Source organism: Dendropsophus ebraccatus, chromosome 4 (assembly GCF_027789765.1).
Source record: "Dendropsophus ebraccatus isolate aDenEbr1 chromosome 4, aDenEbr1.pat, whole genome shotgun sequence".
NCBI classification, from domain to species: domain Eukaryota; kingdom Metazoa; phylum Chordata; class Amphibia; order Anura; family Hylidae; genus Dendropsophus; species Dendropsophus ebraccatus.
In genome coordinates, this window is record NC_091457.1 from 55,630,198 (window position 1) to 55,774,376 (window position 144,179).

At 44.5% G+C, this 144,179-nt stretch overlaps 1 protein-coding gene and 1 long non-coding RNA gene across 10 annotated transcripts; one reads left to right on the top strand and one right to left on the bottom strand.

Annotated features, from left to right (window-relative positions):
- The first annotated feature begins 15,406 nt into the window (after positions 1-15,406).
- Positions 15,407-18,705, top strand: LOC138789655 (uncharacterized). Its single transcript, XR_011362751.1, has 3 exons — positions 15,407-15,614; positions 15,924-18,358; positions 18,530-18,705. It is a non-coding gene; the product is annotated as an uncharacterized lncRNA (long non-coding RNA).
- Positions 18,706-24,679: 5,974 nt separating this feature from the next.
- On the bottom strand, positions 24,680-119,751 carry MADD (MAP kinase activating death domain). 9 transcript variants are annotated; one of them, XM_069965851.1, is made up of 35 exons: positions 119,635-119,751; positions 111,122-111,260; positions 108,381-108,944; positions 84,294-84,597; positions 83,479-83,610; positions 82,685-82,798; positions 82,519-82,599; positions 78,406-78,578; positions 75,142-75,377; positions 74,900-75,056; positions 74,600-74,703; positions 74,329-74,522; positions 71,858-72,117; positions 69,110-69,258; positions 66,056-66,157; positions 62,996-63,101; positions 62,114-62,300; positions 61,330-61,480; positions 60,912-61,121; positions 55,283-55,336; positions 52,134-52,234; positions 51,883-51,963; positions 51,606-51,764; positions 50,614-50,719; positions 50,294-50,356; positions 44,965-45,085; positions 44,565-44,670; positions 44,326-44,436; positions 40,311-40,418; positions 40,007-40,171; positions 39,734-39,806; positions 38,876-38,982; positions 37,365-37,434; positions 34,316-34,362; positions 24,680-25,689 (listed from the first exon to the last, which is right to left on the bottom strand). In XM_069965851.1, the coding sequence occupies exons 2-35, from the start codon at positions 111,181-111,183 to the stop codon at positions 25,582-25,584; spliced, it is 4,866 nt and encodes a 1,621-aa protein (XP_069821952.1). In that variant the 5' UTR covers positions 111,184-111,260; positions 119,635-119,751; the 3' UTR covers positions 24,680-25,581. The 9 variants fall into 9 exon arrangements, with proteins under 9 accessions (XP_069821952.1, XP_069821944.1, XP_069821945.1 ...); XM_069965843.1 differs by lacking the exons at positions 50,294-50,356; positions 55,283-55,336 and adding an exon at positions 79,396-79,452; XM_069965844.1 differs by lacking the exons at positions 50,294-50,356; positions 55,283-55,336 and adding an exon at positions 79,396-79,452 and having other exon boundaries at positions 119,603-119,751.
- Positions 119,752-144,179: the final 24,428 nt, after the last annotated feature.

A 144,179-nucleotide genomic window follows, 5' to 3' on the forward strand; every position in this document is an offset into this window, starting at 1 on the left:
AGCGTCACTGCCATTACTGGAGCTGTACAGCGGGATCGGGGGATGCAGATCCCGCTGTTCAGCTCCAGGACCTGAAGCGACGCTATCACCACTACAGTCCCTGCAGCCTCCTCCAGAGACCAGGGACCTGCACGTGTGGCCGGGAGGGGAACTGGACGTGATATGTATAGCTGGGGCAGTTCAGTCGCGGCTCTGTTAGGCGGACTGCCCGACTGCCCTGCACCTCACCTCCGGCGCGACACTCCACGCACCGCCGCCCGCCATGCACCTCACCTCCGCGCCGCCTGCTTGACCTGCAACTCCAACCCAGCCGCCAACCCATCACTCTACGCTGCTCTGCCTGCAGTGATTTTTTGTGAAAATTTAATTTATGATTTTAATCGAAATCGATTATAACCTTCTGGGCAAATTTATTTGATTAATCGCCCAGCCCTAACTCCTCTGTATGTCTCCTCCTGTATATATGTCTCCTCCTGTATATATGTCTCCTCTATATACTCCTCTGTATGTCTCCTCCTGTATATATGTATCCTCTATGTACTGCTGTGTATGTCTCCTTCTGTATATATGTATCCTCTATATACTCCTCTGTATGTCTCCTCCTGTATATATGTATCCTCTATGTACTGCTGTGTATGTCTCCTCCTGTATATATGTATCCTCTATATACTCCTCTGTATGTATCCTCTATGTACTGCTGTGTATGTCTCCTCCTGTATATATGTATCCTCTATATACTCCTGTGTATGTCTCCTCCTGTACATATGTATCCTCTATATACTCCTGTGTATGTCTCCTCCTGTATATATGTATCCTCTATGTACTGCTGTGTATGTCTCCTCCTGTATATATGTATCCTCTATATACTCCTCTGTATGTCTCCTCCTGTATATATGTATCCTCTATGTACTGCTGTGTATGTCTCCTCCTGTATATATGTATCCTCTATATACTCCTCTGTATGTATCCTCTATGTACTGCTGTGTATGTCTCCTCCTGTATATATGTATCCTCTATATACTCCTCTGTATGTATCCTCTATGTACTGCTGTGTATGTCTCCTCCTGTATATATATGTATCCTCTATATACTCCTCTGTATGTCTCCTCCTGTATATATGTATCCTCCTGTGTAGGTCTCCTGTATATATGTATCCTTTTGTATATATGTATCCTCTATGTCAGGAATAGGGAACCTTGGCTCTTCAGCTGTTGCAAAACTACAACTCCCATCATCTATGGTAAGCCTATGGCTGCCCAGGTATGATGGGAGTTGTATTTTTGCAACATCTGGAGGGCCTTGGTTCCCTCCCCCTGCCCTATGTCCTCCTGTGTAGGTACCTGGCTTCCTGCAGACACCATCTTCTCGGTCTTCGGGCTCTTCTAGCCCAGACACAGGAGAACCAGCTGGGAGGAGAGAGCGGCCTCTGGTGGCCGGAGGAAGATACTGCTACAGCAGTTTGCTTTTTACCATAAGCCTCATAGGCTTATAGAAAGCATAATGGCCATAAAGGAGGCGGGGCATAACGTCATGGGGGGCGGGGCTTCAGCGGACGCTTCCATCACAGTCCGGATCCACAGCCACAGGTAAATATGACAGAAGAGGGCGGGGCTGTAAGCAGGGGAGGCACTGGGGACTCCAGCCAGCTGTCAGCAGCCATGCGGCCCTGACAACTGGGGGAAGACCGGCCCGGGGGGCATGTGCCCCCCTGCCCCCCGGCCCAGCCCGCCCCTGCCTGCTGCTCTTGGTATCCATTGCATAGAAGTTCCATCCAAATTTTGTAAAGGTCCTTAAAATCAAGTTCTATCACACTGCGCAGTATCTCCATGAAACTTCATGTGTGTATTAGTCTTCATACTTGGCCATATACTACCCATTTTCCTTTAAATCCTATTGTACGTACATTTGTTTTTGCAACATTTAGCAGCCAGTGTAAGCACTGTGGCAAATCCTTTCAATAGACAGTAATGTAACATCCCATCACTGAGACCATGAGAACATAAACACTGAAATCCTATATGTATGGTCCATTATATAATTACTACTGTAGGCTACTGCATCGTCCCAGCTGACGCTTATCTCTCCTCCAACACCCCCGGGACGTTCGCAGCGTCTGCACAGCAGGAGAAGCTCTATTAGTGTCAGTTCCGATGACACTAATTACTTATAATCCCCTATAAACAGGAACTCATTTCACGACTGGCATGGTGCCGAAACCAGAAACCTGACCTCCAGCCATGTCATATCCCAGAGCCTGCAGAGCACTCAGCTTATGGACTCTGCAAGTAGCAGGTGCAGAACCAATATCGAGCAGTACAAGGTGTCCTATCATATGCCCCCAAGGACAGGTTTCCAAATAGCAGATGTCTATGAGGAAGGTAATTGATTTGCCCAGTCATACAATGTCATCAAGGTTCTTACCTTTTCCATTGCTGCCCTCCAAGAGTCATACCTTTGTTTTATTTTTTCCCACATAGCCATATCAGGTCTTGGGGGTTTTTTTGTGGGAAAACTTTTACTTTTTATTGCTGCCATTTTGGGATTCATGAAACTTCTTGATTCTTTTTTATTAACCCTTTTTTTGAAGGATAATGGAATATATACAGCGGTACCTCAGTTCTCAAACTGCTCAGAACTCAAACTGTATTTTCAAGGAAAGTTTGCTTTGGTTCTCAAACTCTTGCTCGGTTCTCAAACACTTTTCTGGCCCCCAGTCTCAAAGTACAGTAATACCATGGTATTCAAAGGAAAATTTACCTGGAAGTAACGTTCAGAACTCAAACTTTGCTTGTTATCTGAATGTTTTTGCGAGCGTGGATCATGGGTTGTACCTGGTCAGTTTAGCACTGGTGAGGCTTCACATACAGTACTGTATAAGACTGCTGGAGTACATATACAGTACAGTAGTAGTACAGTCAGTACACCACCATCTCCCATCCGTTACAGTGCTGGGATGGGGGAGGGGGACTATACAGTAAAGGATGAGTGAGGAGTTGGTGACTACTGTACTATAATTGATGATTTTATTAAATGCTTCTTGTGTAAAATGTACTGTACAGTATATAGTGCTGTTCTGTACTGTACTGTAGGGATTAAACTGGGTACTTTTCAATGTATTAAATTATTGTATTGTAGGTAGTTATTGGTGGGTGCTGGAACTAATTCAACACAATTACATTATTTCCTATGGAAAGACACTGCTCGGTTCTCAGACTGCCTTCCGGAACCAAATTTTGAGAAACGAGGTACCACTGTATATACTGTATATTAAACTTACGCTATTCAACATGCAGTAAAAGTAAAGATATAGTTTTGTAGCTGGGCGTTACAGACGGGGTGATACCACACCTGAATAGATTTATTTTTTTATGTTTTATGTAACAATTTATTTTGTATGGGGAATAAAGGACATTTTAATATGGGGGGGGGGTAGATGGAGGTTTATTATGTTTCATTGCACATTTTATTCACTTTTAAACTAGTGTACACTAGTGTATATTAACCAGTGATCTTCTGATCACTGATACAATACACTGCACAACTAATGTAGTGCAGTGTATTGTCTATGTCAGCATTATGCTGACAGGCAATCTACACAGTCATGCCTCTGGAGGCTTATCCATGGACTGCCATAGAAATAGATCATAAGTAAGATCACACTGCAGGACTTTCGATCGGTAAGTATACCTTTACCGGAACCAGTTACATGTCACTGTGATGATTTGACAGTGGTATTTAACAACGTTAAACTTCCAGAGGATTCCCTGCTCTATGTAGTTACAAGAGAATCGGCTGTTTATACTGACAGCTGATCACCTGTGATGCCAAAGCTGCATACACTTATTCAAATCCCTAGGTAAAAAGCCAATGAGATCAAAATAAGGCTCACTAGTGACTGCCATGAAAAGCCCCATTGGTGGTCCCTAAGATGTTAAAAGGCCATATGACTTGCATTTTTTCACCAACAAACCCATATGAGCTCCTATTTGTTGCGACACCAATTGTACTTTGCAGTGACAGCCTGTGGTAAAACTGACATGTTCCTCAAGTCAGTGCAATTACAACACTAGGCAATGTTTAAATCTTTAATTTTATTCTACTGATTTTTTTTTTAAACTAAGGGGGACATTTATTAAGTCTGCCATTTTTGCGCCAGGCTTAAAATGATTTAGTTAGAGGCACAATGCATCTACATAATTTCACTACATAATGTCACTTTATGTCACTAGGCCAATGTATGTAACTGCCTTCCAAAAATCTCTAAGATGAGTTGAGTGTGTTGAGTGTGGAAACACCTGCAGCACATCTCGACAAACATGAAGCCAGGTTTAAAATGCCATTTTTTTTGGGGGGTCAATGACCAAGACAAATTATTTCAGATTTATCTGTAGTGTTTAGAATTATCCAATAACATTTAGGCTGTGTTCACACAAATTTTTATTTTTTATAAAATAGCCATATTTTAAAGGAAGAAGCTAAAAGTATTAGGTGGTGGAACCGGCACTCTGGGACATGAACAATTAAAACATAACTTTTATTTGTGTATTAAAAGCAGTATTCCCATCATGGTACCTACGCCCCCCAGGCGGTCTGTTAACTTTAATGATGCCATATACAGTAAGGGTACTCATATTTCCCTTGTGAACCTCTATAAAGTGCTTGTCAGCCCCCAAAGCATTGGCCCAATGTTGTTTATTGAGTAAACTGAGTATACTGAGTAAGTGTTTACTAATTCTTTGCTTAAACTTTCTGGTTGTACAACCTACATATTTAAGCTCACACATGGTACACTCTATGACATAAAGGATGTGATCGCTATTACAGTTAATAAAATCATAAATTTTGTAATTTTTGTCTAGAGCGCTATTAGTGAAATCCTTTTTCTGAGTCACATATCTGCACATGGGGCAACGATTCCTGCCACACCTAAAGCAGCCCAAGGTGCTGGTAGTGGCAGAGGAATCACGAGCGTGTAACACACTAGGGGACAAGATGTCTCCTAAAGATTTTCCTCTACATGGGACACATCAGCGCCATTACGGCACAGAGACCCAGCAACATGCAAGGCTCACCCCTCCGCGATCACATTGTGGGGGAATGGGCGATCCTGCCACTACACCAACACAGATGGGGGACACAGGCCATTTAAATGCAGCTGTCAGTTTAGACAGCTGCAATTACATGGCTAATTAGCAGGTGCAGCAATTGGACCACACCCTCTAAAAGCCACAGTGCCCAGCTGCTAATGCTCAGTATTTTGGTCAGTATTTTTCAACTAAATCCAGGAGTAGATTGAAAACACACAAAGGCTATGTTTATACACTGATAATGCTCAGTATTTTGGTCAGTATTTTTCAACCAAATCCAGGAGTAGATTGAAAACACAGAAAGGCTATGTTCATACACTGTTGAAATTGAGTAAATGGCCCCAATTTAACAGTAAATATTGGCTGTTATTTCAAAACAATGGCCATTGTTTTAAAATAACGGTAACTATTTGCTATGAAATGACGGCCATCCACTAATTTTTAATCTACTCCGGGATTGGTTGAAATACTGACCAAAATACTAAGCAAAAATACTGTGTAGGAACATAGTCTAAGGGCTCAGTCACACTACGCAATCCGCACAGGTAATCTCTGGTGGATTCCGTGCACGCTCCAACTTGAACATCTGGCCGTCCCATAGGGTCCATTCTATGGTCCGGCAGATTCTGCTGTCCGTCCCAAGATTACCACCATGTAGGGGCTGGAAAATACCGTCATAATCTTTTAGTCGCAGCTACTGTAGAAAACACTAGGTTAGTTGCTGGCAAATCCAGTATACCAAGACCACTTTTACTGATAATAATACCATCACACCATGTGATGTATAAGTGGGCCCCGGCACTTACCCAAGTACACCGGGCGCTGTCCCTGGTCCTGATTTGCAGTGACAGATGGCTTTTTAGATGTGGGACCAGGGGGACACCAGACTGTCAAAGGGGGGGATATTTACTATCACATTCCAAAAAATAAGGAGATAAAAAACTGATCCAATAGAAGTTCTCTTCAGTGTCCTGTTCCTTTATGTTTCCAGTCTAGTCATGATTGTTTTGTCTTCAGTTTCTGACCTGCAATATTATCAGCCCCTGGGCGGGTTACAATTAATATTTAGAATAAGAGAAGTGCTGTCTGTAACATTAGGCTACTTATACTGTACACCTTCAATACCAGTCGTCATGATCGCCTGATCGTTCAGCTGAAAGTTCTCTCTCCCATCCTCCCCATCCACATGAATGTTCAGCCTGGTCCAATGTTCCAGAGTTCTCTACAGGAAACAAAGGGATGAGTTGTGGCCAAACAGTTCTGGTGGTGGCTTATCTCTCCAAGAACGACTGGGTAAGGCAGTGAAATTCCATCATACCTGACCCATATCTCCACCCACATCATCTATTTTACATATAGAAATAAAGAAGGGGGGCGTGTCTGGCCGCTCAACAAGATGGCCGCTTAGCTGTGGAGCTCCGCTCATCACCGCCGGCTACATCAGCTTAAACTGAACTGCAACACCCGTTACCTGACCCCAGAGTGAGGATAAAGGCTGGGGAAACACCCGGGACACCTCCGATACCTGGGACGCTCCTGGTGGGACATCTGGAGGCTACAGATCTGGCCGCGCTTCGCGCCCGCACAGTGGCACCCGCCATCTTGGAAGCAGGGAGACTTGCCGCAGACTCGCCCCGTGCGGCCCGGGGCCCCTGTACTGGACTCATCGGCTGGTCTTTGCGGTGAGTGGCGGGGACATCCCTCTCACCTCCTCCGGTACCTGCTGTCTGCTTCTTCTTGGAGGGGGCGGCGGCGGCAGTGAAAGACGGGCGCCATCTTAGGTTCGCTGGTGCAGTACTGAGGAGTGCGCCTCCACCCCACGTGGCATAGTGAGACCTGCACCGGCTACTGCCTCCCACAGCTCCCTGGGGGACCCGAACAGACCCACCAGCCACCCCGAGAGCTCCACGACTCCCGGCATTTACAGCCTGCAGGGTCAGCAAACAGACGCCATTACAGGAGACTCAGGTGACTGCTTCATAGCCTCCCTAAGGGTCCTGCTTTATTCCCCCCCCTGGACCCTCATCCACCTCCCCCTTGCCCACTGGACTGTAACCTGCTGCCACCATTAAAACTGCCTACAGTGTGTCTTCCAATATATCACACATAGGTGGGGACACACCACCGTTATATCCACCACCGGGCTGGAGTGGACAGGGCCCCGATCCTCCCCTCTGCTGAGGGACATAAACCCACTGACTTTTCCTGCTAGACATACTCCTCCTCTCAAGTGGCCTCAACAATCCTTACTGCGATTCTTTGGCCCAAAAAGAGTGTCCCTACCACTACCTGAGAGAGACCTGCGCACGGGAGAACACTCTCCTGAACCGGTGAGCAACAGAGGAGTGGAATCCGACTGTGACCCTGACTCCACCATGCCCCTTAAAAGCTCTAGAAATGCCAACTCGGCAAAAAAGGGGACAGCAACACATGCCCGACATCATGGGGGAGGACCTTCACAACAGGAAGAGGACTACGGCCTGACCCCCTCCATCCTAGCCCCCGCCAAGGGATGGCGTTCTTCATCTGAATCCTTCCAGGAAGAGGTCTCTGACCCCCAATCGTCCTCACCCCCACCGGAATGGCGTACAATTTTGCAAGCCCTACCCACTAAAATGGACTTCCAGGCCTTGGTCGCAGAAGTAAAGGAAACGTGCAGAGCTGAAATCGCCCACATCCGCAAGGATTTAAACTATGTGGCCGCAAGGGTAGATGGCTTAGAGGAAGCTAATGATCACACCAGGAAATACATCTCGGCACTCCAGAAACATGTAACGCTTACCACTAATCACTTACAGGAGACAACGCGCCACCTTGAAGACTTGGACAACAGGGGTAGAAGACACAATATTAGAGTCAGGGGGCTACCTGAAACGACCACAGAAGACCTGAATATCACCTTGCAGAACATCTTTAATGACGTCTAAGGCCGTCCGACGGATGCTACCATTCAACTAGACAGAGCACATAGGGCTCTTAGGCCTAAAAGCGCATCCACACAACCCAGGGATGTGATATGTTGTGTCACTGACTATACCACCAAGGAAACTATCATGGCTAAGGCACGACAAATAGACGTCATAACTTATCAAGGGGCCACTATACAGCTTTTCCCAGACTTATCCTGGCTGACCCTACAAAAAAGGCGTCACCTAAAGCCACTGCTCTCAGTTCTACGTGACAACAACGTCCCCTATAGGTGGGGGTTCCCGTTTGCCCTTATTGCAAGGAGAAACGGCCAGACAGCCACATTGATTGCCCATGCGGACTTGGAGGACTTCTGCGGCATTCTGGACATTCCGCGTCCTGAATTATCCGACTGGGAGATACCGATGCCGCCTAGACCTCCACCACCGGAGTGGCAACGAGTGGAACAGCAGAAGCGGAAATCCACTCCTTCTAAACATACTCCCTCACCCTCACCCCGCTGAGGCCCTATACCTATGCGATACAATACGCAAGGCGGGCGGGTCCTGAGGGATTCCCTCTCTCCATTAAGATGATGGCCGAATAGACACTGTTAACTCAGCCTTGTCGCTCAGACACTAAGGTGGACACTCTGTTGGAAGTTGAATGAACCAGCTTATATTTTAGGTTAACGGGTTTAAGTTTATTGCCTGGCGTTGCAGCAACGCCACGATTCATACAAAAGTGGAATCTTATTTGGCGGTTGAGTGAATGTTCTATCACAACTGTTGTACTTATTATCTATTTGTGCTATCTGAGTTGTAGCACTTGTTGGGTTACCCCAGACTTCGTTCCCCCACACCCTAGGGGTACCGTGTTGGACTCATCGACTCCCTCCTTACCAGATTGGGTTGGAGGGGACTGATTAGTCCGTACTACCCTGATATAAACAAGCTTAATACTATTACCCCACAACGGGTTTTCCAGGACGACACTCAAGGAGTTACTAAGTGTCTCCCTGGTCTAATTGCTTATAAATTTAGTTGATCCTCTCCAACGTTCTTCTTTAGACTGAACTACATTGTAAATCTACCTAAATCTTATTTGATTCTCATTTCTTTTTTTTTGGCGTTTTCTTTCTTTTTGACTTAGTATTTGTGTGTCTGCGTCTTTTGTCTGACCCCTCCCTGGTGTTCTTCCCTAGACTGCCCTTGCTCGATCCGACCCCTACGCTTGGTGAGTACTACCTTATCTTACATTTGACTGGGGTCTGCTGATACTTGTGCTGTGTGACGATGGTCCGGCTGATATCACTAAACGTCCACGGCCTTAACTCTAACGCTAAACGTAGACTAACTTTAACTGAGATTGTAGCGGCAAATGCGGAGGTGGTTTTCTTACAGGAAACCCACTATGACTCATCAGGTAACTTTAATTTCGCCAAACATAAATTCCCTACCTCTTACTCGGCTAGCTGTGATAGAAAACGTGCAGGTGTAGCAATTTTACTCTCCAGACACTGCCCTATCCAAGTCACCGCCACAGAACTGGACCCTGGCGGTCGATATATCATTCTCCAAGGCCTCTATAGAGGCAACCCTATAACCCTGTGCAATGTGTATGCCCCTAACTCCCATCAAATTAGATTCCTGAACAGACTACTGCTTAAACTATCTCGGCTGCCCCCTTCTACACTCCTCCTAGGGGGAGATTTTAATATGATTTATTCAGAAAAAATGGACCGCTTCTCTCCAACTCAGACACAAACCCCACCCTCATCCATTGCACTGGCTAGGGAGTTCCGCAAATTACTCCGTAAGTTCTCCTTGTATGATTTGTGGAGGATTAACCACCCTAGAGATAAATCATTTTCCTTTTTTTCGTCTCCCCACAGTACGTTCACGAGAATAGATTATTTCCTTGGAAACACCCTAGGTCTCCGGAGTATGGTAGATGCCTCTATGGGCATAATTACATGGTCCGACCATGCCCCCATCTTTTTGGAACTGAAGGACACTGTTTCCCCCCTGAAATCCTGCCATTGGCGACTTAATGAATCCCTCCTAAAAACCCCTCACTTGAAAGAAACCCTCTCTATACACCTACAGACTTTCTTCTCTGACAACGTCGGTTCTGTCGAGTCTCCAGTGGTATTGTGGGAGGCACATAAGGCAGTGGTAAGAGGACATTGCATCTCAATGAGCGCCAAATTGAAAAGGGATAGAAATCTGTTGATAGAAAAGCTATCAGCCCAATTGCGCAAGCGTGAAGCTGCATTATTACAGGCTCCTTCCCTATCTACTCTACGGAAGGTGATAAGCCTCCGAGCGCGAATTAAGAGTTTAACCTTACATAGAGTGGAGAAACTACTCTTATATACTAGGCAAAAATATTATGAGAGAGGGAATAAAGCACATACACTTCTTGCTAAGCAATTGAGGGACCGCACAGAACAGCAAACACCGCATGTTGTTCGAGATAATGATGGCACTATGATACATGATCCTACAGCCATTGCTGAGAAATTTCGGGAATATTTTGCCCGTCTATACCACCTGCCTGCCACACTGCCTGAGGACCACGCAGACCGCACTAAACTTTTTGACTCCTTTCTTGCTGACTGTCATCTCCCCACTCTCCCCCAGGAGGCTCACGAGGAACTAAATGCAGACGTTACGGCCGAGGAACTAGGAGACATACTAAAATCTTTACCCACGGGTAAATCCCCAGGTCCGGATGGATTTACCTATCTTTATTATCTAACCTTTGCTCCCATCCTGATCCCTCACCTGTTATCTATGTTCAATGCCTTTTTATCTGGTGCCCCACTCCCCACGTCTCTAACCCATGCGTATATTTCTTTAATCCCTAAGCCAGGGAAAGACCCAGCAGATTGCGGAAGTTATCGCCCTATAGCTCTTCTAAATGCAGATCTGAAACTGTATACCAAAGTGTTGGCTACCCGCCTGTCAAAATGGATGCCCCAGCTCATTGACAAGGACCAGGTTGGTTTTGTCTCCTGTCGGCAAGGGGGTGACAACACTAGAAGAGTAGTAAATTTAATAGACGCGGTCAATAAGGAACATGGCTCTGCACTCTTGCTAGGCCTCGATGCGGAGAAGGCCTTCGACCGCCTGGGTTGGCCCTTCATGACGAGGGTCCTGGAGACATTCGGCTTACAGGGAGCCTTTCTCAGAGCGGTTGGGGGCCTCTACTCCAATCCGACAGCCACTATCAAATTCCCTCACGCCATGTCCAATTTGATTCACATTCGCAATGGCACCCGCCAGGGATGTCCTCTCTCACCGTTAATTTTTGTAATGTGCATAGAGCCCCTGGCGGCTGCCATACGCAATCATCACGACATCCATGGGATCCAAATACGAGGGAAAGAATATAAATTATCCTTATTCGCGGATGACGTACTACTGACACTAACCCAACCCCATATCTCCCTTCCCAACCTACACACACTCCTCTCCACTTTTGGGCGCCTCTCTGGATACAAAATAAATGCCGCTAAAACTGAAGCTCTCCCTATTAATATCCCTAACTCCTTACTATTAACCCTACGCGCGAATTTTAGCTATAACTGGAAAGATACATCTCTTAAATACTTGGGAGTACACATCACGAACGCATATTCCTCCCTCTACATACACAACTTCCCCAAACTATTTGCAGAAATCCGTGCCCTACTGGACAAATGGAACACACTGCCTCTCTCCCTATTGGGAAGAATAGCAGCAATTAAAATGACGATTCTCCCTAAAATTCTATATTATTTTGAGACCCTCCCAATCCCTGTACCTATGAGTGCGCTAAAAGCAATCCAAGCTTCTATTCTGCGTTTCATATGGGCACATAGGCGACATAGAGTTGCAAAAACTATCCTACAGGCCCCCAAGTCTCTAGGAGGCTTGGCGTTGCCGGACCTACCCTGCTATTACTGGGCAGCTCACCTACGCCATGTTCCGGCGTGGTCAACGCCTTTGGCTTATACGAAGTGGATGATGATTGAGAAGCTTTGGATTGCCCCGGTACATCCTAACTCTCTTTTATGGGCCACCCCGACTACGGCACTACATGGACCAATGTTAGGCCCCATAGTACACACCCGACAGATTTGGCGTACCTGTGTTAAAAAGTTCCCCCTAGTCTCTAAAAACTCCCCTATGACCTCTTTTCTTTATCATCCCGATCTCCCAGCCAGTATGACTAGTGGGATGACTAGAGTCTGGCAAGCTAGTAAACTATTCAGATTTGCCGACATCGTCAATCCCAGAGATAGAACCCTCCTACCATTCTCCGCATTGGCCGCTGACCATGGGCTACCCCCTACAGCACAGTACCAGTACCTCCAGATCAAACATTTCATGAGTACACTCTTCACGTCTACTACGGTCTCCTCGCCCACAGACTTTGAAAGGTTGTGTAAAGCGGGAGTCTCTACTAAAGGTTTAATTTCCGACATATACCGCATCCTAAAGAGCCCCTCTCCTGATGAAGACGTTAGATATCCCTATATGTCTAAGTGGGAGGCGCTCTTTGGGAGGCAGTTACCCCAATCTATATGGAGTATTATCTGGGACAGGGCAGCCAAGACGTCTATATGCACCACGTATAAAGAAAACCAATACAAACTGATGTTTTTCTGGTATCACACACCCGAATTTTTGCACGCCATGAACCCAGGACTACCCAATATTTGTTGGAGATGTGGGAGGGGAGTAGGCACTTTACAACATATCTATTGGACATGCCCCTTGATTGCTTCCTACTGGGTAATGGTACGGGACCTGATAAAGGAATTCAGTGGATTGGAAATCCCCCTAGATCCAGTTTTCTATTTATTCAATGTACCCTCAGTGAAATTAGGCCGCAAGATTACGAAATTGCTGCTCCATGTTCTTACCGCAGCCAGATGTTTGATAGCCAGATTCTGGAAGAGAACAGTCATACCCACCAGGAATGATCTGTATGCTCGTATCCTAGACGTTAGGAATATGGAGCAGTTAACAGCAATGATCAATAATAGACTCGACTACCTTAATAAGGTTTGGAATCTGTGGGACGTCTTTTGGGCGGAAATGGAATCAGCTCGTGCCAGGGACTCAAGGATCGGGCAGATTCAAGGACCTATACGTCCCCAACCTGCCCCCCCCCCCACTCCCCCCCTCCCCCCCCCCCGTTAGGTCTCTTGTCTTTTGTTTTATTTTTCTTATTTCCATTGCTTGATACTGATATAATGTTGATGGTTATGTATAACTAAGATTGTTTGAGACGCAGACGATGCTTTAATATTGACTATATGTTATATGTTATACAATATTGTTATATCTGGATCGCAGTTTACGCCTTCCAATTGTAAACTTCCTTTATTGTATAAAACAAAACCCCCAATAAACATACAATTGAAAAAAAAAAAGAAATAAAGAAGATTGTCGACAGAAAAAGACCACTTGGTCCACACTCCTCACTTGAACCTTATTTAGTTCTTTAACATATTTCAAGGTTTTGATTGTGTCCCCCCAGTTGTTTTGCCAAAAGTTGTGATAAGAAGAAGTATTGATTAACTCCCACCAATCACTATACTTTATGTTGATATTGATTTAATCTATTGTGCTGCAATCCTAAAGGAAATACTTTCTTGCAGAGATCGTCTGTCACTGGATTGTGGTCCGATGTAGAAGACACCAGTGGGTGAAGCCATTTAGTGTTCACAGTCATTCTCCCTTTTAGCCCAGACAGAAACAGTGCATTCAGGTACAGCGCCTCCTTTCAGCCCCATTAGTGCTTGGGGGAAAAAAAAGCCACAGGATAAAAAAAAAGCTAAAAAAAAAGAAAATCGGTTTGGTTTGGGGACCTGGCTTACCACAGGGCAGGATTTGCCATTTATGTAGTCTCTAGGCTGTGTAAGCAAATCTGTTCACTCACTTTACACACGGTGTAAAGGATAAAGAAATATTGTTCAGCCCTTACTACATCTACACATTGCAACTAGTATGGCTATAATTCTGATTCTTATGGCCCTCTCTCAGATACATACTGCCACTCATGGCTCCCCTCTCACACTGACTGATGCTTATGGCCTCTCAGATACATACTGCCACTCATGGCTCCCCTCTCACACTGACTGATGCTTATGGCCTCTCAGATACATACTGCCACTCATGGCTCCCCCTCTCACACTGACTGATGCTTATGGCCCTCTCTCAGATACATACTGCCACTCATGGCTCCCCCTCTCACACTGACTGATGCTTATGACCCTCTCAGATACATACTGCCACTCATGGCTCCCCTCTCACACTGACTGATGCTTATGACCCTCTCAGATACATACTGCCACTCATGGCTCCCCCTCTCACACTGACTGATGCTTATGGCCTCTCAGATAGATACTGCCACTCATGGCTCCCCTCTCACACTGACTGATGCTTATGGCCCTCTCTCAGATACATACTGCCACTCATGGCTCCCCTCTCACACTGACTGATGCTTATGGCCTCTCAGATACATACTGCCACTCATGGCTCCCCTCTCACACTGACTGATGCTTATGGCCTCTCAGATACATACTGCCACTCATGGCTCCCCTCTCACACTGACTGATGCTTATGGCCCTCTCTCAGATACATACTGCCACTCATGGCTCCCCTCTCACACTGACTGATGCTTATGGCCCTCTCTCAGATACATACTGCCACTCATGGCTCCCCTCTCTCACACTGACTGATGCCTATGGCCCTCCCTGATACATACTGCCACTCATGGCTCCCCTCTCACACTGACTGATGATCAAATGCCGAAAGTGCGGGTTCGGATCCCGAACCCGGTTCGCTCATCTTTGATTGTGGTTATTGCAGTGCGGTTATAACAGGTGACAGACATAGAAACACATCGGGGGATAGGGTCATAATCTATCTAGTACAGCTGTGTTTGTCACCCATAGCAACCAATCAGCGCTCATTAACATGATAGCTCAGCTCTAGTTGGTTACTATGGGAGAAAAACACAGATTTCCCAGTAGACAGTTATTAATGGTCTCCCCAGTAGTGAGATGTTTCCCCGTCACATAATGCGGCGTCAGTCACCACATTGTACACCTGAGGCCGTATACAGCAAGATACACTGTTACTTATATATCATTACTATAGCATTGTTTCTATTTATATTGTATTGCCAATGTCCCCTTCCCCCTTGGCACATCATGTAATAACAGCTCTTGTAATAGGGACTCAATAGGGACATCAATGACCAATCAGATCATTGCTTCAATTGTCTAACCTATAAGCACTAATCTGATTGGCTGCCACAGTCATTGACCCTAGCAACCAATCAGATCATTGCTTCAATTGCCAAACCTATAAGCACTAATCTGATTGGCTGCCACAGTAATAGGACAAACAAAGTGATGTCACTATGCACCTGGTTGTCATCACAACATCTCAAGGAACAAAGAAACAGGGATCAGATACACAGAAACAACACTGCAAAATATTCATCCCAGGACCGCCCGCTATCTCCTGCTACAGAGACAACTCCACCTGGGACAGGATTGGAACAGCGTCCTATGCTGGATAGCCACAGGGGGAAGACCACTGACCTACAATACAGGTGGGTCTATCTAGGCAGACGGTGTACAATGTGTGGTGGGGATGAGTGCGGAAGATAATGGGGGAGGGGGATGTGTAAGACCACAACCTACAATTGTTGTTTTCTATTAAAGGGTTCAAACACTTTATCTTCATTCTTATTTCCATGTTACACATACATGTATTAGTTACTGGAAAAAAATAGACTTCATGATAGTGGTTGCTGGAAATAACAATGTGATTAAATGAAAGCTGGGCTCTGATTGGTTGCTATGGGAACAGCAGTTCTGTTAAAAAGTTTGGAAACAAATGTTTCTTCTTTCTTTTACAGATGCAGAACACTGGAGAGAGAGTGATCCCGGGGCAAAGGCTACAGGTGACGTCTATCTAACATTACTAGAGGGGGAATTGGGCAATTCTGCTCGTAACACTGGTTGCCTTATATATGTATCAACAGTGTCGGATTGGCCCACCAGAGGATCCTCCGGTGGGCCCCCAGCTTTAAAACATGCACAAGCACTGATTTACATGTCTTTTCTCACTGTTTCTTAATTGGTGGGCCCCAGATACCCCAGTCCGACACTGTGTATCAATGTTCCTTACGAGATGATATATTATCTTTGGCCATGTGCTGGGGTAGCAATAGTATATTTTTGTTTGCAAAATTCGTTGGAAAAGATTTAAAAAAAATCCTGTTTGGTATATAATTTAGAAAAAGGGTATATAATTTAGAAAACGAAAATAGAATACCACAACTAAACCTGAAACACAATGTAGGGTTCTTATTTGTAAAACACTACATTGACCCAGGACTTTTATTAGATTTTATTAAAATCTAATAAAAGTCCTTGGCCAAGTTATTATACACTATGGGCAAAATACCAGTTAGAGATGAAGACTGTTAAAGTACCCATCATTGAAGAAAGAAGACCTGGGACAGATGATCACCCACAATGGGAAAAAGACAGCTGAAGACCACAATCTTCAAAATATTGCACATGTGAATGTTGTATGCTGTATGATAGTTGTGGCCTATGTCTGTGATCATGTGCTAGGAGTAGCTGTGGATTTCATTCTACAAGAAGAGGCAGTGGCCTGAAAAAAAATAAAACAACAAGAAAGTCCTGGGACAGATGACCAGCCTCAATGAAGCAAGAAGCCAGGTAAGGATGAAGACTGTTGTCACCACAGGCTATCTTCCAAATATTGCACATGTGAGTGTTGTACAGTATGCTGTATAACAGTTGTGGCTTATGTCTGTGATCATGTGCTAGGAGTAGCTGTGGATTTCTTTCTGCAAGAAGAGGCAGTGGCCAGAAAGAAACAAAACAACAAAGAAGACCTGGGACATTTGATCAGCCTCCTAATACAAGAAGCAAGATGAAGATGGAGACTGTTCTTACCACAGTTTATCTTCCAAATATGGTGCATGTGAATGCTGTACAGTATGCTGTATTATAGTTGTGGCTTACAGTATGTCTGAGATCATGTGCTAGAAGTAGCTGTGTATTTTTTTTCTGCAAGAAGAGACACTGGCCGGAAAAGAAAATAGATCAACAAGAAAGACCTGGGAAAGATGACTATGTTCCTTGAGCAAGAAGCCAGATGAAGATGGAGACTTTTGTCACCACAGGCTAACTTTCAAATATTGCACATGTGAATGTAATATACTGTATGATTGTTGTGGCTTATGTCCGTAATCATGTGCTAGAAGTAGCTGTGGATTTCTTCCTGCATGAAGAGGCAGTAGCCAGAAAGAAATACAAAAGAAGACCTGGGACAGATGACAACCCTCCTTGGGCAAGAAGCCAGATAAAGATGAAGACTGTTTTTACCACAGACATCTTCTAATTATTGCGCATGTGAATGTTGTATGCTGTATGATTTATGTCTGTGATCATGTGCTAGAAGTAGCTGTGGATTTTTTTCTGCAAGAAGAGGCAGTGGCCAGAAAAGAAAAAAAAAGAACAAGAAAGACCTGGGATAGATGACCACCCCACTTGGGCAAGAAGCTTGATGAATATGGAGACCGTTAATAGCACAGTCTTCCTTTCAAATATTGCACATGTGAATGTTGTATGCTGTCCAAAAGTTGTTGCTTATGTCTGTGATCATGTGTTGAAAGTAGCTGTGGATTTCTTTCTGAAAGAAGAGGCAGTGGCCAGAAAGAAAGTAGAACAAGAAAGACCTGGGATTGATGACCACCCTCCTTGGGCAAGAAGCCAGCTGAAGATGAAGACTGTTGCCACCACAGGCTATCTTCCACATATTGCACGTGTGATTGTTGTATGATAGTTGTGGCTTATGTCTGTGATCATGTGCTAGGAGTAGCTGTGGATTTTTTTCTGCAAGAAGAGGCAGTAGCCTCAAAGAAATAACAAAGACGACCTGAGACAGATGACCACCCTCCTTGGGCAAAAAGCCTGATGAAGATAAAGACTACATCAGACACTGTGTAGCAGTAATAGACGATTTTATAAATAAGACAATACATGTTTTTCTTTGGTGTACATTGGGCTGTTTGTGTAATATTTGTGGTGTGCGCTATTGAAAAATCGACTACTATCCTTTAATGTTTCTCTTTCATGGTGAGCTGAGGAGAGAAACTGCGTTCTGGAGGCCACATGTGACTACTGGAAGCTTCTGTGGTGTTCCTGAGACACTGGCCCTTAATAACAAATTGAAGACAAAACCAAAGGGACACAATCTGAGGTTAGTTGGAGGAAAGATCAGAAGCAATATGAGAAAATATTACTTTACTGAAAGGTTAGTAGATGCTTGGAACAGCCTCCAGTGGTTATTAAATGTACTGTAACTGAATGTAAACCTGCCTGGGACACACATGTAGCTCTCCTAGGATAATAGGAAACAGTAGATAGGCGTACTAGACAGACTAGGTGCTCTTTTTATGCTGACAATCTTTTATGTTCCTTACAGTAATTTTAAACTGGAGCATGGTTGAGCAGAATCTGGAGCTTGGATTGCCACGCAGCTAGGACTGTCCAGTCAGAAGTGGTTATTCGGCCAAGTGTGATGGAAGAAGACTCCAAGCTCGTGAGATGCTATTGTACCATCAAAAAAGATGCCGGATTATTTGTGAATTAAAAATATTGAATGCCTCATTCTTGTCATTTGTTTTATTGAATCTGACCCGAGAGCTCATGAACATGGTAGAATCTTTGGTGATCTTTTCTAAATCTTCCATTTCACTTTTTGTATTATAAAAGGATCCTGAGATCTTCAGTTTTGTTTACTTGGTTTAAATGTTGGTACCACCAACTGAACTATAAGATGTATGGGTCTCAATGATGTCGGTGGAGATAGGGATTATGCGGCTTAATCCTCGCCTCCTCATAGAGAGCAGAGGATCATTCGGCCTTGCAGAACATCCCTGTGTATAGGGTGGTTGGCAGAGATAACTCACGGCTGAATGATCTTCCGCCCATCAGTTAATGAAGGTGTATGGCCACCCTAAAACTAAGGATAGGTTCACACATACCAGATCCGCAGCGGATTTCTCGCTGCAGATCCCTGCCTAGTAAACTCTATGGGCAGACAAACTCGCAGCAGGGTGCACATCCCGCTGTGACATTGTCCGCAGCCCACCCTGTTTACCCCACCCTGCTGCCTATACTTCACCTGGTCCCCGCTCCGGCTTGCTTCGGGGGTTCTCAGTAAGTGCCGCTCGGCCAATCAGTGCACTGCCCCGCCACTGCGCACTGATTGGCTGAGCGGGAGGTGAAGACACCAGAAGCCCCGAAGCAAGCCGGAGCGGGAACCAGGTGAAGTATAGGCTCCAGCGGCCAGAGGGTTAATGGGGCGGGCTGCGGAAAGACTTGCAGCGGGATGTACATCCTGCTGCGAGTTTGTCTGCCCATAGAGTTTACTGGGCAGGAATCCGCTGCGGATCTTGCACATGTGAACGTACCCTAAAGGCCCATTACACAGAACAATAATCGGCCACTACAGACAATTATCATTCCGTGTAATAGAAGGCAACGGTCAGCCAACATGAACAATGTCGGCCGACTGTTGCAGTCGCTTGTCTTTCAACATGTTGAAAGACAAATGACTCATATAGCAGCAATCTGCTGCCATCGCACCGTGGAACAGGAGCGGCAGCAGCATACCGCTGCTATCTGCTATGGGCTGCCCGGACGAATGAGCAGGGAAGGAGGAGCAAATGAGCGCTGACAGCGCTCGTTTGCTCCTCAGTCACCCCGTGTAATAGGGGATTAAGCTCAGACTTCCTATTCTGCACAGGTAATTTCCCAGCCGTGCCCTTTTTGTCAACACAGGTAGGAGTACAGCAATAGGTGTAACAGCAGAAATCACTAACACTAAGAGTCCTTAGACGGCACAACAAATCAAGTGGCCAGGGCTGCGCAAATGATCCTTGTATTGTGGGACATTGACAGCACAGATATGTATGTATCTGTGTTGTCAGTTTAAAGATCACAAGCAGTGGTATATACTTACATCCACACTGCTTGTGATGCGGCGTGTTTCCTCCAGTCCACCCGCCAGCTGTAAATCATTCTGAAGGACTCTGAAGATATAGCCAGCAGCAGGACTGGAGGAAACATGCTGGATCACAAGCACGCTTCGCTCTGTGCAGTAACCTGGGGTTGCTAGGTGATGTTAGTAGTGGGCTAGGTGTTGGAGTGCCAAGTGCCAACACACTTGTCACAGTTGCCAGGAGCGGTATACCCACCCCTGGGTATACTAACACTAGGCTTTGAAAGATGTGTGCTGTTTGGACACCAAGGTTACAGGAGCGGGAATTCCCATCATAATGAAGGAAATCCCTGCTCTAAACTGGAGCTCCCCACAGAAGAGACGCAGAAAGAGGCAGGAGCAGGAAGGCTGTTTGAACTTGCCACGCACCATCCTCATCCTAATCGGCCCTTTTAGTGGAAGAACAAAACTACTGGTAACAGCACCCTCTGACGTTTCCCCTCATACATGAAGCGGTGACGTGACTCCGGCATTTACACAGATTACCCTAGGTTGTGATACAGACAGCTGTATACCTACAATTTACCTCCTCAGAGCTCTATCTGCTGCATTAGCGCCAATCCCTAGATACACGGTGCTGTGCAGTAACGGCACCGCAGAGAATACCTCTGCTGGCTTGCCCCAGCTGCGTCATCCATCTCCAGGCCGCCAGTGCATATACTTAAGCACAGGCAACCTAAAGATGGGTGTCCGCAGCTGGGCAAGGGCAGCAGAGGTATTCTCTGCAGTTCCCGTTACTGTACAGCACTGTGATGGGAGCTAATGCAGCAGATAGAGCTCTGAGGAGGTAAGTTGTTAGTATGCTGCTCGTCTGCTCTAGTCCCATCCCAGCTTCATGTATGAGGGGGCGCAGCAGAGGGCGCTATTACTGGGAGTTCCATTCTTCCCCTGAGAGGACTGGATGTGATGAGGATAGCGATAAGTTCTAACAGCGGCCAGTGTATGGCAAGTTCAAACAGCGGCCCCCTCTTTCCTCTCTCCTCCGCCACTGTGAACACACATTTCTAATGACAGGAATCCCTGTTCCTTTAAGTAGTGGTGCGAGATGCATCATTTACGGAACGTATTATGTTTTAGAATGGAACTTTGGAACATTGTTTTTTTCATGTTACCAATTCTATGTGAGTAAAAATCAAACACACATTTTTGTATTTGCTACTTGTATTTTTACACACAACACTTAAATTATCCAAAGAACACACTTGTACGTCTTCTGTAATGTGAACACTAAATGAAATGCTGGATGCGTCTTTGATCGCTGCTCTTATCCCATTTCTACATATCATATACACACATACTGTACATGCATACATACAGCCTTTATACACATACAATACACAAATTGTGCACATTACATATACAAACTTAATACACACTTCCACATTGAATATATACATCTACAGTTCTTATACACAGACAGGCACACACACACATTTTATGAAGAAGCTTCTTAGGTTCCCAGCACCTCCTACAAGTCTTGCCTCCCTCTTCCTCCTGTCCCTACTTCCTTATTGTGCAGGCACCATTTTCTCCCACCCTCCCCCTCTGCACCGACAGCAGGAACAAAGCCTTTGAGGTCAATCCACTGTAGTTAGTGTTAGTAAGCACTTAATATCTCTCTGCACAGCTGAAGGAATAGGCTTAACTGTTTGTATGTCACATGTATTGTTTTGTCCACTGACAGGTGCAGGTGCTTTCCCTCCAGTTTTCACCCTATCCACTGTCTCTTCTTTCTCTCTGCACACCCGGCCCACCAATCACAGTAGGGTTTGGTTAGACCCCTGTGGGAAGGAGTTAGTTCCTGGTTGGAGGAGTGAGTCTAGTTGATGTGTGAGGAAGCAGCCAAGAACGTAGTGATACTACAGATTTCCTTTGAGAGCCACATCAACTATGCAGTGCTAGAAAGAAACAGGGGGAGCGCAGCCACAGAAGGATCACTCTCTAAAAAGTGCAGTGCAGTTAGCTAGTCACAGGAACTGACCCCAGTGGAACAAAGTTACATCGAGTCCACGTATTTCATTGCGCAGTGCAAGATGACAGAGTCTGCCTAGCCCAGATAACTAGACCTGGGGCTCATACTACCCTGACAGGACGAGTAGCTCGCAACTGTAGGGCACAAGGCGTTCAGACACAGTCTAATTGTGAGTATGAGTGTTCTCTCTATATCCTCTCCAGCTCATAACTGTTCCGGGTAGAGTACATGTCTAATTGGACAAGGCCCTTCAGGCCCCCCCTCTTCTGAAAAACCTTCTCTTTCAAGCACATTGTCTCTATCTCAACCCTAAGTACCGGAGCAACTTCAAGTCCTGTATGATACTGAACTGTATTGTAGCCGAACACAACTGTATTGCATTAAGTTTTTGCCAGTAAACTGTTCCATCTGGCTTATTCTTGTGCACCCGCACCTATACACATTTACACCTGGGTTAAACTTTCTGTGCAGGCAGAGCAGGTAACTGTCCGGGGTGGGTCCTATACCACTCCAGGCTACCGTGACAAGTGCCCAAGTGACCCTAGACCTACTCAGCTACCACACCATCAAACCAGCTAACCCAGCAGTGAAACTAAGTGCCCTATTACACGGGACGATTATTGTGCGAAAAATCGTTATATAGTTCGAATTTAAACGATAATCGTTCTGTGTAATTGCAGGCAACGATTGAAAAATCGTTCGTATGTTGTTGTTCGTTGATTTAGATCTGAACCTAAAATTATCGTTAATCGTTTGCTGTATTTAAACGTTCGTTCATCCGCATTTTTTCACTAATCGTTCAGTGTAATAGCACATTGGCCATTGTTTTCCTGAGATCAGAAGGAATAAACGATTGCAATAACGATCGCAATAAACAATCTTATCTAACGACCATCGTTCTGTGTAATATGGTGAACGATTTCAGGTTAACGATAAACAATCTCGTTTGCGATCGTTTATCGTTAGTGGTTAAAAATCGCTCCGCGTAATAGGACCCTTACACCAAAGGTGCCTCACAGCACCTGCACCTGGGTAAGTTAAGAACCCCTTCAGATGACAGCTCTCACACATTGACTGCTGCACCCCTGCTGCCAGGCCTGGGACAGTGCACAGAGGAGGGGCTGGCTTTTAACCTCTCTATGTTCTTCCTGTCCCTACAGCGATGGGAGTGGCATCCTCCATTCTGATGCCTTTGTGAAGGGGGATGCCATAAAGTTTTAGTCACAGCATGCGGATGAGATTTGTTTAAATTTACTATTACATTCCCAAAGATAAGGAAATAAAAAACATATCCAGTAGAAGTTCTTTACAGTTCCAAAAATATAAATCAAGGCTGGCAGGGGAGACAGAAGCCACAGGGGCCGCCCTGATGGCTACTTGTTCAGGCAGCAGGAAAGTAATGTTTCCGTGCATGCTCATATATAGGCACACAAATGTTATAAGTCTGCAAGCATGCATGGCACCAAGCAAGGTTAAAAGCCCCTATAATGGCACCAACACTTAGTTTTGTATGACAACCAGTAACTATCTTTTTAGTTCTCCTCAATGACATGTTAAGCGGGTAAAAGCTCTTTAAAAGCCAATGCTGTTCGGAATACGACTTGGGACACAGATAGTTCATGAACCTAAGCTACTTTTGTTAGTATTTCTTTGGAAACCTTTCTTGTCATTGGGCTCTCAGACATTACGTGAGGTTGTGTACGGCTTCTCCTTTCATGCTAACATCACTCTACGACCTGACAGTCAGCAGAGGACACTATTTTTGATGCAGTCAGGACATGTCCCGTAGTCTGAGACAGTCAGGTCTGCAGTGACACCATTCAGAATGTGCTCTTGCAGCAGACAGACTTGCTGACAGGTTTAGGAGTGTAGATTCAGTCTTCAATGCCTCATATGGAAATTTGATGTCTCTGCACCTGCTGTTGGTGACAGGCAGAAAGAAAGCAGAGCAGAGATAAACAGTCAGGAGACAGGAAGGAGGGGAAGGGGGCTGCAGAAGGACCCATTATTAGCCATAAGTAACCTGCAGCGTAACAGAGCAGGACAGAGGGCAGCACCTACAGGTTATGGGTAATTGTTATTGCAAGCACCCAAAAATAAAAATAAAAAAAAGAGCCATGCATGTAAACCTCAATGACATGGCATTTTCTCTCAGTAACTACACTATAGGGACCCTTACTGACTGTAATGCAGATAGACCTGGGCTGCTATGGACAAGAGTGTTGCTGTGTTTGGAAATAAATTAAAGCGTACCTGTCACTGTGGGGCCTTTTATTTTTTTTCAAAGTCTCTAAAGTGACAGGTATGCTTTTAAGGTCTGACTAGTCTAACCCTTTGAAGGTGATGTAGTAGTTATTGGAGATGTTCAGGCCATAGGCGTATCAATGCTTTCCAGGACTCTCTAGGGCTGCATCCAATGTCTCCAGCCTCCGCTAATCAATTGCTCATCTCTACCAGTCAAACCTTTACCAATTAAAGGAGATCTCCACCCCGCAAAAGCCTCTGAAAACTGGGTAGAAGAGGAGTGAACTTATCAATTGTATGTCTAATGCCATACCAATAACACCTCCAAGGGGAAAAAAAATAATCATAACACATTCTGTTAGAACATCACTTTATGTAGTACAGGGAAACAATAAATACATTAGAACTTGCAATAAATATATGATATGAGTAGCAGCCCGCAGCTCTGCCAGATCGTATAGACTTTTAAATTTTACTATGTGATGCCCCCTAGTGACAACAAATGTAAAAAAAAAATGTAACTATGTAATAAGACACAACTCCACAAGTAAATCAATGCCCAGCCAGCATCAGAATGCCAGTTTATTGCACATTCAGGATCTGTACAGATTTCTATAAATAAGAAAGACCTGGATATTTACATCGTGCTCTCCATGCAGTAGTGGGCAGTGCTGGGAAGGGGAGAGCGCTGCGTTCACAAGAAGAATATTTACACTCTGTACCTTAGGATTCCACAGTAGTTTCAATATCCACAAAATATGTGAACCCTTTAGATGCTATAAGACCAAGAGGGTTCAGCAGTTCTGTTCTCACATCTAAAGCTTGTTCTGCTCCAAAAATAGACAAAGGGAAGTATGGGAACACCTGGATGTTTCCCTGTGGCCCAAAAGTTGAAGCAGTCTGGAGCCAATCCTACACTACCAGTCAGCGACAAAAACACCAGCAAACAGCGGGAATGTGGAGGAACACAACATTTGTATCGGCCTGGAAGAGTTGTGTCATACTCATCACACAGATTGCCAGTAACACAAAGCACACAACACAAAAGCAGATAAAGAGGAAGGGGGACTGTAATATGCTGTCACAACACGTAGTGCATTTACTACAAGGGTATTTGTGCAGGCTCCAGATACAGGAGAAGGAATGTTACAGCAGAACGCCCACGTAACAGCTGTCAGCAATGCCAGTGATGAGGGACAATGGGCATAGCGGACATTGGAGGAGTGTGCGGTCAGGAGAAGCTTTTCAGGAGAGGTCAACTGGACACAGGCCGAGGGGGTCTGCTCTTCATCTCCGCTTCTTTCCCTCTGATGGCAGCCACGTAGGAGAAGAGACACAGGACAGAATAGCAGATCTCATGGGCCTGTTAAAAAACAAAAAAAAAATGGTGAAGTATTGACATTAGAGATTGAAGTTGTTCTTGTCTTGAGAGAGTTGATCTATTAAAGGTGCTTAAAGGTGTATGGGGGGGGGGGGGGAATCACTTTTCCCCTATCCACAGGATAAGGGAAAAGTAGGAGATCTTGACCCCAGAACCTCTTGTCCATCTCTGTATCGGACCCCGCCGGCTCTGTTGTGAATACAGCCTCGGGTCGGCACATGACCCGCAGCTCTATTCCTTCCTATGGAGCGACGGAAAGAGCGGAAGAGTATGGCGGAAGAGCATTGTACTCGGCTCTTTCCGTCGCTCCATAGGAATGAATAGAGCTGACCCAGGGCTCTATTCATAACAGAGCCATCAGGGTCCGATACGGAGTTCGCTGGGGGGTTCAGGGGTTGGAGCCCCCTACGATCTCCTACTTTTCCCTTATCCTAGAAACAAGGAAAAAAATTTGTCTTAATATGCTTTACTGCAGCATTGGGTCCCCAATTTTCCCAAATGAGCAGTCCTAGGAACACTCATTCAGCCGATAATTGGCCCATGTAAAAGTGCCAGAGATCAGCCGACGAGCAAGCAAACGCCTACTCATCGCTTGTCTTTATCTTTTGTGCAGTGGTAAAATTTATTATCGGCTGCACACATCTCTGTAAACGGGAGAGGTGCAGCCAAAACCAACAGACACAATACAGTGATCATTTGTGTTGCCCGGCCGCGCAATGTATCATGTCGATCTCACTCACAAATTATGGGGCTGCGTAAAAGGGCGGCACTACTCATTTCTATTTTTAGGCTTCCTTTAATGCCGCAAAATTCAGCATAAAAAGACAAAGAGGGGAATTTGGGAATTTATGAAGAGCAGCATTTTATGCACGGCTCGAATTTCAAATCCGCACTCCTTCCCCTTCCCACAACAGCTCATAGCTATAGATTTTAGCGATCAATAACGCCTGGGTGCAGCCAAATCTTGCGTATGAGGTGGGCACACCTCCTTTTGTGTAATGCCGCCCCTCCCTTTCCATCCACATGGTGACAAGGGTGCAGACCATTAAAAAGTCACCAAATTTTTGCACAAGGCAGGTCTTTGAGCAAAAATGTGCAACTTTTAATGGTGTGTACTAGGCGCAATCTTTAATAAATGCCCCGAAAGGTAAAATCTATCAGTACTTTTCTTGCATAGCCACAGTTTTAATGGCCACCAGCAGCTGCCGGCAAAATGATGGCAGTGTGATTACAAAATGCATGTTACCCTTTAAACAGCGATGGATTAAGGGTAACCTTAAAGTCCAATTATGCTACCAAGTATTGCTCAGATATATAGTTTACATCTTCAGGGTGACTTAAAACGACACCATTACAATCACATGCAGCACACAGAAGTACGAACAGAAGCTGATTTTATACTATGAATGATATGTTGTCCCTCTTGAGACTACTGGTCCTCTCAATGACCTAGATCAGATGGTGCAGGATCATGGTAACTTAGCATTAGATAGCGAGCTCTGCAAACTTTAAATGGCATTAAAGGGGTTATCTAGCACTACAAAAACATGGTCACTTTGACCCACTCTTGTCTCCAGATTGGGTGGGGTTTGAAACACAGTTCCACTGAAGTAAATACCAAAAGAACATGAGAAAATTGAACTGTGCCGCTATTACCTATACCAGTATTTCTGTTTGAATCTGAATAGGGGCAACATTAGCATAGCATTTGCACACTCTCCACATTCTGGGTTTTCTCTGAGAGCTCCAATTTCCCCCCCAACAGTCAAAAAAAAACATACCGACAGCATAACTAGGTTCCTATGATATTGTCTGCAATGTGTGCAGCATAGAAAACTGCAGCATAGACTGCAAGCCTCAATAAGAACAAAGTGAGGTGTATGAGTTTAGGAATATGCTGGCATTATTTAGGGAGGACATTAGGTACTTAATGAATCTGTCAGCACCTGGGCTGGTTCCGAGGTGCTGACAGTGTAGTGAAGGTGCATGTCTGTTAATGTATGCGGTACCTTTCTTTTAGTAATCCGTGCAGTAGTTTTTTTATTTTTTTTATTCTTGCTTGTAACTTGTAGTGGTGAGGAGTTCGTGCCGCACTTAAGCATGCCTCACCACCGCTTCCTCCTTCCTCTTTGCTGCCCGGCCTCCTGCTTCCTGATGACATTGCTTGCAAGGGCCACGTGCCGACTTGCCAGTATGCCCATAGTTGCGCTGCTCATCTGCGCTACGGCGCATGCGCAATTCGGGGTCCAGGGCGTATGCGCATACTGGCAAGTCGGTGCGCGGCCCTTGACAGCAACGTCATCAGAAAGCAGGAGGCCGGGCCGGGCAGCAAAGAGGGAGGAGGAAGCGGTGGTGAGGTGTGCCTAAGTGCGGCACGAACTCCTCACCACTACAAGTTACAAGCAAGAATAAAAAATAAAAAAACTACTGCACGGATTACTAAAAGAAAGGTACTGCATACATTAACGGACATGCACCTTCACTACACTGTAAGCACCTCGGGACCAGCCCAGGTGCTGACAGATTCCCTTTAAAGGGGTTATCCAGCATTAGAAAAACATGTCCACTTTCTTCCAGAGAAAACACAAATCGTCTCAGGTGTGGTTTCCAATTAAACTCCATTCACTTCAATGGAATGGAGTTGCAAAACCACACAAGAAAAGCAGACAGGAGTTGTGCTGTCCCTGGAACAAAGTGCCCATGTTTTTCTAACACTGGATAACACTTATTAACCCTTTAAGGACCAGGCCCAAAATGACCCAGTGGACCGCGCAAATTTTGATCTTAGTGTTTTCGTTTTTCCCTCCTCCCCTTCTAAGAGCTCTAGCACTTTCAGTTTTCTATCTACAAGCCATGTAAGTGCTTGTTTTTTTTACAGGAATAGTTGTACTGTGTAATGGCGTCTTTCATTTTACCATAACATGTATGATGGAATCCCAAATATATTATTTATGAAGATATAAATTGGTGAAATCGTAAAAAAGAATGCAATATGGTAACGTTTGGGGGGTTCCTGTGTCTACGTAAAGCACTATATGGTAAAAGCGACATTATACAATTATTCTATAGGTCAGCCCGAACACAACCATAAGCAGGTTTATGCAGATTCTCTAATGTTATATATTTTTTTTAAATGAAATCCTTTTTTTGGGCAATTAATTATAAATAAAATGGGCCTATTGTGACGCTTATAACAGTTTTATTTTTTCACCTACGGGGCTGTATGGGGTGTCATTTTTTCCGCCATGATCTCTAGTTTTTATTAATACCATATTTGTGAAGATCGGACGTTTTGATCACTTTTTATTAATTTTTTTTATATATAATGTAACATAAAATCGGTAATCGCGCACTTTTTTCCCTCTTTTCGTGTACGCCGTTTACCGTTCGCAATGACGCTTGTTATATTTTAATAGATTGGACAATTTCGCACGCTACGGTATATTATATGTTTATTTATTTATTTTTATATGTTTTATTTATATAATGGGAAAGGGGGGTGATTTCAGCTTTTATTGGGGGAGGGGTTTTTGGGTTGTGTGTTAGTGTTTTTAACTTTTTTTTTTTACACATTTGAAGTCCCTTTGGGGGACTTTTACATCCAGTACTTTGATTTTTACACTGATCATTGCTATGCCATAGGCATAGCATTGATCAGTGTTATCGGCGATCTGCTCATTGAGCCTGCCTGTGCAGGCTTAGTGCAGCAGATCGCCGATCGGACCGCAGGGAGGCAGGTAAGAGACCTCCGGCAGTGATCGCAGGTTCAACAGGTTACATTTAGGCCTGCCTTCACACTCCACCCACCCCACAGCACCTCTTTTCCTGCTAGCAGCAGCATCACTCTCTGTATCCATGATATGTCACTGATGATGTCCCCCAAAAGCTTAATATAGCCCAACAGATGGGAGAACATAAGAATAAGAAGTACACAATAAAGAAAACATCAGGTGACCTGTACCCAAAACCAGAAATAGCAGCAAAAACGAATAACTAAATAACCAAATCAGCGCTATTTTTCAAGCTTGCAAGAGAGGTAGGGGAAATGTAGTTGTCAAAAAACCTATTTAAAGGGGAACAAACCTAACCTGCTGATAGCTTCCTATTGCGCAGGAGAATCTCGGCGTCGATTCTATAGTGTGAACGGGGCCTTAAGGTCTAAGCCAATTTTCGTTTTTGCACTTTAGCTTTTTCCACTTTATGTTTAAAAGGCCATAGCGCTTGCATTTTTTCACCAAGACACCCATATGAGCCCTTATTTTTTGCGAAACAAATTGTACTTTTCAATGACAGGCTTTATTTTTCCATAAAATATGCTGTGAAACTGGAAAAAAATAATTTGCGCTGTCAAATTGAAAAAAAAAAAAAAAAAAAGGAATGTGTTTGGCTTTCGGGGAGTTTTGCATTGATGCCGTTCGCCCTATGCTAAAACTGACTTGTCATGCATGTTCCTCAAGTTGTTACGATTACAACGATATGTAACATGTATAACTTTTCTTGTATCTGATGGCTTTTAAAAAATTCAAAACCATTGTTAACAAATATATGTTCCTTAAAATCGCTCTATTCCCAGGCTTATAGCGCTTTTATCCTTTGGTCTATGGTGCTGCCTGAGGTGTAATTTTTTGCACCATGATGTGTACTTTCTATCGGTCCCTTGTTTGCGCATATACAACTTTTTGATCACTTTTTATTACATTTTTTCTGGATTTGATGCGACCAAAAATGTGCATTTTTGCACTTTGGAATTTTTTTGTGCTGATGCCGTTTACTGTGCGAGATCAGGAATGTGATTAATTAATAGCTTGGGCGATTACGCACGCAGCGATAACAAACATGTTTATTTATTTGTTTATTTATAAAATAGGAAAAGGGGGGCGATTTGAACTTTTGATAGGAGAGGGGATTTTTTTTATTAATAAAAAAACATTTTTACTTTTTTTTTTTACTGTAACTGATAGTCCCCCTGGGGGAATTGTATATACACAGCATTGATCTCTCATAGAGATCAATGCTGTGTATATACACAGCAAAGATCCATTAGGCCACAGCAATCTATTGCCGAGCCGGGATCAGCGTCATTGCGCCCCTCCCCCGCGATCACATTGCGGGGGGAGATCCGACCCACTAGACACCAGGGATGTAAAGTGTAAAGCACTTCAATGCAGCTGTCATGTTTGACAGCTGCATTGAAGTGCTTAATTAGCCGGCGCGGAGACGGGACCCGCGCCGACTAATAGAGGCACTGCCCAGCTGCAGATTGCAGCCGGGAGCGGTGCCGTTCAGAGCGGGGTCCCGGCGGGACCCCTCTCTGAACTCCCCCCCACGGCACCATGATGTACTAGGTACGTCATGGGACGCTAAGGGGTTAAAATAGTATGGCTTTTCTCAAGTTACTTCTACAAATGCAGCAGTGTAGCATATTATATAGTAATAGCAACTTCTTGTTTTTTACTTGTATAAAATGAATATTAAATGTTATCCTTTAGGATAATTTCTTCCCTTTAGCAGTTTCTTATTTTTACACACAAGGGAGGAGATTTATGAAACATGGTGTAAAGTAAAATTGGCTTAGTTGACCCTAGCAACCAATCAGATTCCTCCTTTCATTTTCTAAAGAGTCTGTAAGGAATGAAAAGTGAAATCTAATTGGTTCCTAGGGGCAACTGAGCCAGTTCTACTTTACTCCCCCTCAAGGTGTTCATTTTTTTGTTTTTTTAATTGTAATTACGTTTCGTTAACCTGACATCAAACTGTTTATGACTTGAGTATGTTGCTATTGTTATAGCTATAAATCAAGAGTTTAGATCATCTAATACTATAGTTACTGACAAATGGTGACATCACAAGTGTCAGATTACAGAGGTGTTAATGATGTCGCCAAATGGACACTTGAAGCCAAACTAGAGCTAAGGTTTACAAAAGATCCCTGGAATCTAAAAGTAGACCTGTCAACACATGAAAATGATTGATTTCATACTTCTGGCAGCAGGACGGTTACCGGGGGCAAACAACTTATTAGCTACCCGAAATATGAGGCCGCCATAAAAGATTACTGAACCCTGAGACAATTACTAGATTTCGCTCACAGCTACAGATCAGCTGCACTACACCTTCAGGCTATGTTCACACTGCGTATGAATCCGTTCGTAGATCGTACGCCGCCGTACACTTGCGGCTGAAACTACGGGCGTGGGAAAAATAGACATGCGGCCGGATGCATACGAACCGCGAACATACACCCGCAGTACAGTTATGCTTTCCTAGCTTGTTTCGAAGCGATCTGAGGCAAGTCATTTACTTGGAAATCTTCACCCAGCCCAATAAAACTCACAGAACCTTTTGGATCAAAAAATCAAGTTCAATTTGGCTGAAATAAGTACTTCGTACAGGACCACATGGAAATCCATGGCCATGAGTTTCAACATTTCCGTCCTCAAAGAATGGTCTTGTTAATTTTTCACGGCGCCGTATACGATCCGGCCGTAAGCTCATACGTAGTGTGCATTGTGCGGGCATTTATTGTATACTTTCAAGCGGATGCATCAACCTCAAAACTACGTGCGTATATTCGCGGTTTGCACTACGAACGGATTCATACGCAGTGTGAACATAGCCTTAGAGCGTATAAGGTGCAAAGAGTTACTTTCTTAAAAATAACAGCACAACCCCTGTCCTCAGGTTGGGTGTGGTACTGCAATTCAGCTTCTTCAATTCAATGGAAGTGAGCTGCACACCCAAACTGGGTATAGAGTGCTGCTGTTTTTGAAAGAAAGTGGCCATGTGTTCTATAAACTGCACAGTTTAAAAATAGTTTAACTATTTAAAAAAATGTCTTTAAAAAAACACACTGCTGTTTTTCCCATGTGGAAAATAGAAGGCATGTGTCAGTTCTTTCACAATTCTACTTTGAACTTTTACTAGAATCTAAGGGTGTTTAAAGAAAAGCAGTGCTGAAAAACCACATAAAACCACCACCAAAATCTGCACAGTGGATTCTGTGATTATTTTGGTGTGAAATTTTCTGAGCGGTGTTATTAACCCCTTAAAGACAGAGCACAAAATGGCCTTAAGGACGGGCCAATTTTAATTTTTGTATTCTCCTTATCGCCTTCTAAGAGGTATAGCACTTTTATTTTTCCATCTACATATGAGGGCTTGTTTTTTTCAGGAAGAGGTGTACTTTGTATTGGCATCTTTCAATCTACCATAAAATAAATGACAGAACCCCCAAATTATCATTTATGGCGTGAATTTGGGATAAAAAAAAGGTTTTCTAATGTTTTACTAATTTTATTAACAGTAAAGCTGGGCACCTTATAGCGCTTTTATTTTTTCACCTATGTGCCGTATGGGGTGTCAAATTTTTGCGCCATGATTTCTAGGGTTTACAAATATCATATTTGTGTACATTGGACGTATTGATCACTTTTTATTAAAAATTCCTTTTTGTACTTGCTGGCCACCGAACAGGAACAATATTGTTTTATGTGAATAGATTGGACGATTACCCATGCTACAGTACATCATAACTTTTTTTTATGTGTTTTATTTATAAAATGGGAAAGAGGGGTGATTCCAACTTTTGTGGGGGAGGGGCTTTGGCACATTTTTAAAAACATTTTTTGTACACTTTTTAAGTCCCCTTAGGGGACTTTCACATACATACTTTAGATTGTATACACTGACCACCTCTATCCCATTGCATAGTATGATCTATGTGATCTTCTGTTAGAGCATGCCTGTGGCAGACTGTATCAGAAGACTGAAGATCTGACTACACAGAGGTAAGCTGTATACCTTTGGCAGTCAGGCCATGCGATCAGTAAGTGACAGGAGCTGCTCCTGTTCTCAGTGTTCAAAGGGTTTATGGTGGGCTGCCACGCAATCGCAACAGCCCACCATGGAGGGTGAGGGCCTCAATGAGGGTGAGGGCTGATAGCAGCCGGTCCTCACCTGCTATGAAGGGAGCTCAGCTCCTGAGCTCGCTTCATAGCTCATATCTCCAGCATCCCCAGTTTGCGTTAAGGCCCAGCCTGTGGGGGAGTATATGTGCATATTGGACAGAACCTGTCCTATTCAGGTGAATAAGAAAGGCTTCTGAACATGCTTGGTGACCTTAAATGAAGTTCCTTCTGTAGAGAGGGGAACGATGAGCAACAGCTATGCGTGCACCTCTGTTAAATTTATACTGTCGTGTGTTGATAAAAAGGACACTGCTGGGAAACTATCTGTACAGAGCAGGTCTGGGCTCAGAGCCCTAATACACAAAATGATTATCGGCCATACTTGGCCAATTACCCGCCATACTAGCCGTTAATCATTTCATGTAAAAGCTCATGCTGAAAGACAACGATCAGCCAACATGCATTGTGCATATCGACTGACTGACTCCCACCACTCGTTGTATGAACCATGTACCAAGCTCTACTTGGAACCACTGTATTTCAGCTTATTGCATATAAGAAAAGCAAACCTACTTGTACAATCAACCAGCAGCATTTTCTGATGCACATCTCCCATATTGCATGCAGTATTATTTCCCCAAAGAATCATCAAGTTGTCATTTCACACAAGCTTTAAAAAGATTAGCATGGTGTCCACTTACCATAGGTGTCTTGTATCTGTGGCTCACCACTTCTTTAGTTTCAGGAACTATAATCGGATCCAAGAGACAAAACAGAGAGTTCAAAAACACTGAGAGAAAACATAAAACCAATGGGAGATAGGTCACCCAGCCAGGAGCTATTGAGGACACCCAGGGGACGTGTTAGATGGTCACAGACATGACAACACCAGGGATTTCAGACCAAGGGGTCACAATGAGAACAGAGAATTAAGTAGCACAATGACACCCAGGGAAGCAAGGTCAGTAGAATCAAGTATCATTATCACTTGGATTAAGGAAGAGAGCCAGCCAGGTCATACCAATGCCAAGATATCAGTAAGATATTTAGACTTTACAGCTATGGTTAATACGGTTATGATCTTTGTTGCCCATTACTGAATTAGTCCACCTAAGTAGCACAAACAAAATTCTTTTATGATATTTTAATTAGGAAACATATGTGAAGTCAGCAAGTCACATAATTAAAGATCGCTATTATAATCTTTAATTATAAGGCAGAGTAAAGTTCTAAAAATCTATATAAAAGCCCCTTTGGTGAGATTTTCCTAGTGTTGATTTATCAGAGTCCCTATGACAACACTACCAACCCATGAGTTATGACAGCTCATTGTGACACTGAACCTCATAGCAACCAACCAGTATGCACCTCCATCTTTTTAGTCACAGGTCAAAAAATATATTTGACTGGTTTCAGTGATGACCTCATAACAGTAAAGGGGTTGGCCTAAATAATTATCACATACTTCTGTTCATGAGATTGAAGGTCCCATGCTCCAACTTGAACTGCAGCTAAGTCAAGCATGTGACCTACTTGTCCACTAAAGGCTATGATACCGACGGAGATAGCAGAGTACAGCCCTTTGCTATCTTTGTCAGTACAATATAGTCATGCCATTGTGCGGTCCGTAGTTACAAATGTGTACAGTTATGGACACACATTTGTAATCTTGTCCGTAATTGATGGCCCGCAATCAAGGACAGGGTTATGGATGTGTAAAGGCCTTACGCTGTCAGGGACAGGATGTGTTGTCATGGGGACTAAAACATTAAAACAGTTAGATATTGTACCATCTAAAAAAAAAATTAAAGGAGCTTCAATACAGATCTTCTAAAAAATCCCCTATCAGTCTTAGGATCCATGATATACCAAGCTGCAGCAGACAGATCAAGTCTGTTTGAATCAGATAGGGGTCACACATGCATCCAAGCAGTGAGCTGCCATATGTTAGGTCTACCCTAATAGTTTATTGAGTTATAATAGCTTTTTATTTTTATTCCCAGCACCAAACACTGACACATCACAAAAGAAGGATGTCAACAGATTACAAAAAAAATATAAAAAAAATTATACACATAGGTACACAGGAGTTACTGGTAGACAAAACAAAGTAAAACAATTATGGGCATTTTGTGATGCTTAAATAAATAAAGAGGAGCACTGTTCTATACAAGTCAAATAAACTCATTGTCTAGGGAATCAATATAATACTGTAAATTTGAAAATCAGATGTTTGATCTAGTACAGTAGTCTTTATAGTCTTACAGTACAGTACTGCCCCTATCAGGGAGACCTACTTTGGGCAATCCCTTTTGGTAAAAGGATACCCTATACAAGGCTCCATTTTGCCATTTAGATGCTGTATAGAATCAGCTCCTTTCCTCAATTGATCTAAAGAATCTCGCCAGATTTCAAACTCTCTTCGCTTAAAAAAAATTAAAACCCTGTTTTGCTGTAATACTGCAAGAAATCATTCAATTTGCTAATAATATGGATTTGAGAAAAGTCAAATAAATTAATCTAGTCACTTATGTTTTCAGATAGGTCCTCTTTAATTCCCATGTAGTGCCACCACAGGAAAAATGAACAAATAATCAGTCAATGGGATATTTGTGCACAGCATTAAGAAGATTGTTCTTCCAGAGAAAGAGAAAGGCACTTTGTAGCCTATATCCTCTAGATGTAGGCCATTTGCTGAAAGTTTTGACACATGATGGATTAAAAGGGTTATCCAGACTTAGAAAACCATGGCCACTTTCTTCCAGAAGTGGCGCCACTCTTGCCCCTGGTTTGGGTGTCGTTCTGTAGCTCAGTTACATTGAATTAAATGGTGCTTAATTGTCATACCACGTACAACCTGGGGACAGAGGTGGTGCTTTTGATGCAAGAACGTAGCCATGTTTTTTCTCATCATGTATACCCCCTTTGAGAAAAAAATCAAACTTATCGTGTTATGTGAATGGCTTTCAAAAGTTTGGCTTTTCATACTGTATATATCTGCATGTCAGATTCACAAACTTAAAAGGTGTTAATAGTAAAATTGCTCAGTGTACAGTATTAGTAAGTGTACTCTTATCCCTCACTGAAAGCAGATGCCTGTGTACCTCATAGAGCTATAATCGAACTTCCCTCCTCCAGGCTAGGTTGCTTATCCATATGGCTGACATGAAGGAGCATGTGACCATGCCCCACCCCCAGTGTCCTCCATAGGCATATACAGGCTCAGTGGTAGATATTGGGGGGGGGGGGGCAGGGCATGGTCACATTCTCCTCCATGTCAGCCATCTTATGGACAGACTCAGCCCTGGGAGGGGAGTCTGATTTTAGCTCTATGAGGTACACAGGGAGCTGCTGTCAGTAAGTGCAGTTAGTACAATTACTAATACTGTACACTGAGCAATTTTACTATAAAGTGGCCAACTCTTTTCAAGGACAGCTTGTCTTTTCCATAAGGGGGATTTAGAATAAAGTGGGGGTAGTAGGCAAATTGACTGTCATCTATCATGAACCTCTATAGTCAATGGGGTAGAACATTACCTGATTGGAGGAGGTAGGTTTTCATAGCTGCCACAGGCAGATGAAGCACAGATTGTACAGCAGTAACTCAGAGACCCCAAGAGATATCTTTATGATATTCCTGGAAATGCCCCCAAACCTTCCCTCCAGAGATAAATGTTAAATATGGGGGATCCTACACTCTGAGTTACTGCTACAGCAATACAGACCCAGCGGCACAAGGATGGTAATTACCAAATTCCTCCAAGACAAAGACGCCCCGTACAGTGTTACACTTTTTAATGTGATTCAGCTGTATAAAAACCTGGAGGAGAAAAGGGACAGGGATAGAGAGGTGGGGGGGGGGGGGGGAGAACATAAAAGGAAGTGCATGAAGGGTGAAAAGGAAAAAGTAAGGAAACGGGGGATAAATACAGAAATAAAGAGGAAGCACACAGCAAACAGGACAGGATGGAAGAGAAGAGTCAGGAAGAGGGATGGGAGAAAGATTTTGGGGGAAAGGGAGAGAGACAGAAGGCACTGGTTAATTTTTGATATCCAGGATTTTCACTGGTGGTCACAACATTTCTGTAACAGAATTAATGTGGAAAGGGGACAAAACAGCTTTGGAATAATAGGAAGACATACCCTAAACACAGCAAATAATCAGGAGGTAAACCATAACTAAAGCCGGGGGGGAAAAAGGTGTTGGAGGTAAGACGGGAGGTAGCACAGACAGCTCAAAACTAACGGGAGGGGGGAGAGCAGCGAGAAGCAAAGATGGCGGCAGAGTGAGTACCTTCCGCTCCTTGCAGGAGGAGTGAGCGTGGGAGAGAAATGAGACTGTTAGTGACACAGCGAGACCATACCTCCCCTCACTTCGTATAACCCCCAGCAACACACAGCCCAGACCAAGACATCAACACGGGGAGGCCAAGAAAAGCAGCCCCGTCATCAAATCCGTCCCTGCTCCTCACCCAGCACGGAGCGCAGGCCCTGCTGAAACTTATGCGGGGGAGGTCACACTGGATACTGCTGTGACCTGCACCCCGAGTGTATGGATGTCAAATGGAAAACTGTGGACATTTGGAATAATCAATCTGAAAGCTGCAAGTTTTCTAGACTGTCGTCTGGATATCTTGATATGAGATGGAAAAAACTGAATGATCCCTGAATGACCTGCAGAGCCCTGGGTGACCTTGTGATGACTTGTGGACCAACCATGGTGACCTGAATTTTATTTTGCCCCCTGGGTGACCTGAGGATGAGCTGTGTATGGAGGTTCAGCGCTGGGAGAGGTCAGCCCGAGCCAGGGAGGGGTTACAAAAAGACAGCATCAGACACCCTCAATCCCAGCAGGCAAAGGGCAGCATGGAGCAAAGACAGCGAAAGACAGCACGTGTCACACAGCTAGAGCAAGCAGAGGAAACACAGACTGAAAGGCAGAAAAGGGGCTCAAGATATGGGGGTACCCGGCACACTGCATCCCAGACACTACAATGTGGCACACTTTTACACCGACAAGACACGCAAAAAACACCAGATTTGCATACACATGATGAGCTTGTAAAGATGGACAAGTTGTGCAACAAAATCACAGTACACTTTTTTTGATTGTGTTCATTATGGTACAGCACCACCAAATGATGGACCCTCACTCTCACAATCGATAACACCACTTTCACAACTAACTCCTACTTACACACCTTTTCAGTCACACTATGCACTGACTCATATTGCCGTCCACATTCACACTCCCCTCATACCTGACTGTGCATGAATTTCAGGTTAATGCCTTCCAGGGTCACTTGAAGAAGACCCCCTTCCCCAGTTTTCATGTCTTGAACTGGGAACTCTCCACCAAGCTCTGGGCCTGCGAGACACAAAGTAAAAAGGTAAGCCAATTGTTTCTAGTTCTGCTACTGATTCTTTTTTTAACTAGTGATTTCCTTATCACACTGTTGTGCCTCTGAATGTAAAGTCTGTCTCTGTAGCATAACATAAGGGCTGCATAAAGTGTATGTGTCATTATATGGCATTATTCATCAGGTATCTACCTCGAAGGCTTGATCATTCATTGTCAGTTGTCTCTGAGCAAGTGGGTGGAGCCTAACCCCTACACTACACACACAAATGGATACTGTCTTTTTTGTTTCTTAGTTTTTATAGTACAACATAAGAGGCGGCAGCAGCATGGAGGACATTATAAAGCAACACTTAGGATGCTGACCTGTTAAAGTGAGAGCCAATACAGTTAGCACTTACATGTAGTCTCTTCACACTCTGTTTCTTCTCACCACTCACTCCTCCTATGATCTCCCTCCTCCCCCACTACTCTCCACAGATCTGCATAAGCAGCACACAAATATTCCCCAGTGAGCAGCTAGTCTGACAGAATTAGGTTGGTTTCACACAAGCTTTTAACATGCATATTTTTGTGTCTATACTAAGCTCTGAACTCTGAAATGAAAAACTTCATATTCAGGGTTCAGTGTACAAATTCCAGCATGCAAGAGCGAAAGAACCCATCCTAGTTGCATTTTATACATTCCAAGCAAAGATCACTTTAATACACACACATTTTTAAAAATTAAATTAGAGGCATGAAAACCTCCAGCGATCACCTGGTTTAATGCTCTGCTGCCGGGCTGCTGCTCTTTCCATGCTTTCCTTCACACAGTAGTACAGCTCCCGACACTAGAAAAAAAATGTAGTGCAAAAAAATACAAAAACAAGTATAAAGTAACACACGATACCTAATAATGTTACAGTTAAATCAGGAGAAACCTATTTTGTGATATTGTAACAGACAAGCAATGATATTAAGTTCACAGTGCAGCAAAGTCTAACAAAACAGCACCATTTCAATTCTAGATTCCTCCAAATCTCTAACGTACCTTTTTAGTAAAGAACTTATTGAGTTGTGTCTCCTGTCCGTTTCTTCGCCACAGGCAAAGTACTTTGGTCTTTGGACAGTAGGTCATATTAATAAGCTTTTCATACCACCAGCGCTCATATACAGCCCCAATGTTACTACGTAACACAATGCAGTCATCGCAGACCTAGACGGAAAGAGATGGCATTAGTGCTTACTTAAAACTAGAATGAGTAAGAAATTAAAAGGTTAACGTTTATAAAGTTGATAAACTTCAGGAATATGAACATGACCAGTATATGTGCTACAACATTTGTATTACTTACTTCCATGAAGAATAGGTCTCCACTGGTGTCAGTTCCAGCATGCACTACAAATGTCTGCTTCTTGATGTGACGGCTTCCGCTAGGTCGAATGCTGAGGTCACGGCCATTCTGTGTTTCAGGTTAAATAAGGTCAATTTTCATTTAATATTAAATTTTTACAATGCATAAAAAAAAACAACCTCAAACTAATATAAAAATATATGAATTGAAGTGACAGGATTAGAGATCAAGCTGATCAGTCCTCACAATATTCTCAATTAGGACAACTAAAAGGATAATCCAGGAATTACATCAAGTTTATTTTTCACCCAAAAAAGGAGTGCATTTAAAGGGTAACTATAATCTTTAGCGGGTGGCAGGATAAGCTATTAAAAAACCTGCCGCTGTGCTCCATCCGCGCCCCGATGTAGGCAGGCGCCAGATACGGATTCCTTCCGGTAGTGCAGTTGATTGCATTGCAATTAAAGAGAACAGGTCATCAGAAAATGACTTATTGTTTACATAATGTTTTTATGTTGAACATATTTTTTTAAGAATTTTCTAACTTTCCATCTTACTATCTATATTATAAAATAATCCTGAAATCTTGAAGTTTCCATTATTACCACTGGGGATAAAACTAAGCTGAGGCTGCTGAAAAGTGATGTGCACAGCATTACAGTGACATGTGACACCAGTAGATAGAGAAGACAATAGCAGCTCTCTGTGGAATGGCCACTTTAAAAGTCACAGAGTACGCTAAGTAATGTTTTACATTCATCTTAATCTCTGTCTATTGTCGTCTATGTCCATAAGGCAAAAAGCATGTAACTAAATGCTGTTAAGAAGAGCCCAGGAAATATGGCAGCCCCCATAACAATGTACAAAAAGTGAAATATAAAAAAAAAAAAATAACAGTCAGACAGCGAGCGTGAGGGGCTTTTCAAAAGATCCTTAGATCGTCTGGGGTGCCCAGTATAGTCAGCGGCGGTCCCCCGATTTTCAACCTGTTCAAAGACCACAATCAGCTGACACTGTGCGCGTGATCACGGTATTTTAACATGCTCTATTACACCAAACGATTATCGGCTGGAATGGCTGGAAGTCTGACAAGTATGGCCAATAATCGTTTGGTGAAAGAGGGCCCTAATGGTATAAGCATGAATAAAGTGTTAGACCCTTAGATATATGCTATAAACATATATTTTATTTGTAATGTAAAAATGTATATATATATTTTGTTAAAAATATTTGTTTACTTTTGTAGCATATACAGTGGTACCTGTTGGATTAAGAGCGTTTTGCAAGAAGTTTTTTTTAAATAGTAACTTTAAGAGCATTGCTTTGGTTTAAGAGCTCCCTGTGCTGGGTTGGAGGAGGAGTGGGGGAGGGGTATGGCCTGCATAGTGGGGTCTAAAGCACTGTACTCTGAGCCAGGAAGTCTCCCTCACCTTCCAAATCATAGCAGATCCACTTCAGGCTGGGGCTTGCTTCAGGGGACAAGAGTGTGGAGGTAATCTCTTTATAGCTGTAACCCCTCTCTCCCCGGACCAAGAGTGCTGCTATACTGTGTCCACATATGCCCTGCTCATTCCTTCATGCTCCCAGCAGTCTCTACCAGCCCTTCTGTTTCCCATCCTCTTCATTCCTGCTTTAATGTGCTTTCACTTACACTCAGCTATACACACTGCTGCTATAATGAGTCTGCACTTACACTCAGCTATACACACTGCGGCTTTATTTTGCTTGCTTTTACACTCAGCTATACACACTGATGATATAATGTGCCTGCACTAACACTTAGTCATTCACACTGCTGTATATAAAGTTTCAGTCTCTGTCCTCCTGCACAGCTCTGTGATTCTCAATTCCTGATTGGTCTAGGCCAGTTATGTCAAACTATGGGCCGTAGTGCCATTATTTTTGGCCCGCCAGGCAATTCAGAGTTTGAATTACATCTGTCCCGCCATGGCTACAATATAATAGACTACTGGGGAGGGCTGACTACTATATGAGACTACTGGGGAGGACTGGCTACTATATGAGACTACAGGGGAGGGCTAGCTACTATATGAGACTACAGTGGAGGGCTAGCTACTATATGAGACTACAGGGGAGGGCTGGCTACTATATAAAAGACTATGGAGGAGGGCTGGTTACTGTATGAGACTATTGGGGAGGGCTGACTACTATATAAGAGACTAAGGGGGAGGGCTGGCTACTATATGAGAGACTATGGGGGAGGGCTGGCTACTATATAAGAGACTATGGGGGACGGCTGGCTACTATATAAGAGACTAAGGGGGAGGGCTGGCTACTATATAAGAGACTAAGGGGGAGGGCTGGCTACTATATAAGAGACTAAGGGGGAGGGCTGGCTACTATATACGAGACTATGGGGGAGGGCTAGCTACTATATAAGACTTGGGGAGGGCTGGCTACTATATGAGACTGTGGGAGAGGGCTGACTACTATTTGAGACTATTGGGAAGGGCTGGTTACTATATAAGAGACTATGGGGGAGGGCTGGTTACTATATGAGACTATTGGGGAGGGCTGGTTACTATATGAGACTATTGGGGAGGACTGACTACTATATGGGACTATTGGGGAGGGCTGGCTACTATATATGAGACTATGGGGAAGGGCTGGCTACTATATGAGACTACAGGGGAGGGCTGGCTACTATAAATGAGACTATGGGGGAGGGCTGGCTACTATATGAGACTACTGGGTAGGGCTAGCTACTATAAAAGAAACTATGGGGGAGGACTGGCTACTATATGGGACACATGGGAGGCTGGCTACTATTTGGCACTATTGGGAGGGCTGGCTAATATGTGGGCCAATTTTGGTTGGGTTGACTACTACATGGGGCAATATTGGGGGGTTGGCTATTACATGGGTTGGGGTTTAATCATGGCATAGCAATATATCATGTCATTTATCCTGGTGCATTGCGATGGGAGATGCACACCACTTACAGTGCCAGGCCCGCGTCATTCGCGCCTCAATAATTATCAAGGTTGGCCTGCGACTTTGTCCAATATTTTAATTTTGGCCCACTGTGTATTTGAGTTCGACACCCCTGGTCTATGCTGAACACACCCTCTTCCCCACCGCTGTCATGGGATCTTCCCTATTGCTGTCATGTGACCACACAGACCTCTGACAGCATCCCTGCTTCTCTATTCTAGCCTGTTGTACTATAATACTGCATTATGGGCTTCTGCAGTTCCATTCTGTATCTACAAGCTGTTGTTTTTTCAGGTTTATGCACTTACTATACATTGTACTCTCCAAGATGATGGCTATACTCTAGTTACTTATAATATCACATATTCAGCTGTTTCTAAAAATTTGTTTCATCTGTTCTACAGGTTAGTCAGAATAAAAAAAAATTTCTGGGGTTTTAACCAATTGTCTGTATATCAGTGATTCCTTATAGGAAAATTTGCTTTGGTTTAAGAGTGGATTTGAATTACAAGCACGGACCCGAAACGAATCATGATTCAAGGCATCACTGTACATCACAGATTACGCATCTGTATGTTTCCAACTGTATAGTTAGTTTTTTGAGTTCAAAAAAAGTATATTAACTGTTTAAATGTTCTCACTGTAAAATGTTTCCTGTTTCATTGTATAAAACATATGCAAACGTAATGGTTTATGTGTATATATTTTTCTATAGACAACAATGTTAAAAAATAATATAACATAATAATGTTATATATACTATTTGAGGGGCTTTTGCATACGTTTGCTCAAAGATCTGTGGATATGTCAAGCTTCTGTCTTGCATTTCATTTTAGGGTACACAGACACATGAATGAAATGGGGCCTTGACTTTCTCAATTAATGGATACTGTGTCCAGATACCTTGTACTGGAGCAGTCTGTAATTCAATTCAGCATCATTTTTTTTGCCAGATATTGTATATTTAAAACATGGCACTGAAGTTTACTCACTGCACTCCAGATCTTTTATAATATTACATTTGACACATCTGCATAAACATTAATCTTTCAGATCTCACCAAGTCAGACACTTTGTCCAGCAGCTCATTGATTTGCTGACTGTGTGCTAAACCAATGTGACACTTTCCCAAGAGTCGGCGAACTTTCCTCCGCAGATCTGTCTTGTTTACCTGAGAGCAACAAGGAAGATTCATTATATTGCTGAGAATAGTAAAAAGAAATGTATATTTAAAAAACAGAAACAAAAAGAGAATGTATTATGCAAAAGGCTATAAGGCAAAAAGAAATAATCCTTTACCTTCATCATCACCATGTAAGCCACCATGTTGTGCAGCAGAGTCGCCAACAGACGATCCTCATCTTCTTCCAAACGCTTCCGTTCGTGATCTCCCAAAGAAAAATACCTGGACATAAACGCATCTCCACCAGTCAGCAGGTACACAAAATGGTCATTAAAGGGGCACTATGGCAAAGTTTGTCCTATTAGGAGTCAATGATCTGGATCCAAATTAGTAAAAGCCCTTTAAAATACAAATATTTGTATTGTCCACCTTGGATTGACAGCAAACATGTATTGCAGACATATTCATTGTTTTAGCAGCAATACCATTGTTAAAGGTTCTAGCACTCAGGGAGACCCAGTTCTAGCAGAAGTGAATCCTTACATATATATCCACTAGGAGAGTTTTGGATCTTACCTGTCTATCATTTCCTGAGGTCCTTGGTCCATACCCATTCCCTCTCTCTCTAGCATTACAGCATCAAGGAAAGCATCTTCCCAAAATTGCATTTGGTCCCAGAGTGTAGAACGCTCTTTACCTAAAATCAATAGACATTTTTTTTTATCTGATTACTAACACACAGCATTTTGTGGCAGTTTTTAATTCAGTTTTTAAACCAGAAGCAGGAGAAGTGAGGAGTGAGAAGGTAGGAGAAGTAACAGTCCTTCCTTTATATTTCTCCATTTACTTTTGGATTCACCTCTGACTTTGGGACAAAAAAAAACTGCCACAAAAAAAAGTGTCTGTAAACGTATTGTCTGTGCAGCACTGCATTGTAGGAAAGTAATGTTTTCCATTTTCTAAAGAATACACCACGCATAACTACAATTCACCACACCAAGCTCCCTTCAGTGTCTCTTACACGTTTAAAGCAAATGTACCACATAAATGATCATACTGAATTTTGCTTACGACCTTGTCAGTGCTGCAGTGCTGATTCTGCCTGTCTGGTCCTTCTTTTAATCTATGGCCCGGTTCCCCGATATTTTTGCAGTGTTATACATATGCTATGCGGTCTTTTGGTGCCCTGGAGGCAGGCCCAGAGCCTCCAGTGTATAGGTATGTCCGCTCCTGGTGATGCACACCTTCTGGGTTCCCCTAGCTCCGGCTTCTGTGTCACCTCCGGCCCTCTCTGATGATGGAGCTCTTATGCAGCACGAGATAACACGCAGAGCCAGACTGGGGCCAGAGCCGACACAGAAGCCTGGGCTAGGGGAACACAGGCTAACCAGGAGCAGAAATACCTATGCACTTGAGGCTCTGGGCCCACCTCCAGTGCACCAGAATATGTATATAAGAGCTAAAGCATAGGGAACCAGCCCGCAGATTTAAAAAAAAAAAAACTATACAGGAAAAATCTGCGCTGTAGTGCTAATAAGGTTATATAGAAAACATAATATATATATGCATTTATGTGGTACATTCACTTTAAGCATACAAACAAAATTGGACATGCAGCTCTGGATGGCAATGATCTGTTAGGCGTGTGTGATTCAGTACATGATAAGTAGGGCAATGAGATACAGATGTACTTAACACACACATGCAATTTACACTGGAAAATAATGTGAGCTTTAGCTTTAAAAGGGATGTCTGAGAGAAAACAATACAGACTGTAAGGGTCATAAAATAAGAAAAATACAGCATACTCATTGTTCTCTGCTTGTGAAGTCCGGCAACAAAACTCCAGGCCTAGCCGCTGCCACTGTTAACTTCCCTAAGTGACTTGCCCCTCCTAAAGCCCCAAAGACACTGCAGTCAACTACTGTTCCTGGTATTCTCATGCAGACTAGTGTGGAGGCCAGTGATTGCTGTGTTCAGTATTGGCATGTACTCAGCCAATCAGGTAGGTATAGTATCAGGTAGGTGAGTATATGTGCCAGGCTTGAACTTCCAAGTCAGAATATTCCTTTAAGTGAATAGTGTTTTCTAAAACCCGTAAGACATTTTCTCCATTGTTCTCTAAATGTCAGCCTAAATACTTGCTGTTTTTTTGACAAGTGCCTCCGCTGTCTTTTCGCACTAATTTCCAGATGATTGCTGGAAGGCACTATAGTTTTCTTTCTTCTGCTAAAGTTTGGCTACTTGATGTTATCAAATGGAGTTTTCTCCATCTTTCCATTTAAGTCAAGGGGACTGAGAAAACCTACAAATGCTCTTGCTGTCCCACTGACTTCAATGAATCAAATAGTCTGTAAGTGAATGAGAACATGCTTTATTCCAAAGTATACTTTATTTTACCAGTGACACCTCATGGTTGACTTCACTCACAGTAAAATGGAAAATGTATGTTGCCACCTTTATCTAACCTTTATAAATCCAAAAAATATATCACAGACGAAACTCACACTAATAGATAGCTAATAATACAAATAGTGGAGTGCAATAAATTAAATCTAAAAAATAGCTTTTATTAATTTAAAGTTAAAATTTAGGTTACAAAAAATAGACCAGACAATTTAATAAGATAGGTATCCTAGGTGAAATATATCTTACCACTCAACGGTGACTGCTGAGTAGATGGTACCGGAGCGATAGTGGACCATACGGGATGCGTAATCGTCCTGAACCCCAATGGATTCCACGATGAGCGGCTGAGATCCTCTGGTATAGGGAAATGGAGGACAAAAAATGGGGTGCACACTGTGTAGGAGATAGGACAGCCGATCCCTGACACTGTCCTATTGCACCCTAAAAGTACTGTCCCTCCAGACAGAGCTCTCGCCCTAATAAGGGCGACTCCGCCACACTCGCTCCTAGGGTCCCTAGTTAAACCCTAATACTCACTGGTGGCTGTGTCCCAATGCATTTCATCTCCCGTTAGGGGAATCATCAGGGGATCTAATGAAAAAAGTGCCTATCACATAATATTATTTTTTGTTTAAATCACACACGTCCGTTTATCCCCTATCCTACTTTTATCGCGCTTTGGATATGCATATACTATATCCGCTGTGAAACATATCGTATGAGACACATGTCTCATCTTTGTCTGTTTACTGCCCTCCGTGGTTGTACTAGATATGGGCTGCCGCTATGAAAGTTTTTTCCTGCTACTCACTGTCAGTGTAAATTTACACTGTAGCAGGAATTGTCATAGATATTTTGATATGATACGGCAGTATTATACCCTCTGTTATGACACTGTGATGACATTGGGAATAGCGTCATCTCTAGCCTTCATTGGATTCATATGGTAGATCACAGTATGTGAGGACACTGCGTTTACATTGGGATCAATGCTACACATAGTATATACCATTCATATGTACCTGTTAAACATAGCATACTAGTGTTTGTGCTGTCGGCCGATTGGTCAGTATTGATGTGCGTCTCAGGTGACGTGGTTGTGCGTTCCAGCTTTACACTAGCCCACTGTGACGTGCACTGAATGACCAGCGGACATGTGACCAAAACGGGCGATCACATGACGCACACGTAACTATGATGCGAAGGCTCACGTGACCGTGATGCTCTTCGGACCCGGAAATACTAGATAATACATGACTGTGACAGCGGGGGTTGAGCATGTCAGAGCGCGATCTTTAGGATGTCCAGGTGGAGACGGATTTGCATCAGGTGTGTAGCCGCAACCTTTTCTGGGCGGAGTTTTGTACATATAAACCAGCATGTCTTGTGTATCAATAGGGGAACGCCATACGCGTAGCCGGCACCACACGTGCAGCTTCTACCCTTTTTTGTTGTTTTGTACGTGGCACTTTTTTCATTAGATCCCCTGATGATTCCCCTAACGGGAGATGAAATGCATTGGGACACAGCCACCAGTGAGTATTAGGGTTTAACTAGGGACCCTAGGAGCGAGTGTGGCGGAGTCGCCCTTATTAGGGCGAGAGCTCTGTCTGGAGGGACAGTACTTTTAGGGTGCAATAGGACAGTGTCAGGGATCGGCTGTCCTATCTCCTACACAGTGTGCACCCCATTTTTTGTCCTCCATTTCCCTATACCAGAGGATCTCAGCCGCTCATCGTGGAATCCATTGGGGTTCAGGACGATTACGCATCCCGTATGGTCCACTATCGCTCCGGTACCATCTACTCAGCAGTCACCGTTGAGTGGTAAGATATATTTCACCTAGGATACCTATCTTATTAAATTGTCTGGTCTATTTTTTGTAACCTAAATTTTAACTTTAAATTAATAAAAGCTATTTTTTAGATTTAATTTATTGCACTCCTTTATCTAACCTTACTGGCTTTCCTCATCATCCAGATCAGCTTACTACTAAAGTAAAACCAGTTACTTAGATTCTCCTATTGAATAATGCATCTCTTTAGGAATGTCCCATAGCGTATCTAGTGACCTCTGTACCATGACAAATACGAAACCTTTACATCTGATATAGCCGTCACTTACATTGGGGGCTGGGAATGTGTCTGTCACTGTTACTAAGGAATTAGTTAGCAATCTTTATATGGGGACTGGGGCTATAAAATTATTCAATTAAAAATATATTTTTAAATTTAAATAAAAAAAAAAAAAAAATCAAAATGAATCTTTTTTTTGACACACACAAGAACATGGTTGACCACATTTTTCTTCAAGTTAAAATTAAACGTACTCAAAACATAAGATGTGAAATGGACAGGAAAATGCAGTGTGAACCCAGCCTAAGAGCACGTGCAATAACTGAGCCCAGAACGTGTGCCCTACAAGATATGGGTAAGCCCTGCTAATTTTCATTTGTAGTTTGATCATAGCAGTGTTTACACCAGAAGATTATTTCTTACGTTCGAACAATTCAACAATTTTTTGCACGATAATCAACCCGTGTAAAGACCCTTTAGGCTGCATTCACATGTTCAGTGGTTTTCCTGGTCTGTGATTGTGGTCTGCTAACTACCTCCGTGATCCATGCAAAAAAGTCAGTTTTGTCATCTATTTTGCATCAGTGTCTGTTTTTTTTACTGATCTGTTTTAAAGCATTTTAAATTACATTGATTACATCACATCCGTGTTTTTCACGGACAAACACGGATGTCACATCCGTGTACATCCGAGAAAAACACGGCTCTCATTGATTTCTATGTAGAATCAGATCTGTGCTTCCGTTTCGAGTTATGACATGTCCTATTTTTAAATGGAACGGATTAGAGATCCGTGAAAACAATTAACATGTGAATGGCCAATACAAAGCTATGGGCTATAAATTTGTCCCTGTGCACAGATCCAAGCGCATGGACAACTTCACGCAAAGTGTGAATGCCGCCTAAGAGTGGTAGACCAGCATGTGCTAGGAAACCCAGGAAAGAAAGTACATGTCCATAATTTAAAATGAGCTAAACAACCAAATCATGCAGCCAACTAATATCACACGCGCCTCACTAGATGAACTTTAGAATGCAGTTCACCAGAGCTATAGACACACAAATGTTCCCTTCTGGCTACAGACTATATAAATATACAGCAACGTCTGCTGAAGGCTGCACAGATCTACCACAGCATTTAAAGGGGTATTATCAAAACAAAACAGGGAAGTGCAGTGAGGCCGACCTGAAAACTTGGAGGGAGTGCGGCTTTATACCTGCACTGTGGCCACATTGTTCTCAGGAATGGGGGTCCTCTTATGGCAAGACCCTGATCATAAAGTAAATACATATGCTAACAAAATGCCAATTAAAACTTTTGGAACAGGGAAGCACAAGGCCAAGAAGAGAACAGCAGCATGCAAAGATCACAAACACTCATGAACGCCAAGGCATCTATCAGGACTGGCAAGTTTTATTACTCAGAGAGAAGGTCTCCATCGCTGCATCTTCAAGCTGGTCCCAGACTGAACCCTTATCTCTTCCTGTACAAAGAGGCCAGCGCACAGCATAATGCAGCATGAGAAGAGGAAAAGAGAGAGAAGAGCAAGCAGGGGTTAAAATGCATTTTTCACCTGCATCATTTCCCTGGGATGATTTATTATTCAATCTCCTAGTTCACTAAGAACAGTGAGGTATGAGCCATAGGGTGCCTCATGCACTGGCTGCATAGGTTACTGACACAGCCTGTGAAAGTCACTTGTGAAGAACATATGGATACAACACACAGGTAGAGCCTTACCCAAAAGGCCTTCATACAGGTAAATGCGCTGACTGATGTCTTGTGGCGGGCGCCCTGGGCTGGCACTGCTATCCCTTTCTCCAGGGCGCAACATCTGTGGCTTCCCCTGTTGCGCCAGTAACAAAAGAAGAAAATAATCATTAAGAAATATGTAACTTTATGTATGTAACTCCAGAATTGTAAAGTGCTGCGGAATCTGTTGGCGTTATATAAATAAAAATTATTATTATTATTATTATTATATTATTATTATACCTAAAAGCACCATTGCTGGTGTATCATGAAACAAGTGATTTTAACATGCTTCTTAAAGGTGTTTTTCCACAAAAGATAATCATCTGGGGGAAAAGGGAGGGGTGTCTGACAGCCAGTGCTGGTCCAACCACTTAGATCCCATCAGACCATTTCACCCCCTCATTTGACTAGAACAGAAGTTAAGTATATGTGCTGCTTCTTCATTCAATATTATGGGCTGGACAAAGATGGCTGAATGCTATACCCTTCTGTCCAGTCTATAGAATTGAATAAAGCAGCCAGTGCATGTCTAACAGCAGCTCCACTCAAATGGGGGGTACACAGAATCCTGAGAATATAATAGATGAGGACATTTTGTGGGAAATCCTTAAAAACTAAAGAGGTCGAACACTTTACTGTCTCAAAATGCATCAGGGAATTATGTTGATGGCCATGTATTTTCCCTGCAGTGTCACTACAGGTAAAATGTAGTAATAAATGGAGCATCATAACATGAATAGGCTGTATTGTAATAATGCACATGGCTGCTGCAACTACTTCTTCAGAAAAGAGGGAAATCTAAAAAAAAAAAAAAAAAAGTCTATCCAAGAGGGGGGACCCTCCACTGTGGCATATAAATAAAGGGACAATCAAATAAAAGCAATACAATCTAGACCACTGAAAAATAGAAACTGTATTCTACAAATCCTAAAAGGGTGGAAATTTACACAAAATTAACCATATAATAAAGTACTTACAAATATGGCCCCGGTAAGAGAGCTCATCTGAATTTCACTGTCAGATACAGCGCCTCTGGATCCTGAAAGCCGCCCTCCCCCTGGTCCCCCCAAAGTGTCTCCTGCGTTGCTGCTGAGATCACTATCTGCTCCCAGAGTTTCACCCGAGCTGTTACTAACCTAGAAGGAAAGGTTTACCATTCTGTTATATGCAGCATTTACCTCTGTCTTTCCACAATCAGGTCTAGCTAATCCCCTCCCCGTTCACACAGAATTGTGACGCATGCTTAGATCCTACCACTGTGCTGATTTCAGAATCCTGACTGCTGCTTCGGATGAGAATAGCAGGTCCTGAGCTGACACCATCCAAATCACTCCGCTGCTTCCGGAGGCAAAAAGGAGAAACAAACAACCCATCGAATGAGACATGGGGATTCTTACCCCAGACCACATAATACCAATGAGATACTACCTCCTCCTGCATGGCAAAAGCAATCACACAGCACCCTATTATGTTACAGCCTCCATGGTGCAGATTTTATTGTTTACCTGAGATCCAGATGTGACGCTCAAGCCGCTATCCGCACTTATTTGTGACTGTTTCTCTTCGGTGTCAGCGCTGTCTACTACCTGTTTAGGCTGCTCAGTGCCTGAAAAACGTTAAGGACACTGGATTAAAGAGACAGCGATAGAATTTGGAGGCCAATGGGAGATACAGTATTCTTAGCCAAAGCAGCTGTATATAACAATATTATTATTATCCTATCTAAATAAAGGAATGTTCTAGGCCAGGTCTGGGCATTCCTAAATATTAACATGTCAATGAGTGGAAATTTGAAATTTTTATTTATTCCAACTCTAATCACATCACCAGTGAATAAAGTCCTTAAGTTGCAGAACACATGTCAATCTTTTACTGGGAGGCAACCAATATAGCTGTCATTAGGTCCTGTTCACATCATGTTAAAGGGTTTGTCTGACTCTGCTTAGTTTAAATGGCTGCAGCAATGACATCTTTATCATTGGCACAAATCATTTAACACAACTCTGTACCCACAATCTGAACCCCCAAACCACTTGTACCTTCAGATAGCTGCTTTTAATCCAAGATCTGTTCTGCGGTCAGTTTGGCAGGTGATGCAGTTATTGTCATAAAAAAGTAATTTTAAAATTGCAGCACCGTGCCCTACGGGCGTATCTGTGCCCTAACTTTGCACCACCCCCTCCGTCCCTGCTCCCCACCCTCCTCATCATTAGGAATGCCAATGAAACATTTACTTCTGTCTGAACATTGCACAGGTGTCTTAATGATCCAGCCCATGTGCTGTGGTGAGGTGAGGAATAGGAAGCAATCTGCCTGGAGCATTCCTAATGATGAGGAGGGTGGGGAGCAGGGACGGAGGGGGTGGTGCAAAGTTAGGGCACAGATACGCCCGTAGGGCACGGAGCTGCAATTTAAAAGTAATTTTTTATTTCAGTAACTGCATCACCCGCCAAACGGACAGATATTGGATTAAAAGCAGCAATCCGAAGGTACAAGCGGTTTGGGGGGTCAGATTGTGGGTACAGAGTCGCTTTAAGGCCCTCTGTCCAACAACACAAGGCTATACATTTCCAACTGCATAGGCATACAGCATGATATCCATAAGGACTTTTTATGGGATGTTATGGCATTACTGTATACCATTACACACAATTCCGACTTTGTTCACAGTATACACACATTTACTGGCCCAATGGGGACTAAAAGCAAGCTTTTAATCTCCACTACATCACTAATATGATGTGAGCAGGACTTCCGGAACCTTCAAAACTTGTCATCCAGCTTTCACAAACTCCTGAATAGCTGCTCGGTTATTCAGCTTTAGCATAATGAGGCATATTTTTTATCAAATTCCATGAGAAACAGACATTAAAATGTGTTGCCCAACTCAAGGCTTGTATTTAGAGGTTATTTATATTTTTTGTTTTATGCCCTGGACTAGTCTAGAACAGCTATTAAATCAAAGGATGAAATAATTTTAATAAGAATGCGAATAAACTTAAACACAAATCCACTTATAATATGATCGTGTATATCACTCCTCCTCAATTTGCACAAATTCTACAAATCCATTGTAGTTGGTGTTTTTTAGCCACATGGGCAACCAATTTGTAACTAACCACTAAGCCAATGTAATAATTTAAGAATCGGGTTAAATATATATCTGTAGACAATGTAGAGTGATGCTGCTTCCATTCAGAAAATTCTTTTCAGGATCTAAAATGCAAGTGCAGTTAAAGAAGCTGTGACCGCTGGAAAGATTTCAGGGTCGGTAGCCTGAAGCAGTGATATTGGTAGTAAAGGGCTCATATGGTGCTGAGTGATATGAGAGAGGAGTGAGAGCATGATTAAAAAGCGCTAGAACAGGAAGATGGCGGGAGCGAGGGAAGGGGAGGAGTGTATTCACCACTACAGATACTAGCTCAGGACAGGAAACCCCAACAAATCATTCGCCAATGAGCAATCTGCCAGCGAGGCCCAGAGTATAACCAACTAATACTGATGTGACACTAAGACTTCCCTTATGTGTAAGCCTGGGAGCATCAAACCTTTATCACTCCTAATGTTTTTTGTCCCAAATGGAACAGCAGGGGCTCTATGTAATGGACAGCATCAAGATCAGAGAGAACCAAGAGATTTCATATAAAACTTTTCATATTTTGAACTTTAAAAGAAGCTACACATACAGTAATCTGCAAAAAAAATCTTGCACTTTTGCTATTCTATAAACTTTTGCCTTGTAGAAAAAAATGTTAGTTCTGCTACATGGAACCCATCTACAAGCGCATACAGTGGCTTTATGTTTTAGCTGGTAAGGGTACATCCACATGTGGCGTATTTGCTGGGGATTTCCATGCAACATCTGGATAAGAGTTGGGCTACGTTTTCACAACATATAAACAATGGCCATAATTTGGCACTCAAAACAGCCAGTGTTTTAAACAAAAATTGCACTGAAGTCTATGGACAACGGCCGAAAATAACTGACATGATTTTGAGGGCCGTAGCAAACAATGGCCATTGTTCAATACATTGCGTGAAGCAATAGCTATTGTCTGCATTGACTTCAATGCAAATCATTGCACTATGGAAAAAAACAGCCATTGTGTAAATTAAAAGCAATGCCTTTTTTTCATTAAAAAGTATGTTGTGTGAACATGGCCTTAAAGTGTAATTGAAAAGTACAAGCCATTTTAAGAAACTCTGTAATAGGTTTTATTACGCAAAAATGTCACTTTCTGTACTCAAAAAGCCTCTTGCAGCCTCTTCATCTCTGTTTATTATCAGGCAAAGTCTTCTACATTACAGAGGAGTATACAATGAGGTATACTGAGAAGGGCTGCAAACACTCTAGGAACACCCCTAGAGCTGCATAAATATCTAGGTTACTTTTGATATTGCCCAGCTACAAAAATGGTGTGAGATTATAGGCATTATTCCTTAAGCCTAAATACAGCCTAGTTTCAGCTCCTCGGATTCCTAAAATAAAGAAAACACAATTCGAAGTACTATGAGATTGAATACATCTTGTGCCAAACATCCTCTGTCCTACACTGAAAAGCAAAATGCTGGACGTGCTCCCTTAAAATGCATCACTGTGGCCACCCCGCTGACAGATTTGGGAAAGGTTTGGGGGGTTTCTCTGGTTTCTTACTCTGTTTATCCATAGCTTTTTGCTTTTTCACTTCTCGGTGCTTGTTCCACAATTCTACCCAAGATGCATTGCAAGCAGAAGAGAAAGACAGAAAGAGTCAGATGTGGATCAGACAGGCCATAAATGGACACAGAGACCACCTGTCCCCTCCCAACAAATCACAGAAAGCGGGGGGCACAGACATGTGAGCACAAGTGTGATGGTGAGAAAGTGTTAGAGAGAAAGGGCACAATTAGTAGCTGATACGTTATATTTATGTATAGGCACATAGTATACATAAATATTTATTATATATGTATATATACATGGGCATATATACATAGGATCTATAGAAACAAACTCCCACTTTCAGAAAACCCACAGCAGCCATAATACTCATCAGCATCCAACATTTTTCACCACACATGTACGTATCTAGCGGCTCTAGCACTCCAAGCCCCATTTTAAGACATAGAACTTATAGTTCCACTGAAGATGTTAAAACCAAAACGTAATGAATTTTTCACAGAAAAACTACCTTTACTAGCAACATGATATGCTAAAAAAAAAAACCTTGGCATGATTGAAACACTTGTCCATGGGTTTAGTCTGATACTTTAGCCTCTTTCAAAGTCAATGGGACCAAGGTGCAATACCAGACACAGCCCATGAACAAGGGTGGTGCTGTTTACTAATCCAAGATCCAAGTTTATATGGCTGAGTACACGATGTGGTACACAAGCCAAAATCCTCCAACAAGGCCAAACACAAAAATACATCAATGCATGTATTACCATGCACCCAGACACATGTCACAGGAAACAAGAAAAATATTTTCGATAAAAACATGTAGGCACTACAGACACACTGATACTAGAGAGAAACATCTGGTACCATACTGATAGGTTTTTCGGTATAACGCCCCCAAGAAAAGTAAAAAAAAAAAAAAAAAAAATGTCATCACTGGATGTCATCAGAGGATTATGGGGTTCTTCCATCAACAGAAAATATGTCTCAAATGTAACATTCATAATTGAAATGAATGGGAATGAAATAAGGATTCTTGGGATTAGTGGGGGTCAGGCTATGAGACCCCCTTAACCTATTACACATATAGCATATTAGAGCAGTGCTTAGCTGGGAGAACCTGTAGTCAATCTAAAAAATTTTAAAAATTGGATGAACATGATCTTGATTTTAATAATGGAAGTGAATACCAGGTGATGGGGTGTAATCATACAGTAAAGGGCCTATTACAGGGCCCGATATTTTGGGAGCAAGCAAGCACTGACCAGTTAGGTTGCTTGCTTGCTCCTTGTTCCCCGCTCGCTGCCAGTGCTATTACACGCACTGACAGCAAGCAGGCAAGAGCGGGGTGGGCCATGGGGAGCTGCCCGCACGATCTTTAGATTGTCCAGGTAGCCTGCTGCCTCCGCTCCTATTACACAGGGCAATGGGCAGCAGATCGCTGTTATTAGCATTCATGTTGGCTGATCATTGCCTTTAAACACTATATATTACACTATTACACTATGTATCAAGCAAACATGCCACTCAGTGTAAAACACTAATGGTGTAATCCTGCCCAGTCCCCAGACATTTATTTCCATAATTAAATTACCTCTTAATCAGGGCCGTATCTTATTTTAGTTTTAAAGTGTACCTGTCATTAAAAAATATATATTGATACGTCACAAAGACTCTCCCCTGCATTCTCTGTGCATCCTCCCAGTCTCAGCACCTTTCTCCCCTGCATTCTCTGTGCATCTCTCCAGTCTCAGCACCTTTCTCCCCTGCATTCTCTGTGTATCTCTCCAGTCTCAGCACCTTTCTCCCCTGCATTCTCTGTGCATCTCTCCAGTCTCAGCACCTTTCTCCCCTGCATTCTCTGTGCATCTCTCCAGTCTCAGCACCTTTCTCCCCTGCATTCTCTGTGCATCTCTCCAGTCTCAGCACCTTTCTCCCCTGCATTCTCTGTGCATCTCTCCAGTCTCAGCACCTTTCTCCCCTGCATTCTCTGTGCATCTCTCCACTCTCAGCACCTTTCTCCCCTGCATTCTCTGTGCATCTCTCCAGTCTCAGCACCTTTCTCCCCTGCATTCTCTGTGCATCTCTCCAGTCTCAGCACCTTTCTCCCCTGCATTCTCTGTGCATCTCTCCAGTCTCAGCACCTTTCTCCCCTGCATTCTCTGTGCATCTCTCCAGTCTCAGCACCTTTCTCACCTGCATTCTCTGTGTATTTCTCCACTCTCAGCACCTTTCTCCCCTGCATTCTCTGTGCATCTCTCCAGTCTCAGCACCTTTCTCCCCTGCATTCTCTGTGCATCTCTCCAGTCTCAGCACCTTTCTCCCCTGCATTCTCTGTGCATCCTCCCACTCTCAGCACCTTTCTCCCCTGCATTCTCTGTGCATCTCTCCAGTCTCAGCACCTTTCTCCCCTGCATTCTCTGTGCATCTCTCCAGTCTCAGCACCTTTCTCACCTGCATTCTCTGTGTATTTCTCCACTCTCAGCACCTTTCTCCCCTGCATTCTCTGTGCATCTCTCCAGTCTCAGCACCTTTCTCCCCTGCATTCTCTGTGCATCTCTCCACTCTCAGCACCTTTCTCCCCTGCATTCTCTGTGCATCTCTCCAGTCTCAGCACCTTTCTCCCCTGTATTCTCTGTGTATCTCTCCAGTCTCAGCACCTTTCTCCCCTGCATTCTCTGTGCATCTCTCCACTCTCAGCACCTTTCTCCCCTGCATTCTCTGTGCATCTCTCCAGTCTCAGCACCTTTCTCCCCTGCATTCTCTGTGCATCTCTCCAGTCTCAGCACCTTTCCCGCCTGCATTCTCTGTGCATCTCTCCAGTCTCAGCACCTTTCTCCCCTGCATTCTCTGTGCATCTCTCCAGTCTCAGCACCTTTCTCCCCTGCATTCTCTGTTCATCTCTCCAGTCTCAGCACCTTTCCCGCCTGCATTCTCTGTGCATCCTCCCAGTCTCAGCACCTTTCTCCCCTGCATTCTCTGTGCATCCTCCCAGTCTCAGCACCTTTCTCCCCTGCATTCTCTGTGCATCTCTCCAGTCTCAGCACCTTTCTCCCCTGCATTCTCTGTGTATCTCTCCAGTCTCAGCACCTTTCTCCCCTGCATTCTCTGTGCATCTCTCCAGTCTCAGCACCTTTCTCCCCTGCATTCTCTGTGCATCTCTCCAGTCTCAGCACCTTTCTCCCCTGCATTCTCTGTGCATCTCTCCAGTCTCAGCACCTTTCTCCCCTGCATTCTCTGTGCATCTCTCCAGTCTCAGCACCTTTCTCCCCTGCATTCTCTGTGCATCCTCCCACTCTCAGCACCTTTCTCCCCTGCATTCTCTGTGCATCTCTCCAGTCTCAGCACCTTTCTCCCCTGCATTCTCTGTGCATCTCTCCAGTCTCAGCACCTTTCTCCCCTGCATTCTCTGTGCATCTCTCCAGTCTCAGCACCTTTCTCCCCTGCATTCTCTTTGCATCCTCCCACTCTCAGCACCTTTCTCCCCTGCATTCTCTGTGCATGTCTCCAGTCTCAGCACCTTTCTCCCCTGCATTCTCTGTGCATCTCTCCAGTCTCAGCACCTTTCTCCCCTGCATTCTCTGTGCATCTCTCCAGTCTCAGCACCTTTCTCCCCTGCATTCTCTGTGCATCTCTCCAGTCTCAGCACCTTTCTCCCCTGCATTCTCTGTGCATCCTCCCACTCTCAGCACCTTTCTCCCCTGCATTCTCTGTGCATCTCTCCAGTCTCAGCACCTTTCTCCCCTGCATTCTCTGTGCATCTCTCCAGTCTCAGCACCTTTCTCCCCTGCATTCTCTGTGCATCTCTCCAGTCTCAGCACCTTTCTCCCCTGCATTCTCTGTGCATCCTCCCACTCTCAGCACCTTTCTCCCCTGCATTCTCTGTGCATCTCTCCAGTCTCAGCACCTTTCTCCCCTGCATTCTCTGTGCATCTCTCCAGTCTCAGCACCTTTCTCACCTGCATTCTCTGTGTATTTCTCCACTCTCAGCACCTTTCTCCCCTGCATTCTCTGTGCATCTCTCCAGTCTCAGCACCTTTCTCCCCTGCATTCTCTGTGCATCCTCCCAGTCTCAGCAGCTTTCTCCCCTGCATTCTCTATGCATCTCTCCAGTCTCAGTACCTTTCTCCCCTGCATTCTCTGTGCATCTCTCCAGTCTCAGCACCTTTCTCGCCTGCATTCTCTGTGCATCTCTCCACTCTCAGCACCTTTCTCCCCTGCATTCTCTGTGCATCTCTCCAGTCTCAGCACCTTTCTCGCCTGCATTCTCTGTGTATCTCTCCAGTCTCAGCACCTTTCTCCCCTGCATTCTCTGTGCATCTCTCCAGTCTCAGCACCTTTCTCCCCTGCATTCTCTGTGCATCTCTCCACTCTCAGCACCTTTCTCCCCTGCATTCTCTGTGCATCTCTCCAGTCTCAGCACCTTTCTCCCCTGCATTCTCTGTGCATCTCTCCACTCTCAGCACCTTTCTCCCCTGCATTCTCTGTGTATCTCTCCAGTCTCAGCACCTTTCTCCCCTGCATTCTCTGTGCATCCTCCCAGTCTCAGCAGCTTTCTCCCCTGCATTCTCTGTGCATCTCTCCACTCTCAGCACCTTTCTCCCCTGCATTCTCTGTGCATCTCTCCAGTCTCTTTCTTGCAGCTGTTTTCAAGGGAATTTGAAGTTTGAGAAATTTTTCTTCATAGCTGCAATAAAATATTCCACCATCACTAACAAATGGCCTGATGCCAAACTTTCATGACACAGGGTAAAGCTGGCTATACACATTAAACTGCCGTCAGTAAAACCCACCACTCTCAATTCCACCATATCGACCCTGGACTCCTTTCATACAAATGGGAAGAGGGAATTAAGTCATTACCAGACTGGCAAGAGACAGAGAGGGTTGAAATCCAACATACATGACCCTTTTTTCCTTATACATATGGCATTGTGGAGGGGGTCTACTGAAGTGGCCCAAAATCAGCAGCTGATCCCAACAGAATTGGTGGGTTCACCTGAATTTAATCCAGTGTATGGGTAGCTTCACTAGTTTCCCCAGTAACAAACTGCAGCCAATGCTTTATTCATACAAAAGACTTCAAGAAAGAGGCCCTATACCTATTAGGGTATAACACAGAGGGGTATTCGGCTTTGTCAGACTCCATCAATTCTTGCTGTGGCAGACTCAGATGGCCAATAGCAGTATTGGCTGTTTCCTGAGGTTCCAGAAACCTTCTAAATCAGAGCTAACTCGTGCAGACAAAGCAGTGAAACATGCATAACCAATGCTACATTCTGACAGAAGGGGAGGGACCCCAACAGACAGTCATAATCATAAAGTTATCCTGTGTCTTTAAAAATACTATTGCACAAAGTGTACATTACCTTCTCACACATCAGAGATATGCACACTATTTGTGATCTCCCGCAAATTTTAGGTGGAGCAGACACATCTATCTTTTAAACTCAAAACAATATGCCCAAAAAAGAAACTCCTGTGAATCATGTAACTATGGATTGACTCTGGGAACGGATAATGGTTGGTGGCAGGGGAATGGACGGCAGTGATGTTGGAGGTGGGAAATGCATTAAGAGACTTATAGCATTGCCTCATGTTCTTTCTTCTGCTCTATACACACCAATGGAAGCCACAAAATTCTCTTCCTTGAGACTCCGAGTGTCAAACTCTCGTGCCCCCCGGCCAGCGGGGCCTGATGGGCGGGGAAGAAGCTGCTGAGTTGGCAGCTGTGGGGCAGGTCGAGACTCTCCTCGTGGGATGGTGACAGAATCCCTAGATACCGGGGTAACAGTGCCATCGGCAGAAGGACTGTGCTTCCTTTTCTCGGATTCTTAAGAGGCATGAGGATACAAAGGAGAAAAAAAGATAGGGAGAGAAGGAAATATACAGGAGAGAAAAAAGATAAAAGATTCAGAAAAGAGGTGGGAAAAAAATGTGAAAGTTATTTTAATAGATCATAAAGAAGACATTATAGTTTATCACGACCACCACATATCACAACAGATCCTGATTCTGTCAGATCAAGCATCATCCTTTACCTTTGTTGTAGTAGTGTGTGTGGGCAATTTCTAGAAGGTTGAAGACACTGGCCATGCCACCCAGCCCAGCATTGGCATAAGACTGCTCTAAACTAGATACTGTACACTTCAGCAAATCCAGCATCCCCTTGTACACTTTTTTGCTGATCTCCTACATAATACAAAGAGAAAAACAAAAAGACGTGTGACGAAGAATAGGTCTTATGTTATATGTCTATTATATCACCTTCAAAATGTCCACTTATGACAGCTTAAAGGGAATGTGTCACCCATGGTGCTAGCTGTAAGGTATATTTCTAAATGCTGTAAAAAAGCAGATCAGGCAAGATGGCTGCCTGTATAATAATGTACTACAAATAAATTTGACAGAAATCATAATCAGATTGTATACAGAATATAACGTTTGGTCAGTTTACTTTCCACTTTTGCTTGGTTTCCACAAATTTTTACAATATTTTTATCTTAAACATTTTCAACGACAGTAGGTTATGCAATCAGTACAACTACCATGGAGAGCAAAGGGAACATAATCCAGCAACGCAGCCCTTTCAGCTGTTAACATGTCAATGTGTCACCTTTGCCGGTGTACTTTTTCTGGCACTGCAGCATTCTTGCAGCTCAGTCCCAGTAACTGGAATGGGGCTAAACTGTAATGCCAGACACAGACTAAGACAAAGGTGACATTGCGTCTGGTAGAGAGTTCTGAGCATCCAGTGGTCAGATTCACAATAAAATAGCAATGGTATATTAATAACTACTAATATGGAACTTTTTTTAAACTTACCACTTCTTGAATTACATCATTTCGTGCATCCTCTTCTGTCTGGATGGACCTATTCAGTTTGCTCAGGACAAAGACACGGAGTTGCTCACTTTCTAGTAATCTTCGAACTTTCTTCATGTTCAGCCAACCAACCCCCTGTCCTTCTAGGACACTCAGTGCCACCTCCTTGAGAAACTGTTGGTTCTCACTAAAAGAAAGGATTAATTAATGATATACCATAATTAAGAAGCACACTGTCCAGAGACTCAAAATTAACAACAAAACAAACAAGGTCATCATTAATTATGATAAAAATCTTTTCTACCTCATCCTAGTGTTGGGTTTACATAGTATTTTTTTCTTATAAAAATGTGTTTGGGGTAAGTTTTACTGTATTTTCAGTATTCTCTTGTATGTGTTTATTGTGCAGAATATTGCAGGGGCAGATTCATTCTCCTATTAGCTGAAAAAAATATTGTGTCCAATCCTCAGTAATTAATTGGCTGGGCCCCCAGGACCAAGAAGCAGCCAAACAGTGGGACAGGCCGCAGCCACCATCCGAGACAAATTAGTCTTTGCAGTGACAGCCGGCTAAGCTATTCACTGAAGGGAGACAGAGCATCGCCGCAGCCAGTGATTGGCTGAGCAGGGTGTCACTGCCAAGACAAGTCCGCCATGGAAGTGGCAGCAGGGGATTCAGAGACTCCGCAGGAGGAAACACTGGGGGAGTTGTTAGAAGACTGGACCACTTTAATGCTAGTATCTCTTTATACCTCAAACACCTGGTTATTTATTAACATGCCTTTCTCTGTAGTATTGTTTTCCCTGAGTGATATAACATTACATGGCACAGAGGTAGGGGTTACTGCTTTGTAATAAAAAGAATGAAAAGCATGAACATACCTAGAGTTGTTTGCTCTGCCCTGAGGGGAAGGAGATTCCCTTTTTACAGTAGGGCTGTGTTTTATAACTGAAGATTTGTGATCTACAAGTGCTCGTCTGTTGCTGGCTGAAAAAGAAATTCCAGATTATGGAGCAGCAATTAGGAAACACAATTAAACACAGAATTTCCCACTAAAATCCAATGATTACAAGTAAACTGTGATGTTTTCTACCAAGTTGTTTTACTGGGAAATGCCACAAGTCCAGCTTCACAAGGCACTATTCAGCTTTTTAGGAATCCTGAACAGCAAATATTCTTAGAGTGTAGTAACCAGAAGGAAGGGGTATATTACCGCATAACTATGAATGTTTGCTATGCAGAAGACTAAGGACACTGATATATAGGGGGTATTACATTCTTATAACTGTATGGCATGTTGCTAGGCTATATCATCAATTACAATAGGTTGGGGAAGCCCAACATCATGGACCTTCATGATATTAACAATAAAGGTCCTTAATTCTCTGTGAAAGCACCCAGATATAACATAGATACTGCTGAATCAAATCGGCAATAGCAGTAAAATCAAAGAGTAGACTTTTTCTTTCCACTTTAGGGGGAAATGATGTTTATAGGGAATCTGTCACTAATTTTACTATGCTCAAACCACAGACTCCCTTATCACAATGATATATCATTCAGTCTGAATGGCTGAGCTTTTTTTTTTATTTTTTTTTAGTAATAATAGCATTAAAGCCAACTGGGAATGGGACTCTGCATCAGTGGGGTGGTTTCCAGCAGATTGATGGATAGATCTCCCTTTATATGCATATAGGGAGAAATACATCAGTCAGAACACCCTAATGATTTCTTTAAAACGCCACAGTGAAACATAGATCACTGCGATAAAAGGAGCCTGTCAATGTGATCTGAGCATCAAGAAACTAATGATAGGTTCCCTTTAATAATGATGCAAGCTGTAAAGAGAGAATGTGAGAAGGAAAGAAGGTGACTAAACTGTGAATTTGAGATCTTATAGTAATAGACTATAGAAACATAGAAGACTGTCAGCAGAAAAAGATCATAGGACAGGATCATTTCTCAAAGGCTGCTTCAAATTCACCGCTCAGTTAAGCAAAGAGGGAAAAATACTAAGGATGGAAAGAACATGGGTAGGTGGGGCCAACAACCCAAGACCCGTGGAAAACATGGAGGCCAGACAATACTGTCACATGACTAGAAGAAGAGATGACCAAAAGGGATAAAAAAAAACTGCTATGTTAGAGACTATATAACAACCACAAGTGAAAAGCACAAGGCACTGGATATGACAGATGGTGACCAATGAGAAGGACAAAATGGTCGGCAGAGAGGATGCTGGGAGTGGTAACATGCAGAACTCATGCTACAGGCACCCACCTTCTGCAGGGGCGGGCCCGGAGTCTGCAATTATCTCCATTATAGTATTAAGCCCAAATACTGGGACAAAAAATGCAAGGTTAGTGCAACCAATCAGTGAATACAACTGGCACCCTACATTGTTAGATCCATACTGTCAGGAGAGCATTAATATATCCCCCCCAGACTAAAGGCTACTTATTTCACATAGTAAAACACAGGAAACATTAGTGCCCACCCATCCACCCCATTAGCTCTGGCTTCTAAAAACACCCTAACCATACAAGTAATACTGCTCATAATTCCACAAGGCCAAATCTGTACCAAAGTCATGAAATGGTTAATGAAATGGCTGATCCCAGCAACCCAGTTCCCTAAATACTTTGATATGCTTCTAGGGAATTATGAACAGAAGCAAAAAAAAAATAAAACAAAGTGTCCTCTATACCTACATGAAGTAAAATTGGAAAAGAGCAAACAATATATAACACTGTCATCTAAAGCTGGTCATCCTCATTAGATAACTGTCGGCTAGGGGGGCGCACACACGTCCGCAGGTTTGCGGACATTACGGAGGAAGGTGAGTAATGGATTTATTTCCCACCCAGCATGATGTGTCAATATCAAGAGGGCAGCAGGGAAGCTCTTGGAATCACTGCGGTACTGTAATGACAGAGCCCAGCCGGGTAATGTTTTGAAAAAAGGACCGCACCCCCGATAAGACACTGGGGAAAAAATTGCATTGTCCTTATGGTATAATCGCTTTAAATATCTCGACCAGTTGCAAAAGGCACAATTTGATAATTTTAAAAGATAATTTTAGATAATTTTATTGAAATTGCTTTTAATGACAGCTTCTGCTATGCGCTCTATACACACCGATAGTCGACAATACATACTAGGGAAAAATGTTGGCAGCTTCAAAGCAATATATTGTGGTGTCCTGCAAGCAGTAGATCACTGTACTCAGTATTCCCCAAACCACAAGAGTTGTTGTTTTGCAACAGCAGGAGATCCACAGGTTGGGGAAAGCCGCCCTGCAGGTACTTTGAAGTTAAAGGCTGTGAAGGCATCATGGGAGTTACATTTTTGCAGCAGCTGGAAAATCACCAATTGGGAAATTCGCTGTAGATTATATGGTTAAACATCTAGACTGAAATATCCCATGTGTAGTCTAATAACCAAGCAACAACATAGGCACACCGTTTAAAAAACAAACAAAAAAAAAACACCACTGGAAGTGATCTTTGGTTGCTCACTACAATCTCTACACCAAAGATCACCCAGTTTATATACTAACCTTTTCCCAATTCCCCTGCCACTTCCTGCTGACCTTTGAACCCCAAGTGGGAGGAGCATGCAGCAAATGAAATAAAATAAAATAAGGGAATAGCAAAACACAAATGATGTCAGTGATCAGACTTCAACCCCACTACAAAGCTGTGGAAGAGAGATGGATACAATGTGTGGCTCATGAAAATGACCCCCTATGACCAAATACTGCACAGACGCAACCATCAGCCTCATTTCAACATACAGAATTATACATGAACAACTTACCTTCCCCTGGTTACGAAGAGAATTCTAGTACATGTCTACTCTACATCTGTGCTAGGGGCACTTACCTTTCATACTTTATAGAATACTTCTCTATATTATACCTACTTTAAGGAAGCACTTACCTTTTAAGCTGGGAAATGGAGTAGCCTTATCTCGGTTGCTCTTGGTTGGAAGGGTTAAGTTTGACAAGCTGAAGCTACTGCTATGACTCTTGTATAGATTACCTGTACAGACAAAATCGTTAAAGGTTAAAGGGGAACTCTAGGTAGAGGTTAAAAAAATTTAACTTCTGCAGAAGCATAAAGCATTACTTACCTATCTATTCCAGTTTTGAAACGACCAAAAATCAATTTTTTGTGTGTGGGGGGGGGGGGGTTTGTTTTGTGTTTCTGTACATCCTGGTTTATCAGTTGTACACAGTACTACAGGTTCCAGAATGCAATGCTTTCCCTCAGCTGTTCATTACAGTCCTCCACCCTGCCTATTCCCAGCCCAAAGCTGTTGCAGAACATCTAGGCTGTGTTCACACATTGCAGTTTCATTGTGTTACTGAATTATTTGCAGTAATTTATGATTTCATTGTGGTCCCACACAGTACGCTGTATTCTCTACCTGTAACACCGCACAGCACACTGTATTCTCTACCTGTAACACCACACAGCACGCTGTATTCTCTACCTGTAACACCGCACAGCACACTGTATTCTCTACCTGTAACACCACACAGCACGCTGTATTCTCTACCTGTAACACCACACAGCACGCTGTATTCTCTACTTGTAACACCACACAGCACACAGTTACTACCTGTAACACCACACAGCACGCTGTATTCTCTACCTGTAACCCCACACAGCACGCTGTATTCTCTACCTGTAACCCCACACAGCACGCTGTATTCTCTACCTGTAACCCCACACAGCACGCTGTATTCTCTACCTGTAACACCACACAGCACACTGTATTCTCTACCTGTAACACCACACAGCACCCTGTATTCTCTACCTGTAACACCACACAGCACAATGTATTCTCTACCTGTAACACCACACAGCACACTGTATTCTCTACCTGTAACACCACACAGCGCACTGTATTGTCTATCAGTAACACCACACAGCACCCTGCATTCTCTACCTGTAACACCACACAGCACAATGTATTCTCTACCTGTAACACCACACAGCACACTGTATTCTCTACCTGTAACACCACACAGCGCACTGTATTGTCTATCAGTAACACCACACAGCACACTGTATTCTCTACCTGTAACACCACACAGCACACTGTATTCTCTACCTGTAACACCAGGCACACTGTATTCTCTACCTGTAATACCACTCAGCACGCTGTATTCTCTACCTGTACCACACAGCACACTGTATTCTCTACCTGTAATACCACACAGCACGCTGCATTCTCTACCTGTAACACCACACAGCACGCTGTATTCTCTACCTGTACCACACAGCACACAGTTACTACCTGTACCACCACACAGCACACTGTATTCCCTACCTGTAACATCACACAGCACGCTGTATTCTCTACCTGTAAAACTGCACAGCACGCTGTATTCTCTAACTGTAACACCACACAGCATGCTGTATTCTCTAACTGTAACACCACACAGCACGCTGTATTCTCTACCTGTAACACCACACAGCACGCTGTATTCTCTAACTGTAACACCACACAGCACGCTGTATTCTCTACCTGTAACACCACACAGCACACTGTATTCTCTACCTGTAACACCACACAGCACGCTGTATTCTCTACCTTTAACACCACACAGCACGCTGTATTCTCTACCTGTAACACCACACAGCACGCTGTATTCTCTCCCTGTAACGCTGATATTGGAATAAAGTAAAGAACTTTTTGAATTTTTTTTTTTCTTTTCATTTCTACGCACATATTATGATCAAGCATCTGTTATCTTTGAAGTTGAGCCCCAAAATAAGGCTGTGATCCGCTCTGCCATTTAGCATCATTTACTTGTGTTACTGCATCATTTTTGTGAATACCATGCAGTACTGCATTGACACTCCAACATGTGTGAACACAGCCCTAATTTCACTGTAGACTTCTGCACAATTAGAGAAATCAGTGCAACACCTGCTTCTCGCCGGTCAGAGATGGTGAATCACTCAGGGGACTGGGGAATCCAGCCAAGCCTCCAGGGAGATCACGCCCTGCTCCCTGTCTGCATCACCAGCCTGATCTTAGCAAACACACACGATGTGAGACACGCATAGAAGATTTGTCTCCTAAGGGGGGATAGCAGAAGGAGCAGGAGACAATGTGGATTTGCGCAGGGGACATTTTTTTTCACTTCCTGGATTTCTATTAGCTACCAGTGTGGCAGAACTGTACAGATACGGTAATACATTGTATAGACACATATATTTAACTTTTAATGTACTTTTAATAGAAAACAAGTTTTTCTTATCCGGAGTTCCCCTTTAAAGAGGCTGTCCAGGAAAAAAATAACTGATAGCTTATTTGTGTTCTATTGTAGTAAATAGGAGTCGAGGCCCCCCACTGATCAATTATTTATGGCCTGTATTCTGTGGATAGCCTATCAATTATTAGAAGATATCTACCGCAAGTAACCAACTGCTGAGACAACACCTACATAATAATTGGTGGCAGTGAATGGAACAATTGTAGATCTGTCCTCCTGTTTAAAATGGCCTAATGGTGAAAGATTACAAGTTTCTAGATGTACACAAAAATGTTTCTATTCACTGCCAGTGAGAAGTGATCTGTAAAAAAATTGAAGATACAGTATATAAAGCAGAGAATCTCAAACTTGGAATACATTGGAGAACTGCAAACTTTTCAATGATTAAGGATTACATACTACTCTTAAAGGGACCAGTGGGAGTCCTAGGGGTTGAACAATCACCAATCAAATGGCATATCCAAGCAATATGCCCTTCCTTCATAAGATAAAAATAACTCTTTAAATCTCAATCCGATTGGGAGAAAACATCTTAGCTCATTGTACAGGAACCTCCGAGAGCTGTAACTACACTTCACAATCTGTGCCAGCACAGTATGATTTACAATTCTCTGTGGAATTTCTCTTAAGATCTAGCAGCATGAAGCAAAGCTCTGATACCCGATCTGACACATTCTGGTAACATTCCCATTGGCACACTCACTTGCAAAGGACATAATCCCTCCAAAGCCTTCATTATTGCTACTGTTGTTGGACACGGTTGAGGTAGGCGAGCTCCCTCGAGAATCAGTTTCTGCATCAGAATCACTAGCTAGTTTCAAGCTGTTAGGTCGTAGTAAAGGTTTCTGGGATCTGAAAAAGAACAGAGGAGGGGTCACAGAAGAAATCTCAGAAATCACAGAAACAGAAGAAGTGTCACTGTCATTTACATTTTTTTTTTTTTTTTTTAGCAGAAATCAATAGTACAGGCAATTTTAAGAAACTTTGTAATTGGGTTTATTAGCCCAAAAAGCTGTTCGAAGCTCTCCCCCTGTCTTCATCATTGTGTATGGAGAGGGGAGGGGGTGGAGGGAGGTGAGGCACCAAAACAGGACAACAAAGAGTTAATTTACAGCTATATCACCGGCTATCTCCTCTGACAGTCAGCACTGACCTCTCTGACCTCTGAATACGGCTTTCATGGAGCTCCCAGCTGTGTAATCCTTTGTTCTCTGCTCTCTGCCTCCTCCCCCTTCCCTCTTTAAAAAACAGACAGGTTTGTGTCTGATGCAACAAGTCACAATTTCCTGATATTTTGCAGTGAATGAAAAAGAAGAAGGAGGGGGGCCCCTGGGAAAAGGCTTTTTGAATGCAGATAATGGCATATTTGCCTAATAAACCCAATTACAAAAGTTTTTTAAAATCGCCTGTACTATTGATTTCTGCACACAAAAAAAAAAAAAAAAATTAAGACAATGTCACTCTTCTGATAATATCAGATGGTATAACAATTTCTTGTGTCACAAAGATTTTGTTACAGAAACACCTTAAAAGCTGTACAAAATTATAAAAATCCGGTTATACCATCTGACCATAAATTTTTCTGGTATTGCAGTATGCCTACTTTGAAATGTCTGGTCTGCAATACCACACACAACATGTGCATTAGTTATTTTTTACTTTATTTATTCATTCCATAGAACTCCTTTAAAGGACAACTTTGGCGCTGATAAAAGAAATACTGAACTGAAGCTCCAGTTGGTTTCTTCATTTTTTCTTCACTTCCTGGTTCACTTCACTTCCTCCTGTCATGTCTAACTGACTCTGTAAAACTGTTAGATGGCTTACAGCTTGCTCAGCCAATCAGAGATGAGCAAGCTGAGTCATCTAAAAAGGGTGGCTGGCCTAAGAGGGCTTAGACCCGCCTCCCTCTTGATGATGTCATTGTCATAAAATGGCTCCCACAGAGCAGCCTGGGGTCAAAAGTCATTAGGTAAGAATGAGTTTACTTCACTTCCTGGTGGGGGATTGAGGGGGGAAAAGATAGGGAAGAGGGGCAGATAGGTGATGGCAGATAGGTTGTATAGGTGTTACATAACTTTGTAATGTGTTTCAATTACTGGGAAAAAGCTTTTCACCGGAGTTATCCTTTAAGCCATCCATACAATATGTCCTACAGCAGTATATTTATAACCAGTATGAAAGCTGCAGCACACTTTTAAAGTCAGGATATATCACATATATCCTAGTTTGCAAAAGGTTAAAGGGGACCAGTCAACAGAAAATGCACTTCAATCTGCAGTCAGCAAGTAATAGAGCAGGATAAGCGGAGAAGAGCAATATATAAATTTGTGAGAATACTCATTCTGGGCTTAGGAGTCCAGTAGGCATTTTTACTGTATCAGCTAGCTTTATGCATGCTTATGTAGGACCACCCACTGGACTCCTTATTCTAGACTGGGCACAAAACAAAACGTATATATTACTATTGAATCTTTTCCCATAAATATGTAAAATGAATCTGCTCAACTCCTCCCAGCTCTACAACCTGCTGACTGGACTGCATTAGAAACATCACCAGTTCCCCTTAAGGTGTTCACCAAATAAAATAAAGGAAAAATCTAATAATACCTATCCATATAAGTAGGTTATAGCAGCTTGGTTATAGAACATGCCTTGTGAATGATCCCAGTCATGATGCCAACATATTCCACAGCACTGTACAGAGATCACTCACTTTATTTATGTATTTTTTTATTAATATGATTGCCGTGTTTCTTAAAGTGTTTTTTTCCTGAAATTATGCGTAAGTCTTTGGTGCCGGGTCTCTTATCGAAGACATATGCTATGCTTTTCACTCGATCTCATAAGGTACCACTGTATGTGGCAAGGAGAACAAGTGCTTGAAGGCATATTACAATACCTAATTTAAAATACATTTACATTAGAAAAATGACCATCATGCACAGAGATCACTCTTTAATAAACAATTCTTACTTAAAAAAAAAGTCTTCTGGCCGTAAAAAGGAGCTCTGGTTATGCCTCCAAGAAAACAGCGCAAGCTACATGCGGTCCAATTCTTAGATTTTCTAACAGCTATGCAGACTGTTTGATAATCTGGCAAATCCTCAGACTATTATTATTTCTTTGTGAGCCATCATTCGTTGTAGGAATTTAATGATTTGCTGGTAGCCCTTTATATATTTTGGTCTGTGTAGGAGATATACAAATCCTCAGACTGTCTAGTCTAAATTTGCATCACCTTTTAGTTGAATTATTTTTTGTCAAAAAATGTGAATCAAAAACTAAATCCTACAAACTCCTCTGTAAATAATTACTGTCAATAACACATGCAACCAGTTTTAGACAAGCCTTATAGACAGTGGTTCTAAAATGGACACAAAACTTGTCTGAAACTGCCCTGAAGTAAGTAATTACAAATGCACTCCTTGAATATCAGTAAGGATCTTACCGTGTACCATTGACAGTCTGATTAAACATCGGGGTGTAACTTTCCTCCCGATCTTCATTCTCCTCCTCTGGTGGGAAGCCATACTGTGGCTCAAAGTATGGATTGTCATACTCGCGTCTTCTTATTTCCCCACCAATAGATGCCTCGCTCTCACGACGTTCCATAACCAGACGGTTGAATGTGGGTGCCAAAGCAGGCAAGTGATTCTGCAGGACCCCCAAAACCTTCTCATCAGGCTCAGTGGAATCGGCAGATTCTTGCTGAAATTATAGTGAAAATAAGAGTTTAAAGGTCTGTGTTAACATATTGTTATTTACACTCTTTTGTTAGCTTCCAGAACCTTCCGTGCAGGGCTGTGGAGTCGGAGTCGTGGAGTCTGAGTCGGAGCTAGTTTTGGCTGGAGTCGGAGACGGAGCTAGTTTTGGCTGGAGTCGGAGTCCGAGTTGGGAAAAAAATGTATCGACTCCAGCTTTAAAAAAATCTTTAAACAATTTAGAATTGAGTTTTGATATGAATTTTATAAGTTTTGCTCATCAATATAACATTCTAATAGAAAACTGGCCCTATTACATAAGGGTGGTCAGGGAAAAGTTGCCGATCACTATTTGGCAGTTTGTTTCTGAGCTGGAAGAGTCCATTGTGTGGGGGGAGATCTGTGCTGTTCTCTTCCTGGATGCTGGGTGACTGTATATGAGCAGTAGTGTAATATGAAGATATCCTGTGTAATATAGTGGAGGAGGAGCCATAAGTAGTGTAGCTGTAACCTCTGTCTTAAGTGTGGTGTTTTCTCGCTGGGAGAAGATTGTGTGTTTTTCTTCAGTGTTCTATGGCAGCAGCTGTGTGTGCGCGCTATGGCTGCAGCAGGCTGTGTGTGTGTGTGTATGTATATATGTATGTATGTATGTATGTATGTATGTATGTATGTGTGCTATGGCTGCAGCAGGCTGTGTGTATGCTATAGCTGCAGCAGGCTGTATGTGTGTGTGTGTGTGTATGTATATATGTGTGCTATGGCTGCAGCATGCTATGTGTGTGTATGCTATGGCTGCAGCAGGCTGTGTGTTTGTGCGCACTATGGCTCTAGTGCTGTGTGTGTGTGCTATTGCTTGCCCCCACAGTGACCCTCAACATCACTATGTGTGATTCTATCAGTATGGCTGACCCCTCTGTATCACAGGTATCTGGCATTGTTAGCAGTGTTTCTGTGTGTATGGTGAATATTAGTTAGAAACATCGAAGATTGTCAGCAGGAAAAACCACCTGCTCCATCTAGTCTAGTTCTGAGTTATTCAGGACATGGAGGCTGGAGACTGGCTGAATCCTCTGCACACACAGGAGAAGCTGCTTTATATACAGTATTCCTTTATTCACTCAGAGGTTGCACCAGGATCATGTAGGACATTAAGGAGAAGCTGCTGAACCAGTGTGATAAATAACTTCCCTGGTATATGACTGGCCATTTATGAAGGAGCAGGAGTCGGTCCTGATAAAATTCAGGAGTCGGAGTTGCGGCTTACAGACTCCACAGCCCTGCTTCCATGGCAACCTTTTACGGTATTACTGTGCTATAATTTGACATGTCAGAGACATTTTAAAAGTTCTGATCGGTCCGGGTGCTAAGACCTATACTAACCACCAGAACAAACAGAGAGAAGAGCTCAGCTGAGCGCTTTTTCTCCTCGCTGTCTCCTTGTTGCAGAAGATAAAATATATATTTTTACTATTCATTCTAGTGATCACCAGGAGTGATCACTAGAATAAACAATGACTTCAACAAATCAAAACTTTTATGACATCTCAAAATTTTGTGGGGCTATTTGTAAGAGGATAACTACATCTCCTAGTACGCTGTGTACCTCGTTTATTCTAACGTCTACCCGACTCTGTCTACTAGTCATCCATGGGCCAGGTTAATGATCTCTTTGTATAGCTAACCCGGCCCACAGAGAGGTAGGACACATCTATGGGCGGGGTTAATGATCTCTTTGTATAGCTAACCCTGCCCAAAGAGATGGCGGTCCCCTGTCCTTCATCTCGGAAGGGAGCAGGGAGGGGGATGTGTATGGAGAGGACCGTGTTCTAAAGATTTCACCTGTCTAGTGGGGGGGAAGAGTCTGCGGCAATAAAAAGAAAATAGAGCAACACAGAAAATTGATGTATATAGCAAACAAGGAGAAATTAGGAAAGTGCATATGATAAGATTAACTTTTTCCTGCCTGGAATACCCCACATGTCAATGGGGCATCTTCTTACACACTGACCATCAATGCCCATCAACACTGATAGTCTCAAGGTAAATAGTAATTGTTCAGTTGTCAATTTATTTATACATTTTTAGGAGGGCTAATAGAGAGGCAGCACAAAGCAAATTTCTCACAAAACATGTGACATTGTTATTTCATGGGAAACCCAAGACAGAGAGCTGTCATAAGTCAATGTCTTCTCTTTAAATCAAACAATAATCCACTTACTGTATTAGCTCCATGGATGACAGTGCTGGGGCTGCTGCTAGCTGTGGTGCTGGAACCTGATCGTGGCTGGTTGTTATCAGGAGAGTTCTCACTGTCCGCTGCAGCTTCTTCCACCTCACCAGAGTACTCATGGAAATCATCAAACTCCACTTCACTGGCGTCTCCAAGTGCTGCATGTGTTAGAGGGTCTACATCTGAAGGCAAAATACATAGTGGTGATGAACTAAATCTACAGTAAAGTCATCAGTCTGACTTAGTCTGATATACTCACTTGGTGTGTCACCATTTATGTCACATTTTATCATTTCACTGACAAAGTCTCCAAGGGAGGAGTATGAAGAGCTGGAGTCATCATATTCTACACTGTCGCTGCCACTGTAAGAACAACATAAGTCAACATTCACAAAAATAATACATTATAACTTGTAATGATATGGCTGGAATTACACTTCCAAACACATTGTCTTGGCTTTGTTAATGAAAATCCGCATTTAGGTTAATAGGGAAAGTTGAGACAACAAGACAACTAAGGAGGCATGTTGTGGATCCATTTTCTTAAAAAAAAACGCACCTGTCATCAGTAGGATCTGAATCACTATCGCGCTCCATTGGGACACTAAGTGCCTCAGCAAGCTGTGAATTTGCATCATAAACACGATAATGGATGGGCTGCAGCTGGTGAGCATACCACTTAGGTTTATCCCCGATAGATGCTGGGTCAAACATATCTGAATAGAAGGAAAAAAGCAAAAGGGTTAAAAAAAAAAAAAAGCTGGAGGCAGTCAGAAAAAAAAGAGAAAGAAAGAGACTTACTGTTGTGGATCCTCTGAAAGGCAAAATTAGTGGGGTTTAGAGACCATTCTCCAAAGTACTCCACTGCTTGTGTTTTGGAAAGCTTCTCGGAGAAGTGAGAAGCCTTGGGACGTGAAGCCAGAAAGGAAGAAGACTGGAAAGCCACCACTGGGCGAGGGAATAGGCGAAGAGTACGTGTATGATACTGGAAACCTTGCAACATATTGGGAGAGTTGAAGAAACGGACCATAGCAACCCTGTAACCAGAAGATGCAGACAAGAGATCAGGAACAATATTAGATGTGTCCCAATGCCAAACACCTAGTTATTTGATTGTGTGTTTGAGCGTTAGCTCACTTCCTACTTTAGTTGGCGTTTCACTTTTACGGCTCAGGGGAGCCATGGAATATTTAAAGATTTGTCATTTTTCTGTGTTCATTATCTGATCTGTGTTTCACGCCTTTTGGGCGCTTGTTATAATGTCGGTTTTACATTTTGAAAAAAGAATAAAATTTTGATAAAAAAAAACAAAAAAAAAACACAACTATTAATGTGCTCCAAAGGCATTCCTCATAGATTTCTAAATCTTATGTGTCACGTGTTAATATTGCATTATGAAATATAAGTCGTACAAGATCCCCCCCTATTCTAATAACCACAGAAAAGAGCCATGGAATCTATTCTAGCAGACTCAGTTAAGCCAGGAGATACTACTACTTCTGCCTTACTGCAACCTGGTCAAAAAATGGCACACTGCCCAGAACACTTAAAGTGACACCCCCTTTTTGCATTCTGACTTCTCTAAACAGGTGTAAAGGGTAAAATTAGCAGTCTTCATATGTTATTTTATTTTATACGTCATGGTGCTTATTCCAGTAAAAAGTGATCTTTTATCATCTGCAGATTGTGCTAAGTGGGCGGGGCTTCACGACAACAGCGCTAATTAGCCCCGCCCATAGCGTCACAGTTGGTCCGCCCCCTCCATGACGTCATAGGCACATAGGCCCCGCCCCTCGCTGGCCATTGGAACAGGATGGCCTAAGTGTCGATGACGTCATGGAGGGGTGGGGCCAACGGTGGTGCTATGGATGGGGCTAAGTGGTGCTGTTGAAGCCCCACCCACTTAGCACAATCTGCAGATGATAAAAGACCACTTTTGACTTGAACTAACACCATGACGTATGATATAAAATAAGGTATAAAAACTGCAAAACTTACCCTTTACACCTGTATAGAGAAGTCAGAATGCAAAAAGGGGATGACAGTGTCACTTTAAGGGAATATGTAAGCATCACAGTATAATGTACCAAGGTCGTGTTACGATATGCTAATAGACACATGCAGTGAAAGTCATCCTAGTATGCATTCACCAATGGTTGCAAGATAATACCAATAATCGCGGCAACATAACACGCCCATTGGTGATCAGACAGGGGCATGGTTTTAGCAGCTTGCATTGATCAACATGTGTAAATGCAGCCCACCCAAGTCAGTTTAATACTCAGAGAAAAAAAAGAAAATAAGGAAAACTATATAAATATATTTTGTTTTTTACTTATTTTACAGTCGTATTTTGCTTTTATTTTACTGTGAGTGAACCTAGCTTAAAAGCGGCAGAGAACCTGCTGATATGCTCCACGAGCTCTTTACCGTATGAATAGATTGCTGTTATTAACAATTTCCTTCTCCCCCGCATTCTTGATTAATTTCCTAATTGCCCCTACGCAAATATGTGGCTTAAGAGCATTTGGGGCTTTGCTCGCTGGCTCCGAGCAACACCAAGTCCCGCCGGGCCTGCCCCCTCCCGCCCAGCATAGTGGCCTCTTCACTGCACATGCGCGATTTGGCTGGGCGTCCTGATGCAGTAAGAAGAATCCTGCTGTAGCCAAGGTTTCATCACACTGTCAGTGACCTCAGAGATGATGACCACTTGGCTGAAGCAGGATTCTTCTTACTATGTCAGAACGGCCGGCCGAATTGCGCGGAAGAGCAGCTAGTCTCCGACGGGACATCTTTCAGGCACTGCGTGGTAAAAAGTCCACTATGCATCTATAAATATGCATAGTGGGCTGGGCGGGAAGGGGCGGGCTGGGCGGGAAGACTTGCAAATGCTTTTAGGCCACATATTTGCATAGGGACAAATTAGGAAATTAATCAAGAATGCGGGGAAGAAGAAAAACGTTAATAACAGCAATCTACTCATACGGTAAAGAGCTCCTGTGGCATATCAGCAGGTTCTCTGTGCCGCTTTAAGAACTGCCATGATGAAATTAAAGATATTTGGATCCTCCCGTGATTTAGTAACATAGTAGCATACTATAGTCTAACATCTATTGTGGGTAAAGTATTTGAGGAAAGCTATACTGGAGTCTGTAAATGAAAATAACCTAATGACACAGCACCCGCATCCTGTCACCTGTCAGACTGATCAGCTTCTATGAGGTCAGTTATATACTGGACCTGGGGGAGGCTGTGGACATTGTGTATCTGGACTTCTTAAAGACATTTGATACAGTGCCGCATGAAAGGTTGGTGTATGAAATGAGGATGCTTGGACTAGGGAAAAATATATGTAAATGGGTAAGTAACTGTCTGAGTGATAGAAAACAGAGGGTGGTTATTAATGGAAAATACTCAGATTGGGTCACAGTTATTATTGGGGTACCACAGGGCTCAATGTTGGGTCCACTTTTTATTTTATTTATTGATGACCTTGTAGAGGGGCTAAAGAGTAGAAACACCATTTTTGTATCTGACAGTAAACTGGATTTTTAAATTAGGCCAGAGATTCCCCTTTAGGACAAGATGGCACTGCACTTTGTATAGCGCTATTTAAGCTGCACCTGCACTTCCCATGTTACATCTTTGTCCCTGCTGCTACAGATGAAATTCTCCTAACAGCGAGAGGGCAGCAGTTTACAAGAAAGGGAAACCCCTGGCTGTGAAGACTTTAGGATTTTTTTTTCTGGCATAAGGAGTAATGTTTAGTAATTGAAGTGATTTTTAAATATGTTAACAACTACATAGGTTAGGAAATGGAGGGAAGTTATTTGGAACAGTGACCATTTAAACATTGGGCATAAATGATTACTTTTTTAGGGACAATAGACTGTGGCCTTGTGTCAGGGCTGCTAAACCAGATTACACAGATAAGAGGACTATTGTCCACTCACTGTGTACATTATAAAATAGAATGTGAAGAACTAATCAGGTTTTAATTCCATCCAATGAAGATGCCTTGCTTCTGAAAAAACAATGTTTTACAAGGAGCAAAGAGGGTCTTACCGTGTTGCTACATCCACAGAATCCACATCATTTCCATAAATAAGAGGGTTGAACTCCGTGGAGGGTGTACCCTGGGCATCATTGTGCGGTCGGAGCATGGCAGCTTCTGAACCCTCATGGAATCTGTCCAAGTTTAGGATTGGCTGCGTATTGAGACTCATACTGGCCAAAGCCTGCATCAAGGAAACATAGTTAGTCATTTTATCCATTACAACCTCAGGTACACATGAGACAAGCATGCTCACTTCTTGCCCTTCAATATGAATGTAATATGAGAAAACCCACAGATCCCATGTACACAGGCCAAAATGTTCTCTCCAGCAACAAGGCAGAGACAGAATTTTCAACCAAGATGGTCATATTTAATCGACTATTATTATTTAGAGGGTACATGCAATGTGATCAATCCCTACAGATCAATCAGGCACTATGAAGGTCTCTAATATATGGTCAGCACAGTCATAAAAGAGGGAAAGACATAAAAATAGAGAATGGCATAGGCCGAGTGCTGTGAATCCTCCAAGCCCTTTTTAGTTCACTGACAATGTTTAAGACCTATATAAGCTGGGACAGGTTCCTAGGGACATGCTGGTGCCAATCACAATGAAAAGAATTCAAAGCAAATAGACTATCAGAAATGTAGGTGATACTTGTTTTAAAGGGTTTCTCCAGGACTGGAAAGCATGTGCTTTCTCTTATAAACAGCACCACACCTGTCCATGTCCAGTACTGCAGCTCATATACAATAAAGTGAATGGGACTGAGCTGCCAAACCTGTGGAAAGGTGTGACACTGTTTCTGGGGGAAAAAAAGCGTCCATGTCTTTCTACTCCTTTACCACCATGTTAAGCATAAGGCTATTTGCACCCTGTTTAGGCCATTTTTGGCGACTTAAGCAACAAGTTCCAAGGAAGAAGCATCACTGGAGTCGATATCACACATTTATTTGACTATAAAGGAAGGTCTGAAAATAGAAAGAACTGCAAGAACCTTGTTATCTGAGGCGAGAAGACGCTGCTGCGTGATCACGGACATGCTGTGCAGACACTGAGAGGACGTCACATGACAATATCAGCGGCCAGAGACAAGACGGACACATGAGCACAAAGAGACAGATGGAGGGAAGAAAATTAAGAATCTGAGCACAGATGAGAAAATGACGGCAAAACAGAGAACAGAAGTTTTCATTTTTATTTTTTCAAAGGGAGGAAAAAATAAAGTTTAGCAACAATAAAATGGGAGGAAAAAGAATCACCATATAAAGAGAGCTTAATCTGTACCTATCCTTTCATTTTCTTTTTCTAAACAGATCCAAAATCATTTCACAATAATCCTTATAGGGGTCAGAGCTCAGTTTTATTTTGTACACAGCTCCAAATCTCTAATTCCCTTCACACAGCCGAATAATGGAAGGAGTTGTCCCACTAACCACATGATAAGTAATAAGTGTCTTACCCTGAGACTTACCATCAATCCTGAGAACAAGGGTCCTGTGTTTCCTATTTATATGAAGTGGCAGTCAAACATTCAGGCTGTCATTTTGTTAAAATTGGTGGGGGGCTGACCTTTGGGACCCCCAGCAATCCCCAACAGATCCTGATCATGAACAATATAGTACTGCATCCTCTACATAGTGTTGTCCTGGCCACTCGCTGGGCACCAGAACTGCAGCTCTGCTCCACTCAAGGGAAGAGATTGGTAGTAATCCCTTGCACAATGGGGTAGGTGCAGAAGTAAATTCAGCATCGCAGTCCCAGAGGTCAGACCCCACTGATCATAAAAGGACAAATCCTTTGAATATGAATCACCCTTTTAATGCCCCTTAAATGTTATGGCTATATGAAGTACAGTAGGGGATTTAGAGCTCTGTAATAAAATCATGGCCAACCCTAATTAAAGTGTAACTGTCATTTAAATGTCACTTTTCAGAAATCAATGAATATCAATGGTACAAGCAATTTTAAGAAACTGTAATAGGTTTTATTTAACAAAAAAGTTTCCTTCTGTAGTCAAAAAGCTGTTTTGCAGCCACTTCCCCACTACAGAAAAAGCAGGAGTTCATTATGGTCCATGGAGGGGGGACGGGTCGAGGGGGATGAGTGAGCATGGACAGGAAAAAAAGCAGCCCTGCAAAACTCATCTTCCTACAAACTTATCAAGTTTCCAGACCTTTCTGACCCATGAATCCAGTGTTTTATTTGCCCAGACAGTCTGCAAACTGTACAGCTGCTTGTCACCTCTTCCTGCTCACTCATCCCCTCGGCCCCTCCCCCTCCATAGGTTATAATGGACTCAGAAAACCAGTCTTCACTTTGCTCCTCTGTGATGAAGACGCCTTTGCCTGATATTGAGCAGATAAGAAGAGAGGGGGGGGGGGAGGCTGCGAAATAGTTTCGAGTCCAGAAAGAGGCTTTTTTGCTTAATAAAACCTATGACAGAGTTTCTTAAAAATCGCTTGTACTATTTATTAATTTCTGCCAAAAATTTAAATGACACTAAAATTAAGTTACACAATAAGATATATTCTGAAATGGTCTTGAGCACATTTTGGGCCTATATAGATAAAAAAGAAACAAAAGAGATAGATACACTTTGAAAAAAGAAGAAGTCCGGGGTCGGACATTTTTTTTCAAAAGAGCTAGGGAGGAGGTGGCTGAACATAACATGCACCTACCTCCCCGTCTCCAGCGCAGGGGTCCACTGTGCCACGCTCCGGTTCCCAGTCCCCTGGCCGCTGACTAGCTGAGCGGGGCTGACACATAACAACCCGGGTTCTGACTCAGACCAGAAAGCAGACAGGGGACTGGGAACCAAAGTGGGAGACAGCATACCCCTGTGCTGGAGCCAGGGAGATAGGTGCATGTTGTGTTCAGCCACCTCTTCCCCAGCACTTTTGAAAAAAATATCCGACCCAGGACTTCTCTTTTAACTGTAAGCTATAAGATGAGGGGGAAAGAAAGAGACCAGCTTAATGTGTGTAAAGCAGCAACTTGGTACTTAGAGTCATCTATAATCCATAGTAAATGCACCAACATTAAGAAGAGGACCCCAAATGAAAAAAAAAAAAAAAAAAAAAAAAAAAAAAAAGATGACGAGAGAAAGAAGGAAAAGACAACACATACATCAAAAACGGAAAACAAAGAAACAAAAGAAGGGAAGGAGTGAGAGGTAACAGAAAATGAAAAATAACCAGACAGGTGTTAAGTATAACAGAAAATTACACGTCCAACATAACATCATCATGGTTTTTTCAATTACAATCAATGGCAGGGAGAGTCTTAGGGTGTCTTTACACAGAGATTTATCTAAGTCAAAGCCAGGAGTGGATTTGAGAGAGGAGAGATTTCAGTCTTTCCTTTATAACCTGTTCCCTGTTTATAGTCTGTTCCTGGCTTTGGCTCAAAAAATCTGTCAGATAAATCTCTCTGTGTAAAGGCACATAAAGGGTTTCCTGGTGCAAGAGAATCCTAACTAGTGTTCAGCAGGCTTGCCAAAAATTTTAGTTTTTCCTTTTTAATACATTTGCAAAATGTTGTAAAATTCAGTTTTTTCATTCTCATTAGGGAGTACGGGGTATTTCCGGGAGAAAACTTTTTTTTTTTTATTTCACCACAAAGTTGCAATATAAAAGGTGAAAAAGTGAAAGAGTCTGAAGACTTTTCTAAATGCATTGTGTAGTCAAAATACAGATTGCTTCTTGAAATAATATCTATGAAGCGTTAAAAAAATGTAACACAACTTTTTTTTTTCTTAGACAATGTGTATTCAGCCAACAGCTATTTTAGGCGTATGGCCAGCTTTAGGTAAGTGTAGTCACGCGTGATTGTTTCAGCTTTGAGTATACATTATATAAAGTGGGAAAAAAAATTAGATAGAGAAGAAGTAAAGGGAAGAAAACACACAGAAGCAAGAAAGAATGTGAAAGAAAAGAAGCAGGCACACAAACTACATGTGGTAGAGCAAGTGGGTAGAAACCATTTATAAAGCTAAAAGTGAAGAAAAGACCAATATAAATGGGCAAACGCTTGGCAACTAGTAGAGATGAATGCAATATAAAATGCCTCCCATCCCAATGTAAACTGTAGGCCACAGCATGGGTGCTTCATCTGTCACCTGTTTCAGGTGCTTCTTGAGCTCTGAGGCTTCTGGTTCAGGGAGAACGGGCAGCAGTTCTGCATTGCTTGGGGCCACAACCTGTTCAGAAAATAAATAACTGCTGAATAAAGCTGAGTATAAATGCACTAGTACTTAAGAGGATGGGAAGAGGAGGTAGACTTACCCTGTTGGTATCTAGGTCTACCAACCATACGTCGTCTGGCATCCTAAAGTCAGACTTGTACAGAAAGAAGCTGGCAGGAACTCCTATGATGTATGGGGTAGGTGCCAACAGCAGCTAAACAATAAATATATTGTAATATTTTCCAATTCGACAAGAACAAATACAAGCAGTAAACATGAAAAAGGAACAGGAGTCTTAGATTAGGAACCTTTCTGCTGCACAATGCCAAGATAAAGGTACAGTGGTTCAGACAGTAATGCTGAAAGGAGAATATGTAAAGATCACATAGGCATATGCACAGTTAAAGGAGATGTCCAGTGAAAATTTTTATTAAAGTATTGTATTGCCCCCCAAAAGTTATACAACTTCCCAATACACACTTATTACAGGAAATGCTTATAAAGTGCTTTTTTCCCTGCACTTAGCTACAGCCAGCACAGCTCTCAGAGTCGGGTCGTGACATCACCATTTTATCCAGGAAGTGAAGCAATGAAGCAATAGTAATTGCAGGGAAAAAAGCACTTTATGTGCATTTCCTGTAATAAGTGTAAAGTGCTTTTTTCCCTGCAGTTACTACTGCCTCAAGGCTTCACTTTCTGGATAAAATGGTGATGTCACGACCCGATTCCCAGAGCTGTGCGGGCTGTGGCTAAGTGCAGGGAAAAAAGCCCTTTATAAGCATTTCCTGCGATACGTGTATATTGGGGATTTTTATAACTTTTGGGGGGCAATACAATACTTCAATAAAAATTTTCACTGGACTTCCCCTTTAACTAGAGAAGACCAAGCCTTACCTGTTCTGCAGAGGCCATACACGTAGGCAGTAGAGGAATCACAGGAAACATATATTCAAGTGGATAGATCATTGATACGAACGCCATGACAGACATAGACAAGGCATTATAGTCGCGGGATTGAAGCACCACCTGAAATGTGGAAGACATTAGAATTAAAAGCTACTTGTCCATTGGATGCCCTATAAATGTGCCTATAGAGAGGGGCAATAATATACATGTTGGATCCCTGCCTCTACAGGGATGTTGGTGTCATGTCAACTCTTCTGGCTCTGCTGAATGAAAGCATGGACTCAAATAAAGGGGAACAATATGGTATAGTTACTAAGTAGCAGACTGTTGCTAACCCCTAGAATGGCCATGGTTCTATAGTCATGGTACTATAACCCCCCGTGGGTTGTCAGTATGGACCCAAAGGCTGTAACCTCCATGATCATGGTGCTATAAAGTCAGTGCTTAGTGCTATCTACTAGCTCTTTCCACCAAATATTTACGAGAAACATCTCCAAGAAACTGTATGAGATTGAAGAATGTTGCAGAATATGTGGAACTCCTGTTCACGTGTCGTGTTTGCCACTGCAGTCAGTCAAAGAACAGGTCATAATTTGAGGATATCCCATACAAACCCCTGGGGGTACTTGAGGACCGGAATTGACAAACACTGCAAATCTGTGGATTCAGCAGACACATATCTAACGTGCATGGCCAGTGTAACATTAGATTGACACTGTGACTTTCTGGCTTCTGAAACTCATCTAGTCCTCAGGTAAAATATATATATGTAGGTAATTTGTACAAACAAATCTTTTTAATACCTTATGTTCCAGCAAAATACAGGTCAGGACTTGCAAACAGGCTTCCACTCCAAGAAGCTCTAGGGGTAAATGTAGAGGAAAATCCACCAGGGAGAATCTGGAAGGGTCGGGAAGGGCAAAGGTCAAGGGTGGTTGCAGTTCTAAAGGTAAGACTTCCACATCAACTCTCTTCTGGCCGGGGATTGGAGTGGGAGAACGCAGCAAGCGATAAATCCAAGCTTCTATTTCCCGTAAGTCATGTAGGAGAACATTAGACTTTTCTTCTAACTGCAAAGAGCCAGTGAAGATCCTCCACATGGTGTCTCTGAAACACAAATGTGAAACCAATACATTTACTTGCCACTGAGACGGTGATCAGAACGCTATGCCTTATTACTAGGGAGGCCAATATCTAGCTGAGTGGTACAGCGGGGAGTAGTGGAGGTTGCAGTACCTTAATACGATATCAGCTACCTCCACACTGGAGATAACACTTTTCTGCTATCATAAAATGTTCTGCAACTTTCTAATATAAAATTTTTGTTTTAACTCATTTTCAAGATGTCTGTTTGCCATCACTGAATAGCATCTTTCAACCTAAAAACTTACATGTGGCCAGTCAACCAGAGCTATCCTGGATGGGGACACCAGATGCAACATGCTGGCTGCGTTCACCTGGAGCACCATAGCAGAAGTGGGGAATGTCCCCACTGTTCCTGAGAACTGCTGCCATTGTGGTTCTGCCAGAAGATTGATGCTACATGGTCAGACTGCCCTGTAATAAAGACATTTGTGGACAATGTCTCTGCAATCTATGGCCGAGTCCCTCTCTCCACTATCCCAAGATCACTTTCTCAATTAAGAAAAAAAGAAATTCTGCACCCCCTTCTGACCGTTTCAAGGATACATGTACACAAAAAATGTCCCCCCATCAACCGCAAACTGGGTAGCAGAACTCCACAACCTGTGCCGCAAAGAGGTGTCAGTGGCAGATAAGGTCAGAAGCCTTCTATACCACCTGTGTCTGTTGGCTTCGCTTTTGGGACTCCCCCTGCCCCTGGGACATGACATTTAAAGTGTCACTGTCGTTATAACTTTCAGAATCTAAAATCAACAGTAGATGTGATATAAAGCAAGTTTGCAATTTACATTATTTATTTTTTAGTTATCATGGCAAACACGGCACTTCCCGTTTTCTGACTCTTTTTTTTCTCAAAAAAAACAAAAAACAAAAACAAAACAGGAAACTGTCAGAAAACAGGAAGTCCTGTGTATCCCAGGTCTGAGCGCTCACAGAGAGAAGGCAGTCATGTGACTGACAGACACATTGAGCCATGACTCTGTACTGGCTGGAATTCCTGTGTTTAGTCTGTTTTTTCAACCAGCACAAGACTAAAAATCTGCCTTTAAGAGACTGGACCTGGATTTCTGGTAAGTTCAGCTTTGTTTTACAGCAAGATAACAACAAATAAATAACAAATCTATATTGCAAACTTGCTTTATTTCACATCTACTGTAGATTTATATTTTGAAAGTTATAACAACAGGTACACTTTAACCTCTTAAGGACCCATGACGTACCGGCACGTCATGGATCACTGTCACTTAAGGACCCATGACGTACCGGTACGTCATCCCTTTAAACGGGCGCCGCGGCCGGCCGGGTCCCGATCGGGGGAGATAGCCTGCTATAATACATAGCAGGCCATCTCTCCCTGTCGGCATGGAGGGTTGTTAACCCCCCCCCATGCCGACGATCGCCGCTATTGGCTGATAAGCCCATAGCGGCGATCGGAACCTTTCCGGGCCATCGGTGGCCCGATGACCCGGAAAAAAATGGCGGTCGGTGCTGTCCGAGGACGGCACCGACCGCCATTACTGTAAAAAGTAATGGTGGTCACGGTACCACCGTCCCGATCGCCGTGAACGGCCGGCCAGCCGGCCGGCCGTTCACGGCGATCAAAGTCCCCACAAGTAATAAATACCTGCTCCGGACCCCTCAGCTAGGTAGCTGAGGGGTCCGGAGCAGGTATTTGTACATTACTCACCTGTCCCGGGGTCCTGATCGGCGTCTTCCGGGTTCCCGGCGTCCTCTTCATCTTCGGCTTCTTCCGTGAGTCCCGATCGTCTCTTTCCGGCTCCAGCGTCGTCTTTTTTCGTATTTTTCCGGCTCCAGCGTCGTCTATTTTCGGATCTTGCGCTCTGCTGCCCCCTAGCGGCTGATAAGTGTAATACACGTATCAGCCACTACAGGGATGTTCAGAATGTAGTAAAAAAAAAATATTTTTTCCCAATTTTTTTTTTTTCTATTTTCCGCACCCTATCGCCGCTGAGTGTTGATCAGCATCGCACAAAAGTGCGCTGCTAATCAGCAACTCCTCCTTTTTGGCGTAGGGTGTTTTTTTTATATCCTACTGCCACGGTCTGCTGATAAGTGCCGAACATAAGTGCGGCATTTATCGGCAACACCATTTTTGGCGTAGGTTTTTTTTGTATACTTACTGTAAAAAACACGTAAAAAACACTACATTACACCACACTACATTGAATAAAGTTTTACACTACACCACTACATACCCCATATACTAGTCCCCATATAAAGATGGCCCCCAGGGTGTTTTCGGTATCGGACGCATACATTATTATTGCCTCCGACACCGAAACAGACAGTGAGGATGAATGGGGGGTCATTTGTTCCTCCATTCATCCTCATCCTCCTCATCATCCAGTGACATGTCTGGGGGTAGCGTAGCGTACGCTGCCCCCCAGACACGTCTTTTCTGCCAGTACCGTCCCAATAAGAGATGACGGTATGGCGTGAAATTCTACAAACTCTGTGAGAGTACCTCAGGGTACACTTACAGATTTAGGGTACGTGCAAACTGCGGAATGGCGAAGGATAACCCTTCGTGCATTCCGCAGCTGGCACCCGCCGGCGGACTGATGCAGGGGCGCGTCTCCGCCCGTGTCATAGACTCTATCCTATGCATGGGCGGATTCCATCATCCGTCATTCCATCAACATGTTGGACGCAGAGCGGAATCCGCCCGTGCATAGAATGGAGTCTACGACACGGACGGAGACGTGCACCTGCATCAGTCCGCCGGCGGGTGCCAGCTGCGGAATGCACAAAGGGTTATCTGTCGCGATTCCGCAGTGTGCACGTACCCTTAGAGTGTATGAAGGAAGGGACACTCGAATCCAGCCCCCAGATGCCCCCTCCCCCCCCATCCTCGGAGTTAGTGGGGAGATCGTTGGGGAACTGATCTTCCCACTGCTGGATAAAGGTCACAACCTGTACGGGGATAACTTTTATACCAGCATCCCCTCTTCCGGTCCCTCGCTGCCCGAGCTACTGTAGCTTGCGGCACGATCCGAACATATCAGAAGTAGTAATAGAGCCCTAATATTTAGCAGCCATGGAGCGGACCCAGCGCTTCTGGATATGAAGGACCCCGTATCGCACCAGGACAACATTTACCAGGTGACGTCCCCCACACTGGAGAACAGAAGACCCCAGAAGAAGTGCAGAGTGTGGTGTAACAGGGGGATCAGGAAGGACACCATTTACCAGTGTGACACCTGTCCTGATCACCCCGGCCTCTGTATACTGGATCGCTCCAAGGCGTACTACACGTCATTGGGGTTCTACATTATCTAAATTCTGTCCCTTATTCCTATTTCAGGGGTCACGTTGATCCAGGGATTATTCTGATCGCCAATATGGAGTCGGGAAGGAATTTTTCCCCTGTGATGAGGCTACTGTCGTCTGCCTCACGAGGGGTTTTTGCCTTCCTCTGGATCAACACAGGTTGAATTTGATGGACACCTGTCATTTCCAACCTTATAAACTAATAATTGGCCTAATACCCCCAAATAAATTAGAATTGTCCCTTTTCCCCAGCTAAGTAGGTATGGCCGCCATTCCCATTAGAGGATGCCATGATGCAATTACAAAGCCTCTGTGCGGCCAGGACAGTAGAAACCCCCCACAAGTGACCCCATTCTGGAAACTACACCCCATAAGGAATCTAACAAGTGGGGCAGCGGGTATATGGCCCCCTGGTGACGGCCACATTTGGGACGTGAAAATGAAAAAAATGGTATTTTTTATTTTCACGGCACATGTTCTACACATGTGCCCATCACTAGTGGGGTCCATATGCTCACTGCACCCCTTGTTAGATTCATTATGGGGTGTAGTTTCCAGAATTGGGTCACTTGTCGGGGGTTTCTACTGTTCTGGCAGCACAGGAGCTTTGTAATTGCGACATGGCCTCCATCCCCCATTCCAGCCTCTAAATGGCGCTCTGTCCTTTTGGTGACTTGCCCTGTGCCCATATGGCAAATTATGTCCACATGTGGGGTATTTTCGTACTCAGGGGAAACTACCCTACACGTTTTGTGTTCATTTTCTTTTTTAACCCCTTGTGGAAATGGAAAAAAATCAAGGCTAGACCAACATTTAGTGTAATTTTTTTTAAATTTTTACTCTAAATCATTGATCTTGTCTTGATTTTTTCATTTTCACAAGGGGTTAAAAGATTAAAAAAAACACAATGTGTGGAGCAATTTCCCCTGAGTACGGAAATACCCCACATGTGGACATAAAGCGCCATGCGGGTGCAGGGTAAGCCTCCAAAGGGAAGGTGCGCCATTTGGTTTTTGAAGGCTGGATTTGGATGGAATGGATTTCGAGGGGCCATGTTGCATTCAAAAGGCCCCTGTGTTGCCAAGACAGTTAAACCCCCCACAAGTGACCCTATTATGGAAACTACACCCCTCAAGGAATGTAACAAGGGGTGTAGTCAGCATATGGACCCCACTGGTGACGGGCACAAATGTGGAACAATGTGGCGTGAAAATGAAATATTCAATTTTTTACACTATAATGTTGCTCTAGCCTTGAATTTATCATTTTCACAAGGGGTTAAAAGAGAAAAAAAAACACAAAATGTGTAGAGCAATTTCCCCCGAGTCCGTAAATACCCCACATCTGGACATAAAGCGCCATGTGGGCGCAGGGCAAGCCTCTGAAGGGAAGGAGCGCCATTTGGATTTTAGAGGTTGGATTTGGCTAGAATGGATGATGAACGCCATGTCGCATTTACAGAGCCCTTGTGCTGCCAAAACACTGTAAACCCCCCACAAGTGACCCCATTCTGGAAACTACACCCCTCAAGGAATCTAACAAGGGGTGCAGTGAGGATATGGACCCCTGGATGACGGGCACATTTGTGCCATGAAAGTGAAAAAATGAAAATTTTCACTTTCACGTCACATTTTTCCACATTTGTGCCCGTCACCAGTGGGGTCCATATGCTCACTGCACCCCTTGTTAGATTCCTTGAGGGGTATAGTTTCCAGAATGGGGTCACTTGTGGGGGGTTTCCAGTGTCTTGGCAGCACGAGAGCTCTGTAAATGCGACATGGCCCTTGAAATCCATTCCAGTGAAATCCAGCTTCCAAAAGCCAATTGGCGCTCCTTCCCTTTGGAGGCTCGTCCTGCGCCCGCTTGGCACTTTATGTCCACATGTGGGGTATTTCCGTACTCGGGAGAAACTGCGCTACATGTTTTGTGTTTTTTTTTTTCCTTTTATCCCTTTGTGAAAATGAAAAATTGAAGGCTAGAACAACATTTTAGTGTAAAAAATACTTTAGTCTTTTTTCAAGCCATATTGTTTGGAAAATCTGTGAAGCACCTGTGGGGTCCAGATGCTCACCGCACCCCTTGTTACATTCCTTGAGGGGTGTAGTTTTCTAAATGGTGTCCCTTTAGGGGTGTTTTTTAGGTTTTGGCACCCCAGAGCCTCTGCCAACCTGAAGTGGTACAGTCAAAAATGACCAAAAATAACGGAGCCATTGAAATTCACTAGGCGCTCCCTTATATCTGAGGCTTGTGGTTGCGTCAAATAGCGCAATAGGGCCACATATGGGGTATTTCTATAAACTGCAGAAACGGGGCAATCAATATTGGGGTGCATTTCTCTGGTAATAGGTTTATAATTATGAAAAATATTGGATTACAATAAAATCTCTGCACAGAAAATTAAAATTTTCAAATTTCTTACACACTTAGCTTTTATTTCTGTGACTCCCCTAAAGGGTTAAAAAACTTTCTGGATGTGCTTTTGCAAAGTTTAGGGGGTGCAGTTTCTGAAATGGGGTGCTTCGTGAGGCTTTCTAACACACAGTCCCCTCAAATACACTTTAAACCTGAACAGTTCCCTAAAAATATCTGATTTTGAAATTTTACAGAAAATTTGGAAATTTGCTGCTAATGTTTTAAGCTTCCTATTGTCTAAAAAAAATGAAAGATAGTTTAATAAATGCCGCCAACATAAAGTAGACATGTTGCTTATGCTATTTAATATATAATTTATGTGGTATAACCATTTTCTGTATAAGCAGAAAAGTTTTAAAGTTGGAAAAATGCATTTTTTCACAATTTTTCACGCTATTTTGGGTTTTTTCATAAAGATTCGTTATAAGTATCGACTCCAATTTACCAGAAATGTGAAGTACAATATGTCACGAGAAAACAATCTCAGAATTAGCCGGATAGGTAAAAGCATCCCGAAGTTATTAATGAATAAAGTGACACTGGTCAAATTCATAAAATTTGCTCCGGTCCTTAAGGCCATTTCAGGCCCGGTCCTTAAGGGGTTAAGCTGCCATTTACTACTAGGTACAGAGTATGGTTTTCTCTTCCTCCATATAACACTTCTTTCCCTCATTTTAGGGTATATTCACACGGACGGGCTCGCAGCGAGATTCTCGCTGCTAGCCCGGCAGGTCCTGGCAGTTCCCATACACTACATACTTGCTGCGGTCTAAACGACCGCAGCGAGTATGTAATTATACCGCCCTTAACCCCTTCTGCTCCCCCGCTGTGTATATACTTTACCTGTCCTCGCTGCACGGGTCCGGCGTCCTGCTCTCCTGTCCGGCCAATCAGTGTGTTGCCCAGCCGCAGCCACTGATTGGCCGGGCGGGAGAGCAGGACGTCGGACCCGTGCAGCGAGGACAGGTAAAGTATATACACAGCGGGGGAGCAGAAGGGGTTAAGGGCGGTATAATTATGGGCGGTGTATGGGAACTGCCAGGACCTGCAGAATCTCGCTGCGAGCCCGCCCGTGTGACTATACCCTTGTTCTGTTTTGTTTTTATTGGTTTGCTCTATCAAAAGACCTAAGAATGAGAAGAGCCCCTCACGATATGTAGAGGCACGTTAGTGGACATATTTCCATAAATCTGGCTAATATCACAGATAAACCAATACGGATACCAAATCAGAGAAGAAAAAAGTAATATGCTACACACAAACAATGGAAACAGATATAAACTTGACATAAAAACACAAAGACACCCAAGATAAAATCTTGTGTCAACCCACAAAGAAGCCTCCCAAGATACAATCAGACTGGGAGTGGGGCACAATGGCATTATACTGTATTGTATCAAATGCTGGCAAAATAGACTCATGTACATGTAAAATAAATGTACAATGTGTCACAAAGAAAGGTTCTCTGGATGCAAGTTCTTTATATCTACGAACAATAAAATGCTTCATGCACGTAATAAGCATTATTAGTCCAGGAATATTGAGTCAAGAGACCAGACCACATTACTCTTTATTGAAACAGCAACCTAAAGGGGTTGGCCACTTTATAGTAAAATTGTACAGTATACAGTATTAGTAACTGTACTCACTGTATATACTGACAGCACCTCCCTGTGTGCTTAAAGTCAGACTCACCTCCCCCAGGCTGGGCTACCCTGCTCTGTGGTGAGTCTGTCCCACCCCTAGTGTCCACCACTGAGCCTGTATAATCCTAGGGTGGACACTGGGGGCGTGGCATGGTCACATGCTCCTCCATGTCAGCCATCTTAGGGACAGATTAACCACAGAGCAGCAAGCAGAGCAGAGGAGCTGCTGTCAGTACACTTACTAATACTGTACACTGAAAAATTTTACTACAAAGTGGACCACCCCTTTAGTTCTTAAAATGTGGGTTTTATTTTGTGCAACCAAATATTGTAACAAATAGAATAAAGTAAAATTTTACCCAGAGGTATACTCAGCGACTTCTACAAGTAAGATCTATAGAACTGGTAACTGGCATCCTGAATATATATATATAATTATATATATACACACACACACAACCAAAAAGTTTGGGGTCACCCAAAAATTGTGTTTTCCATGAAAAGTCACACTTCTTCACCACCATACGTTGTGAAATGAATAGAAAATAGAGTCAAGACATTGACAAGGTTAGAAATAATGATTTGTATTTGAAATAACATTGTTTTTACATCAAACTTTGCTTTCGTCAAAGAATCCACCTTTTGCAGCAATTCCAGCATTGCACACCTTTGGCATTCTAGCTATTAATCTGTTGAGGTAAGCTGGAGAAATTGCACCCCACGCTTCTAGAAGCAGCTCCCACAAGTTGGATTGGTTGGATGGGCACTTCTGGCGTACCATACGGTCAAGCTGCTCCCACAACAGCTCAATGGGGTTCAGATCTGGTGACTGCACTGGCCACTCCAATACCGATAGAATACCAGCTGCCTGCTTCTGCTGTAAATAGTTCTTGCACAATTTGGAGGTGTGTTTAGGGTCATTGTCCTGTTGTAGGATGAAATTGGCTCCAATCAAGCGCTGTCCACTGGGTATGGCATGGCGTTGCAAAATTGAGTGATAGCCTTCCTTATTCAGAATCCCTTTTACCATGTACAAATCTCCCACCTTACCAGCACCAAAGCAACCCCAGACCATCACATTACCTCCACCATGCTTAGCAGATGGCGTCAGGCATTCTTCCAGCATCTTTTCGTTTGTTCTGCGTCTCACAAACGCTCTTCTTTGTGATCCAAACACTTCAAACTTGGATTCATCCGTCCACAACACTTTTTTCCAGTCTTCCTCTGTCCAATGTCTGTGTTCTTTTGCCCATCTTAATCTTTTTCTTTTATTGGCCAGTCTAAGATATGGCTTTTTCTTTGCCACTCTGCCCTGAAGCCCAAAATCCCTCAGCCGGCTCTTCACTGTAGATGTTGACACTGGTGTTTTGCGGGTACTATTTAATGAAGATGCCAGTTGGGGACCTGTGAGGCGTCTGTTTCTCAAACTAGAGACTCTAATGTGCTTATCTTCTTGCTTAGTTGTGCAACGCGGCCTCCCACTTCTTTTTCTACTCTGGTTAGAGCCTGTTTGTGCTGTCCTCTGAATGGAGTAGTACACACCGTTGTAGGAAATCTTAAATTTCCTAGCAATTTCTCGCATGAAATAGCCTTCATTTCTAAGAACAAGAAGTAGACTGTCGAGTTTCAGATTAAAGTTCTCTTTTTCTGGCCTTTTTGAGCGTTTAATTGACCCCACAAATGTGATGCTCCAGAAACACAATCTGCTCAAAGCCTTCCGAGCCAATGAGCAAACACATTGTACCATTAGAACACTGGAGTGATAGTTGCTGGAAATGGGCCTCTATACACCTATGTAGATATTGCACCAAAAACCAGACATTTGCAGCTAGAATAGTCATTTACCACATTAGCAATGTATAGAGTGTATTTCTTTAAAGTTAGGACTAGTTTAAAGTTATCTTCATTGAAAAGTACAGTGCTTTTCCTTCAAAAATAAGGACATTTCAATATGACCCCAAACTTTTGAACGGTACTGTGTGTATATATATATATATATATATATATATATATATATATATATATATATATATATATATATATGGCATGTTTCCCTAGCGGACTGCCTGTAAAGTGAATAGAGTGCCTCCAAAGCCATAGGGACTGCGGCACAGCTGTATAGTCTTTGCTGCGTGCATGAAGCCTTAGAAATATACAAGGGATACTCAACACTAAAAGCTTCTCTTGCACATCCTGTATCCGAGCTTTGTCTGAATTACGCATTGAATCTTGGCCATGATAATTGCCTACGTCTGGGGATTCATCTCTCTCCTCCGTGTGGCCTTGCAGCACACTCAGAATGAGACAGTTTATTCATAGCGGCACAATGCCTCATATTAGAAGGATGTAACAAATCCCTGGTCTTATAATAAGAGGATGCTTTATGAGAAGAACGCTTTATGAGAAGAACATGTACTGAGGACGTCAGTACATGGCTGTCTTGCCGTCACTTTCTGGTCTTCATTTTAGCATTAGGGGGTAGATGCCATCCTACCAGCTTAGGGTAAGACCAATGGGTAAGACTTCATATTGACATACTACTGCACTTAAGCAGACCATGTGGTTGTGAGGGGCCGGATATTGAGGGACTTATTACTGCTATCCCTGTGGGTCAGAGTGGTTACTTTTGAAGTTTACATATAGAGAGGGCATAGCGCAAAGATTATGGGTGAGATTTATTAAACATGGGGTAAGGCTAGATTCACACGAAACGTTTTCGCAGCGGATTTCACAATGCGAGCTCCTTTCCTGCAGATACCTCTCCTGTCATGTGATTTCATACTCGCAGTGGGATTGTCATCCCGCTGCGAGTATGTAAGTGCCGGCCACCTTAACCCCCTGACACCAGGAAGATACTTTACCTGCTCCACGCTCCAGCTGGATCTGTAGCTCCCATAGGTCCCGCGCAGCCAATCAGTGACTGCGGCAGGGCAATGCATTGATTAGCTGCACGCGACCTTCAGGAGCCTCAGATGTGGATGGAGCGTGAAGCAGGTAAAGTATCTTCCCGGCGGCGGGGGGGCCAGCACTTACATACTCGCAGCTGGATGATAACCCCGCTGCGAGTATGTAATCACATTGACACTGACAGGAGAGGTATCCACAGCGTGAAATCCGCTGCAGCTACGTTACGTGTGAATCTAGCCTAAAGTAGAACTGGCTTAGTTCCCCCTGGCAACCAATTAGATTCCAACTTTTATTTTCCAAAGAATCTGTGTGGAATAAAATGTGTAATCTGATTTGGTAGAATCTAGTTGCAACTGAGCCAATTCTAATTTACACCAGTGTAATAAATCTCCCCCTATATATCTATTTATGCCATGCATCTGGTTGTGGTGGTGCTATTTTTGTATTGGGTTGTCATTGAGCAAATTTACATCCCTTTATTACCTTTTTATTGTGAATTTAAAAAAAGGGTAACTTATGTAGAAATATGTGCCCATGCGGTTGTTTCTGAATAAATTAATTATAGCACTAGCATAGAAAACTACAAAGAACGCACCAGCTGTGAAACATTCTCCTGCTTTAAGTACTTTGTAATACACAGCCCACTAAATACATGAGCAGGAGCATTACCTCTGCATTACAGACTGCTAGAACTAAAGGCCCTATTCCACCAACAGATCTGACGACGATTATCTAGATTTTAAGCCAAAGCCAAGAACAGACTATAAACAGAGAACAGGTCATAAAGGAAAGACTGGATTTCTCCTCTTTTCAAATCCACTCCTGGGTTTGGCTTCAAATCTTTGGCAGATAATCTGTCGTCAGATCTGTTGGTGGAATAGGGCCTTAAGACCCATGGGAGCTAAGTCAGTAATACTGGTGGGGGTGTTGGAAGGCTCATTTTCACTGTAATACGTCACATGGCCATGAAGTAAATGTAGGTTATACTTTGGTGGGAACCTCTCAGATTACCTTTTTTCTTTATTGATTGAAAAGCTATGTCAGGTCCTGCATATCATCAATCTGTCCCCCAAGGTTTCTACACCATGGCAACAATGATCCATTGCACATCATTGGAGAGAACTGTACAGTAGTTTCTGAAGTCATGCATTAGCTGTGATAAGTCTCATATAACAGCTTCCTGTCACCATATTATCAACCACAACATAACACTAGACCTATGTGACGCTACTAAGCAAATCCAAATACTTGTATACAAGTACAAAGAGCAGACAAAAATAAAAAGCCATGTATAAAAAAAACTCCTTTAAATTGTACCTGTCATAATAACTTTCAAAATCTAATCCACTGTATATGTGACAAAGCAAGTTTGCAGTTTACATTCATAACTTTTTTTTTTATCATGGAAAACACAGCACTTCCTCTTTTCTGACTTTTTTTTTCTCAAAAACCAGGGAAGTGTCAGAAAACAGGGAGTCCTGTGTTTCCCAGGCCATCTGAGCGCTCACAGAGAGAAGGCAGTCATGTGATTGATGGACACATTAAGCTGTGACTCTCTCTACTGGCTGGAATTCCTGAGTTTAGTCTGTTTTTTTTTCAAACCAGCACAAATCAGAAAATCTGCCTTCAGGAGACTGGACCTGGATTTCTGGTAAGTTCAGCTTTGTTTTACAGCATGATAACAAAAAAAATAATGAGTGTTTATGGCAAACTTGCTTTAAATCAAATCTACTGTTCATTTAGAGTTTGAAAGTTATAACGATAGTGACACTTTAAAAGGGCAGAAAGAGGAAGAAGACTTTTTACAACATTGAACAATACAGAATAATACAACACTGACAAACACTATTGCTATACCACATACTGTAGTAGTATAATACAATAATAATGTGTGCTCTCTTTTATTTACATAGCACAAGCACTGTATATAGAACATACTTATCACATGAATCCTAAACCTGTTTGTTCTGGGTTGGTTATTTTATCTTGTTATTAAAAGGTTATAACCTGACTGGTCAGCAAGGGCAGCAATTTCCTTTGGTCACTATATGTTCCACCCTTTTATGTCTTCTACAGAGATGACTAAGTTACCAGACCCTTCTGTCCCATAGTGGTAACTGCATGTTGTGCATTTGTTCTATACCCCCATATATCAACTTGAGCCGTCTGTCAATCATTCTGAGGAGGCGGGGCGGCCTGACGACAGAGCAGTGGCGGAGAGCAGGGTGGGAGCAGGCAGCATCACAGACCCACCTCTGTGACACGGTTACCAGGATTCAGCGTTTTTTGCAAACATGCCGCATCAGATGAGAAATCTAAAAAGGTACTGATGCACTGCTCACATAGTAGGTAACTGATACCTGACAGCACAGATACATGTATATGCGTGCTGTCAGTTTCCCTTTAAGAAAGAATGTCCTACAGCACCCATGTCCCTTAAAGAAGTCCCACGAACTGCAAAAAACAGCAGGCAGGCCAGGGTGGGTGAGAAAGAAAAAAAAAACAAAAACATCTCCCCAATCTCTGTGCCTCTGTAGCGCTGCACCCGGGTCCCGTTCACATCAGCCGAGTCCTGTAGCTCCACTCCACTAGCTGCAACGTCACAACCCCGGCTGAGTGATTGCCCACCCAGCCAATCAGTGACTGGGGCGTGACACTGCCCCACTTACTGACTGGCTGAGCTGTCAATCACTCAGCCAGGCTGTGACATTGCTACTGCAGGAGCCAGGTGACGTACCCGTTGTCCTGCAGGAAATGACAACCAGCGGCGATAAATATTTAGCGAATGATTAGCAAGCGATTAAGAATAATTTGCTTAAAAGATGTGATTTTTCTATAACTGCCTGCATACACACAAAGCGGTTATTGTTAATTTGTCCCTGTAATACACCCTGCGGCTCCAGTCCTTATTACCAGGAGATGTCTAGCATGGATTTATAGGCTCGGCAGTTTCTACAACAACAATGTAACCCACAGACCCGCACTCATATACTATGAATGAAGACGTTGGCTCCTATCAGTCTGTGACTCTGAGGGGAGGGGGTGGCATGGAGGACCTCATGAGGTATTACACAACAGAAGGTAATACAGCGCACCTTAGATTAGTGGTCCTGTAAGAAGTGGCGGCTGTCTATGGTACAAGTTTGCAGCAAACAAAAGAGCAAATAACAGACAGACAACAACAAGCGTCACAGAAAGCTTCAAGGCACAGAATGGTAAAGTCAAGTGTCATATACTTTTCTTTTAATGACAATCAGAGAATAAAATAAAATAAAAAAAACATAACCCTAAAGCGAAACTCCGTAGTAAGTATAAGTAATCACTGTCTCCTCTCCTTTTAAAATGTTCACATTATTTCGCTTGCTTAAATGGATGAGCCATTGCGGCTGTGTGGCACAGTAAGGACAGTCAAAGCCCTTAACTGGGGTAATTGGTGGGGGTCCTGCAGCTTGGACCCACACTGATCGAAAACACTAATGGTGCGTTTACACGGAACGCGAATCGGCTTGTGTGAACACAGCAAACGATCAAGCGACGAGCGAGAAATCGTTCATTGTGATCTTTCAACATGTTCTCAAATAGTCGTTCGTAAAAAATTCGCAGATCGTTCCGTGTAAACAGTCATTCACCGATTTCTCCTATGTGCGAGATGGGCTTAAGCGATCGCAAAACGAATTTTCCATACAATATATCATTCCGTCTAAACGCTGACCGTTATTAAAAAAAATTGTTACTTCAAAATCGTTAATCGTACTATCGGGCGAATTATCGCTCAGTGTAAACGCAGCATAAGCCTATGGTTCATAAATCAAAAATAAGTGGTGATGGTTCCAGCACTCGTCACCATTTATTTTTGATTTCGATCAAAAATACTGACTTTACAAGAGGCCTCAAACCGATGCTGGAAACCAACCACCTTCTTTGCTGCCAAGACTGGAAGCGGTGATGATGGATAAGTGTGAACATGCTCTACTAGCACATCAGTGTAATGTAATTATTAACACCTGAACCCCATAGCAGAGTAGATAGTCAAGGTATGCTGGGAGTAGTTGTTTCCCTTGAGGTTCCGTAGGTGGTGTTTTACATACACTAAGCAAGGTTTGCATACTAGGCCATAAATAAATGTTACCAGACAAGTACAGCAAACAGGTCTTCATTCATCTACTGTGACCAATAAATTATTCATATCTCACTGCATGTAAACACACATTAAACTGTACTCGGCACTACAGCAAGTTGGCGCTTATTGTTGACTCCGCACAATGTTAAGTGCCGATTCTGCGCCAGATTCACAACGGATATGTAGCTAGATCTGCAGATGAAAGTTACCACTGCAGATAGTCCTGGTTCTAGGGTGAATTCACACAGGTCACATTTACTATGGATTATGCACATAAAATCTGCATCAGATTACCAGGCAGAGGACATTTTACAGATCACATCCACATGCTACCGGATTTTTCCACACCTAAATATGTGCTGTAGATTCTCACATTTATTGCATGCACATTCAGATTGTAGATTGTGGCCACTGCCAATATAAAAGAGGTAAAGGTGTGTTTGCATGTACGTGTGAAGACACCATAAGACTGGCTGGGAATCTTCCAGACCCCTAGCTGTGTGGACCCAGTTTATGGTGTAAGCTCAGCCTAGGTTAACCAAAAAGCAACCTGAACTAATTGCTATTTTATGATCTCATCCATCCATGAAGCCGTACATAAACAGATTTACATGTCACGTTTCTCCAGCAAAAATGACTAATCTGCTATTCTTAAACTGGTGTGGAAAAAGAGTGACAAAACTGCTGCTCCGATCTCCAAGACTGTATCACATTGTATCAATTTTATGGTTGAAAAACTTATTACAAAAGGCACCTTGCCCTGACCACTGGGCTGATTCACCCGCTGCCACTTCTCAGCCAGGTCACAGACACATTTTCTCAGACAAAATAAATCTAATTTTTAGACTCCACTGACTTTGGACAAAGCTTCAGTCCATTTAATATAAACCAAGCTAACAAACAGTTAAAATATGGAAAAAAAAAAAAAAAAACAAATACGCCAATATACTTACTGTCACCTCTAAGGCCATAGCTTTGTTTTCAGTATAAAAATGCACTACAGTCTATTTAAAAAAAAAAACTGTCAATCTGTGTATACATTGTAAGGGTAGCTTCACACGTACCGTATCGCTGCGTTTTTAACGCTGCTTTTTTATTGCTGCGTTTTTGGTGCGATTTTTACATGAAAATCATGTGAAAATCAAAACGCACATGTAAAAAAAAGCAGCAAAAACGCAGCATCAGGGTATATTCACACGGGCGGGCTTGCAGTGAGATTCTCGCTGCGAGCCCGGCAGGTCCTGGCAGTTCCCATAAACTACATACTTGCTGCGGTCTAAACGACCGCAGCGAGTATGTAATTATACCGCGCTTAACCCCTTCTACTCCCGCCGGCTCCCCCGCTGTAGGCAGCATACATTACCTGTCCTTGCTGCACGGGTCCGGCGTCCTGCTCTCCCGTCCGGCCAATTAGTGTGTTGCCCAGCCGCAGCCACTGATTGGCCGGGCGGGAGAGCAGGACGCCGGACCCGTGTAGCAAGGACAGGTAATGTATTCTGCTTACAGCGGGGGAGCCGGCGGGAGTAGAAGGGGTTAAGCACGGTATAATTACATACTCGCTGCGGTCGTTTAGACCGCAGCAAGTATGTAGTGTATGGGAACTGACAGGACCTGCCGGGCTCGCAGCGAGAATCTCGCTGCGAGCCCGCCCGTGTGAATATACCCTTAAAAACGCAGCAATACGGTACGTGTGAAGGCACCCTAAAAAAACTAATTATTTATTTACAATGTGAGCATGGGCGGCAGTTTTTTCATAGACTTTAGTGAAGCACATAATTAGATTATAAATACACTTGCATTTTTTACCTTTTTTGCTGTGTGACAGTATTCTAGGCCAGTTTCACACGTACCGGAATCACAGCGGATTTCACACTGCAAGTCCCGCAGCAAAAGCCACTGCAATTCCAGGTACTGTCAGTTTACATGGATTTACAAACTCGCAAAACTGACAGGTGAATACTTTACCTGCCCGGGCTCTGGCCTGCTTCTGTGGCTCCCGACTTCCTGGTGTCACACCCACCACACCCACTGATTGGCTGAGCAGGACCTATGGCAGCTGGGAGCCACAGAAGCAGACCAGAGCCTGGACAGGTAAAGTATTTACCTGTCAGCTGTGGGTTAAGGGGGACAGCGTTTACATACTCGCAGCGGAATAAAAAATCCATGTATGTATGTAAACCCATTTAAACGGACAGTATTGGGAATCCCAGTAGATTTCCCTGCGGAACTCATTCCAGTACATGTGAAACTGGCCTCAAATTGCAATTCCCTCAAACCAGGCCAAGGGCATGCTCCTTCCTTAGCTGGTGAAAGCTAGTCAGCAGTATATGCCAATACTGGGTTACCAGTTTACAGACACTTATTGGTAATATTGCACTATTAATTTAAGTGCCCAATTTAAACAATGTTATATTAAGTTCTGACAACATCAACAAATCGCCATCAATAAATCTCAAAATGCAATCAAAATAATAGCGAATAATCTGTTATAAAGCAAGCCACGACTAAAGAAAATAAAGACGTTCCTGCTCTTAGGACATGAAAAAAACAAAAATAACCATTTCCCCCGCGAAACAGGTTTATATTGTTTAAAGGTACGAGAATATAAAAGGAAATGTACATAGCTGGTAGTGATATGTTCCTACTGACCTACAAAATAAAGTTAAAGGGCTACTCTGGCCCTGGACATCATTTTTTTTTTGTTGCTGCCTTGTGGAGAACATAATAAACCTACTATTTTTACCTCTCCCTGCTCATGTCTTTGGGTCCCCCACTGAACGCACCTGCCACCAGTTCCAAGATGGTCAGTCTAGTCTCAGCAGTGACAGCCCGCTCAGCCAATCACTGACTGGAGACAGGACACGCTGTGGCCAGTGATTTGCTGGGCAGGCTGTCACTTCTGAGACAAGTCCGTTTTAGAAGTGGTTGCAGGAGCGTTCAGTGGGGGTCCTAATTCAGCATACATTTCTAGACACAATGACTGTGAAAAGTGTGTTTTAAAATTAACTGGGTATTCTCATCTCAACTCATGGTCAAACTTGTAGGGCTTGTCAAGTTAAATACTTTTGATGAGAGATGACCACCATCTGAAATCTAACCACCCAGATGCTGTGGTAACTACTGATCACCGTATCAGTAAAAGTATGGGGTAGAAGTTATCTCTAATCCCATATTACCTATAGTTAACATGGATGGATCAGGCTCCTCCCCACCCCAATATCTGACATACATGTGAAGTGTAAGAAAAGGAATAAAGAAGAGCCAGGAGTGAGGCATAACTTCAAAAGGTGCAGCTCTTTGTTAGGTAGAAGTTAAGATATTCCCTCTGTTAAAAGTGTTATGTTGCATTTTTAGATTATGTGGGCCTACCAACGGTGAATGCCTGTCCTGGATTATTTCCCTGCCCAGCAAGATGTATCAACATCATGCCATCAGCAGGGAAATTGTTTGAATCTCTGCAGCCCTGTAGTGAAGATCCAAGCAGCTCTGTTATTAAAGTGCCATAGAGATTCAAACAGTTTCCCCACTGCCACCATGATGTTGATACATCTTGCCGGGCAGGGAAATAATCCAGGACAGTCATTCACCGCCCGTAGGTCCGCAAAATCTAAGGAAGTGTGAATGCAGCCTAATCCAGGATTAGAAAAACACAGCTGCTTTCTTCCAGACACAGCGCCACTCTTGTTCTCACATTGAGTGCAGAACTACAACATGGATCCGTTCACATCGGTGGAACTGAACTGCAATACCACACACAAACTAAAAGACAGGAGTGGCGCTGTGTCTGGAAGAAAGCAGCTATGTTTTTCTAATCCTGGTCAACTCCTTTAATAGAACACTAAAACTATAACATTTTAGAGGGAGACTTTTTGATGTGTCCGTAAGGTCTGTATTTCATGATACAGACGCTGTATACTCTGCCCTATTCTCAAAGGCTGTTCTGCAGTTATATTTGAGAACAGCCCTGTTAAACTCTGCCTCCACGCCTTTACATGTGCACACAATGCCTGGTCATACAAGTGTCATGGAAATGCAAATATGAGCAGTTTTGGTGGCAAGTTACATGAAGCCTAGATTATTACAGGGACTACGTCCTGAGGGCTGCAACAAAGAGGCAGAGGAGCCATCTATACATAAATTATAACATTATTTATATATATACACACACACACACACACACACACACACACACACACACACACACACACACACACGACATGGCTAGAAACTTTCTGCATGACCATAGCCTTGAGGCTATAAAGGTTATCGGCTGCTTACTGCCTGAAAGCTAACAATCGTAAGGTTGCTCATCATCCGTAGTGCCCATACACAAAAGATTTTATACCTGCACAGAAAAAGAACTATGCATCAGCATAAAAAATTTTTAGTTTGCTTTGATCCGCGTTTTTCACAGTTGTCCCAAAGACTTCTATTGGCTGATCCGTGCCATGATCACATCCAAGTTATGACTTGTCCTATTTTTTCCCGGCATGGATCGTCTAAATAGGCTCACAGGATTCAATGGCCCCTAAAATTGTCCATGGTCCTGGATCTGCGATCACTGACAGTTCACGGAACATGTGAATGCAGCCACAGACTAGAAATAGGATCAGCACCACCCAGCAGTGGCCATCTGCCTGCCAAGTATCTCTGCTAATGAAGACAAGGTATTCATTATCACATCAGAGTCCTTCTAATGTTCACAGCACAGAACAATGGAATGAAGACGTCCTACCTCCCCTGGATCCATGCCATGCACTAGGAACTACATAGTGAATTATGGCAAGCTCCTCTATGACTTGTGGCCATGCAATTTCAGATTGCGATTTGGAACTGATGTGGCTATGAAGAAATCCAGCAGGTTTGGATTACTGCCGACTGTAACGCCACAGTAAGACTGTGTTCACACCCCCATTCTTCTCTTTGTTGTTCAGCAGTTTCACAGTGGCCACAACTGAACATTCATGTGCCCCTTATGGTGAGGGGGGCGACCAGACATCTCTGGCAATGGATTAACCATCCAAGACCAATAGGGTCAGGCAGTGAAAACCATCACATCTCTGACTGGTGAGTCGTTTAATTGGGGGGGGGGGGGGGGGGGTAGAGGGATTAAGTTACTTGTGACTTCTCGGATATCTCTGCAGTGTGCACGTCGGCTAATTGTTGCCTCTCAACACGGGATATAACATAGAAAGGGATGAGCAGCCGGTGACTGATGACTGCATAAAAGAAAAATAATAAAACTGTACACATACCTGTCCATGCACCCCGGAGCTCTCACTTTGGCCCGCTCGCCACCACTGTAGCTTCTACATTGGTCTCTTAAGTGGCAGGCCATTCAGCCAATCATCGCACTCATCGCTGTCTCTTCTCGCCCAGTGATTGGCTGAGCAGCCAATCTGCTCAGAAGGGCAGAAGCAAGAAGAACAACAGTCCTCCTTGCTGCACAATTATCAAGCCTTATCAACACTTATCCAGAATATCAGGCGTGTAATACGGCCCTTACTGTCACCCTGATCCTTTCTTGTAGGCCTGAATGCCTCTTGTGTTTCTATTCAAAATAATGAAGCCAGGGGCCAATCTGGAGATTGCTGGAGGGTACGGAGGTCGGACCTCCTGCGATCTCTTACTTGTCCAAGTGTAAATTGGAGAACCCCTATAATTCTGTAATGTGCGAATGTAAATATAACCCCTGTAAAGTATGAAATATAGACAAGAAACAAAACTTCACTTTTTGTTTTTTGTCTGTAGTTTAGCCTACAACCTACAGTGTGAACAGAGGCACTGGAGTGCTGCCAATTTAAAAACCTCCAGTGCAGGCAGTGTGCAACGGGTCACAGGTGAGTTGAATTGTTTGGTTTTTTTATTGTTCAACTTTATTGTATATTTTCCAGCGTATAAGGCGAACCCCTTAAAATCTTCTAAAAAGTCAGGGATTGTCTTAAACGCCGGAAAATACAGTACTTTTTGCCATGCTTTGACCTATTTTGTGGTGAATAACACTTTCAGCCAAAATTTATGCCAAATGTAAAGCCCAAAATGTAAAGCACAAATTTTCGCTGCGAAAAAAAAAACACAAAAAACACCCTACTAAATAAATTACCTGGGGATATTTGTAGATTTATTAAAAAAAATCTCAAGTCTCCCAGTACTTATCCTGCAGGAAGTGATCTATTCTTTCCAGTCTGACACAGTGCTCTCTGCTGCCACCTCTGTCCATGTCAGGAACTGTCCAGAGCAGCAGCAAATCCCTATAGAAATCCTTTCATGGTGAACAACCCCTTTAATTCTCCCAGTGTCTGTAATCTGAACACACTTACAGAGACTGAAATGTTTCTGTATCCTCCTCCCAGCACGTTCTCCATCATGGAGATGGCCCATTCCTCACCAAATACTGCCACTTACACTCACACCAGAAATATCTGCAAATGCAGAGAAGCCTCGATTCTCACCAGAGTTATTTCTGTAGAATTTCACACTTGCGACCTGTGTTTTTAGACATCGGCAGAGACAACAAGCATCATCTGTATCTGCATCAGACCAGCACTTCCCTTTCCGTGCTGATAAATACAATTTCCACAAACACAATGGGGCTCTGTGTATGTGATCCTTATCACTATATTATAGGAGCTGCTGACCTTTTATACTAGCCCCTGGCAGCTTACTGAGAAGCAAATGTACATTATACTAAACCACCACTGATAGAAAAAGGATTATTAGGTACTGGACTAAATGGCATGTATATAGTAAGAGGGAGCTTGGGGGAGTATCCCCTGCCTTCCAGTCTTTTTTGTGTTTCTCGGGACTTCTCCTTTAAAGGCATTATCCAGGCTTAGAAAGATATAACATATCATCTAATCACCTATTGTTTAAGGTTTTTATATTTTTAGAAAGATGGGTTTTTTTTTCTTACTTCATTATAGGTTTTTTTTTTAAAAAAAAAAAAAAATCCTAAATCATGCAATTTTTATTCTTCCCAGCGAGCCCCACAACAAAATGGCACTTCCTGTTCTACAGAGATGACGTCTCCTCAATATCATCACAAGCAGAATTACAGTGAAAGGCGACACAAATATACATTCACATCAAACCCCATGAACATCTTTAGAGCCTATTGTTTGTATGGGACACATTGGTCAGCATTCTCTGTGCAGAGGTCACTTTACAGGGCAGGGGATGCTGAGCTCCTACCATTTCTGCTTATATACTGGTATTACCTTTCATTGTAATACTGCACAGATCACTTTCCAGTAGTAGTTTCCTTATCACAGACAGAACAGGAATTCTCAGCTGCGTTTTAAGCTTAGTGGTTAGAATATAAACTGCAAGATCGCTGGCCCTACCACACAAGGCAATATCAGCCTGTTTGCCCGATAATCACCCCTAGTAATAGGGTCCTAATTAGAGATGAGCGAACAGGGTTCGGGTTCGAGTCGATCCGAACCCGAACTTTCGGAATTTGATTAGCGGGGGCTGCTGAACTTGGATAAAGCTCTAATGTTGTCTGGAAAACATGGATACAGCCAATGACTATATCCATGTTTTCCACATAGCCTTAGGGCTTTATCCAACTTCAGAAGCCACCGCTAATCAAATGCCGAAAGTTCGGGTTTGGATGGACTCATCTCTAGTCCTAATCAAGTGAATGGGGCTAAACTGCAAAGCCAGACACAAGTAATAGATGAGAGTGGTGCTGTTTCCTAAAAACATTCTCTAACCTCTTACAACTCTGCTGAGGAAAGGGTATGCTTTTCTCAATAAAAGGTCTATTAAATCAAAGATTTTTTTAAAGATCTGAAGAAAGTTGTCTAAAGGAAGGGGGAAAAAAATCAATAAAAGAACCTAAACGTACCTAATAGGTCTTGTGGTACCTATTTATTGCTGCAGCAAGCTAAACAGAACCAATGTGCCCTCTGCAGATCATCACTGGCCTCCTGCTGTACAGTGCAGTGGCCAGTGCTTGCCTGTAGCAGTCATGCTGGCATACAGGCACATCTTTACTGCAGCATAGCGCACAATGATTGATTGGGACCACTGCAGCAGCTGAAGATTCGTCAGGCGAATATAGGTAATTCAAGTCTGGGCCTTCCTTCAGTTATACACCAGGAGTACTGCTGCCCAACGTACAGATCAAACATAAGCTACAGTACAGGTATATGTTGCCAGCCAACTACCATTGTGTTAACAAAACAAAAAAACACTAAATGGTATACATTTTTACAGTATGCAGGGATTTGCATCACTGACATCTACTGTTGTATGACTAGGTTTATTTTTTTATTTCTTGCTTATGGATGTAGTAATGAATAGTTATAACGCTTTTGCAGGAACAGGTATAACTAAAATCTTTCAATGGAATTTTACACTTTAGAATAAGAATGTGACATTGCTGAAATATAAAAGAAATGTTATACTGCATTGTGGATATAAACAGATAGATTTATTTCATGCATACCACATGGAGCTCTATCAGGAACAGTCTTGTATGTCAGACTCAAGGACAGCTGAGGCCTTGCCTCCTATGAGGATCAATGTTAATCCTCCCATTTCTCACAGCTGGTAAAATCATACAATGTTGGAGCAGTAGCAACCTATCACAGATTCACCATCTGTTCCATTATCATGTGATCAGACTCTGCATTTGACAGTCGCAAGAATTTCTCCATTAAAGGGAACTCGTCACCATGAAAATGCTAGCTAAACTATCGGCATCATGTTATAGAGCAGAAGGAGATGAGCGGAGTGATATATATCTTTATGGGAAAAGACTCTGTATAGCTGGTAATTTATTGATTGAAATCACTGATGTTTCCAGTCCATTGAGTGACACCGCCCACTGGACTCCTTGACACAGAATGATCAGGGATTTCAATCACCATGTTACAAGTTATACTAAATCTTTTCCCTCAAAGATATATATCAATCTGCTCAGTTCTTCCTGCCCTATAACATGATGGTGACAGATTAGATAGCAATATCTTTATGACAGGTTCCCTTTAAAGATAAAAATATAAAGGCTAAACTGGCAGCTATGGTACAGTGCATATCAGCTGACTGCAACCCAGGACTTTCTAGCTGTTGGGAAACTACAACTCCCAGCAGGCCCTTACAGTCACAAACGTAACCAATAATGATGTAAATTTCCTACACATAGTCAATATGAATCTGTTCTTCTACACTCTGAAGCAGGTAACCCAGGATTAAAGCTAAAGGTTTCTTTCAAAAACCACACCAAGACTTGTCTCTCCTGTCCACTAATGCCCTCTTATTAAAGGAGTATCAGAAAGTTGGTCCCCAAGTCATGACACTGGGGTTATACTGGCTTTCCTTCAGAATGAACGATTTTAACCACTAGACAAGCAATGACATACCGTTGGACACCCTTGGATATTCCGGCCTTCTTGCTGACCAGCCTATCGCTGCAGCAGTCAACCAACCTCTTGAGAGTATACAGACATTCCCGGAAGGTGGAGAAGAAGGGATAGTGGCTGATGATACAAAGAGACGTGAGTGTGCTGTTGCGTGATCTTTGGGCACCTTTAGAGAGACGTTTCTCTCGAGGAGAGCGATTGATATCTGGAGTAGACTCTGCACTCTGAGCCTGTAAAGAATGGCCACCATCTGAGCCTTCAGATCCATTCTCAGGAACTGGCTTAGGCTGTTTGCGGCTTTTGTCTTTTGGAATCCGTTTTTGAAAGGAGCGGTAGAAATTGACACAGATTCCATAACGTATAACTCCGCTGTCCTTATCAGTGAGTGTGAACACAAATGAAGTATCATCCCGCAAGCTCATCCGCTTTTGCCGTACGCTGAGACATCCTTCTGGCTGGCAGAAAAATACCACATCTGGAGGCAGTGGAAATTCTGGATGGTCCTCAAGGGGGTAACGCCGAAGGAGTTCAGGCGTCTGGGCAACACTGTCACTGCTTGGCTGCCTGGCGAGGAGATAAAAAAAGGATTGAGTACAGATGGCTCACAAGATAGAAGCGGATTGTAGAGGAGACAGAAAAGCACAAACCACAAGAGGCAGAGATTTAATAATCAGACATCTGGAATATAGGGCTGCAAAAGCGGCACTTTCCATTGCCAAGTCTTAAACAGTTTAATTGTAAAAATGTAATCACATTTTCACATTATTAGTATATTCCAGGAGTATTATGCAATATTAAATGCATATGATTATTGCTTGTTCATTAATCCCAGTAATCAGCACCAGTGTGATCATTCAGACCTGCGAAGGGAGTGTGCATGTGGACACTTTCTATAGCCATTCTAGGATAAGATCCTGACAGATGCAAAGCGGGGATCCCTGCAGAACATTCTGTGATAAAGCAGGGTGCACCCAGGAGTCCTCTATTCACATACCATACTCGAATAACAATGATGCAGGGGTGCACAAGCTGCGGTCACCTAAAGGCCCTACAGCTACAATCCATCATGCCTAAATACCTGGGGGCTGTAGGTTGCACACCCCTGCAATAAAATGGCATACAGCTAGCATATTCAATCACTTTATGATGGTGGGACTTAAATGTTTTCACCAGAGTTGACTTTTTTTCTTTCAAATCAACTGGTGTCAGGAAGTTATCAAGATTTGTAATTTACTTCTAATGAAAGATCTCCAGTTTTCCAGACCTTATCAGCTGCTCTATGTCCTGCAGGAAGTGATGTATTCTTTCCAGTCTGACACAGTGCTCTCTGCTATCACCTTAGGGTCCTATTCCACAGGCCGAGGAGGGCCCGATCAACTATGTAAACGAGCGGCGATCTGCTAGATCGCCGCTCGTTTACTGGGCCTATTCCACGGCCCGATGATCGTTGAGCGAGGGCTGCAAGGACATCGTTACCGATGTCCTTGCAGCAGCATACATTACCTGTCCAGGCTTCTTCTCCGCGCTGTCTTCATCCCCGGGTCCCGAGCGCTCTATCTTCAGAATGGCCGGTCAGCTGACAGGCCACACTCAGCCAATCACAGGGCGCGTCGGTCCCAGTCTGTGATTGGCTGAGCGCTCTGTCAGCTGACAGGCCATTCTGAAGATAGAGCGCGGGACTCGGGGATGAAGACAGCGCGGCGAAGAAGTCTGGACAGGTAATATATGCTGCTGCTGCTTGTCAAATCGTCGGTCGCCCTAAGTCTGTATCAGGAACTGTCCAGAGTAAAAGTTTTGTTGTTTTTTTTTTAATATATATCTATGAAGATTCTCTACTGCTCTTGACCGTTCCAGTTACGGACACAAGTGGCAGCAGAGAGCACTGTGTCAGACTGGAAAGAATACACCACTTCCTGCAGGACATTCAGCAGAAGTAAACAGAAGTAAATTGCAAGTCTGTATAAATTTCCCCTTTAAGTGGTGGTCCCAGATGGTATACAGAGCTACACTAGCAGAAGCAAGTCTTAAACTTTGGAAGCCCATGATGACAGGCAAATTTCATAGACTTTCTACCGTGTGTGAATCATTAGATTAACCTGCAATTCATCAGCAGATAGAGTTGTTGAGGGTGCACTATTTCTTCATTACGCATGGATTTTTTTTTCCTTTTAAACTACTCAGCCCCTGCCTTTGGATTTGTGCCTAATAGGTCTTTGTTCAGCTGCAGGGCTTCCTCACAAGAAAATATATCAGCCCAGTAATCCTTTACAAGACTGCCAGCAATACAAAAAAGACAAACATTTCTTTTTCTTTCTTTTTTTTTGCTTCTTTTTTGCTCCTATGGATTCCACTTTAACAGAAAAAAAAATTTGAAGAAAACAATGAACGAATACTAGTGAGAACAAGACTTTAGTCTCAAACCTCAAAAGATTATAGTAACAGCAGGAAAGCCAACAGCACACTCAATGTATGAAGACTGAGGAGAAATGGTTAACAGCGCTCACTACTAACGTGACATAAAGGTAATCTGATGTTCTTGTGAATGAATGAAATATTAATTCACGGTGAGTGATCCTCTCTGAAAGGAAACCTAATTGTGTTGCATAATCTCTAATTTCTTCCCATTATGATATTAATGTTCGTTGTATGATGGGAAAGGCAAATTACAGTTATTGTTCCCTGCGTGTATATAGAAGAAAAGATCAGCTGAACAGGAGCTTTGTGTTACACTGTGGACTTACCTTGCACCTATGATTACCAAGTAGTCCAGCAACCTGGGACATTGCTTCTTCTTCTGCCCCATGATGTCACCACAGTACTATATCATTTTATTCTGACTCACTGGACCATTGCTGACCAGATAGGAACACCAGCAGAGATCTGAAGAAAACAGAAATTACATTATAATTCATTATCTGGTTTACATGTATAGATATTCCTTTAACTACAGGGTTGATACAATCTCCTAGGAGAACACTTTTCCACATAATGGTACATATGTCTGACATACCCTGGTGCACAGATTCTATTACAACATCCAATCATCTTCTGCCACTTCATCACAAATGCCAGACAGATGCCTCAACCACCTCGCCAGGCACAGCACACCTCACCATACACCACAGTGCCAGGATCCTCACCAACAAGCAGCTCTGTTCACCCGAGTGACACATACCTCAAACCTCCACCTCTTAGAATGCACCCTGGCACACTAAACCTAAACGTTCTGTCTCATAGCTATGCCTTTTTAATACCAATGCAATACATCAGGAACCATTGCTGTGTAGAGCCCCACCATACATCCCTGCTCCTCTGTACAGCTGCCTGTCCAAGTACCCCTAAACCAGAGCCCAAGTGGCTAACTACCAAATGTGGCTTCAGTGCAACACCCCTAACTCCAAACCCCCGAGAATACACCATCCCCACATGCCCTGCAAAAATATTTTTACCCAGCATAACCAGTCCCTATGTCCTCCCAGTCTTACTGAAAAGCCAACCCTTCCCTCATTGCCTCAGGATACAGCTCATCTCCTAAAAACATCTGCTCTCTCCACAGACCTCCCAGCACAGCTGCCCCTGCTCACCTCCCTGCCCCCATCATGACCATACCCTGTCTCCATGCACCTAACCTATACATGATATGTGCACTTACCACCTCATCTATTCCTTCCATGTACAAAGCACAAGGCCTCCTCCCTTCCTTGGCACTGAATGCCCTTCTGCATCCACACAGCAATCTCACTCGGTGCTTTTTCCAGCTTCCTTTTCACACTGTGCACAGTACCTATCCCTCCCCAAGCCTGGGCTCTACCACCGCCATCCTTGAACGTGTGGATCAATCGCTCCTTGCTTCTTGCTCATAAGCTATTAATCATCTGTTCCCACTGCTCTGCTGGAACATCTCAGCCTTCTTCCCTTCCGCTTCTAATACTGTCCCTCACAGCAGCCATCCCTTGCCTGCCGAGAGTCGTGTCCTCTCATATACAGTCATTACTCCCCACAATTCGCGCTAAAAAACTGGGATGTCGCTAGCTAAGCTCACTAGTTTACAAAGATGTAGCGGGGATGAATTTGCTGTTTAACCCTTTGAGGTTGCAACACATTACTGATCAGACAGGAAGTCAATGTCACCTTGCCCCACTACAGTTCCTCAGCACATATACAAGAAAAAACAAGCACCATCTGAAGGTGCCCAAATATCATGGAAAGCTGTCAGCCAACAGCTATCTATCCCGTTCTCCCCATATAAATAGTGCCCTATGGAAGCCAGTATGTGGTACTGCAGCTCATTCCTATTCATTACCATAGAGCCTGGCTGCAATGCTACACACAACCCATGGAACGATGTGGCACAGTTACAAGTGTGTTACCATGGAGACACATAGGTCTGCAGAGAGACTGTATTTTGTTTCCAAACAAAATAGAAATTTTTTTTACAATAAGGCTTGAGATTCAATAGGGGAGATATATCTAACAAGTTCAGTTGCCCCTAGCAACCAATCAGATTCCACTTTTAATTCGTCACAGACTCTTAGTAAAATGAAAGGTGGCATCTGATTGGTTGCTAGGGGCAACTGAGCCACTTTCACTTTACACTATGTTTGATAAATCCGCCCCCCCCCCCCAAATGTTTTTTTCAAAATTTCTGAAAATGTACTTCTAACTTGGTCCATAGTAGCTGTATTTTAGATGCATTAGCAGTAAAGACACCCAAAGCTAATGCATCTGAAATACAGCTACCTTGCAGAAATGCACCTCTATATTAACAGAGTCTAAATAGTCTATATAGTCTAAACCTGCCATCATATTCTCTTCAGTCAGTCCCCTAGTTCTTAGTAACCTACTGACTATAAAGTAGCCTTATGGTGCGTTAACACAGGCAGATCTGACAGATTTTGGAAGCCAAAGCCAGGAATGGATTTTAAAAAAAAAGGAAAACGCTCAGTCTTTCCTTTATGACCCGTTCCCTGTTTACGGTCTGTTCCTGTCTTTGGCTTCAAAAATCTGTCAGATAAATCTGCCTGCCTGTGTCAGTATATGTATATTTCAGTCAGTATATTTCAGTCAGTATTGCAACCAAAACCAGGAGTGGATTAAAAACACAGAAAGGATCTGTTCACACAATGTTGAAATTGAGTGGATGGCCGCCATATAACAGTAAATAACTGCCATTATTTCAATATAACAGCCGTTGTTTTAAAATAACAGCAAATATTTGCCATTAAATGGCGGCCATCCACTCAATTTCACCATTGTGTGAACAGAGCCTTTCTGTGTTTTTAATCCACTCCTGGTTTTGGTTGCAATACTGATTGAAATATACTGACTGAAATATACGTAGTGTGAACGCAGCCTAAAACAGGAACAGATTGAAGGAAGTAAGGGTCCATTTACACAGAAAGATTATCTGACAGATTATCTGCCAAAGATTTGAAGCCAAAGCCAGAAACAGACTATAAACAGAGAACTGGTCATAAAGGAAAGCCTGAGATTTCTCCTCTTTTCAAATCCATTCCTGGTTTTGTGTAAATGGACCCTATGACTGCAGGATGAGTCTATATAGGTTGGTTGCAGTTTGTTACCATGGAGATGCATAGGCCTAATGCTACATTTACACAAAACGATAATTCGCCCGATCGTATGATTAACGATGTCGGAGTAACGATTTTTTTTGTTTTCATAACGATCAGCGTTTAGACGGTACGATATATCGTATGGAAATTCGTTTTGTGATCGCTTAAAGCCTATCTCACACATTGGTTAAATCGGCGAACGACTGTTCACACGGAACGATCTGCGAATTTTTTTGCGAACGATCAACGACGATTTGAAAGATCAAAATGAACGATTTCTCGCTCGTCGTTTGATCGTTCGCTGCGTTTACACGTACGATTATCGTTCAAATTCGATCGTTATCGTGCGAATTCGCACGATAATCGTTCCGTGTAAACGCACCATAACAAAGAGCTGTAGACCCTAAATGAAATTACATTTTTAATTATGACCTGTTGCAAAGTTACATTACTTTTATTTTAGATTAATTTGTCCAATAAGAAAATTGTTGCACTTGTGGACACAGGGTATTCTCCTATCATAAAATGACGTCACTAGGGTATGCCACTACTACTACTCCATGAACAGGGGTGGTCTGACCTCTGGGATCCTGACTAACAAAGTTCTTTTGTAGAACCGCACCAACTTCAAAGAATTTGTGGCTCTCACAGTCACCCAGCTAAGCAGGAAAGCGGGACTACACTAGTGGTCACTGCAAGGCAGAGGACAGACCCTAACTACGGACCCTAACTATCTCAGCAATAAGCCATCACTTTCTGAGATGGGACTACCCCTTTAAGCCTGGGCAGCTCCATGGATAACAGTATCATGTGGCTTTCTGTATTAAACGCACCAACGCCCCAAACTTTCCTTATTGTGTACATTATCATCTCACTGCTGTCAATCTGTACAATATCTCCAAGCAGGTGTCCCCTATATGTTCTAGGAAGCCTTCCATCTTATTAGATTTCACAAACTAAACACAAAACTAAAAGCACTAAAGATCCCTCTCACCATATGTACACAGATCTATCCTGGTGACTGTGTGACACACTACCCCCGTCATGCTTGTGAACACAGCCAACTCTTAATTCTAGTCTAATGGCAGATTGTACTCCAGGGATGACAATACTAGCAGTATAGAAGCCATCTGCCTCCTCCTCCTCCTCTTACACATCCCTCCATTTACAAACTGAACTAAATTCTGTTTATTCTCAGCACTTGCGGTGGTGTAAGACATCACTGAATTTGCCGTCATACTATGTACAATGTGGGCAGTGCCTAAACTGTGCCCACTGCCAACATGGAGCACATGAGGAAGACACTGTACAGTCTACCAGTGTACTGAGAACTGTTCACCTCGCTGAGGTATGAAGCATCTCTCAATAGACAACACCTGTTTCATACAAATACCATTTAAATCATTTTAGGCTATGTTCCAACACAAAGTGTATGGACATAGCCTTTCTGTGTTTTCAATCCACTCCTGGTTTTGGTTGCAAAATACTGAGCAAAAATACTGTGTGGGAACATAGCCTTAGGCTTCACGTATCAAAACAGGCCTCGTCCCCTATAGCAACCAATCACAATTTAGTTTACATCCTCACACAGCAGTATACGAAATGAAAGCTGAGCTCTGATTGGTTGCTATGAGCAGCAGGGCCATCTTTTTCCGAATGATCAGTCTGACGTAGGCCACACTATGTTGATGCATGACTGGTGCTTCACTGAACTCTAAGGGGGCATTCACATGTTTGCAGACCTTACGGACATGGAAGAAATGTCACGGATTCGTTCCCTGCCCAGCATGATGTGTCAATATCATGCCAGCAGCAGGGAAACTTTTTAAATCGCCGGCTCTGTCATTACAGTGTGGCGGTGATTTAAAGAGTTCCCCCACTGCCGGTACTGCGATAGTAACTGTTACTGTTTATTGTTTCTTTGCTACTATTGCTTTCCATGTGCATTTTACACTAGATTGGACACTGCGTTGTCCTTGATTTCCATGTGATTATTCTTTGTAATTCTGCAATTTGCTTTAATAAAACGAGATTAAAAAAAAAGAATGACACAAGGGATTCTCTGTTTGACCAAAACACCATAACCCAACAGGAATTACAGGAGTTCACAATGGTTTTAGGCATTATGTAAACCGAAAATGTCGCACTTGATGGCAAGCAGCTTTTTTCTTGCCATTTTCTCAGCACTTGCCAGTTCTAAACAGCGCACAAGAAAAGTGAGAATGAGTTCCCTTTACTGTCAGATCTATTAATACGAAATTCAGAAAATAAGGCAGCGTAGCAGTCCAAGACGTGGCGACTTTATCAGTCAGTGTGAACCTTTTGATAATTCACTCCGACAATCTGCTGTGCTGGTCCACAGAAACAGTATAAAATAGGGAATGGACCAAACATAGACTTTATTAGATTACACTCCGTCCAGTAAATGGCGCAAGTAATTCATGGTATATGCTGGCATACCAAAGTATACCCCAACTGTGTTGTCATAAGGCCTTAGGCACTGATCAGAAGTCATGGACATTTGTCACCCTAGCCTTATTGTTTCTTGGAAATCTGAGCTATAACTAACATGGCCACCATTACTGCCCCCACCTGGACTGACATACAACTTTTTAAGAGTCTTCAAAAGCAAAATTTGTCCAGTTATGCTGTACTATGGAACTATGCAGACTTTCCATTAAGAAGTCTGGCAAAGCTATTGTCAACCCCTGTAAAATCACACTGGTTGTAAAACAGCTTTCCGAGAAAAAAGATGGCTTTAAGGAGTTATTAAAGGGGTACTCCAGCAGGGGGGGGGCACTTTTTCGCTGGGACCGGGGACGAGGTGGCTGAGGGAAAAGACGTCCACTCACCTCCCCGGTCCCAGCGGCGGGTCCCGCATCGCGGCACTCCGGTGCCCGGCCGCTTCCTGGTGTGACGTGACGTCTCAGGTCCAATCAGCCAGTCAGTGAAGGAGGCGGGATCTGAGCAGACTTGAAACCCCTTCAAGGACTAAAAGTGTCTGCTTTTTGGCAATAACAGCACCACCCCTGTCCTTAGGTTGTGTGTGGTATTACAATTTAGCTCCATTTACTTCAATACAACTGAGCTGTAACACCACCCCCAAATTGAGGACAGCAGAGGTGCTGTTCCTGGAAGAGTGCAGTCATGTTTTTCTATACCTGGATATCACCTTTGAAAGGATAGGTCATTGACTTCCTTGCAATTTCTAGTTTTACTTTAGAAAGGTATTCCTATATTAGCCATTTCCAGCTCTCATATCCAGCCAATTTTTGATGATGGTACCACCTGCCCTACTATATCTCAATGGGATTTATCCAAATCTGACATGGCTCTTGTTAGATCTACTTTGGATAAGCAGAACCATCAATGAATACAACAGGAAGGTGAAGGAAGGGCTGCAGTGTATTCTATAATTCCCATGGCTTAATGGTACAGCATGAAACAGTGGTTGTGTTTGCAATAATGGCCAGAATCAGGCTATAAAGAGATCATGGAGGTGATGCAGTTACGGCAGGAATAGCAGAGGGAGAACAAACATCATCTAAATTAACGGCAGCTGTGAGGAGTAGTGACAATGACTTCATCAGGAAGAAACTGGCAAAAGTGATAAAGAAACAGCAAGGGCTATTACTGACAGGAGGAGGAACAAGGGCGACAACCAGAAAGAAGACAGGAATGGTGAGAAGTGAGGGGGATGGGAGGGAGCTTGCGCAGGGGATCTTACACCACCTGGAGGTTTTCAGATTAGGAAATACAGAATGCGGTAGCAATGGCATAATATTGCAATGAGAAAACTGCAAGCACTAGATTAATAGAGAGTAAAGGGGCACTGGCACCTCTCTTATCTTGAGAGCAAACACAGGGACTAAACAGGGAAAGTCCATCCAGTAAGATTCATGTTTTTCCAACAAAGACGCTCTCCAAAAATCTGTGCAAAACATCGACAGCCAATGCAAAAACTCATCCAAAAGCCGTCCGCAAGGGCAATTCAGTGATCATTATGCAATGTGACCACAATCCTACCGGTCATGTCCTTTATGGCCGATATTGCCATACATTAGTACATTTCCCTAGGAACGGACATACTTAACCTGCTCTGTCTCTTATTCTTATTATTATTCCTCACCTGTGTCAGCAAGGCACCTGTGCAATGTTCAGACAGGAGAAAATGTTCCAGTGGCATTCCTAATGATGAGGAGGGTGGGGAGGAGAGACAGAGGGGTGGTGCAAAGTTAGGGCACAGATATCCTATGCCACGGCCGTTGGGCACAGGGCTGCAAGTTTAAACGTTGTTGCCGAACGGAACCCAGGACAGATCTTGGATTAAAAGCAGCTATCTAAAGGTACAAGCGATTTGGGGGAATGAAATTGTAGGTACAGAGTCGCTTTAAATACGTTCTAGCGCCTCCTCTCAAGGCCTCACTAAGATGGCCGTAATACATGACACCCAGACTCTACATGGATCACCACAGAGGTCTTATCATAAGCAATGATGCTATATTTTCGGCAGATAGGTCCCATTTGCTTTTTTTCCCCAGAACAATGCCACTGCCAACCAAGAGCTGTGCCCATGCCCAATACACTTAAATAGGCCAGGGCCTCCTAACAGTGTTCTGGCGACAGACAAACAGACTCTCATTCTGAGGCCGTTCATTCAGCCAACAGCAATAGAAGGTGATTCACCAGCCTAACGTATCAGTAAAAGCATCAGACACACAAAGAGTATAATGACAATGGGGTGGAAGTGAATGAACAGAAAATAATAGGCCATGGTAGAAGACATTGCTGGAAGCAGGGACTGCAGGCCATTGACTGTGTCAGTGACAGATGAATGAAGTTTATTGACACAGGTTGTTGGCCATAGAGATAACACTATACAATGGGGTATGTCACGTGACTATCCGCAAGAACAACATAACACCCACTAGGTGAATGCGGCTCCACATGTGTGACCGGGGTACCAGATCGGCAGAAAGCTGGAAGAGACCACCTGACCATGTGTACTGTATACTATACTGTGGGCACATCAATCACTGTAGACATTGGGGATTACTCCAAGACCAAAAAAAACAACATAAAAATGTCTGTGTATAACCCTGGTTTATAATAGTGAGCATGATACACGTGGTGTCGCTGCCATGCCAGTGAGCCTGGTTCTCTGACCACTGTATAATATTACAGGGCATACAACAGCCGCTAGTAAATGCAGCATCTGCGTAATCCACTGACAGAATCAAAAGAAAGCCACTCATTGATTTCTATGGGAAGAATAAGACATGGACCCAGAATGAGGACCACCCTTACACCTCACCAGGGAGATTAGTCATGTGACAGCCCCCTGGCACCACATCACCCAGGCTGCATAGGTCCCACTGTGGCTGGCTCCTGCATGCCACCTCCAGCCATGCAGCCCTGGAGGGCAGTGGCCATGTCAGGTGCAAGAAATGATGCATGCTATATAATCCCTGGCTGCATTACCAGCACCATGCAGCCTGCAGTGACATGGCACTATGCATGGAGGCAGATGACAGCCTGTCATGATGCCCAGGGAAGCAGTGACAGCCAGGCTGCGTGCAGTGACAGGGGGAGGAGCGGGAGTGCACCATACACATCGCATACACAGAGGCAGCATGCACGGCCGCTTACCTGCTGGCGGAGATACACCGGCTTATTATTACCTTGTCGTCCACCTCTACCGCAATCTCTCCGGGGCCTGCCAACATACACGAACCCGCACACTGCTACCCCCACCGCCCGTGCCCGCGCATCATTAACAGGGACGTGCCAGCACTGGAGCCACGCCCCCTCCCCTCCTGCCTACGACGTGACGTACGTTTTCTCCCTACGTAATGACGCAGTCTTGGTTGCTGTGGTGATGGTGCAAGCGGCCTACATCACCACCAAAGAAATACAAAGTAGATTACTAGGGCAGGATTTAGTAATCTCACTCTGTATCATAGTGTAACATACTGCTGTAAAATAGTATTGTGTGTATTAGAGTTCTGCTGAAAGGACGTTGTTCCAGGGATATCTGTCATATCCGGTGTCACAGAAGGAAGGCTTTATGAGGGGTTTTGAACTCCTCTGAAGGTGACATTCACACATCGATAGTCCAGCTCTTAGCTGTGGACCTGCGGCTATGGACAGGACTATGGATGTGCATCTGCTATCGTCCACAACCTGTCTGTGGTTGCATGGAACCCATCCGGCACCAGACACGGAGATCGCTCCTCCGGGACAACGTCCCGGGGGGCGATCTCCGCCACTAGACACCAGGGAAGAGCTGCAGAAGGTAATCAGATGCAGCTGTCAACTTTGACAGATACATCTGACTACCTGATTAGCGGGCATGGCGATCGAACTGTGCCCACTAATGGCCGCGGTCTCAGGCTACACGCGGCACCCGGGGTTTCTGTGGTTCAGAGCCGCGCGACCCCGCTCTGAACACCTCTTGCAAACGCATTACGTACGGGTACATCATGCGTCCTTAAAGAGAACCAATCACGGAAGATTTTTTTTTTTTTTTATTCCTTAATTCTATTTAAATTACTTTTTTATTAATATTTGTAAATAGAATTAAGGAATTTTCTGTCCGCGTTTTTAATTTATTCATGTCTCTCTTCACTGTCACGCGCCGGCTCTTTTCAAAAGAGCCGGCGCGTGACAGGAAGCTCCCGGCATGCAGAGCGGCAGGAAGAGCTCCCATGAGCCTTTGCCCGCCGCTCTGTAAATACACAGCGATCTCGCGCTATACAGCGCGAGATCGCTGTGTATATCTGTCCTAATTAAACCTATTAGTTTTCTCATGAAGATACAGACTGCAAATGCAGTCTGTATCTTATACTTTACCTAATCCTATGTAGCAGTGTAGTAAGCCGGGCGCCATCTTGATGACTGGAACGCACCGCTGGAACGCAAATGACGTCATCAAGATGGCGCCCGGCATTACTGCACCGCTACATAGGAGTAGGTAAAGTATAAGATACAGACTGCAAAGGCAGTCTGTATCTCCATAAGGTCTACTTATAAAGATACAGACTGCCTTTGCAGTCTGTATCTTATACTTTACCTACTCCTTTGTAGCGGTGCAGTAATGCCGGGCGCCATCTTGATGACGTCATTTGCGTTCCAGCGGTGCGTTCCAGTCATCAAGATGGCGCCCGGCTCACTACACTGCTACATAGGATTAGGTAAAGTATAAGATACAGACTGCACAGGCAGTCTGTATCTTTATAAGTAGACCTTATGGAGATACAGACTGCCTTTGCAGTCTGTATCTTATACTTTACCTAATCCTGTATAGCGGTGCAGTATTCCCGGGCACCGCCATCTTCATGACGTCAGTTGCGTTCCACTGCTGGAACGCACCGCTGGAACGCAAGTGACGTCATCAAGATGGCGGCGCCCAGCAATACTTTTACTACTATACAGGATTGGGTACAGTATAAGATACAGACTGTAAATGCAGTCTGTATCTTCAGGAATAGACTTAGGGAGAGAGAAACTTTTATTATAGGGACAGTTAATTTTAGGTGATTGGTTCTCTTTAAGAGGTTAAGTTAGGTGATCTGTGCCGCAAATGCAGGCCGTCCTATGGATTACCACAGATCCCCGCCCCAACACATACCCATAACACATACAGGTGTATGTATATGGGGCCATAGCAATGAGAGGTACCACATCTGTCTGCATTTGCAAGTCTGCAAATGCGGACTGCATTAAAGGGGTTGGGCACTTCATAGTAAAATAGTTCAGTGTAAAGTATTAGTAACTGTACTTACTGTATACACTGACAGCAGCTCCCTATGTACCTCATAGAGCTAATATCAGACTCCCCTCCTCCAGGCTGGGCTACCCTGCTCTGTGGTGAGTCTGTCCATAGGATGGCCGACACGAAGGAGCATGTGACCAGGCCCCGCCCCCCAGTGTCCACCACTGAGCCTGTATATGCCTATGGAGGACACTGGAGACGGGGCATGGTCACATGCTCCCCCATGTCAGCCATCTTATGGACAGACTCATTACAGAGCAGGGCAGCACAGTCTGGAGGAGGGGAATCTGATTTTAGCTCTGTGAGGTACACAGGAAGCTGCTGTCAGTAAATAATGTGAATACATTTACCAATACTACACACAAAACAATTTTACTATAAAGTGGCCTTTATTATAAAGGGAAACAGCTGGTTGGAAACATCTCACCTACTGATATGTCCCTATAGTGCACGGGAGCTTAGGATAAAGGTACGTTTCTATCAGCACCATTTTAAGGAACTTTGCGGATTGATGCATGTGATGAGGGTGGTAGTCCCATCCCCAGTGCACCAATACTGTACCTATAACTGCTACTATAACAGTGCTCCTATCAGTGTCGGACTGGGATACCTAGGGCCTACCAGAAGAAAATGATCCTTGGGGCCCACCAAAGAACAATCGGTAAAAAGCAACATACTGACCCGGCCCTATCCTGGATTCATCTGGATCTGCGACAACTCCCTTGTCCCCCAGGCTATAGCCCCTTCATCCTCCTGCCCTGCCATCATCATACTACTCCCCCTTCATCCTCCTGCACCTCCAAGATCATACTTGTACCCCTTCATCATAATACTACCACCCCCTTTATCATCATACTACTACCCCCTTTATCCTCCTGCCCCTAAATCATAATACTACCCCTCCATCATCCTCCTACCCCATCATACTACTACCCCTTTCATACTCCTGCCCTGCCATCATCATAGTAGTTCCCCTCTTATCCTTTTGCCCCTCATCACCATACTACTGCCTTCTTCATCATTCTCCTGCCCCTCCATCTCCATTCTCCTGCCCCTCCATTTAAAATAAAAAAAAAAAAACAGCTATACTTACCTCACCTGTGTGGTTCCTCTAGTCTCCCAGCGATTCCTCTCCCTGCTCTGCATGAGAGAGATCAGTCATTCCGTCAGGGGGTGGGGTTTCCCGCGGCGGGGGGCAGAGCTTCCCAGGTGATACCGGGGACATGGTTTTGCCCGATCTTGAGTCCAGGTATCATCCCAGGGCTGCTGGAGACCTGATAGCTGCTGCAGCGTCAGATACTGGGGCCCTCTGAGGACAGGCAGCCTCACTCTATGGCTGTCTGGGGGCCCCAGCTGTGGACTGTAAGTGGGAGTGGGGGAGGGGCCCACCGGAGGATCCTCCGGTCCTCCGGTGGCCCAGTCCGACACTGGCTCCTATAACTTACTTTTATATACTGTATTATAACATATTGTTCCTATAGCATACTGCTATATAGTGTATATCATACCAATCATACACATACTGATATATAATGTAGTATGCCTATAACATACTGTTTATAAAAAAGAAGATACTTAATCCCGACCCCCCGTTACAGCCCCCTATACTCACCTGATCCCGCCGGGTCCCGCTTTTGGATCCAGTCGGGTCAAAGAGATATCAGCTCCAAAAGCTCGGCGCGCGCACTGACAGGAGAGTCCGATGCCCATAGAGAATGACGGAGCATCGGACTCCCCATTCATTCTCTATGAGCGTCGGACTCTCCTGTCAGTGCGCGCGCCGGGCTTCGGGAGCTGATATCTCCGTGACCCGACCGGATCCAAAAGCGGGACCCGACGGCCAGTGGCGGTCTTTGGCACCAAGCACCCCAAGCGATCGCTTGGGGCCCCCAACATCCAGGGGGGCCCCCACGCCCCGCTCTTGTGCTCAAGACCGCTGGACAGGGCCGCTGCCCCGCTCGCTGCTGCCATCTGAACTGTAACTATGAGCACTCGTAATGAGCGCTCATAGTTACATGCAGCAGCACTGACAGGGCGGGAGACATTGGCTCCCTTCCTGTCAGTCACTCTTGTGGCCGCAGGAAGGGTTTTTCCCTGCGGTCACAAGTGGTAGCTTTGTCCTTGTGGTGCCGGCGCTCCAGTGACATCACTGGAGCATCGGCGCCAGGACAAGAGGAGTGCGGCCTCTTGTGATCGCAGGGAAAACCCTTCCTGCGGCCACAAGAGTGAAGAAAAGAGGAGACGCCCAGACCCAGGTGAGTATAAGTGTTTGTTTTATTGTGTTATATACTATATGGGAGAGGGAGCACACAGGGGTCTGTTTAACTGGGGGAGCGCACATCGGGGGTCTATATAAATGGGGGGAGCACACAGGGGGGCTATATAACAGGGGGAACACACAGGGGGCTATAGACTACTGGGGCTTCACAGAGGGGTCTATATACTACTGGGGCAGCACACAGGGGGTCTATATACTACTTGGGGCAGCAGAATGGGGTCTATATACAACTTGGAGAGCACACAGGAGGTCTATATCCAAGTGGGGGAGCACACAGGGGGGCTATATACTACTGGGGGAGCACACAGGGATATATATACTACTGGTGGGGCACACACGGGGTCTATATACTACTGGGGGACTATACAGGGGGTCTATATACTACTTGCGAGGCACACAGGTGGTCTATATATAACTGCGGGAGCACACAGAGGTCTGTATACTACTGGGGCAGCACACAATGGGTCTATATAATACTGGTGGGGCACACAGGGGGTCTATATACTACTGGGGGAATCACACAGGGGGTTTATATACTACTGGAGGAGCACACAGGGGTCTATATCCAAGTGGGGGAGCACACAGAAGGTCTATATCTGTAACGCCTGGAGTAGTGGATCCACTGGACCGGCACCAGCGATGGCACAAACCTCACCAGGGAGCGGAGTCTAAGGGGCCGCTGTTTTTCACCAGAGCCCGCCGCAAAGCGGGATGGACTTGCTGCGGCAGGCGACCCCCAGGTCGCTACCCCTGGCTTGGTTGCTGGTGACGGCAGGCGAGGCGTGGCAGGAGTAGGTACTGACAGTGGCGTGTAGGCGTACCGCAGGTGACAGGCTGAACACAGGAACAGCAGTGAGACGGGAAGCAGGAACCAGGGACTAGGAGTAGGGACTGGGTAGCGGGCAGGAAACAGGAACAAGGACTAGGGACCAGGTAGCGGACAGGTATCAGGAACAACAGGGAGCTGGGCCAAACGCTATGGGAAGCATGTAGAGGCTCCAACACAGGGGACAGGGCATGCTGGGATTTATAGGGAGTGATTGGGTGCAACTATCAATTAGGGACGGACTGGCCCTTTAAATCTGAGACAGCCGGCGCGCGCGCGCCCTAGGAGGCGGGGACGCGCGCGCCGGCCGGCACAGACGGAAGGCGGAGCGGGACGAGGTGAGGCGCCCCCCGGGGCCGAACAGACCGCAGCGCCGTGTCCCTGCACCAGGACCCCGGCAGCTGCCTGGGCAGGATGGCGGTCGCGGCGGCGGCCCGGAGCCCGGGACGCCGCCGCGGCCATGACAGTACCCCCCCCCTTTGGCCTCCCCCTCTTTCTTGCCTGCAGGAATCCCTTGATGAGATCTTTATCCAGGATGTTAGCCTCGGGTTCCCAGGACCTCTCCTCAGGACCAAATCCTCTCCAGTCCACCAGGAAGAAACGTCTCCCTCTGACAGTTTTCATGGCCAGAATATCTTTAACAACGTAGACGTCGTCTGAGACGGCTTGTGGTACAGAGAACAGAGACTGATCGGAGAACCGGTTGAGGACCACAGGTTTCAAGAGGGAGACATGGAAGGCGTTCGGAATCCGCATAGTAGGAGGCAGGCGGAGTTTGTAGGTGACAGGGTTGATGCGTTTTAGCACCGAAAAAGGACCATGGAATCGAGGACCCAACTTGTAGCTGGGAATCTTGAGTCGAACATATTTGGCCGAGAGCCAGACTTTGTCACCTGGACGAAAATTCGTGGCAGGTCTCCTCTTCTTATCCGCCTGGTCCTTCATGCGTTCAGAGGCTTTGAGTAAGGACTGTCGAGTTTGTTCCCAGATCGACTGCAGGTCAGATAACAGCTCCTCCACGGCTGGGACCCCAGAGGATGGAGAGAGAGGCAGAGGAGGACGAGGATGATGCCCGTAAACCACATAGAAAGGAGACTTGCCTGTGGAACTCGAGTCCAGATGGTTATAGGAGAATTCCGCCCATGGAAGGAGATCGGACCAGTTGTCTTGGCGGCTGGACACAAAATGCCGTAGGTAGTTACCCAGGATCTGATTGACTCTCTCCACCTGCCCGTTAGACTGGGGATGGTAGGCTGATGAGAAGTCCAGCTTTACTTGGAGCTGCGAGCAGAGGGAACGCCAAAACTTAGAGACAAATTGAGAGCCTCGGTCGGACACAATGTGAAGAGGAAGTCCATGCAGGCGTAAGATGTGTCGGAAGAACAACTGAGCCAGATGAGGAGCAGAGGGTAGGCCAGGAAGAGCCACGAAGTGAGCCATTTTAGAGAAGCGGTCCGTCACCACCCAAATAACTGTATTGCCCGCAGATGGAGGTAGGTCTGTGATGAAATCCATCCCAATGTGGTGCCAGGGATGGTCCGGGACTGGCAAGGGCAAAAGTAGGCCGGCAGGTCTTTGACGAGGAGACTTATTCCTGGCACAGACTGCACAGGAAGCCACAAAATCCTTGACATCCTGGAGGAGATTGGGCCACCAGTAGTGACGGGAGATCAATTGTCCAGTTTTTTTAGTTCCTGGATGCCCGGCCACCAAAGAGGAATGCCCCCACTTCAAGATGCGTTTACGGAGCGCGGGGCGCACATAAGTCTTCCCGGGGGGCAGTCTCTGCAGAGCAGAAGTAGCAACTGGTACTAGGCGGTCGGGAGGTATAATGTGACGAGGAGATTCCTTTTGCCCCATGACATCGGATGCTCGGGATAATGCATCGGCCTTTAGATTCCTCTCGGCTGGACGGAAATGGATGGTAAAGTTGAACCGAGAGAAGAAGAGAGACCACCTGGCCTGCCGGGGATTGAGGCGTTGAGCCGACTGGAGGTAGAGGAGGTTCTTGTGGTCCGTATAGATGTTAACGGGGTGTTTAGCCCCCTCTAGTAGATGACGCCACTCCTCCAGTGCCAACTTAATGGCCAGGAGTTCACGGTCCCCAATAGTATAGTTCCTCTCGGCAGGGGAGAAAGTCTTAGAAAAGAACCCGCAGGTTCTGGTCTTGCCTGATGAGTCCCTTTGCGAGAGAACGGCTCCTGCGCCCACAGAAGAAGCATCGACCTCGAGAGAAAACGGCCTGGAGACATCCGGGCGGACTAGGGCAGGAGCAGAGGCAAAGGCAGACTTGAGGCTATTGAAGGCTTGTTCGGCCTCTGGAGGCCAACGTCTGGGGTCCGCCTTCTTTTTAGTGAGAGCCACGATGGGTGCGACCAGGGTGGAGAAGTGAGGGATGAATTGCCGATAATAGTTGGCGAATCCAAGGAAGCGCTGGATAGCTCTAAGTCCCACAGGGCGTGGCCATTGGAGGACAGCTGAGAGCTTGGCCGGATCCATTTGTAGACCCTGGTCGGAGACAATATAGCCAAGAAATGGAAGACTGCGCTGATGGAAAACACACTTCTCAAGCTTGGCGTATAAATGATTGGCCCGTAGTCTTCGGAGGACCTGACGCACTTGTGCCACATGAGTCTGCTGATCTGGGGAGAAGACCAAAATGTCATCCAAATAGACAATGACGCAGACATAGAGGAGGTCTCGGAAGATGTCGTTCACCAATTCCTGGAAGACCGCTGGGGCATTGCATAGGCCGAATGGCATGACCAGGTATTCGTAGTGCCCATCTCTGGTGTTGAAAGCGGTCTTCCATTCATCTCCTTTACGAATACGGATCAAGTTATACGCTCCCCTGAGATCCAGTTTGGAGAAGATCCTAGCTCCACGAAGACGGTCGAATAGTTCAGGAATAAGTGGCAGAGGATAGCGATTTTTAACAGTCACCTTATTCAAGCCCCGGTAGTCTATGCATGGGCGAAGGGAACCGTCCTTCTTCTGGACAAAGAAGAATCCTGCGCCAGCGGGAGACGTGGATTTACGGATGAAGCCCTTTTGTAAGTTCTCCCGGATGTAGGAGGACATGGCTTCCGTCTCGGGCACAGAGAGAGGGTATACCCGACCACGTGGAGGAGATGCCCCGGGAAGAAGGTCAATAGGGCAATCATAGGCCCGATGAGGTGGTAGAGAGTCCGCCTCCTTGGCCGAGAAAACATCACCGAAATCTTGATAGTCCTCCGGTAGACCGGCTAGAGGCTTGACATCAGCAGGTGACCTCGTAGAGTACTTGGGTTGAGGAGATCTCAGACACCGGTTATGACAGTCCTGGCCCCAGCTGAGAACCTCCCCAGTTCTCCAGTCCAGCTTAGGGGTATGAAATTGCAGCCAAGGAAGGCCCAGCAGGATGTTGGAAGAGGAATGGCACAAGACCTAGAAGGAGATCCTCTCCTGATGTAAGGCGCCCACCTGGAGGGCTAGGGGTGCCGTCTGGCAGTGCACAGTTTCGGTAAGAATCTCCCCCGTAACCGAAGAGACAGACCGGGGTTGGGCTAGCTGGATCACGGGTAGCCGCCATCTTTGGACCAAAGAAGCAGAGATGAAACTGCCAGCAGAGCCAGAGTCGATGAGGGCAGTAGTCTGGAAAACTTGCCCTGAAGGCGTCTGGATGGAGACGGGTATAGTCAACCTTGAAGAGGTGGCATTCACACCTAGGGAGGCCTCTCCCACCGGACCTAGGTGCGAGCGTTTCCCGGACGCTGAGGACGCTGGGGACATCTCTGCCGGTAGTGATCTGCACCACCGCAATAGAGACAGAGATTCAGCTCCATCCGACGGGCTCTCTCATCAGTCGTCAGACGAGCTCGTTCCACCTGCATTGGGACCTCTGGAGACGACTGGGGTATAGGAGCAACGGGACTCTGGAACACCGGTGCCAGCCGAGGATGGCGACGGGGCAGGCTCAGTCGTCGTTCCTGCCGGACCTCCTCCTCTCTCTCGGAAAACCGGTTGTCGACTCTGGTAGCCAGTAAGATAAGATCGTTTAGAGAAGAAGGGAGGTCGCGGGCGGAGAGTACGTCTTTCACTCGGCTGGATAGGCCCTTCTTGAAGGTGGCTACAAGGGCGGCCTCGTTCCAGTCCAATTCAGCTGCCAGGGTGCGGAACTGGATGGCGTAGTCACCGACAGAGGAGCTCCCTTGAGAGAGGTTGAGAAGGGCAGTCTCAGCAGAGGTGGCACGGGCAGGTTCCTCAAAGACGGAGCGAAACTCGGCCAGGAAGGCCCGGAGATTGGCAGCAACAGGATCATCACGGTCCCACAGTGGCGTGGCCCAGGCCAGAGCTCTACCCTCCAATAGGCTGATGATAAAGGCCACTTTAGAGCGCTCGGTGGGAAACTGACTACTTAACAGTTCAATATGCATTGTGCATTGAGTCAGGAATCCCCTGCACAGCTTGGGATCGCCTCCATATTTATTCGGGAGGGCCAATCGAAGTCCCGAGGTGGCTGCAGGTGGTGGTGGGCGCTGGCCTGTAGTATGCTGCTGTAGGGCGGCAGTCAATTGCTGGATTTGCTGCGACTGCTGCTGGATCTGTTGAGCCTGTTGAGCGACCACTCTGGCGACGTCACGGAGATCAGGCACCTCGCCGGGATCCATGGTTGGAGCCTACTGTAACGCCTGGAGTAGTGGATCCACTGGACCGGCACCAGCGATGGCACAAACCTCACCAGGGAGCAGAGTCTAAGGGGCCGCTGGTTTTCACCAGAGCCCGCCGCAAAGCGGGATGGACTTGCTGCGGCAGGCGACCCCCAGGTCGCTACCCCTGGCTTGGTTGCTGGTGACGGCAGGCGAGGCGTGGCAGGAGTAGGTACTGACAGTGGCGTGTAGGCGTACCGCAGGTGACAGGCTGAACACAGGAACAGCAGTGAGACGGGAAGCAGGAACCAGGGACTAGGAGTAGGGACTGGGTAGCGGGCAGGAAACAGGAACAAGGACTAGGGACCAGGTAGCGGACAGGTATCAGGAACAACAGGGAGCTGGGCCAAACGCTATGGGAAGCATGTAGAGGCTCCAACACAGGGGACAGGGCATGCTGGGATTTATAGGGAGTGATTGGGTGCAACTATCAATTAGGGACGGACTGGCCCTTTAAATCTGAGACAGCCGGCGCGCGCGCGCGCCCTAGGAGGCGGGGACGCGCGCGCCGGCCGGCACAGACGGAAGGCGGAGCGGGACGAGGTGAGGCGCCCCCCGGGGCCGAACAGACCGCAGCGCCGGGTCCCTGCACCAGGACCCCGGCAGCTGCCTGGGCAGGATGGCGGTCGCGGCGGCGGCCCGGAGCACGGGCCGCCGCCGCGGCCATGACAATATCAAAGTGGGGGAGCACACAGGGGGGCTAAATACCCCTGAGGGAGCACACAGGGTGCCTATATACTAGTGGGGGAGCACACAGGGGGTATATACAAATGGGGGCAGCACACAGGGGGTCTATATACAACTGGGGCAGCACACAGGAGGTCTATATACTTCTGGGGGAGCACACGGGGGGCTATATATAACTGGGGGAACACACAGGAGTCTATATACTACTGGGGGAAGCAAACAAGGGGTATATACTACTGGGGGCAGGACACAAGGGGTATGTACTATTGGGGGCAGCACACAAGGAGTATATATTACTGGCGGTAGCGGACAAGGGGTATATACTACTGGAGGCAACACACAGCGGTCTATTGTTTTGGAATGCATGTCGAGGGGGGGCCCCAGACATAACTTCGCTTGGGGCCCCAGAAATGCCAAGACCGCCCCTGCCGACGGCATCAGGTGAGTATAGGGGGCTGTAACCGGGGGTCGGGAGCCTGTCACCCTGGCACGGGGGGTGACAGGTCCTCTTTAACAGGGTTACATCTTTCTTTACTGGAGTTCCCCTTTAATGTAACACTAGGCTGTTAGTGTTCCTGGAATAAAGGTCAAGCTAATGTACATTATGGCACTCCAAACCATAAGCCACTAAGAAAGATCATTCCCTTATGAAGGCCTCTTCATGTCATTGCCTTCATGGTCTCCAGACGAATCACTGGCTATCATTGTGTCTAAAACAAAAGCTGAAGAGGATAGACCACCATTCCAGCATTCATTGCCATATTGCTTTGCACCATGATAGCCGAGGAGAGCGTTGTCTTGAGATCAATTGAACACCTCTAGTTGGACATCTTATAATTTTGTTTTTAACTCCCTCCCAAATGCCACAGATTGGAGCTAGGTTCTTGAAAATATCATTTACATGTTGTCCTTCTTGGGCAATGTTCCCAATGTTTCCACTCCCCCATTTCTTCACCAATAGCCGCACAATATTGCTGAAAGTTTTGGCAACATTGCATGGCTATTGGTAAAGAAGTATTGATCACAGACTTTGTGTTGCAATTTCAATGTTACATACTGACATATAACATAGTAAAACATACTGCACTTACAACATATGTATGATATACTGCAGTGGCGGATTAAATGTACCCTGGGCCCCGGGCTGTCCACCCGACCTGGGGTCCCCCCCCGGTCAATCCTCCCAAACCACCCACATTATAATCCGCTACTGCCCCCCCCCCCACGCTGTCCTTAATAAACACTGCCTGCCTCCCCTCCCTGCTGGCCCCAATAAACATAATGTTTGGTCCCTTGCTGCTACCCCCAGTAAGCATTGTCCACCCCACCTCCACTGCCCCAATAAACATATTGCCACTTGTTCCCCCACTGTTGCCCCCAATAAACATATTGCCACCTGGTTTCCCGCTGTTGCCCCCCCCTCCCCCCCAAGGTCACAACTGCACAGAGGTTGTCAGGAGAGGGGGGGGCTGATCTTATAGGGGAGGTCACAGGGTCATAGCAGCACAGAGGATGTCAGGAGAGAAGGGTGCTAATCCTATAGGAGAGGCCCCAGCAGCACAGAGGATGTCAGGAGAGGAGGGTGCTGATCTATAGGGGAGGTCACAGCAGCACAGAGGATGTCAGGAGAGGAAGGTGCTGATCTATAGGGGAGGTCACAGCAGCACAGAGGATGTCAGGAGAGGAGGGTGCTGATCTATAGGGGAGGTCACAGCAGCACAGAGGATGTCAGGAGAGGAGGGTGCTGATCTATAGGAGAGGTCACAGCAGCACAGAGGATGTCAGGAGAGGAGGGTGCTGATCTATAGGGGAGGTCACAGCAGCACAAAGGATGTCAGCTGGTCCCCTCTTCCCCCCTTATAGATGGTCCCCCTTTTCCCCCCTTATAGATGGTCCCCCTCTTCCCTATTCGCCCCTTATAGATGGTCCCCCTCTTCCCAATTTCCCCCTTATAGATGGTCCCCCTCTTCCCTATTCCCCCCTTATAGATGGTCCCCCTCTTCCCTATTCCCCCTTATAGATGGTCCCCCACTTCCCTCTGCCCCCCCTTATAGATGGTCCCCCTCTGCCCCCTCTTATAGATGGTCCCCCTCTGACCCCCCTCATAGATGGTCCCCCTCTGCCCCCCTTATAGATGGTCCCCCTCTGCCCCCCCTTATAGATGGTCCCCCTCTTCCCCCCTTATAGATGGTCCCCCTCTGCCCCCCTTATAGATGGTTCCCCTCTCCCCCCCCCCCCCCTCCTGTGCAGATGACACTCAAAATAAACAAAAAACACAACACAACTCACCTACCATCCGTTTCCCCGTCGAGCCTCTCGCCACCTGGTCTGTCCCCGGCTGATGTGCGGCTGCCGGGGGTGTCCCGTTCTATCCCCGGCAGCGCACGCATCAGAGAGGTCTCCATGCGCCGGAAGTCACAGCCCTGATGAAGGCGTAAGTCACGCTGAAACGTTGGATGGTCCCTTTGAGACTCCGTAGTGAGTTATTGTGACGTCACACTCTACGCACACGGAACGCTGAAGCCGGTTGAGATCGCGCTACCGGCCGGAGCGCGCTCCCGGCATAGAATCCATAGACTGAATCGCTACATGCATCTGCTACAACTGCTACTAAAACAAGCGAACTGAGGATAATCACACAGAGGATACCGTACTAGCTTCTACATCGAGACTGAGTAAGTTTCATTTACCGTATTGCTCTTATTTGTCATTTGGATACCAGAGTGAGAGTAGTGGCGCTGGGTACATACGTTTAACTATTTACAAACTCTACTACCTGGAGCGAACGGGTCCTTCTCCAGACCGTATCCACTAGCTGCGAGCTACATTTAGCCATAGAACTAAGCGCCGTATCAATTATACTATCTGTTAGTATAGAAACTTTACTAATTTATATAGTTTGGCATACTGATCTCTTGTAACATGGTAACATGTTGCTATATAACATAGAATAACCTTTTGTTCCTATAACATATTGCGTGAGATACACTAACTATGGTGGCACCTTTTCTAGTTAATGTATAGCGCAAGAAAAGTAGGGGGTTTGACTAAGAAGCTATTAGTGAGGCAATATGGCACTAGCCACATGGCCTGTGAAGTCAGAATTTTTAATTAAAGGGATTCTCTATCTTGGACAGTCGCTTCTTGATAGAAGGTTCCCATGACAATAACACGATTGAGAAGTATCCTCCTGCTGGGACACCCCAGCTGTTATCTGTTACAAAAGTGATCGATTTTCCCATAGTACCACCACAGTTAAATGAAGCATTACACAGTGCCTGCGTATAAGGTTCTCTAGGTTCTATGTCTAATAACAACAAGACCGATCCTTCAGAGAAAGATATCCTTATAGCTGACCTTTACTCTGACCAGGATATAAGGCTTGTGAAAGAGAGTCTATTAAAGGAGTTAAAATACCAAATTAAGGTTATATTAGACAGCCTGACCCATGCTGCAAGCGAGCTCTGATCTAGCAGCCTATTACACGGCCATATAATCTATGTAGCCCTTGCTCTAATCACCATTGGCAGGTGCGGCAATGATTTTTCCACATGTTGAAAGACTGCAAGTTTGCCCCACTCCAGCTGATCACTGTCTCTATTACACATTTTTTCTAATTTTCCATTTTTCTATCTATATTGTAAATTAAATAATCTTGCAGTTTTCATTCTAACCACTGGGGCTAAAACTAAGCTGAGACTTCCTGTTCTGTCTGTGATGAAAAAAGGAGGCTGCTGTAAAGTGATCTGCACAGCTCCCTGTGGAATGACCTCCTCAAAGGTCCCATTGATGTTTCACATTCATCTTAAGGGGACAGAGTCTGTCTATTGTCATCTATCTGTGCTGGATGTCTGTGCTTGTAATAGTACAGACAGCGAGTGGGGAACAAAGAGCAAGTGTGTGCTGACCTAACAGGCCAGCGCTCGCTTGCTCCTCATCTCCTGATCTCCTCTTAAGGCACTATTACACAAAATGATTATGTGGCCATATGCGACCGATAATCATCTGGCATAATAGAAGACAAAGATCAGCCGACATGAACAATGTTGGCTGATCGGTGTCTTTCAAAGACAAACGACTAAGATACCAGCGATATGCGTCTGTTGCCCTGTGGAATAGGCACGGCGGCAGAAGACTGCCGATATCTTCAATGGGCTGCCCGGATGATCTAGCGGTTAACCGGGCAGCCCCCCCTGCTCCTTACCCGACGCCTGTAATAGCGCCTGCAGTGAGCGGGGAACGAGGTGCAAGCGAGCACTAACAGCGTTTGTTTGCTCCTCTCCATCGCTTAGTGTAATAGGGGCTTTATACGTAAACATTCAGCATGGCTGAATATTCATGTGTTTAGATATAGACAAGACAGCTCTGGTGTTTGCTCTAAGAACAAAAAGATAAGGCATTTGACAGCTATCATGCCCAACCCATCTCTCCCATGACATCATCTGTTGGGGCTTCCATACACATTAGAGAGTCAACTGGTGCTGCTGAAGTTGGTGGGTTTGTGCAATAAAGGTGGCATATTGAAATTAAGGGGGGGGGGGGCATTTAATAAGTCCTTCTTAGATTAGGCCCCTCCCTCATTCAACCCACTGGATTTACTAAGAGGAGTACACCTCTTAGGTAAAACTAGAGGACCCTGCTCCTGTCACACGGTGGGCGCCGGAAATGTATGCCTGGTCCAGAGCAAGTGTAGACTTCTGCCATGATTTATTTTATTTTTTTTTTAACTGTGATTTTTATTAGTATTAGAGTTTTATAAAACAGAGAAATATGAAACAACAGGCTGTGAAGCCAAAAACAGATGACTATACAGTATGACATATGTAAGCATTGAGCTCCCAAAGGAGGTCGCAGAGCACGTGGCAGGTAGAGAACACATATTTCTTTCAGAAAAGCTCTCATAGAAACACTGAAATATTGTGAGAAAGTGAACCAAGATAAACAATCTCCGAGCCTGCACAAGTATTGCGAAATCAGATACTGACGTCACATCAAAAATATTAAAAAAAAAAAGAAGAAAACACATAGCTGGAGACCAATCGAGAGGAGACACAAAGAAAAAAGAAAAGAGTGGACAGACAGGACAAATGACGACAGGAGGGAGGGGGGGGGAGAGGGAAGGTAGGGCAGCAGTCCAGACTTCTCAGGCATATCCTTGCTGTGTACAATAGGCGTCCCATGGGGACCACACTGCATCAAAGGCATCTAAGCGGTTTGCCAATGAGGCCGTGAGATAGTCCATGGTCCTCATATCTTTTATTCTAGCTATCAGGTCCATCAATGCAGGGGGTAGGGTCTGCTTCCACTGCTGCGCTATCAAAGTTTTGGCCGCCGACAGTAGTTGCAATGTGAGCTTAGTAGCTTTCTTACCAATATTCTTGGGGGTCAAATTGAGGAGGCAGGCCAGAGGATCACACGGGAAGGGTTTCTGTATAATAGTGGACACCATGCCACACACAGCGGTCCAGTAAGGCCTAATAATCGGGCAGTCCCAAAAGATATGTTGAACCGTTCCAGTTCCCACCAGGCATCGCCAGCACAGGGGGGAGATGGAGGGATTCAGTCTGTTCAGTAATTCGGGGGGGTGATACCACAGCATAAGCAATTTGTACTGGGTTTCCTTGTATGCGGTGCATATGGACGTTTTGGCTGCCCTCTCCCATATGATCCTCCAGCACTCTGGAGAGATAGTCTTGGCCAAAGCCGCCTCCCATTTCGCCATATACTTATGGCAGGTCAGGGTGTCGTCCGGAGGCGAGCCCAATATTTTGTAAATATCAGAGATCATTCCCTGCATATTAGGACCTAGCCTAGACAATTGCTCGAAAGCTGTAGGCCTTGATACCGTGGTGGATCCCACTAGGGTTGTCATGAAGTGATGTAGCTTCAGGTAAGTGAAATGCTCAGTCAAGGGGAGTCCATATTTCTCACGCAAGTCCGCAAAAGGTAGCAGAGTGCGGGTTAGTGGGTTGACAATGTCAGCAAATTGGAACAAGTTGTGCTCCCCCCACGTCCGGACCACTGCAGACTGCATGCCCGGGGGAAATGCAGAAGTAAGAAGGAATGAGATTAAGGGTGATGCTTCAGAGTTAAGTTTAAATTTAGCCGAGCATGTCTGCCAAATTTGCCTTGTATGTTTGATAGGGCCGAGGAGTGGATCAGGAAAGGTGGTAGCTGGGCTAGAGAGCCAGAGGATAGAGTTAGGATGCGTGGGGGCCAGCCACCTCCGTTCTATGGCCATCCATTTGCTGTAGGCGTGATAGGCGGTCCAGGAAGGGATATAACGGAGATGGGCCGCCCAGTAATAATGTGTGACATTTGGGACCGCTAAGCCACCCTGCAGTTTACTAGCCATCATCTCTGTTTTGGGGATCCTATGCCTTTTCCCATCCCATATAAATCTAAACATAGCCGCCTGCATGGCCTTAAGTTCCTGCATAGGGACCCTAACAGGTAAGGTTTCGAATAGGTACAGCAGTTTGGGGAGTATAGTCATCTTTACCGCTGCTATTCGACCCAGGAGGGAGATGTAGTGTTTGCTCCATTTTGCCATAAGGGTCTTAACGTCTCTAAAGAGCGTGGGGAAGTTAGCCGGGTACAAGGAGGGATAGGATGCGGTCAGACGAATCCCCAGATAGCGGATAGATTCCGTAGACCAGCGAAATTTAAAGGTCGCAAGTAGGTGCTGCAGCTCTCCAACCCGCAAGTTGAGGGGAAGCGCTTCAGTTTTGGCTGTGTTGACCTTGTACCCCGATAACACCCCGAACTCCCGCAACAGTTCATTTAAATTAGGTAGGGATATGAGTGGGTTAGTGAGGGTCAATAGGACGTCATCTGCGAACAACATCAGCTTGTATTCCCTCCCCCTAATAGTGACCCCGCTGATGTCTACATTACTCCTGATGGCCGCCGCCAGAGGCTCTATACAGAGGACAAATAGCAAAGGCGAAAGCGGGCAGCCCTGGCGGGTGCCATTAGAGAGGGGGAACACTCCTGAGCGGTGATAAGAGGATCTAATGGATGCTGTCGGGCGGGAATATAGACCCTGAATCGCTGCCAGAAAGGGACCGGAAAACCCGTAAATTGAAAGGGCTTCCATTAAGAAGGGCCAGCCCAGGCGATCGAACGCTTTTTCAGCATCCAGGCTCAAGACCAGCGCTTTGTCGTTTTGGAGGTTGACAGCATCGATTATATCGATCGCCCGCCTGGTATTGTCCGACCCATGCCTACCCATAACGAATCCAACTTGGTCCTTATCTACTAAAGATGGTAGATAGAGCCCAAGGCGTGTGGCCAAGCTTTTTGTGAAAAGCTTTAAATCCGTATTTAGCAGGGCGATGGGCCGATAGCTAGAACAGTCCAGGGGGTCTTTGTCCGGTTTGGGTATTAAAGTTATGTGGGAGTGAAGCATAGAGGAGGGGATGGGGGAGCCCTGCATATAGGTATTAAAGAGCGAAACCAATCGGGGGGAGAGGAGTTCCGAGAAAGTTTTGTAATATAGGTAGGTGTAGCCATCCGGCCCCGGGGACTTTCCCGAGGGTAGGTGTTTCAGCACCTCCTGCAGTTCCTCAAGAGCAACAGGGGAATTTAAGTGTTCTACTGCCTCCGGGGTTAGAGTGGGCAGGTTGCAGGTGGTTAGAAAGTCCCTTATCTTCTGGGCTCGAGCGGCTGGGTCGGATGGTAGGGAGGATGGGAGGGAATACAGAGCGGAGAAGTACGTCTCAAAAATTCGGGAGATGTCTGCCGGGTGGTATTTTGTGTTCCCCTGTTCGTCCCTGAGAGCCTGCGGAGAGCCGCCGAGCGTTCAGAAAGTATACGAGCTAAAAGGGTATGCGCCTTGTTCCCCTTCTCATAGAAGCGTTGTCTAGAAAACAGGAGCAAACGCTCTACCTTATGGATAGAGAGATCCTTAAGCTTAGCTCTGGCCGCAACCAACCTACGCAGGGTGCTCACCGAGGGACGGGAGGACATGGAGGCCTCTAGGGCGCGGATACTGCGCTTAGCTTCTAGAATACCAGCTTGGCGGTCCCTTTTAAGTTTAGAACTGAGTGCTATGCAGTGCCCTCTAGTGACGGCCTTATGGGCTTCCCATAGAACTGAGTGGGAGGACACCGATCCCTCATTCTCCCTGAAATAGTTCTCAATACATAATTTAATAGAGTCTCGGGACACTTGGGTTTTAAGTAGGGATTCATTAAGACGCCAATGACATTGTCGGGTGGGCGAGAGCATGGGGGCCAGGGTAATGTGAACGGGACCGTGGTCAGACCACGAGATGGGTTCAATGCTGCTTTCCGGAGTAAGCGAACTGTCGGGATATTCCCAAAAAAATAGTCAATTCTAGTGTGTGTTTGGTGTGGGTGGGAGTAAAAGGAGTAAGCTTTCTCCAGGGGATGCACAATACGCCAGAGATCATAAAGGTTATGCCGGCGAATCAATTTACGAAATTCGACCGATAACCTACGTATATCATGAGAGGGAGGAATACCTGAGTGAGAGCATCTGTCCATCTGGTCTGAGAATGGAAGGTTGAAATCGCCCCCCAACACTCTGGGGGAGGGCGGATAGGTTGCAAGCCGCTTGAGCACCCCTTGGAGAAAGGGAATTTGCCTACGGTTCGGAGCATATACATTGCATAGTAGGAGGGGTTTACCCTGTAGGGACCCCTCCACCACCACAAATCTCCCCCCTGGGTCTGTATAGGAGGAAGTCACTTGTATGGGACAGTGTCGAGAGATCAGTATAGCTACCCCTCCCCTTTTACATCCCATCGAGGCCGAATAGACATGCGGGTAGAGGTGCTTAGAGAAGTTAAAGTTGGCTGTAGCATCAAAGTGGGTCTCCTGTACAAAGGCGATATCCGCTCTCTCTGTAGGAGCAGGCGCCTTTTAATATTAGAGTTTAGCCCTTTGGCATTTATAGTAACTATCTGAGCCATAGGGGAGTCAGGTGGAACGTAAGGCTAGAGCATAAAACTCACCCAAATCCACAGCATAGGGCATCCACCACGGGAGGCGGTCCGAGGAGGCAGGAAGTCCGTTCGAAGTCTGGAGCTGCTTGGGAGAGGGAAGAAAGAGAAGGGGGGGGAGGTACATAAAGGCTACACAGAAAAAAGAAAAGGACAAACAATGTATCAATAAACATTCCAGAAAAATCCCAAAAAAGGGAGTTTACGGCTCTAGGCCATATACCCATGCAAAATGAGCATGGGGAGGAGCAAAAAACCCAAAGAAGGTTCTCCCTACGAAACACAGGTAAATGTAGAATCAAAAAAAGCATAGGGATAGGGCTCCTAGGGGGAGGGAGAAACCAGGTTGCGAACCTGACAAGCAACAGGATGTACAGTAATCAGGTTGGCAACCCGTCCATGCAGCCTATTTAGCTATAGAAGTAAAAAATAGGCCAAATGTAAAGCAAAAAGCAAGAAAAGGAAAAAACAGTCCCACCGCCAGGTGGCAGCTCAATGGGCCCTAATGGCAGGGCGTTAGATCAGCGGGGAGAGGAAAAAGAACCCCCAGGGTCGCGAGCAGGAGGAGGTGAGGGGTGAGAGGAGGATCTGCGCCGCTTCTGCTGTGAGGAGCGCCAGACAGTCTCAGGAGGGGTGGGAGGATGTGTGACGGTCCATTCCGTGATCCGAGGGATGGGAAGGGCAAAGGTCTCGCAGAACGCAGGAAGGTCGGAGAGGTCTCTCAGAGTTGCCGATCTGCCATCCTTCCTAGCCACTAAGGCAAATGGAAAGTTCCAGCGGTACATGACTTGGTTATCTTTCAGCGTAGTGAGGAGGGGACGGAGAAACCGTCTCTTTTGTAGAGTGAGCCAGGACAGATCCGGGAAGAGCTGGATAGGGGCTCCATCGAACTCAAGTTCCTTCATGGCCCGGGCTTTAGTCATGATGCGTTCTTTCACCTCGTAATCATGCACACAGCAGATAATGTCTCTAGGGGCGCCAGAGTTCAGCTTAGGCCGGAGGGCCCTGTGAGCCCTGTCCAGCTTAATTTTGTGTGAGGAGGGTTCTCCCAGGACAATGTTGAATATGGCCTCAAGAGTTTCAAAGAGGTCCTCATCGTGCGTTGCTTCTGGGAGTCCCCGGACCCTGACATTGTTGCGCCGTCCCCTATTGTCCAAATCCTCCATGTGGCGTTGCATATCATTGAGGGCAGAAGATTGTACCCCTACTGTAGCGTGAAGTTGAGCGATGTAGGAGCGAGTGGCATCATGTTCCTCCTCCAGATTTCCTACCCGTTCTGACACATGTTGGATATCTTTGCGGATTTCCGATATTTCCACCCTGCACGCCTTGATCTCCGACAGAAGGGCTCTGAAATCATTTCGTGTGGGAAATTGAGAGAGAAGCTGTCTAACATTACCCTGAGACTGAGCCCCAAATATAGACGAGTCAGAGTCGGAGTCTCCCCCAGGGTGCCAAGAAGCCTCATGTGGCGGTGTAGCTGTGAGGGAATTGCCCCCATTTTTAGCTTTAGTAGATTGTCTCTGGGAGGATTTCTGTTGTGAGTTTTTTGTATGAGACTTGTCACTTCTTGGAGGCAATGGTGCTGCAGCCATGTCTGGATTATACTTTATAGAAGATGTAGACAAACAGGAGGGAGAGAGGGCAGGGTGCAGGGTATTCAGTGAGGTGGGGGTGAGAGAGGCAGGTAGAGGGTCTCTCCGTGAGGCGGGGGGCTGTGCAGGAGGCTGTATAGGAGCTGCTCCCTCCTGTGGTATGTGTCTCTGGTGGGCTCCCTGGGGCCAAGATGGTGCCGGCTCTGGGATCTGGGGGAGTTCAGACAAGTCCAGAGTCCCCTCAGGAGGTTGTGGGCTATTGGGGGGGTCCCCCGGTCTCGGGGCCTCACTTACTGCTGGCTCATGTGGTGCCTCAGGGTGCCGGGGTGTCCGTTCTGCGTCCCGTGCAGCCGGACCTCGCGCCACACGTGGACAAGATGGCGCCCGCTTTCCTTCCCGGTGCTCAGAGCGTGTCCTCGGTTCTGCGCTCACAGCTGACAAGTGAGCCGCCCGGGATCCGCAGCAGTCCGGAGCAGATGCGGGAGGTAGGCTAAGGGAGCGGGTCGGGTCGGCGGCTTCTGACTCACCGGGGGACTGGCGCTGGCTGCGGGATTCACGGCCCCCAGGTGTACCGCGCGGGAAGAAGCGCTCGAGCGTCTGCAAGCGGGTCTTCCGAGGTGCCGCTGGAGTCGGGGTAGGTGAGCGTCCCCCGGTGGTCTTCCCCATGTGCCGGTGGGTGATTCTGGCGGTGGGAACACTGGCAATTAGGCCTGTTCAAGGCTGCATGGACGGAGCTCTCTCAGCGCACGTCCGTTCACATGGCCGGCTAGCTCCGCCCCTCACTTCTGCCATGATTTAAATCATCCCCCTTCTGGTCCTAAGGCGCTGTTCAAATCCTGTGGGCACCCATGTGACCGCTTAGCCTACTGGCCTGCAGCTAGGGAGACTGAAATTCAGGGGCTCCAATGCATCTCTACGAGAGTGGTCTCATAGAGATACATTGGAGACCCCGACTTCTGGTCTTCAATACACCTGGAGAAGAAGAGGCTTAGAAGAGTCGTGATGTCACCACCCATGGGATTTGAACCTGAATGGACCCACGCCGTAGGACACCAGTCATCATCGGTAAGTATATGCGCCAGCATGTAGCAGAGGAGGGATTAAAAAAATGTGGTCCAATGATGTCATTATAGAAGGAATCTGGGAAGGACCTCTGATCAAAGGAGGACTGGGAACTTCAAGTAAAGGAGGAAGAAAGACATCTCCACATTCTCCATTAAGTTCTTCCAGAATTTTTAATATGACAGAACCGACAGACCAGATGCTACTGTTGAAGAAGTTCCCAGAAACATAAAGTCTGCCAGTCTGCTACGTCTCTTAATGAGCTTTCAGATGGCCCAAAAATCCAGATTCGGTTTCTTTTCTGGTAACTATCAGCATCTTTTAGTTATAGGGTATGCCTGACAGATATAACTCGACTACAGATATCAGTGAGTAAGTTGGTCATTGTTGGATGCACATGTTGACAATGCTTGGATAGTCATTTCTGCAAACCAGATATGCACCCTATTCATTTCCACACAAGGTTTTCTTGGAAACGCTGCTGTGTATCAGAATGGATGGTGGACAGTTGCCTGTTCCTGTTTAGCACAAGCACCATGAAAATGAAGGCCTTCTTTTTCCAAAATGACAACCTTCATAGGCCAACCGTGAAACGAATACAGAGTCGAGCTATTCTCTTTTGTCCTCAGTTTTGTGGATTGTCAACATGCTCCTATATTTTATTGTACCATATTCACTGGAAAAACTGGAGGGGTGGCATTGATGGGATGTAAGCAGCTTTGTCATTTACTGTTCCAGATTGTTAACAGGTTATGGGAATTTTACATGTGTTGAGAGAAATTCCTTTTCATACAACTGCAGGCACAATGACTATTGTATAGGATCAATTAATTGACAAGCTTGCCATGCTAAATCAGTCATCCCAATGGAAACCACAAGAAATCTTTCTGTACAAAAAACATGATGGCAGCAGTGCAGACGGTATACAGCCATATGATGTCACATGGAGACCTTTCAGGTGATAATTCTATATTGTATATCAGTCACTTTTTTCTGTAGTGTCCTGTGAGTTAGGATGTGCTATGGGCCTACCCAGCCTATTATTAATATATAGTACGGGTATACCTGCCTTTTTTGTAGTGGCACAATTTTTAAAGATTTTTTGTTGTTGTGGGTTTTTAGAACTGCAATGAGAAAAACACAATCACAGAACCCCAAAGCAGTTCTACTATGATCTTCATTGAAGCAATTATAGTAATATTTCATATACTGAATCTTTAAACTGATGCAGGTCTTTCTGTAACAAAGCTGTGATAAATGTGTATTTTTGTGGTGATGTAGTGTCCCAGAGCGGGGTCCACTGTCTTTTTCTAGCAACAGGTATAGGTCGGTACCATGTGTTGTAGACTCTGGAAATGAAGTATGCGTAATACTGCTCCCACCACTAGATGTAACTGTTTATTACTGTCTTATCTGCACAGCTGAAGGTATACTACACCAAGGGTTAACTGATTTCCTCTACTGATTGTATGCCTCATGCCACTGTACACTTGCACTACACTTTATCTGACCCCTGATCTAGTTACCTCAGGAGCTACTACCCTATCACAGCGGGTTATTCTTCTTACTACCCAATCAGATTCCCCATTGTTAGCCAAGGATATATATAGTGGAGTTGGGACTGGGTCAGTGAGTTGGTCAATAGTCTGTGGTTAGTTCCAGAGTGCATATGAGAGATAACACTACAGGGAGCCTACTGAGAGACTTTCCTGACACTGGCCAGGCGGCCAGGGCCCATGTGCTGGACTAAACTCTTTTTCTTCCTATCTCCTGATTACTGGCAGCTTTTATACTTGGGCAGACCCTCTCTCTACTTGCTTTATGGGGTCTCCGCCATGACAATTTACTTACAATTGCTTTCATCCTCTGTGAGACAAGATCCTTTTGTTAGTTGTCTTTATTCTCTCCATCAACACCAAGATGTAACTTCCTCTTATCTCATGGTGGTATAATGGCTTGAAGCAACATAAAAAAGGACAACTCAAACCTAATTATTATTATAGATGCATTTAAAGGAAAACTCCAGGGAAAACGGATCCCCTGCGCTATGTGTAGAGAAGGACCTCGGGGGGTGGAACATAACAGGGATTCTTTATTTGGCATGCTCTGAATGCTGGTATCATAAATAGCCCCTTCTAGGACCTAAACTATAAGCTATTATGTTAAAGCAGCACTTTATGTTCTCTTCACCCCTTACCTACCCCCCTGACAAACTAAAAATATGTGTTGTTAAATCCCTTTACAGGCACTTTATTTTCAAGATAGAAGATCCTATCACTAGGTCCTGTGCCCATAGATTCCTGTAATTTCACTGAAGGTGAACCTTCTCCACCCTTCTGTCTATGCCC

Excerpts from the sequence above, each read along its gene's own strand:
- MADD (XM_069965851.1), bottom strand. The coding sequence starts at position 111,183 with ATGGGGCAGAAGAAGAAGCAATGTCCCAGGTTGCTGGACTACTTGGTA. Across the intron at positions 74,704-74,899 it reads TCAGATCCTACTGATGACAG|TGGCAGCGACAGTGTAGAAT; the intron begins GTGCGTTTTTTT and ends TTGTTCTTACAG. Across the intron at positions 45,086-50,293 it reads GATGGAGACCTTCTCTCTGA|GTAAAGAGCGTTCTACACTC; the intron begins GTAATAAAACTT and ends TATTGATTTTAG.